At 32.0% G+C, this 144,179-nt stretch overlaps 7 protein-coding genes, 2 long non-coding RNA genes and 3 pseudogenes across 15 annotated transcripts; 5 read left to right on the forward strand and 7 right to left on the reverse strand.

The window, feature by feature from the left end:
* Positions 1-2,272: 2,272 nt before the first annotated feature.
* On the forward strand, positions 2,273-12,143 carry LOC148569823 (uncharacterized). 3 transcript variants are annotated; one of them, XR_015907378.1, is made up of 4 exons: positions 2,273-2,737; positions 4,677-4,812; positions 7,177-7,729; positions 11,090-12,143. XR_015907378.1 is itself a non-coding variant. In XM_088508890.1 (3 exons), exons 1-3 carry the CDS (start codon positions 2,506-2,508, stop codon positions 7,184-7,186), a joined length of 378 nt encoding a protein of 125 aa, XP_088365016.1. In that variant the 5' UTR covers positions 2,273-2,505; the 3' UTR covers positions 7,187-7,888. The 3 variants fall into 3 exon arrangements, 2 of the variants coding, with proteins under 2 accessions (XP_088365016.1, XP_088365017.1); XM_088508890.1 differs by lacking the exon at positions 11,090-12,143 and having other exon boundaries at positions 7,177-7,888; XM_088508891.1 differs by lacking the exon at positions 11,090-12,143 and having other exon boundaries at positions 2,284-2,737; positions 7,180-7,888.
* On the reverse strand, positions 3,195-5,133 carry LOC107632491 (uncharacterized; annotated as a pseudogene). The gene is made up of 2 exons (XR_015907377.1): positions 5,000-5,133; positions 3,195-4,421 (listed from the first exon to the last, which is right to left on the reverse strand). The product of XR_015907377.1 is annotated as an uncharacterized LOC107632491 (transcript).
* Positions 12,144-12,820: 677 nt separating the features above from the next.
* LOC107629593 (uncharacterized) lies at positions 12,821-14,551 on the reverse strand (annotated as a pseudogene). The gene is made up of 4 exons (XR_015907376.1): positions 14,155-14,551; positions 13,629-13,856; positions 13,389-13,517; positions 12,821-13,221 (listed from the first exon to the last, which is right to left on the reverse strand). The product of XR_015907376.1 is annotated as an uncharacterized LOC107629593 (transcript).
* Positions 14,552-18,196: 3,645 nt separating this feature from the next.
* Positions 18,197-20,019, reverse strand: LOC107629592 (uncharacterized). The gene is made up of 2 exons (XR_015907379.1): positions 19,829-20,019; positions 18,197-19,085 (listed from the first exon to the last, which is right to left on the reverse strand). It is a non-coding gene; the product is annotated as an uncharacterized LOC107629592 (long non-coding RNA).
* An 8,331-nt stretch (positions 20,020-28,350) lies between these two features.
* LOC148569824 (uncharacterized) lies at positions 28,351-29,718 on the forward strand. Its single transcript, XM_088510204.1, has one exon. It carries the CDS (start codon positions 28,366-28,368, stop codon positions 29,716-29,718), a length of 1,353 nt encoding a protein of 450 aa, XP_088366330.1. The 5' UTR covers positions 28,351-28,365.
* Positions 29,719-43,176: 13,458 nt separating this feature from the next.
* On the forward strand, positions 43,177-44,240 carry LOC148569825 (uncharacterized; annotated as a pseudogene).
* Positions 44,241-45,092: 852 nt separating this feature from the next.
* LOC107629591 (Calcium-binding EF-hand family protein) lies at positions 45,093-48,645 on the reverse strand. Of its 2 annotated transcripts, none has more exons than XM_016332409.3 (5): positions 48,057-48,645; positions 46,436-46,732; positions 45,922-46,149; positions 45,682-45,810; positions 45,093-45,514 (listed from the first exon to the last, which is right to left on the reverse strand). In XM_016332409.3, exons 1-5 carry the CDS (start codon positions 48,306-48,308, stop codon positions 45,293-45,295), a joined length of 1,128 nt encoding a protein of 375 aa, XP_016187895.1. In that variant the 5' UTR covers positions 48,309-48,645; the 3' UTR covers positions 45,093-45,292. The 2 variants fall into 2 exon arrangements, with proteins under 2 accessions (XP_016187895.1, XP_016187896.1); XM_016332410.3 differs by lacking the exon at positions 48,057-48,645 and adding an exon at positions 46,941-47,198.
* An 8,327-nt stretch (positions 48,646-56,972) lies between these two features.
* Positions 56,973-60,042, reverse strand: ROPGEF1 (rho guanyl-nucleotide exchange factor 1). The gene is made up of 5 exons (XM_016332408.3): positions 59,392-60,042; positions 59,177-59,293; positions 58,542-59,077; positions 57,932-58,288; positions 56,973-57,578 (listed from the first exon to the last, which is right to left on the reverse strand). Exons 1-5 carry the CDS (start codon positions 59,687-59,689, stop codon positions 57,135-57,137), a joined length of 1,752 nt encoding a protein of 583 aa, XP_016187894.1. The 5' UTR covers positions 59,690-60,042; the 3' UTR covers positions 56,973-57,134.
* Positions 60,043-75,627: 15,585 nt separating this feature from the next.
* On the reverse strand, positions 75,628-78,120 carry LOC107634179 (uncharacterized). The gene is made up of 2 exons (XM_016337751.3): positions 76,786-78,120; positions 75,628-76,223 (listed from the first exon to the last, which is right to left on the reverse strand). Exons 1-2 carry the CDS (start codon positions 77,640-77,642, stop codon positions 75,770-75,772), a joined length of 1,311 nt encoding a protein of 436 aa, XP_016193237.2. The 5' UTR covers positions 77,643-78,120; the 3' UTR covers positions 75,628-75,769.
* A 24,814-nt stretch (positions 78,121-102,934) lies between these two features.
* Positions 102,935-105,851, forward strand: LOC107634176 (uncharacterized). 2 transcript variants are annotated; one of them, XR_015907521.1, is made up of 2 exons: positions 102,935-103,478; positions 105,425-105,851. It is a non-coding gene; the product is annotated as an uncharacterized LOC107634176 (long non-coding RNA). The 2 variants fall into 2 exon arrangements; XR_015907522.1 differs by having other exon boundaries at positions 102,935-103,286.
* A 23,775-nt stretch (positions 105,852-129,626) lies between these two features.
* On the reverse strand, positions 129,627-132,311 carry LOC148569826 (uncharacterized). The gene is made up of 2 exons (XM_088509490.1): positions 130,969-132,311; positions 129,627-130,311 (listed from the first exon to the last, which is right to left on the reverse strand). Exons 1-2 carry the CDS (start codon positions 131,823-131,825, stop codon positions 129,858-129,860), a joined length of 1,311 nt encoding a protein of 436 aa, XP_088365616.1. The 5' UTR covers positions 131,826-132,311; the 3' UTR covers positions 129,627-129,857.
* A 5,033-nt stretch (positions 132,312-137,344) lies between these two features.
* Positions 137,345-140,292, forward strand: LOC148569827 (uncharacterized). The gene is made up of 5 exons (XM_088506663.1): positions 137,345-137,644; positions 137,729-137,954; positions 138,038-138,467; positions 138,861-139,218; positions 139,519-140,292. The coding sequence occupies exons 1-5, from the start codon at positions 137,345-137,347 to the stop codon at positions 140,290-140,292; spliced, it is 2,088 nt and encodes a 695-aa protein (XP_088362789.1).
* Positions 140,293-144,179: the final 3,887 nt, after the last annotated feature.

Genomic DNA, 144,179 nt, shown 5'->3' on the forward strand with positions numbered 1-144,179 from the left:
GGCAAAATATTGGATTGAAACTGGAATACAAAATTTTAATTAAATAACGTTCTTTATTAAATATATTAAATTTACGCAATGCAGTAAACGAAACATAATAAATATGCGACGATGTGACATGTATAAGTCTTTCTATAATCAATCAAATTCAACCAAGTTAGTACAACTTCAAGAAAACAAAATTTGCATATGGGTCACCATTTTTCTTTTTCTGTGTTTCCTTAGCACAAAATTTTCTATTGTAAAGCACAAAAAGTTATGGACATAGCAAAGAAATTTGTGCACGTAGCACATACATTTTTGTATAAAACACAAATTTATTGATATAACTTAGAAAGTTTTGTAATAGCACAAATTTTTACTCAGTAAAAAAATTTTTTCGCACAAATTTTGGTTACGAGTGTAATTTGTTAGTTGAATGAATTAATGTTTTGGACACGTAGTCTTTCAAAAATTTGTATTGTGCATCAAAAATTTGTGTGCTTTGCGAAAAAAATTTATGTTCTGTGTACCAAAATTTTTATATTGTATGTATTTTGTTGTTTGGATGTTAATATTTTGGATATATAGTTTTTTAAAATTTTTGTACTATATACTAAAATTTTTTACATTATACACCAAATATTTGTGTTATGCGTATTTTGTTAGTTGAGTGTCAATGTTCTGGGTATGTGGTTTTTTAAAATTTTTTGTTGTGCATCAAATTTTTTTTATTATGCATCAAGATTTCTATGCTCTAATTTTTTAAATATATATTAAAAAAAAAAAGACGAACATAATAATGATAGTGATAAAGAAAGAGATGGAATAAAAAAAGAAAAAATCAAACAAAATAAGTAGCATCATAACTTTCAAAAATGAAGCGCGCTATGACAACATGGTTACATAAAGTTTAACGCCTAGTTTTATTAATAAATGTTTATGTAACTTTTGTGCAATAATTAGATAATAAGAATTAATCAATTTTAAAATAATGTTAGTTATATATATAATTGAGAAATCAAAGTTCTTTTGTCAATTGATATTGTTGTAAAATTATTTGCTTTACTATTTATCGGCTAAGACTAGAAACACCTTAAATATGTTCCAGTAAACATGATCCAATGTTTTCAAAGACCACAATTCCAGTGGGTTGTTTTATATTGAAAAGAACGATCACCGTTATAACTTAGAAACCATTAATATCTTTTCCTCCAACTTATCAATTACGAATACAAGAATAATTATATTTATTAAATTGTTTTTTGAGAAAAGTATTTATTTGTTTGATAAGAAAGAGAACCTAGCAAAGTTCCCCAAAAACAGCATCAATTTTTGTTTCTCGAACTAGCTCGTCCCAAAATCCATGCTTAGTTGAGGGACTTTGTTCCTACAACCAACCACATTTTTCATCCCTCAAAGTCTCAACCTGTGCACCCAGTCTGATTCCTTTTTATATAAAACAGATGCCCTTTGCAGCCCAATTTTATTTTATATTTTTTCGTTATCTTCTTTTTCAAGTGATTTTCAAAATGGAAATGTTTATGTGGAAAGAGACTAATGGGTATCATCATGATCAATTTGCATGTGGATATGGTAAAAAGGTACCCAAAATGATGTCTTCTCGTGCATCACCTCCTATTGCACTTGGATGCATCCAACATTCTATCTCCAAAATGGACACGTTAGCTGGCATTGCAATCAAGTATGGTGTTGAGGTACTAGATTATCTTTTTAGGAATTTCGTGATGAAAATGGCACTTATAAATCAGCCTTCATGCATGTCATGTATGTAACTGTTTTATTGTATATCATATGAGACATTATTCACGCAATAAACTCTTAGATATGTGATTAAAGTTTTGTAGTACCATATACCAATCACTTATCATATGCTTTAATCATTTATTAGATTTAATTAGACTTTAAGAATATAAATTTGACCAATATTATTATCTGCAAAACTCTGAAACAATCTTTTGGCATCCTGCAAATAGTATTTAAAATAATTGTTGAATTTTTTTTGTTTGCTTCTTTCTCTCTAAAATTTTGAACATTTTAATTTGCTTTGGGAAACTGTAGGTTGCAGATATAAAAAAGGTGAACGGGCTTAGGTAACATTAACATGTTTGTCTCTCAATTTCTTTACTTTGATATGAACATAACCTGGGTAAATATATTTGAGTAATTAGATTTTATGTACTAGTTTTTACAGATTTCAATACAAACTTCCCTTCAAAATCATTGTGGACCGAGTATTTATTTTTCATTAGCATTTTTAAGCTCCGATTTTTTAACATGCTCTAAAACGCGTCGTTTTGTGCCCGGAACCTAACCCACCCACTAATCTAACCTAACCCAACGAAGCCACTAACTCATGACTCAACTCACTCTCTGCACCGTTCCCCTCTCTCAACTCTCATTCTCTCACTGCTCTAGTGCTCTGTGCCTCTTCCTCCACCATTCGCTGCCTTCTCCGCCGTTTGCCTACTTCTCCTTCCTTTACTCTGATTCACGCCTCCAACTATGGATCCAGCGTTATCTGCTCCTTCCTTTACTTCTCCGCCGTTTGCCTACTTCGCTGCAGATTGCGTCTCTGCTCTGCTTCGTGCACTCATTCTCCACCGTTGTTGGGTACTTGCGTCGGCATCGGCGTCGGCGTCCCCCGATCTGAGATCCAGCGTTATCACGGAGGCCAGATCTGAGATCCACCTCTCCTTCCCGTTCACCGCCGCTACTCCGTCGATCTGTCTGCCAGGTACTGGTTTCTGCTCTTCTACTTGTTTTTTTTTTTTTTGTTGCTGTGTTTTGAGTTTTAAAGTTTGAATATATGATTTTATTTCAACTCACGATTTTGTTTTGCGTTTTAAAGTTTGAATATATGATTTTATTTGGGCAATGTCTTGCATGCGTCTGAATATATCAAGCAATTTCCTTCACTTATCATATCTATCATCGCAAAATTCATCTGTTTTGTATTGGGTGGCTTTGCTGCAATTCTGATCATCATAGCTTCTCTTGAGGAGTCTCTGCTCGAGGGCCATGTATGATATCTGTTTTAGTTTCGACAAAGTTATTCAGCATGTCATGACAATCATTACTTTATTTTTAACAAAAACTCATTGCAGATATTTGGCTGGAATCTGTTTTATTTAGTCTAAATATAATTTTATTGTATATTTAATTAAACAAGTTTTCTAATTCTGATTAAACTATTAAACCATTAAATCATTCATTTGACCGGTTTATTCATCGTTCTGGTTCTTACAACTTTTTTTTTGGGTCATGGGCTTAGTCCTACAAAGACCCGATCCGTCCAGAAAAGTGTTTTACATCTTTTTTTTAGAAATTTTTTTTTGGTCTTGGGCTAAGCCCTTCAACCCTACCCAAACCCAACAACCCACCCGCCCCAAATCCAGATCCCCTCTTTTACTCGGTGGAACTTGAACACAGTGCTCCCATGGCTTCCTTGTCAGACACACGGTCCTCTTCTCTTCAACACTTTCTTTCATTTTTTTTTCTTCATGTACATCAGTACATCTTTTTTTTTTTTTTGGGTCATTACAAACAAACTCACACACCCACTCACACACACTAACCTAGCTGCCACTGCTAGGATTCGAACCTATGTGACTTTAGTTGGAGGCAAATACTTTTGCCACTGGATGACATGCCTCAGCCACAGTACATCTTTAAACTTCATCATTTGCCACATCGATGCTACTGTCTTCGGACCTCGCACTGTTGCTTGGCAAATGGATAAGTAGTCCATATACTATGCATGCTAAGAAAGGGCCAACCCAAAAGATCCAATGTTCATTCCACAGTGACCCACCCCTTAGCAAAACTGGACCCAAACACCTTGCTGGGTTAAGCCCAACACCTGCATAGCCTGAGTGTCCAGTAATATTTGTTGACACAAACACTACAAATGTCACTGATCCAGCAGTCAACATACACCCGTTTCGTAACCCTAATTTATTTGACCTTAAGAGTAACACCAACTAACAGCACAATAAATGTACAAAAAAATTCTATAAGTAGTGCAAGTAGAGGCTTTGATCCTAGTCCTTTATGATGATCATCACTAATAACACATCCTCTTAACGAATATGTTTTTTGTAATTTTGGATCCATTATATATTTTATCATAATGAATCCAATTATAGAACCAATACACTGTGCAATGGCATACATTAGTGCACGTGTTATGGTAATAACATTTTTTAATAGAGAAATTAATGTTATTGTTGGACTAAGGTGTCTTCCGGACAATGAAACCGTTACTAGTAGGAGCCAAAATGATATAATAAAATAAAAACTGCAACTGGCACTAAGACAACAGGAGCTACTTTCTTCGACTCGACAATTATAATTGAGCATGTTAGCCCAAACATGAGTACGGCGGTAGCAGCTAACTCGATGAGAGTTAGCTTCCAGGTCTGAAACAAGAAGAAAATAAATTAAGATGTTAGAGATAGCATAATTTTTTATAAAAAAAACTGACAAAATCCCTTTCTTATCGGGAAAAAAAAAAACAGAGCATGTTGACAACCCAAAGCAATTGTTGCAGACAAAAAAAGATCTTTTGAACTTTTTTATCTCCAGATTTATCTTTTTTTCTTTTCACCTTTTTCTTTTTTCTTTTCTTTCCTTTTTTTTCCCTTGAAATTTTTGCTGCTAAATGTTGGTTTCAGGTGCACTAAATGTTGCTGCTGTCAGCGAAGAGTTAGCAGCACGGCAGCAAGATGGTGATGCCGGAAAGCCAACTGGTGGAGATTCACCGTTGGAGATGGAAGAGAAGAACGGTAGAAGATATCTTGCCATGCAAAGGTAACTTTTTTAAATTTAAAAATAAAAACTACTGTTTATTTATTTGTCTAATCTTCTATTTTTATTTCAAAACATTTTGAGACTCTTTCGATCAATATAAGTAAGATTTTAAAAAACTTAAATAATAAAAGTTTATTCGTAGAATCATAAATTTGATCGAGTTTATATAACTTAAGTATGAGATTACCTCCTTTGAGAAGAATTCTCTGCCTCCAAGAATCTTATGGAATGAATCCATGAATCGAGATTGATATGTCTGTGTTTCTTTGTTCTGTTCCATTCTAAAGATGTTTTTAGAACTGAATTTTGAACAAGAGAGAGAAACACCAAAGAAAGAACAGAGAGAATACACTATCTAAAGCTTCAGCAGTAGGGCATATATATACACACTACTGTCAATAATTTTTTTTGTACTGAAAAGAATAACATAAAAATGTATTGATTACTGATTACTATTTTGAACAAGGTTTTTGATGATCTTCAAAAAAGGAGTGTTTAGTTTTTTCTTTTGACCCATATTTTGCTAACAGATCTTGTTACTTATAACCTGCCTCTTTTTAAAGTTCGTTAACTAGAAATCAATTCATGTGGCTTTATTACTCGTTGACTAGTTTATTCTACACAATAGTTAAATGTAATTTTTATTTTTGGTTCTAAAACTGGTGGACAAGTCAATTTGATTTAAAAATGATTAATATCTCTACTTTAAAATAATGCGACTCATGTTAGTATTTAAGTAAATTTTTGTCTCAACTTTTAGTATAGTGATAATTAAATATCACCATAATAACAAAAATGTTTGGTAATAAAAAACAATTAGCTAAAATTTATATAAATTTTGTTTTTTTTTTTGTCTTTTTAATATTATCGTATTATAATGGCCAATTGACATAGTTAATATAGTTTTCGAAATTAAATTTTATGATTTAATTAGTGTGAATTAAAAATAATTAATACGCTCTTTATATATTATTTACTGGTAAATATTGATGATCTTTGCATTATTGAAGACCTAAATATTTGAATACAACCTTGGCCTAAGTCACATGTCATCATATTCTTTGTTATGTTGTCTAGTTTTGGTGAATATAAAGTATCAAATCTACTTGTTGGTGACTGATCAAATATAGAGACACAATTCAATAGTTGCATGCATTATTATTATTATCACTATCACGTGCATGTGTGTTAATTCGCTGTTCACATTATTGTAGAAATGATCAAATTATTGTCCTTGAGCAATCAATTTTTTATCACATATATGATGTCCTAGCTTTGAAATATTAAACATGTGTCTCTCATTTTATTCTAATCTCGTATAAGTAGAGTTGATTTAAAAATAATCTATTAACATCTCTCATTTTCTTTAAAAATAAATCACCAAAGTTAATATTAGAGCAACTTATTAATCTTGTTGATGAGATCTAAGTAAGTGGTATAGAAGCAATATTAATCTTGTTGTCATTAATTATTCATTATCCTAAAGAATTGAAAGATGGATAAAGTATGACAATGTGGGGATAGAATAGGATATGATGGACTACAGTTATTGGTTGTATTATTTGGCTCCCACACGATTCATTTTGTTCAACATGATTTTGGTTTTTCTTTCCTAGCCATAAACATTATTATTAAATGTGGGTAAAGTGGTAAACATTACTCTCTTGTTAATGTGTTAAGACTAAAGAGAGCAACATGCAACATGATCTTCATGCTATACGATTTAATAAAGCATGAAATTGATCTAATAGCTATATTTTCTAACATATTATAATAGCCAATTCACATGGAGAAAGAGATAGAGAAAGAAAAAAGGAGTGCGAGAAGGAGACAAACATTAAAATGAATGCTACCTATATTGCTACCGATATCTAATCAAAGGACGTTTTGATACCAATATTGATACAGTAGAATTTGGAGGGAATAATTGTAGTAGAGTAGGGTAAAGAAAGAAACTGGAAGCATGTGATGAGTAAGCTTATGATATGAACGGCAATAATTTCACAGTTCCAGTGACACTAATAAGAAGCTATATATTAAGGTGAGTAAGTTTATGATATGATTAAGATTCATATAAGCTAAGCTTATTATATGTTGGGTATTGTATATCTTCTAAGCTAGATCACCGACGATGAATTTAAGAACATCACATTGTTTCTGACTACATTACACAGAAAAAGAAAAAGACATTATTAAGGTACATGTGTAGCAGTTTTCCTCTCAAAGCAAATGGCATTACCTTTCATTGAATTCGTAAAAAATGAGAGACACATGTTTAATATTTTAAAGCTAGGACATCATATATGTGGTAAAAAATTGACAGCTCAAGCACCATTATTGATTTGAGATTTGTTTTTGTTGTAGCAGTTGCTAGTAGGGTGCCGTCTATGGAGGCTAGATATGATAGAACCTATGAGAGTTTGACAGTTGGAAGAGAGATGGTTTTGATTTGGATTATGACCACCTTAATCGCAATAAATTTGTTAAGCAGTCACGCCAAAGAGATCTGTTAGGAAACGGCCATGGACGCCGCCCAGATCCATGACCCTGGCTCGGAACTTTCGAAACTGCACCGCGTGCGTACGGCGCCAAGGCTAAGACCAATTTTCCATCTTATTTATGAATTTATAAGCATTCGTAAACTATTTTTAATTTCCTATAGGTTGAGGACTTGAGGTAATGCGTTCTTTTTAATCAATCATGATGCAAGTTCAATTATTAAATTGAGATTGTTGCTAGGAAAGCTCAACCTTTATTGAGAGGAAGTCGTGGGCACCGATTAGGACAAGAAATTTGTGCCAAATTACTCGAACAGCAGCCATTTACGAGATGGTTGAGATGAATCAATATTTCTCTCTTCTTTTCTCAGTGGGAAAATACTCAAAAAGAAGGTTGGTTGAGATGCTGAATTACTTGAGTAAGTGACGGATCCTATTTAATTTCTTTTCTTTGTTCTCTTATCAAATGTGATATATGATTGAGTAAGCGAGGAAACTGCTACACACGTACGTTGATATTCTGTTTTTCCTTCTCGGTGTAATGTAGTCAGAATCAATGTGATATAGGTTTCTCTCCACTTTCTTCCTTTACTAAATTGGTATATAGGTAGCACTGTAGGTTGGCTCCTTTCGATGTCATGTAGTCTGAAACAGGGTCCCTTCAACCATGTGATGTTCTTAAAGTCATCTTCTCGCACTCCTTTTCTCTTTTTCTTTATTCAGAAACCATGTGATATAGGTTTGTCTCCACCATCTTCTCTCCACTTTCTTTGTTTACTAAATTGGTATATAGGTAGCACTGTAGGTTGGCTCCTTTCGATGTCATGTATTCTGAAACAGGGTCCCTTCAACCATGTGATGTATAGTTGAGTGTTCATAACACCTTTTGCTTTGCGAGGGATAATCTCTTTTTCTTTCTGTGTAATGTAGTCAGAAATAAAGTGATGTTCTTAAGTTCATCGTGGGTGAGCCTAGCTTAGAATATAATAAGCTTAGCTTATGTGAATCTCAATCATATCATAAACTTACTCACCTTAATAAACTGTTCTAGTGTCAATGATTTTTTTTTTTGTACTTAAAAAGATAACATAAAAATGTATTGATTACTATTTTAAACTAGGTTGTTGATGATCTTCAAGAAAGTAGTGTTTAGATTCTTCTTTTGACCCATATTTTGCTAACAGATCTTGTTACTTATAACCTGCCTCTTTTTAAAGTTCGTTAACTAGAAATCAATTCATGTGGCTTTATTACTTGTTGATTAGATTATTCTACACAATAGTATTGTCTATCATTTTTAAAACTGCTTGGTATAATTGAACTGTCTCCCTGAATAGATTTTACATACAATATTATGAATTTACACATCCTCGTTTATTTTTTACCAAAAATATAACAAAAATTGTTACTTTTAAAAATGTCGCAATCTTATATATAAAAATACAAAATCAAATTCAACATTTTCAAAAGCCACATATATAGAATAACTACCTTAACTTGAATATGATAAAAATACAAAATCTTATTGAATATGATAAAAACATAATTATTAAAATAAAATAAAACAACATTGAATAACTACCTTAACTTGAATCAATTTAAAAATAAATCTTGCAAAGACCAAACATAAGTTATAATTTTATCTAACATTATTATACTTATTATTTGTGTATTTTATAGTACTATTGAAGTAAATACAAAAAGTATTGAATTGTTAGGCATAAAGTTGATTGATGTGATATTCTAAAATTAAGAATTACCAATAATATTTCTTTTTCAGTAAAACAAATTATATAAAAGTAACTTCATGTCTTTGAACTATAGTATAAACTTTTTATTGGTTTTTATTTTTTGAAACAATCTAGCATACCCATCTTTCAAAAATTATTTTTAGAAAATGCAATTGTAAAAACAAATGAATAACCAACTTATTTCATGTGTCTATAAAAAAAATTAAAAATACTTTAATCTACAAATTAGGATCCAACACATGTGATGCTTATAATAAGAAAAAATAACTTATAGATTTTTAGTCTTTCCATTTTGAGAGTAGAAAGCATTTGAACCCTTGTGAAAAATTAGGATACTAAATTATAGGTTTTATTGATTATGATAAAAAATATTTTTAAAAAATAAAGATTACCTTTTTTATAATAGAAAAAAAATACATTATGAGTAATACATACTCTTTTAAAAATTAGTTAAAATCTTCATTTATTTTTATTTTTTTTTTTAAAGGAGGAAGCTGAAAACTTTCAGAAAAATTTACAAACTATCAAAAGGTGTTTCCCTTGCACTTTCAAAAGAAATAACTTACTTTATGTGTTTAGTGCTTCCAAAACTTTTAGCTAAATCCAAACCAATGATATATCTAAATAGGCACTTTTAATTTTTAAAAGATGTTATTACTATAATTCGTGCACTAATGACCATATAATAGAGAACCAGCATATTTGATGTATAGGTATTTTTAAATGAAATGACCATTATATCCTGTGGTAAAAACTCTAAAGTTTAAAGTTATTGTCATTAATTAAACTTTAATACTGGTTAAGTGAAATTTAAAATTATTAATTACATAAAAATCTGCAAGAAAAAATAATTTTACACGGTTTCTAGTTGATATGGTTTTTTACCTAATAATTATGATTTTATATATGGAGAAAAAAGAGTGAAATACCAAATTTACAAGTCTTATCATATAATATCCCCTCTTTGCATTTATTTGTTCTATAAAAGGCCATCCATTTCTCTCTTCCTCTTCATTGCATCATATACTTGATCTTACTCAAGTGTTTCACCAATCCTTTTGAGTAGTTTTCCATTGAGAAAAATGAGAGAAATCTTGCATATTCAAGCTGGTGAATGTGGGAACCAAATAGGAGGAAAGTTTTGGGAGGTTAGTGCGACGAACATGGGTTTCACTTTCTAGAAGACACTGAGTCTTGCGATAACTTTAATATCATTATTATACTAATGTATGTCATTACACAGTGATATTAAAATTATTGTTGGACTAAGGTGTCTTTTAGAAAAGGAAACCATTATTAGTAGGAGTTTAAATGATATCAAAAACACTGCAACTGGGACTAATAGATTAAGAGCAACTTCTTTCTACTCTTGTGGCAACTAACTCGATCATTGTTGCCTTTTATGTTTGAAGCAAGAAGAAAATAAAATAAGACGGAGATAGTATAATTTTAAAGAATAAACCTTTTTTTTAACGAGGGTAAACTTCTTTGGGATTTCTGGTTTTTTCCGGGTTGGTCCGGATCTGTCCTGCCTTACCTTCGTCAAAAAATAAAGTTTGAAGATGGTAAATATTTTATTCTTTAAAATTTGTATGATATTTATTTATTGTCTTCAGAAGGTTTTTGTCATCGCACACACTCTCTCTCACTTTCACTGCATTGAATTGTTATTCCTTTTGCTTTTTCTCCGTTGAAAAACCTCGATGATTTAATTAAAGAAAGATTTATGTTTGATTATTAAACCGGGTTATCATTGTGATTGTTTCAATATAGCTTTATATTGGTGATTAGGTTGTGGATGCAATTCAAATATATAATTTCTTTTAATATGATTAGCCTCAACAGAAAAAAATAATTAATTGCTTTCCTTTACTATAAACTGCAATTAAAAGCCAAAAAACCAACCGTATAATTGTTGACCTGTTTTTAACGCCTGTTTGCTGTGATATCGGTTTTCAATCTCTTGGATACGAGTCTTTCATCTAATATTACTATGTAAGGCTCCTTTTGTTTCTGCCGAGGGACTAGATGCAGGTTCCGTCTGTTTCTGCCACCGGCGACTGACGAGCTTGAGTGCGAGACAGTGAGTGAGACCAGAGTAGAGAGCGCTTGAGTGCCACACCACCACCCGGAAGAGGGGTGAGAGAGTGACGAGAAGTGACTGAGTGAAGAGAGACGTTGAGTGGCCAAAAAACGCCGTCAGTGAGAGAGGTACAGATCTAGGGTTTTCGGCGCAAAAAAAAAAAAGAAAGAAAAGAAAAATGAAAACGGTGAAAGAGAGAGATAAATCTGAAGAACAAAATGGAAGGAGTAGGAGAAAATGGTATGAGATTGCTGAGCCTTATTGATAGACACTGCCTTATTCAGATTTATGAGACTATGAGTGCGAAAATGATGGAGCTGCCTGAAATGAGTTAATTTTGACTTTGGGCCATGTTTTGTGGCCATCAAACATATCTTTTCAGTTTCTAATTCAAAAGATTTTTTTGTGTCTGTAACAATTGTTTTTTTTTTCTAAGATAAAAAAGGGCTCTTGTCAGTTTTTTTTTTAATATATATTCTTATACCATAATTTAGTTCTTAGCTTGCATTGCAGTGGTATAAGAATATATATGGTTGGCCGATAGTAAAATATTTTACATCAATTTTATTTACATCTTTAAATTTGATCATTTGGGACATATGATTCTACTATCTTCGGAAGTCGCACTATTGTTTGGCAAATGGATAATTATTTCATATATTATGCATGCTAAAAAAGAGCAAACCCAAAAGATCTAATGTTCATTTCTCAGTGAAGATGGCCAGATGGACATGAGTTAAAATAGGTTTGTAATTGACTCAATTTCTTAGAATTGCTTTCTCAAATGATCTTCAAGTTTGAAGATGGCATGAGCCCAAGGCCAACAGAGGGAAATAACACCAAATAATTATATGCCAATTTTGTCTATTTACAGAAAGAGTTCGATGTGTATTTGTTATATTCTGTTAAACAGTTGGTGAAAGCCGATTGATTCTAACTTATTTAAAAGTCATGTAATGCATTTCTGTTTTTACATTGTAAATTTAAATACCATCTCCATTTCTTTATGGTGCATATAATTCTTTTCATTATAGGAATGTGTAATCAATACAGAAAAAATAGGGACATTGATATAAGTTTTACCATCCTTGTTAAGTAGAAATTCCAATGCATCAAAATTCTGGTATAGTGTTAGATCACGTTAACTGATATAATTGTATAGTAATATGCTTCACTTGCAAGAATATTCACGGTACACAAAAGTCAAAAAGAGAGTAACATGACTTTTAGTTCTAAGCAATTTTTCCAGTTAGCTAACAAAGCCAATTCTTGGCCTAATATATCTCCTTCAATAAAATAATGAAAACAAAATCATAATGAAGAGTTACCGTTTACAAGAGCTTTTGGAGAATAAATCCTCCAACACGTGTGTTTGGTAACTGATAAGTTTGCTGTGGTATTTGAATATGACCATACGAAGTAATGCTGCATAATTATAAGAGTAATAAATTAGGCAATGTGTGGAGATCATGGCTGCAGATTATTTTTACAATGATTGTGGTTATGCGTGAGGTAATATCATTTGGCCATTACAATACAACTTTAGGAAGCACAAAACCACATGGATTAAAATGCAATTTTTATTTTTCTTTTTTTATGCCATGATAAAACAGCCTAATTTCTGCACAGTACAACAGGAAGTGATGATCAACATACCCAAATAAACCAGGAAGTGATTGCTGACTAATAACTCTTCCATCCCCATGACATTTTCTAAATTTCCACATTCATAAATATCCCCACAGCATACATACAAACTTGACAAGTCATGCTACTAATTAATAGTTTCCATATGTTATATATTATTATGATATGATTATTATTTCTTAAGTGTCATTATACTTGGGAGGAGGTTATGCTGCTGTTTCAGCAGTTGATGGCTTGAGAAGTGAAGAAGAAGAACCAAGAGGCTCATGCACTACAGAGTTGGAAGAAACTGATATGGGATTTCCCTCAAGCTGCAACATAATACTTCCTAGTATTTCAGTTAACAGTTTCTTGAATTCTCATCTTCTTTAACCATCTTTGCATCATCTGCATTCATCATCTTGAACACTTCTCCAATAACCTTATCCATCTGCATATATAACAATCAACTGTCACAAAATTCACCTACCAACTTTTGAAACAGATCAAAATATTACTCCCTCTGATTTAAAATACCTGTCAATTTGGATAAATCATGGTCCGAACTAACAGTTATAAATATATAAAACAACTTCGATAAATTATTTGGGATCATACCTCTTCAATTGCACCAAATGGTGGTAATCCAGCAGATGGAGACACTCCATCTACTGCTAGCCGTAGATACTCCTTTGAAATTTTTCCATTCTTATCTTTAGGCAAATTCTCTACAACTGAATTCAAAGTCTGCATATCCAACAATAGATTGGTCAACTGAATGCAAGATTTTAACAAAAGTAAGATAATTAGTATATATAATATATAATATGATCCTAATTTATAAAGAAATGAATTAACCTTGTCAAATTCAAACTTGTTGGATAGTAGTCTCTTAACACCAGATCCATCAAAGGTGTTTTCGCTATGAGCAACAATGACAGGTTGCTCCTTAAGCCGTTCAGCTGCACTTAATGCAACTTTCTTAAACCCCTCCAAAAATGTCTTTTGATTTTCAGAAGCAAGAGGCTTATCCCAATCAGGTCCACCTTGAGATAACAGTACAGGTTCCACAATGTTGCTAAACACCTAAATAGATTAACATAAACCAATAAGTACAAAATGAACTTAGCATTACTGTGTGTGTAAGTCAACAATTAACCGACTTCGACTATATGAATCAAACGATGTCAGAATACAGTGGACAGTAAGTACAAAATGAACTTAGCATAAGTGTGTGTAAAATATTCAGTTCTAAGAAGTCAATAATTAACAGACAAACAAATAAGAACTTAGACTACACAAATCGAACGGGGTCAGAATATAGGGTCATGTACTTGATCAAGGCAAACAAAGTTTGTAACAAAGGTTGGTATTTGATGATTACTCAAGAATCTGAAGCAGGATGAATTCCTTGATCAACAGTGAGTTTAGAGAAAGAGCTGTAACTATATGGTGACGAAGTGATTTTTGAGGGGAACCAATCTGAGAGAATATGGATGCTATTTCAGCTTCATAACTTGGACCATTAACAAACTCAAGAAGATCTTCACCATCAATGCGTAGAATTACAACTGGATCTCTCTTCAAACCAGCAGCCATACCCAACAGAATGTCTGACAGAACCTCCTTGAACTCACTCTTGCTCACTTTTTCTTGCTTGCCATGTGTGAACTCATTCAACATCTATGAAACAAAAACCCCATTGGAGCACTAAAACAAACATCTCATATGCGTTAATCCTGATTCATATGGTACATTGCTTTTACACGTCACAATAATATCCTTAGAATCATATTGCTATATGTTGTGACTAATGTATCTTATGCTTTATATATTTATCCTTTTGCTGTCTTTAGCACATATAGTTATATTTGTTAGCTGAGAAATTTTACTTTTTCCAAAAGCATGCCACAAAAAAGAGCAACTTTTTTTGTCCCCAGAATATGACATTGCCTTCAAAATGCAGCTGGAAGCAAAACTTTCCAAACATACGTCGACTTTTTGTTACTACGAACTCTGAAAGTCTAATAACTCCAAACTTTCTAGCATTTTCTTAGTAAGCATAGTAGTTAATTAGTTTTGAGGTATGATTTGAAGTTTGAACAGCGCAAATAATCAACACTTTGACACACTAATATTTTTAGTTTCCAGCATGTTCCTTAACCAGATTCTTCCTTATATATGTTGATAAGAAGATAGGCACAAAAAGGTGAAGTTACAAAAAAGAAATCAATTGCAAATTTGTAACAAAAAAAGAGGGGTAAAGTACTAAATTGGTCCTAGCTTTGGGCGTAATTCTGTTTTGGTCCTTAAGATTTAAAGTGTTCTATTTGAATCCAAAAAAGTTTCATTTAGTATCAATTTAGTCCCACAGTGAGGTCAAAATTAAATAATTAACAAAATGTCCTACATAACAACAGTTCAAAAACAAAATCCATAATCTGGAGAACAAGTACAAGCTCCAGAGACACAAAATTAACCACTCAATACATTTATTTATCATTTTCTTTAGTTTTATAGAAAATCTTACCACTGTTAATATGTATAACAATTAATATATATTGATATTGAAAAACAATCTTACTAAAATTTTTTATTTAATGTTAAAACAATATATATAGATATCGAAAAATTAATAGTAAAATATAAAAAAACTGTTAATGAAAATTTTGGTAAAATTATAATTTAATAATTAAAAAATTATTGAAGGGTATTTTAGAAAAAAATAATATAATTATTAAATTCTTTTAAAAATATAATTTAATCAATAAAAGAATAATTTATTAAAAAATATTTTGGTAAGCAAAATTTAATGATAAAAATTAAAATTTTTGTTAAAAATAATTTATTTTTCTTAAAAAATAGATAAAAGTTAACATTAGTTAACACAAAAAGTTTAAAATGGATTAAAGAGGAAATTTTTTTAAAAGTTAGAAGGGAGAAGAATGTATATTTATAAAATAGAGGGGAAGGGAGTGTCATTTTAGTAAGAGTAAAATTTTCTCTAATTCTAAATACTTGTTTCAGTAAAATGGCATATGCTTGTTGATTAATAAAATTACGTTGGTTTCAAGTTTTATACGTTTAGGTGTTTTTCTTTTCAACTTTACAATTTAACCCTCTCCTCATCGTTTACACTATTCTTAATTTCTTACACATACGTTTTGTAACATATAATACACACACTGACACAAACATTTACCTTATAGTTTAAATTTGATTGCCATAATATTGTTATATATCTAACTTGAACATATAACTACTACCTCCAATTCAAGTGTTGATAAAAGTAATTTTAAAAAATCTAACAAAAAGATGACAAAACAATTAATTGTTTAGCGTACTTTTGTTTCTTATATAACTAGATGACGTCATATAAAATTGTGGCTTAAATATTTCTGTTAGTTTTAGTTTTAACAGAAAACTAAAATTGAGTCATTTGATAATCGTTCTTCTTTTTTTCTTTTATCAATAATTTTCAGAGTGTATTTATCTATCGTTTTTAAAATTATTTTTATTACAATATAATTTTTTAAGGAATAGATTTGGTACCATTTTATCTTATCAACTCGTTCTCAAAAAAACAGAAATTCGATAAGTCATACACTAAGATAATTTAATAGTATAAGTTTAAATCATGCTCTAAGCCATTATGATATAGATCAGAATCCAAATTTAAACTATTAGATTACTTTAATGTATGATAATGACTTAAAATATATATCTCCAAAAAATAAAATTATTCAAAACCTTAAATCTGTGCAATATATGCGGAGAGATTTAGAAACTGTGGTAAGCAGCAAGTATCTGAACAATGCACAAAATACAAGCATGTAGACCTCATATAATAAGTCTCAAATTTATGTGAATTGTGATGATTAAGTTTTTATCTTTTTTCTTGTTTCTGATCCTAAAAGGCTACCCTGTCATTTATAGGATGTACCACATGAATGTACCTTTGTGTAGATTATGACTCTATGTAATAAAATGTATATTTATTTATCATGAGATAACAAAAACTAAATAATAAAATAATGACATGCTTAATTATTTTGTTATCTAATGCAACTATCGTTAGCATGAGACCCCTGTATAAGGGATTGTTTTTCAAAAGTTCTTGTAAACTGTAACTGTTGATTATGATTTCTTTTTTATTAAGGAGATACATTAGGTCAAGAAATGACTTTGTTAAATGGAAAAAGTTGCTTAAAACTAAAAGATATGTTACATACTCAGTTTTTGACTTTTGTGTACTGTGAATATTCTTGCAATGGAAGCATCTTATTATATAGTTATATCAATTATTAATATGATCTAACACTATGCCAAAATTTGGATGCAATTGAAAATTTTACTTTAGACAAGCGATCTTGAAAACATTTTTATGGGAGCCAAACATATAATTAAGATATAAATTATGTGTCATGAAACTAATTTTCTTTCAAAAACTTAAATTCATAGGAAAGGTATTGATTATATCTCTAACATTATGTCAATTATTTATGTTCAAATTAAAAGTATTAATATTTTGTATCTTTCAATCATTATAACTTCATAATTATTATAGAATTGTAATAAATTATAATTAGCATAATAACATTTAAATTTATAATAAATAGATATTTTTGTTTTTAATTTTTAAATTATTTTTTTAAATATTAAAAATTGATAAGAAAAATATAAAATGATAAACTTTAAATTTAACAAAAGCTTCTTTTTTTTTTTAATTTTATGATATCACTTATTCTATTGTGCAACACATTTTGACAATGACATAGAAAATTAAAACATTAGACTTATTTTAATAAACACTACTCAGGGAATAAATCATGTGGAATTAGTTTATCTATTTTATAATTTAGTTGAAAAATAATGTATTATAAAATATTAAAATTAATAAAATAGTATGAAATCATTTGTTAATATTATTTATTATTTTATAATTGGATTTCATTTAATAAAATCATTATAATTTAAAATTATTAGCTTGTCTTTCTAATTATAAACTTAACAAATATTATTTATAATTATAATATAATCAAGATATAAATAAATAAAAGTAAAAGAATAATAAAGATTTATGACGTTAAAAAAAGAGATATATATAATGGATAAAAAAAAGAAAAAAAAAAGGTACTTTTTAGACGACTTGAACTAAGAATCGGAGCATTGTGTAACGACTTACAAGAGGAGTGAACACTAACTCAACTTCTATTTATTGTAATTTTAGATGTTATTATGTTAATTATAATTTATTACAATTCTATAATTACGAAGTTATAATGATTGAAAGATAAAAATATTAATACTTTTAATATTTTTTTTCTACTGATTACATATCCCTATAATGTAAAGATCTGTATGCAGCATTAAAAAATGGAGATGACATTCAAATTTACAATGTAAGAGCAAAAATACATTACATGGAACATACAAAATAGAGATGGCATTCAAATTTACAATGTAAGAACAGAAATGCATTACATGGCTTTCAAATAAGTTAGAATCAATCCGCCTTTAACAGAATATAACAATTACACATTGAACTCTTTCTGTAGATAAATAAACAAAGCATACAATTTTTTTGTTTTTGTTGTTCATACAGACACACTCACACTCTCACTTAGCATACAATTATTTGTACAATTCATAATATATTATGAAGGCAAGAAAGATCCAACCAAAAAAACCTAAAGTTCATTCGCCAATAATCCATTTCTCAGCAAAGGGGCCCAAACAACTTGTTGGATTAAACCCAACACCAGCATAGCCTAGGTATCCACTAACAATTATAGAGACAAACGTTGTCAATGCCAATGCTCCAGCAGTCAACACCTTTGGTAATCCTAATTTCTTTAACTTTTTTTTGTCAAATCCCAAAGTAAATAGCACCAAAGATGTGAATGAAAATTCTATAAAAAATGCAACTAGTGGCTTTGATCCTAGTTTTATATTATGATCATCACCAATTGCACAGCTTTCTAATGAATACTTTTCTTGTAATTTTGGATTCATTACATATTTTAGTATAATGAAACCAATTATTGATCCAATACATTGTGCAATGATATACATTAGTCCACGTGTTATAGTAATAACATTCTTTAATATTGCTATTACTGTGACAGTGGAACTCATGTGAATTTCGAAGAATGGAATTGTGTTTAATAGCAACAATAATAAAAAGAATATTACAACAGGGACTAACAGTTTGGGATCAACTTCATTTGAGTCCAAGCAGCGGATTATTGAGCCTGTTTGCATAAACATTAACATGTAGTTGAGAACTAGCTCTCTCAGCGCTGCCACCCATGTCTAAAACAAGAAAATAAAATAAAATGTCATTCTTTGTTATATTAATCTTAGAGACAGTAATACAGTATAATCTTTTATTAAAAAAATGACAAAAGCCCTTTAAAAAAAGCATGTTGATATCCCAAAACAATTGTTGCAGACACAAAAAAGGGCTTTTGAACTAAAAAATAAAGAGCTATGTTTGTTGGGATGCAAACCATGGTGCAAAAAAGTAACCTTTTTCTCCTGTTTATGAAGTAACTATGAAATACCAAAAAAAAAAAAAAAAAAAAAAAACGCAGCTCCATCATTTTCCTGTTATCTCTCTCTTTCACCATTTTCTGTTTTCTTTTCGTTTTTTTTTTTTTTTTTTTCGCGCCGAAAACCCCATATCTGTCACCGACGACGTTTTTTGGCCGCTCAACGTCTCTTTTCACTCAGTCTCTTCTCATCACTCTCTCACAATCTCACCTCTCTCCGGTCTTGCTCACTCACTCACTCACAACTCGTCGTCGCACTGTGTTGTCCGTCGCCGGCGGCAGAAGCAGACGGAACCTGCATCTAGTCCCTGGGCAGGTGAGTTCTAACAAATTGCCCTGTTTTCCGTTGCTGTAAATCATCACTTGAAGGTGTAGTGATGAAATGATGATAATCAGCAACAAATTCAAGTACATATGCTATAACTAATATGACTAGAAGCTATGATGAACAAATACATATGTTATATATATAATGACGACAACAACAACAAGGTATTCAATTACCAGTGGCATGAAAATCTCATGTGCTCCAATGAAAGAAAGAAAATTAGACTTTGAAGACTTATTGGTATCCAAAGTGTTAACCTTGTCAGTCTGAACAGTAAAACTTGCCATCAATCCTGGATTTTCAAAAGGAACAACTTTCTGAACTTTAAATTAGAAGCAAATGATATTTCTGTATTCGTAATTCGTATGTTCCTTTCAACTAATTCATGCATATATATATATATATATATAGGCCAATGCTAGCATGTTGAAGATGTAAAATTTCAGTTGGTGTTGAAATGATTTGTCACGATGAAAAGGACGCATGTAGGAGTGGGCGTAACACGCGCAGGCAGGGACTCAGATGTGTTTGTCTTAAGCTATAGTGAATTGTGATTAGTTTTTTTTGTTGGCAGGATCGTTTATAGTGCTAATCCTGGGTTTTGGGCTTTTGGCTTTATTGAAGATATTGTTTGAACTTTGAAAACGGGTTAGTCTCATGTAAGTTAAATTTTATTTAGAAATGCTGGTTTTGATTTTTTTTTTTTTTTTTAAACATTGAAGAGCATAGTAAATGCAAAGTAATTAACGAATCATTAAAAATTTAAAAGAATAGTGAATTTTAAAAAAATAAAATTAAAAAAAGAATATATTTTTTTTGAATAAGTTATCTCAACACAACACAATAGAGCAACAAAAAACCTACGTGAGACAACAACAATCAAATCCATAACAAAAGAAAAATATCTCTAGTGTTATTTTCAGCATGAGGAGTGCTAGGGATCAGCAACTTTTGTGATTTGTAGTTATTAAATAGCCATCAATAATAATTTTAATGGTGTGAGATTGGTGTGAGATTTCATCTAATGATTTACTTTTTCTTATTGGTTACATGTTGGCTAGAATTTAAAAAAGTTGTTGGCCCCCTAAACTTTTCTTTTCAGCATTGCAATCAACAACAAAAGGGATCCACACTACTCCACTCTCTATAACTAATTAAAGATTTCTAAAAAATTTCTTCAACACCCACTTCCTTGCTATTAAGAATCGGTCCGTTCCTCTCTAGCCAAATGATTCATATAAGCCATTTGTTGCACTCATCTCTCCTGTTGACAAAAAAAAAGAAGAATATATATATTAAATTTAAAAATAAGGATAATTTATATTAATAAATTGATTGGCGGCTAAAATTATACAGATGTCATGAATAAAAATTAGTTATATGTCTACTATAAACAAATCTATATAAATCAAATTAGTGAAACTCAATTTACGTATTTATATATAAATCACATTAAGCTAATTCGATTTACTATGCACAGTATATACATAGTAAATATGTATAAATTAAAATAAAAAATTTTATTATAATAATTTATTATAATAAAATTTTTATTTTTAGTCCTACATTAAAAATTTTTAATGTATTTATTAAAATAAAATTTTTTAAATACTTTGATTTTAATAAATAATAATAAATATATTAAAATGTAAAATTTAAATTTTTTATATAAAACAAAAAACTTTTATTTTTAATACTAAAAATAAAAAATATACGAACAAAAATAATACATATAGTTTTTTTCTAATAAATATATAAAAATAAATTTTTATTAAAATAAATTTGATGTTGATGATTTGTGCAGGTAACTAGTTGAATATTCAGACCAAAAATAATTTATTTTTATAAAAAAAATTGTGATAAATCAGTCTAACAAATATCGTAGACTTTTTTGTTAGGCGAATGATATTGTAATTTGTTTATCGTCGCTCCACCATCAATCTTCCACACTCCAACAACAAAGTAACATCTAACATGTATCTCCTCCTTCTTTAGTATCCCAATCTTTTAATATTGACAACATTTTTACAACTTTTACACTTATTATTATTATTATTATTATTATTATTATTATTATTATTATTATTATTATTAGGGTAAAATATATTTTTTGTCCTTAAAGTTTGACAAAAATTTTAAAAATATCCGTCCTTAAATTGTTTTATTTTAATTTTGTCCCAAAAATTTTCGATTTGCATCAAATATACTCTCAACGGTTAAATTTTCAAAAAAATTAAGACTAATTTAACAATAATGCATGAAAATTATGCTTGATTTGCTTGTGTTGAGGGTTATTCTTATGAAATTATTATTGAATTGGTCTTGAATTTTTTAAAAAATTAGCCGTCAGAAATATATTTGATGCAAATTAAAAAATTTTGGGACAAAATTGAAAACAAAATAAAATTTAGGAGTATTTTTGAAATTTTTGTCAAATTCAAAGACAAAAAATGTACTTTAATCTTATTATTATTATTATTATTATTATTATTATTATTATATGGTTTATTGTTTCTGTTTAAATTTAAAGGTTAAGGATTTAAAGTTTAGAATTACGGACTAAAATTTATGAACAAGTTGAGAAATTTAAGGTTTAGTGTTTAAGAGTTATTTATTTAGTATTTTTTATCTAATATTAACTATTAAGTGTTTAGGATTTATAAGGTTATGATTGAGGCATTTTGGATTTGTGGTTAGAGTTTATGATATGTTATTGATGGTTTATGGTTGAGAAGTTATGTGTTAGGATTTAGGATTTTAGATCTAAGATTTGTGATTTAGGATTTAGAGTTTATGTTTAAGGGTTTAGGGTTTAGTGATGTGTATTTAGTTTTTAAAAAAAAATAGTTTATAAATTCTAAATTAGTGAATATTAATTTAAGGTTGACAAAAATTTAGTATAAATTCAATGATTTGAAATTTTTTGTTTTTTATTATTTTAAATTAGTAGGTATTTTTTTATTTTAAAATTTTTCTTTTTTTACTATTTGACAATGATTTGAATTTAAAAAAACAAAAATAAAAATATTGTCAAAATATAAAAGATTGTGGCCTTTTTAAAATTTTGTAATATTTTAAAGTGTTAATAAATATTGTATATTTACTAAAAAAATTATAAGTGTCATTTATTTAGAACAAGTTGTTTAAATAAATTAATTGGACTTCAAATTAATCATATTACAACTTTTTAATACAGTTATTTACAACTTTTTTATATATATGTAAACCGATACAGGTGTAGCGATTTTCAAATTGAATATAATTCACTATAGGATAATTAACGTAAATTAGCTAAAGAAACGAGCTTAGCAAAAACAGCTAAAAGTGTAGCAATTTCAGAAGGATTTGCAGGTTACATAAATTGCTGCTAGGTATAGCGATTTATGTATAATGAAAATTATCTCTATTTCTGTAATAATTATGTATGGAATGAAATGAATACACCATTTATCATATGACATGTATTCATATTGTTAGATCTAACAAAAAAATATATTAAAATTATAAATTTGATATACTTTTTAATAAATAAAAATTTAAATTTTTTACTATTATTCAATTAAATTTATCTATTTTTTATAGGACTATGTACAATTGATAATAATTCTAAACTTCTTTTATATTCACATAACATAAAAGTTAAATTCTTTTTTTAAACACTCTCAAAAAGTCATGAAAATAATTTTTAATATTTTTAAAACATAATTTTAAATATATTTTTTTATACATATTTATTGTTGCTTCTAGAATAATAATAAAATTTTTAAATTTTACCACAATAATTTTTTGTAAGAATAAATTATTGGGATAAAATAAATTTTAAAGTTTTAAAATAACATATTTTTAAAGATAATTTTCAAAAATGAATTAAATTTTTTAAAATAAACAGTTAAATATTGCACTCTTATTATTATTTAGAACAAAAAAATATTGTATTCTTTAGTTTTTTAAGCAAATAAAAGTGATTGTTATTGACCTATTGTACTTAAAAAATAGTATCTAATTTGTTAAAAAAATTAGAATTAATATTTAATTTAAAAATATAAAAATAAATAAATTTTTAAAATTTAAAATTTATTATAAAAAATAAATAAAAAAAAAGTATGATCAAAGAATCATAAAAAAGACTGAAAATTGGGGCTATCTAAAATGACTTATACAAGAAGAAACCGTCAAAAATTTAAAATTTGCCGCACATTTCTTTATGTCAACACTCAATATTTATTAGAATCCAAAAAATGTCATTACAATCATTTGTTGGACTCCCAAAAATAGATCAACAACATAATCATTATAGGATTATTCTCTACATACAAGTCATTTACACATACAAGTTCATACAAATTATTTATATTGTATTGTTTAAGAATTTTTTATGTATGTGTATTGATAAGTTCTATATAATTCAAAATTCTTTCTCTTTTTCTTTGCATTATAAAAGTAAATTTTATTGAATTATGATTAACTTGTATAAATTTATATGTTAAAAAGACTTGTATGTACATCTAATTAAAAATTCTCTTTCATCATTCTCTCGCCACGCTGTAGGAATTGTCGGTTATCATCAAGGCAACTTACACACGTAACTCTTTCACTGCGCTATCTATTTTCAGCATCAACCGAAAAAAAAATTTTGAGCGCCATAGCATAATTCGTATATATATATGTGATTTGTTTATTTATCAATTTGGCTATGTAAGAAAAAATATATAAAATTTTTTATTTTGAAAAGTGAAGTTAAATACAAAATGAAGATTTTAACTAAATTTTAAGAATATGCATTACACATCATGTATTTATTTATTTTTTTATTATAAAAAATATTTATTTTAGAAAAATATTTTTTACTATAATCAATAAGACCTGCAATTTAGTACCATAATCTTATAGAAAATTATATGGTACAGATATAAATCTGTACAGATTTAAAGATTTGTTTCCTTAAACCACACTTTTTAAAGCCACATTTTTCACTTAAAACCGTAACTCTTCACAAAAAAAAACGTCACCTAATGGAAAAAAGTAAATTAGAAGATTTAAGAGAAGAAATAATTAAGTTATCGAAATTAATAGATCAAAAATTAATGATTTTAACTAATGTTAACTGTAATGACACCGAATTCTTAAAATCAATACAAAATGATTTTTCTCAAAATCTTTATTTTACTATAAGTTTTATTGAAGGACTTCAAAAACCTGAAAAAACTTATTTTTCACACGGAATTTCTAAGAAATGTTACCATGGAAATGATTCCCCACATCTTTATCATACTTTTAACCCACAATTAAATTCTATAGTAGATATGCTTGAGGAAATATTAGTATCTATAAAATTTCAAAGAAATAAGGAAAAAGAAAATCCCAAAGAAGAGAAATTTCAAAATATAATCAACATAACAGAATTAAAAGTAAAACCACCACTAAAATTATGAATATTGAAGAAAAATTAGAAGAAGTTACAATGCTTTTTAAACAATTAAAAATGGCTCAAGAAAATAATATTATGGAATAGGGATTTCAAATAGAAGAAGAATTAGTAAATTCTGAAAATATAGAAAATGAAGAACACATCCTAGATTATTCAAGTGACGAAGAACCAGCAATTCCAATACAAGTAAAAAATGAAGCTGGAACATCTAGGGATAATCAATCTCAATTTAAATGGGAAACAGGTTTTGATAATTATGCTTTTAAAAAAGGATTTATAAATAAAGATTCAAAATATACAAAAACACCATCAAAATACGTTCCTAAAATCCAGGAAATGGAAGGAGAAAGAATGCTCGATTTAGACTGTAAAAAGAATGAAAAAGAAATTTTCGAAAACTGGTTGAATTCCTTCTTATTAGAAGCCTTTACTAATCCAAAGCTTAATGAATTATCTGGAAGAGATATTTGGAATTATATAGGGTTTCATACTAAAGGAGCTATAAGAGATTATATGACATCAATAGAAAACCAAATAATAGAAGAATTAGCAACAAAAACAACAGCTTATGATAAGATATTATATATAATGATGATTCTATATAAAGAATTTTTTGGAAAAAATATTATAGATCATAAACAAGAAGTCTATAATAAAAAATATCAAGAAGCAAAAAATCATTTAGCTAACATTCAGATATATGATCTATGTAATGTGGAGTCTTATATATGTGAATATAGAATACATTATTACAAATTAAAAGAAGAAGATAAAAATCATTATCTTAGTATGTATATAACAAAACTTCCATATCCTGCTAATGAATTTATTATGGGAAGATTTATAAGAGAAATAAATAGAGGAACAATTGAAAATAATTTTGGTGGAGCAACCTCTGCAATAAGAGAGGAAATAAAAGAACGTTGTATGCAAGAAGCAACTCAAAAAAGATTTGCAAATATAATTAGAATTTGCTGTCAGGATAATGAAGAGATACCTCAAAAATATGGTCTTAATAAAAATTTTCAAAGAAAAAGAAAATATCAATTTAGAAAAAGGAAATACTATCCAAACTGGAGAAAAAAGAGGTATTTTAGAAAAAGAAATAACAATAAAAACAAAAGACAAAAAAGTGATTATTGCCCGAATAAAAAAGAAAATTGTAAGTGTTGGTATTGCCAAGAAGAAGGACACTATGCAAATGAATGTCCGAAAAAGAAGGATAAAAAGGATCTTACTAAACAAATAGAAATTGCTAAGTCCTGTTTTATGGAACCATTAGAAGAATCTGATGATAACTTAGACTATATTTTTGAATATGTCTCGGAAACAGACTCAGAGACTGAGTAATAATGCTACATTTATTACTATAAAAATAACAGAAAAGTTTATAAATGCTTTTATAGATTCTGGAGCAACACAATGCTTTGCTAGTTCAAACATAAAACTTGATTGGAAAAAATTAAAGAAACCATTAAGAGTTAGAATAGCTGACAAATCAATACATAAAATTAACCAAAAAGCAGAGATGGTTGAAATTTTTATTCAAAATTATAGGTTCATTGTTCCATCTATATATATGTTAGACTCTGGAATGGATTTTATCATAGGAAATAATTTTTTAAAGTTATATCATCCATTCATTCAAGAATTAACATATATAGTTTTAAAAGCTCCACACGATTCTTCAATAAATCAAAAATCAAAACGTATAAAAATACCAACTACTACTATAGATAAGATCTTAAAATTTAAAATATTTTCTATATTAGAGACATGTTATTTAAATTTATACTTTCAGATAAACATCCCAAAAAATAATCTTGAAATAAAGATAGAAGAATTTTTGGATGAAATCTGTGCTGAAAATCCTTTAGATATTAAAAATACAAATAATGAATTAGTAAGTATTAAATTAAAAGATCCTACAAAAGAGATAAATGTTCCAAATAAAATTCCTTATTCCACAAGAGATAGAGAAGAGTTTTCATTAGAATGTAAAGATCTTTTGGAAAAAGGAATTATAAGATTAAGTAAAAGTCCTCATGCGGCTCCAGCCTTTTATGTCGAAAACAATAATGAAATTAAAAGGGGAAAACGAAGAATGGTTATTAACTATAAGAAGATGAATGAAGCAACTATTGGTGATGCTCATAAACTTCCAAGAAAAGATTCTATTTTAGAAAAAATCAAAGGAGCAACTTGGTTTTCATCTCTTGATGCAAAATCAGGATATTGGCAACTTCGTTTAGACGAAGAAACAAAGAAATTAACTGCTTTTACTTGCCCAACAAAAGAATCAACAAGTGTATTGCTCTATGAATGGAATGTATTACCATTCGGGTTAAAACAAGCCCCAGGTATTTATCAAAGATTTATGGAAGAAAATCTAAAAGAGTTAAATGAATTTGTTTTAGTGTACATTGATGATATACTAATTTTTACAAAACAGGATAAAGAAGATCATCTTCAGAAATTATTAATAGTTTTAGAAAGATGTAAAGATAAAGGATTAGTTCTTAGCAAAAAGAAAGCAAGAATAGCAAAACAAGAAATAGAGTTTCTTGGATTAATTCTATCCACTCAAGGAAAGCTAAAACTACAGCCAAATGTCCTAGAAAAGGTAAATTTATTTCCTAATAAAATAGAAGATAGAAAACAATTACAAAGATTTTTAGGGTGTATAAATTATATTTCTGATCAAGGATTTTTAAAGAATATAACAGAATACACTAAAAGCTTATTTCCAAAAATAAGTACTAAAAAAGAATGGAAATGGGATGAAAAAGATAGTATGCAAATTCAAAGGATTAAAGAATTATGTGAAAAACTTCCAGAACTTTATATTCCAGAAGAAAATGACTACTTAATAGTAGAAACAGATGCTTCAGACATAACCTGGTCAGGATGTCTAAAAGCTAAGAAGGCTATAAAAAGTTTGGAACAAGAAAAAGAATCACTAGATTCTAAATATTCCCCAAAGGAATTACTTTGCAGGTATATTTCAGGGACTTTTACTCCAACAGAACAGAGATATACTACTCATGAAAAGGAAACTCTAGCAGCAATTAAATCTCTTAAGAAATGGAAAATTGATTTACTACCCAGAGAATTTACATTAAGGACAGATTCAAGTTACCTAACAGGTTTCATACGATATAATTTAAAAGTTGATTATAATCATGGACGATTGGTAAGATGGCAATTATTTTTGTTACAATATCCAATAAAAATTGAATATATTAAAGGTGACAAAAATGTTATTGCAGATACATTAACAAGAGAATGGAGTTCGTCTACAACGCATTAGATCAAGAAATTCAGAAATACGAACAAGAACTCGAAAAATGCAAGCATTGTCAGCAAATAAGGACACAGATCCAATCCCTCAAGAAGGCCATCGAAGCAATGAAATCAACACAACAACCAAAACCATCAGAGCTCAGCCAGCTAAGCGTGGTGGACAAATCAGGTGAAGAAAAAATTCCAGAAAATAAAACAATTGCTGAAATTATCAAAAAATCCACCCAAGATAAAAAATATTATGTAATTTATAATGGCCCCATGAAAGGAGTATATGATGCCTGGGAAAAAGCAGCACCATTCACACACCAGTCAAAGATAATTCATAAAGGAGGATTCCTAGCACTGGAAGAGGCAAAGAAATCCTTCAAGGAATATGAAGCTCTTCATCCAGAGCAAACCCTAAAAAGAGCAGATAAAGCTCCAATTCAAACCCAGAGAACAGGGATAATAAGAAACATTCCTACAAGGGCTGAAATCAAGGAAAAGAAAAGGGTCTGTAGATCTAATCTCAGAGAAACTCTTAACATAGTCCTGAATTGGACTGAAGAAAAAAGGGCAATTTTGGGATATTATCCTGTTGCCAAAGAACAGCTAACAAAGCTGGTTATATTTCCAGATGCTTCCCCATCTGACACCTATCAGTTTTTTCAGTATGGATTAATTGATACAATCTTAATTTTTAATGATTTAAAAATTATTAGTGAGTTTCCTGCAGGATTCGTTGATGCAGTGAAGAGATTTAAAAATATGATTGACAACGTAAATCCAAGGGATATATCCCTAAAATTTACGAACAGTCAACCTATTTTTAATGAAGAAGAAGAATGCTTGGTTCCAGCACACCAAGTAATATTCATGTCCGTCTTCCCAGGAAATTTTCAACCAATTGATCAAGTTCAAGATTTAACAATCTACAGTCATGAAGGAAGGCTAGCCAGCACACTAGCAAGGGTCTTCGAAAGAACTCAAAAGATAACAAGGGAATCTCACACAAGAATTAATTATAAAAGCAGAAATACTTTGCTTGTGTCTAGTAAAAGGAATGAAATTGAAGAAAGAGAGATGAGACTCTTAGTGGAATTTGAATCAGCATTCTACAACTTATCTGGACTCTTAGAAAAGCTCCCTGAAGGGATAAAGAGGAATCTCTGCTATTTGATAAAAGACAGAGAAGACCACAAATGCCAGCTATGCGTCTCAGAGTTATCTGAAGAAAGCAATAATAAAACGGAATCAACCCACATGATAAAGGAAGAAGACAACGCATCTGAAGGTCACATAATGAAAGAGGAAGACAGTACATCCGAAGCATCTCTCAACATTATTGCATAGTGACGTAAGCGCTTAGGTCATAGAGCACCAACAATGTAGCTGGTGCAAGATAATAAACAATGACGTAAGCAATGACGTCATAAGAAGGGTAAGGATGGGAATTGTCCATCAGACCCAACCATTATAAATAGGTTGCTTAGGCAATTGTAGAAGGCATCAGACAATAGGAAGCAGGAGGCTAAGAGTACTCATATGCTAGGAAAGCAAAGAGGAAGCTGCCGAGGCGATTCTATAGTCTGAGGAAGAATCCCCTTAGGGAAAAATAGTTCTAAACTCCCCTCTGGAGTTAGTATCTACAATCTCCCCTCTGGAGATAAAAACCCCTTATGTAAAATATACTGAATAAAGGAAGTTTTTCTCCAGAAAGGTATATCTTCATTCTAGTCTTTCAATTATGAATTATTTAGAAAGTTTAGAATTAACAGAAGAATCTGATTATTATAGATTAACTGCTTTATTAGATAATGAAAAGCAGGCTGTTCTAAAAACAGAATTAAATCTCAAATCAAATGAAAATTTTAATAAACAAAATCTTTTAAAAGAAGTTTTTAACAGAAAAAATATAATATACTATGGAAAAATTCAACTTGAAGCTCCTATAAAAATAAAATCTGCCAATGGAGAACTTGAAATAGCTTTGATAAATAATGAAGAATTGAGTAAACAGATTGAGAAAATTAAGGATCAACAAAAAAGATCTAAAATTGGATGGATTCATATTAGTACTATACAAGTCTTAATTAAATCTACATATATGAAAGGAATTAATTCACCAATAAGTTTAGCAATCTGTGACAAAAAAATTACTGATGACCCAATAGATCAAATAATTGGAATTGTTCATGGAAATTTGGCAAACATAAATGTTAAATTTAATGCCCATCTTGGTTATGCTATACCTTTATCAACTGAAAATCTTGGAAGATCTGTAAGTTTGGCTTATAAATTTCATAGAAAGAATCTAATGGAACAAGATGATGAACCATTTTCAATTACATATGCAATAAATTATGCTTTAACAAATAGCCATCATAGTATAATATTTAAAAACAGAGAAAGAATTTATGTCGATGAATTATTTCAGAAAATTGTAAAAACAGAAATACCAAAATATAAAGCTATTGAAAATTCAGTTCTATTACTAAAAGAACCATCAGGAAAATTGGTTTCATCAAATTTTCAAATAAGAGAATCTAAAATTAATAGTCCCTTAAGTTTATCTAAGTTAAAGATTAAAGAAGAAGATTCTGAAATAAAAGAATTAACAAAAAAGGTCGAAAAATTAAATGAAACCCTAAATACTAAATTATGACAATAAATAAAGAAGAAATATATGTAACTTATCAAGATAAGAAACAAGAGCTCTTTGAAAGAGAAAATCGTTTGAATTATTTGCAGTTCTCTGAAATAAATCAAAGAGCATTTAAAGCTCTAAAAATAATCTATGACAAGTTAAAAAGAGAAGTTGAAGAATTAGAAAAATTAATAGAATCTCTAGAAAAAAGTGATGATAGAATTTGCAGAAATTCTAAAATAAATAATGAAGCATAAAAAGATTGAAAAACTAGAAAATAAAATAAAAAGAAAAAGGGCGGAAAAATTAAAAAGTAAAATAAAAGAGTATAAAAGGGAATTAAATAACCTTCAGATCAAAATTGATGACCTTATAATAAAAAGGATAGAAATAAGAATAAATATAAACAAGTTGGAATTAAATTTAAAAAATTTATAAATGCCTGGAAAACCATATTATGACTTAAAAGAACTAAAGCTATTGAAAGAAAAAATGGAAAATGAAGTCGAAAAATTAAGAAGGTATTTAGAAACAACAGAAAGTGTAGAAATAAAAGAAGTTTTTGAGGATTTGAGAAATTATATTAAAGAAAAAGACAAACAGATAAAAGATTTTATATACAATAATCCATGCAAAAAAGAATATTATAAACTAAAACAAGATTGAAAACTATAAAAATGAAATTACAAGGACTAGTAAAAAATTGGTATCATATAGTAGAAATGGTAAAAATTGGTATCAGAGCCAAGTTAACGATTAAGGGTAACACTTTCTCTTTAAGCAACACTTTTAGTGATACGCTTTTAAACCAAATAAAAACAAAAATCTGTAAATCTGTACCAAAATGCATCTGTACACTAGATGGACCCTAATCTTATATAAGGATTTAAAGGCCTTCTACTCTCAGGATGAAAACTTGAAAAGACTAAAATTTATGAAAATATTTGATAACCAAAAAGAAAATTAGTAAAAAAGAATTATAATTTGTCTTATTTAATATTTATTTATTATTGTCATAATTAATAAATGCTAAATAAAATAAATTCTTTTTTTCTTCTTAGTATTACCGAAAATTCATAAGATATTCAGTTTCTAGGTAGACAAATTTGGATATTTCGTAGACATTTACTGTTGCGATGATTATGATGATTCATCTTTTCATTATAAATTTTTTTCGATACCTATATGATATATTTATAGGATAGCAAAACTTTATCAATTGTAGAAATAAAATTATCACGTTTTGCTAATTTCTAGCGAATTATTCTATAGAAGTGACGATCACTTTTCAAAAAATCTAAACTTGTTTATACTATTTATAATCTTAAATAAATTTGTTAAGTAGCTAAAGGCTCCTACTATATATGAACGACATTTATTAAATATAAGCTCAAGTTAAAGTACGTAACAATAGTTAAATGTAATTTTTATTTTTGGTTCTAAAACTGGTGGACAAGTCAATTTGATTTAAAAATGATTAAGATCTCTACTTTAAAATAATGCGACTCATGTTAGTATTTAAGTGAATTTTTGTCTCACAACTTTTAGTATAGTGATAATTAAATATCACCATAATAACAAAAATGTTTGATAATAAAAAAAAATAGCTAAAATTTATATAAATTCTGCTTTTTTAAATGTTATCGTATTATAATGGCCAATTGACATAGTTAATATAGTTTTCGAAATTAAATTTTATGATTTAATTAGTGTGAATTAAAAAATAATTAATACGCTCTTTATATATTATTTACTGGTGAATATTGATGATCTTTGCATTATTGAAGACCTAAATATTTGAATACAACCTTGGCCTAAGTCACATGTCATGATATTCTTTGTTATGTTTTGGTGAATATAAAGTATCAAATCTACTTGTTGGTGACTGATCAAATATGGAGACACAATTCAATAGTTGCATGCCTTATTATTATTAGGAAAAGTCTAGGGGGCCAGCAATTTTATCAAATTCTGGCCAGCATGTAACCATCAAAGAAGAGTGAGCCATTGGATGAAATCTCACATTAATCTCACACCATTAAAAGCTTCATTGATGGCTATTTGATGGCTATAAATCTCAAAAGTTGCTGGCCCCCTAGCATTCCTCTTATTATTATCACTATCACGTGTGTGTTAATTCGCTGTTCACATTATTGTAGAAATAATCAAATTATTGTCCTTGAGCAATCAATTTTTTTTATCACATATATGATGTCCCAGCTTTGAAATATTAAACATGTGTCTCTCATTTTATTCTAATCACGTACAAGTAGAGTTGATTTAAAAATAATCTATTAACATCTCTCATTTTCTTTAAAAATAAATCACCAAAGTTAATATTAGAGCAACTCATTAATCTTGTTGATGAGATCTAAGTAAGTGGTCCAGAAGCAATATTAATCTTGTTGTCATTAATTATTCATTATCCTAAAGAATTGAAAGATGGATATATAAAGTATAACAATGTGGGGATAGAATAGGATATGATGGGCTACATTTATTGGTTGTATTATTTGGCTCCCACAAGGTTCATTTTGTTCAACATGATTTTGGTTTTTCTTTTCTAGCAATAAACATTATTACTAAATGTGGGTAAAGTGGTAAACATTACTCTCTTGTTAATGTGTTAAAACTAAAGAGAGCAACATGCAACATCATCTTCATGCTATACGATTTAATAAAGTATGAAATTGATGTAATAGCTATATTTTCTAACATATTATAATAGAAAATTCACATGGAGAAAGAGATAGAGAAAGAAAAAAGGAGTGCGAGAAGGAGACAAACATTAAAATGAATGCTACCTATATTGCTACCGATATCTAATCAAAGGATGTTTTGATACCAATATAGATAGAGTAGAATTTGGAGGGAATAATTGTAGTAGGGTAGGGTAAACAAAGAACCTGGAAGCATGTAATGAGTAAGCTTATGATATGAACGGCAATAATTTCACAGTTCCAGTGATACTAATAAGAAGCTATATATTAAGGTGAGTAAGTTTATGATATGATTAAGATTCATATAAGCTAAGCTTATTATATGTTGGGTATTGTATATCTTCTAAGCTAGGCTCACCGACGATGAATTTAAGAACATCACATTGTTTCTGACTACATTACACAGAAAAAGAAAAAGACATTATTAAGGTACATGTGTAGCAGTTTTCCTCTCAAAGCAAATGGCATTACCTTTCATTGAATTCGTAAAATGAGAGACACATGTTTAATATTTTAAAGCTAGGACATTATATATGTGGTAAAAGATTGACAGCTCAAGCACAATTATTGATTTGAGATTTGTTTTTGTTGTAGCAGTTGCTAGTAGGGTGCCGTCTATGGAGGCTTAGCTTGTTTGCTTCGTGGCTATGGTGGCTAGATATGATAGAACCTATGAGAGTTTGAGAGTTGGAACGGAGATGGTTTTGACTTGGATTATGACCCCCTTAATCGCAATAAATTTGTTAAGCATTCACGCCAAAGAGATCTGTTAGGAAACGGCCATGAACGCCGCCCAGATCCATGACCCTGGCAACACGCACATCTGGCTCGGCGCCAAGGCTAAGACCAATTTTCCATCTTATTTATGAATTTATAAGCATTCGTAAACTACTTTTAATTTCCTATAGGTTGAGGACTTGAGGTAATGCGTTCTTTTTAATCAATCATGATGCAAGTTCAACTATTGAATTGAGATTGTTGCTGGAAAAGCTCAACCTTTTATATTCTTAAATTTCATCCACCAAGTGCTTAATATTTGCAACTCAGTCATCCGATTAGTAAATGAATAATATACATTTAGTAATGCATTTCTATCATGATACATACTACGCATTTCATTTAAGTACATTCAACTTACAGGTTACTGTTGATTGTTGAGGTAACTGATCCAAAATACACAAGTTGAGATTTCAATTATCACTACTTTTTATTTTTGTTGTGGAAATAATATTTTTTGAAACACATAATAATTAAAAAAAATTCTAAGCACAACATACATGATCTATTTAATAGAATGATGAGTACACAGTAAATAAATAAATAATATGTCATTATATTATTATCTTTTAGTCAAAATATAGTGATAAAAAGATGGAAAAGTATGAGGAAACAATAGATTTATTGTACAATGCATACAATGGGAGTTTAAATGAAATTTAAATTAAATAATGGGTTATCAATTAATTTTGTATTATTTCTAATTTGAAATTTAAAACCATTTAGTATTACTATTAATTATAGATTCTAATCAACTAATTAGGTTAAAACGCTGCGTCATCTCATCAACGATCACACGGCTGCCCCATGCAGGATCTTTCCAACGCAGCCGCCCTCTCATCTACGATCGACAGCGCCGCCCTCTCATCTGCACACAACGCAGCACGGCTGCCCCATGCAGGAGCTTTCCAACGCAGCCGCCCTCTCATCTACGATCGACAGCGCCGCCCTCTCATCTGCACACAACGCAGCCGGTGTTCACTCCTTCAGAATGGCAGAATCGCAAGAAGAACATGCTGCAAGCGAGGGTCCTCCTTTATGCACATCACCTAGCCGAAATTCATTAATGGAGGTTGATATAGTTGAACCGTTAGTTTGTGTTGCCTCTGAAGTTTCTGAAAATTTATCAAATGAACAAGAAAACTTAGCCGCCGATGTCGCAGAGCACGGTCACAAGTCGAACAAGGTGAGCAATTAGGATTCTCAAATTCTGCCATGGATGTTTATTTCGCGTTTAGTTCTGCCATAAATGAGTTCTTTGATTGTATGCTTATTGAAACATGCAATTGTAATCGATGAGTTGAGATGCAATTAAAGTTATGTTTGTTTTATTTTTAATAGTATGATTATATGCATTGAGGATTAGCTGAAATTAAGTAATCATTTTATGGTTATATGATTATATCCAGGAAGTATATTTTCTTACGTGTTTTTGTATGTGAATTTATGCTGTCATCATGTTAAATGGCATCTTCATTTGCTAATCATCCTATTATGGACTTATGTGCCTATATGCATGATGGGATAGCATAATCTAATTTTTGGGTATGCTTATATTAATTTATTTTTATCTACAGTGTGTGTATATTATCTCTACATGATGATCATGCAAGTATGTAAAATAGATAACAATAGTGTGATGCAGTGACTGAACTTGTTTACTGAATTGAAGGAATTGCTATTTGTATTTGCAACATGCTAACCATGATATGCTTATATGAGTGTTTTAATCATGTAATGATATGCTTATATGCTCACTGCATATTTGTAACGTTATATGCTCATATGCTTCCTGCATATTATTTTAATGTTTTTTATGCTTATAGGAATAAATAATGTTAAGATTTTAATATTTTTCTTCCTGCACCTGAAGAAAAGAGTGTGTGTATCTGAATATACAGGAAAAGAATTTTTTTCACGGAGTGAAAAAAGAAGCCACTAAAGATAGATTAAGGCCCTTAAATAATAGCCAAAATAAAAGAAATAATTTTACATAATTTTCATTGAATGAAAAAAAAAAACAACTAAAGGGTTGAATTTAATTAAATAATACATGAAATGAAAAAAATAATTCTCATGGTTTGATTTGTAGCTGTTGATGTGTTTTCGGTGATTTTTTTAGAGATAAAGATGTGTAAAGTTTGATAAAGATGTGCAAGACTGGGTTTTGTTCAAGAATTCAAGACGGAGAAAACAAAAGAATTCACCCCCAGTATATGTTTGGCTTAATCTCAACTTTTTATGTTTATTTGGTATAGTACTATCATAGAACATAACTATTGGACTTTTTCTTTTCTTTTTTTTTTTGGCAGGTGGTTCGTCCGTACACATTTCAAGATATAAACCATTGTGCTGTTTCTGGCCTGAATGTTCCCGAACAAGCCGGTGGTTTCATGTCTTTGTTAAGCTCCTTCAACAAAAAGTAGGATTAGTTGGACGAGGTTGTGATAGTGTATATTTTCTCATCTCTGTGTTTATAGGATTCATGTTAGTTTAAAGATTCTAAGGCAGTTGTTGCAAAGGTCCATATGTTATTAATTGCAAGAACCCTTTTTCCATTAGATAGAACGAACCCTTTTACTTTTTTTATTTCGTGTACACTTAAAACATAACGAGTATATTGGGTGGTTATTCTATAATCCACGAGATAGTTTAATAAAGTTGTACCCGATTTCTACATGCCTCACTGTATAGTTTTCTGGTACGTAGTTGTTCATTATAGACACTGTTTACACGTATTTATAATGAACTAATGTGGATGTTCATTTCCATAGGTAATCAGATGTTCATTTTTACTCTAAGCATGGATGGTTACCTGTTAATACTCGTGTGTACTGCACTTGGTTGTTATGTTTTGATTTTGATATTATAAAAATTTTGATAATTTTTCTTCTGAGATAGATTAATTCTTTCGTTCTTTTTAACAAAATTTTTAATATATGCGTTGAAAAATAAGTCCTTAATAAATTAAAAAAATATAAACTAATATTTTTCATCCAATAATCAGTTAATAATTTTCTCTTTATTTTATAATCCCAACTCAAATCTTTATTCTCTATTTACTTATCATTTTGTTAGCTAACTATTGTCTAAAATATAAACTGGATGTTCATTATAGTAAGGTATTGGATGTTCAATTTAGCTATATTAGTGGATGGTTAGTGGTCACATATCTCAACATGCACAAGTATGGCAACTTTACCAAGCAACTTTGATAAATCCGGGATTTTAACATATAAAAAAACATAGATAATTTTTAGGTAAAATAACCAATAAATCATTGTACTATAGAAAAAAAAAGATGTCCTGGAATCAAGTCTTTCTAATGTGACAAACAAATCCCTAATCATCTCAGCAGTAGGTAAACTCAGTATAATGTGGTAGTTCAATTCATTGCAACTAATACTAAGTAAGCAACTTCTTCTTGCCTTTGCGCATTGCCCCCTTCGGTAATCCCTCCGCACGTTCAATCAATGACCGTGTGCTAGGTGCAGTGTATGGTGAACTAACGTCCTTCTTCTTGTTCCGTGGTGCATTGCGACGAACAGGTTTAACCGTTTCACTCAATAATGAAACAAGCTGATGAACCAATGCATTGTGTGAGCCACAAATTATGTCTAGCATCAACTCCATCCGGTATGAACTGAGTGAATCCTGTGCGTAGATTTATCAGGGAACTTAGTGTTAAGAATCATTACCGTGGTATTTTTGTACATCACGAATAATTAGAATTACGAAAGTCTTTATTTTACGAAAGTTCCACAATTAATAGAATTCCATTAAAAAAAAATTCTACCAAAGTCGCCATGTAATAAGGATAACCGAATTAGGAACATGGTATATAAGGAGTGAGCTAATAAATGTGAAGTCCTGATACAGAGATAACTAAATTCCAAGCAAACTGAAGTGGTAGACATTCTCTAAATGTTTGGTCTAGTGGCATATATGGATAAAACTGGTTAAATTTATGCATGGACTGATCATTAATTATATCAAGCACACCAACATACTTATAGATTCCCGGATAAAAAACTTAATTTCAGGTAGCCACAAAAGAAATACATATATAATTTTTTGTATTGCAGAAAAGAAGACAATTTTATTTATAATGCAAGCCGTGTAATTTAATATACCAGCATCTAGCAGTGTTCTGTCATGCTAAATTTACACTGTAGAAAAAATTCTACCAAATTTGCCATGTAATAAGATCACACAATGATTATTCATCCAAAGTGAGTAATAAGGTTAGCCAAATTAATTTTATCTAATACCCAGGTCCAATGAATATGAAAAGATAAATAAACAAATAGATAGATAAATAAGACCACTAGCAGACAAAATGATCATAGAAATAAGTTTAGGTAATATGAAGGAGCAACTATACACTAAACATATACACCACACATGATTAAATAATGACTCTCAAGAAGTAGTAGTACTGGTATATAGTGCCGCCTATGAATCATGAGCAACAAAAATCAATGGACTGATATATCATTCCATAACTCCACGCGCACACACACACACACACACACACACATATATATATATATATATATATATATACACAAAATCCACAACAAATTCCCATCACATTATGTCAGTTTGGCAATGCTTGATCAGACCTCATTTAACCACAACTATTCACATCACAAAGCACTTACAATTCACAAAACATTAAAAAAAGAAAAGCAAAATCTCCAAAACACTAACGAATAATTCTATATTGCTGGATTCTCTAGATACAAGGCTAGTATATGGCACACCATTTTATTGATTATGAAACTAGAGAAAAAATGATAGAGATCAGCAACATAAAAAACAAAGAGGGCACAATAATCAAAGTGGGTTAATCACGCATTTCATCAACAAAATCCATCTACAATCTAACATGCAACCGCGATTACTAATCAGAAACTGAACAACCTCACCCACTTACCTTGGATGGTTAGGATCCTTCCGGTCAAGATGTTGGATGTCTTTCCAGTGACCTGTTCAATAGCAGGAGGCTATTTCTCGAAGGTGGGCTGCTTCTGTGCTCAGAGAGAACGGGTCCCGGTCGCGGAATACTCGGAAGATGTTTAGTTCGGCGGTGAGATCTCCGACGCGGCTGTTCTGATCGACGGCTTCTAGCCCGGCAGCTGGGTTGCTTGCTTCTCGCCCGGCAGTTGTTCTGATCTTCGACGCGAATGCCGGATGTTCAGTGACGGCGCCGTGCTGGAGGGAAGCGAACAGGTCGCTTGCTTGCAAGGTTGCGGCGCTCAGGTTTCTAGCGCCGTCACGGCTCTCTGCTACCAATTGGAAGGGTTTGAGTGGGTGAAGAGAAAGGGCGAAACAAAAGGAATTGGGGTTTGGGGAAAAATTAGAAATAACAAAAGTATGGTGGTGTGCTAAAGTAAACAGCCATATTAGGATTAGGGTTAATTTTCTGTTTTAAATTCAATTGGGCCCAATTAAAAAGTCCATTGTAGCCATTGTATAGATATTTCATTGTCTCCCTAGCGGGATCCTAAAAAGATTATACGGAAATATAAGATTTTATAGTAACATGTTACATACTCAAAATCTTATAATATTAAATATTTGTCTCTCATTTTACTCTAATCTAGTACAATTAGCATTGAATATCCTTTGGTATGTTCATAGAAAAGGGATGCTCCCATAAAGATGCGTAAAATATCTTTTTGTAAAAGCATTTACGTGTCGCATTATTGTTAGACGTATAACGTATTAATGAATCGGTTATTTTTGAATTTTTTAACAAATTTGAATAAAACCGATTTTTTTTTATAACAATAACAATAAATTCAATTTTTTTTAGGGATTTAATTGTATTTTTAAATTTTTAGGGATTTAAATGTCCGAAAAATAAAAAGTCAGGGATATAATTGTCTTTTTATCAAAAAATTTAAAGATATTCGGTTTAGATGGTATAATTCGATCAGATCAAATCGGGTCTAATAATTATAATGCAGACAATTAGATTTATTATTGTTACTATAATAAACCGATTTTATTCTGGTTTATAATAAAAAATAAATTATTAACCGATTTTAATAAGAATATCCAATAATAACATGACATGTGTGAACGTCTTTAAAAAAGACATTTTTAGTGTTTTTATTAAAGTGGTCTCCCATAGAAAATATATATAATACAGAAAGAAACTAGCATTATTAGTTATTTACTATATAATAATAATAATATCTTATATCCTGAGTTGAAACAAATTCTAATAGATTAAGGCTTTCTTATACTGTTCATAAGTGAAAAATTTTATACGCTTTGTATTTTTAATACAGGGGTAGAAGGTGGTATTTTTAAATAAGGTGAAAAGTTTGTGTATTTTTTATTTGAGAAACTTTTTCCGTATAAGCGTTTTTTTATACAAGTCTTTACAAGTACCCCTTCTTCTTCTTCTTCTTGCGCACGTTCTTCTTCATCTTCCTCTTTTTCTTCTTTTCTTTCGTTTCTTACCTTCTCTTTCTCCTTCTTCAACCATTACTGCACGTTTTCACTGTACCTTCTTCTTCTTCTTGCTACACGTTCTTCTTCCTCTTCTTCTTCTTCTTCTTCTTCTTCTTTTCTTTCGTTTCTTGCCTTCTCTTTCTCCTTCTTCAACCGTTACTGCACGTTTTTACTGCACATTCTTCTTCTTCTTCTTGCTGCACGTTCTTCTTCCTCTTCTTCTTCTTTTCTTTCGTTTCTTGTCTTCTCTTTCTCCTTCTTCATTTACGTACTTTTCTCTCTGTTTTCTTTCTTCGTTATTCTCAATTTCCATTGTTTTTTGACATCAAGTTCTGAAATCGTTTTTGAAGAAGAAGAAACAGCAGAAGATGAGGAGGAGAAAGAGAAAGAGTTCTAAATTATGCATAAGGTGTACTTCAACGAATTTTAGGTGTATTTCTTAAATCCTTTGGGTGTATTTCTGTAATCCTTTGGGTGTATTTCTGTAATCATTTGGGTGTATTTCTGAAGTTTCATTATCTTCAAATTTGGGAAGAAACTCGTTTTCATGGAGGAAGAAGAAGAAGAGTCGTTTATAATGCATGGTGAGTAGCGCGCTTTGAAAACAGGAAGTGGTTGAATAACGTGCGTTTATTTACTCTTGAATGTGGGAGTGTAATACGTATTTTTTGTTGGGCTTGTGCCAACTTGTAAGCCAAAAAGAATTGTATGTGTAGCAGGCCTCTTTTTATTTATATGGATACCACATATCTGATCCTCAGATTTGTGGTGTTTTAATTTTTTTTTTGTTGATAACCACAAATTTAAGGGTCAGATTTGTAGTTTTAAATTTTTCCTTTTTTTTTTAAATACAAATATGAGGGTGTCATATTTAAGTTTTTTTTTATTTTAAATTTTTTTGAATATACAAATCTGACCCTCAGATTTGTAACCCTATGAAATCTGACCCTCAGATTTTTCTACTTCTCCAAATCTGAAAGTCCGATTTGTTATTCAAAATTAAAAAAAAAATTAATCCATATTAAAAAAAAATACACCAATAATCCAGAATGATGAATTACACATAATTTTTTTTCATATAAAAAGAATTAGCTAATTTTATAATGTTAGAATAATAATTAAAAATACTAAAAATTACTGATATTAAATAATTTTTTTTAAATATGCATGCCAATATATATTTTTTCTTCTTATCAAAGATTGAAATTAATTAATTATATAATCTCATTAATTTATTACATAAAAATGTAGCTCACCAAGAAACACTGAAAAGGGGGATAAAAGACTAAGGCAAGTGTATCACCAACTAAATGTGAAGAAGAATATGAAAATTACTTCAGCCACAGTGTCACCTTCAATATCTCCATCTTCAACAAGACCACTTGTAATACTCAGAATAATGAAAAGGAACAGCTTATCAATGTTTGAATAAAAAAAATAATAAAAAAAAGGTGGAAAGAAAACCCTAATCAATACAAGTCTCTCACCCTATTATTAATACTACATTGATTAAGGGTAGCTAGGTATAGCTATAGGCCTATAGTGTGAGTGATTCTTTGTTTCTTTCTTTCTTTTATTTTATTCAAAGAGGAAGGAATAATAGTACCAAAAAAGAAAGAAAAAATAAGGTGAAATTATTAAAATTTAAAGGAAAAGAAAAAGAGGGAAAAAATTGTGACTTATTGTGATGTAATTGAATTGAATGGTGTCAGTACTGTTGGGTAGTGAGAATTTTTATTAGGGTAACTGAATTGATGAGAAAGAAAGAAATAAAAATGAGAGAATTGAGAAGGGGTCACATTATATATCATATAGGAAGATTTTTAAGTGTATTGTCATATCAGTCAGTAATTTTTAATCGTTGATTTTAATTATATATATTATATATATTTTTTATAATTAAGATCAACGATTAAAAATCATTGAAAAATCGGTATGACGACATACATAAAAATTTTCCTATCATATAACATAATTATGATGATTTATGATTTGGGAGTTACTCAAATGAAGATACCAAAAATTTTTTTGTTTTATATAAAAGTGTGATTTATTTATTTAATTATATTTTAAATAAAAATAATATTTTTATAATATATCAAAAATTAATAAACATCTTCCGAAAAGTTTAAACTGATTTTGGGGTTCATCAAAAATTGAACTTTTGACCTTTCGGATCTAAGGCTCTAATACCATGTCATGATACCACTCATCCAAGAAGCGTCAGCTAATGAGAAAAGGTAACACTAATGGTTATATCTCTAATACTCCCTAAACCTCCATTATACACATTATACAAATATTCCATTGACTCCTCGTACTATCTCATTCCATAATGTTATACAGGCAAAAAAAGGTTCCACAATAACCCACCTTTTAGTAAATTTGGGTCCAAATACTTTGCTTTCAGTCCAACACCTGCATAGTTTGGTTGTCCAGTAACAAATATAGACACAAACACAACCAATGCCAATATCCCAGCAATCACAGCGCACACTATTGGTAATCTTTTTTTTTTTTTGGTCAAATCCTAAGGTGATGTTAATAAACAGCACAAAGAATGTGCATGAAAGTTCCACTAGCAATGCAACTAGTGGCTTGGATTCTAGTCCTTTTTTTTTATCAAAATCACCAATTGCAGATCTTCCTAGTGAATACTTTTATTCCAAAATTGGATCTATCACACATTTTAGTATAATGAAACCAATAATTGAACCAATACATTGTACACTAACATAAATTAGTGCACGTATAAAGGGTGTTGTTAGTATAATATGTGCATTAACATATATAATTGCACAATACACCGATTTAATAATTGGTTTCATTTTGCTAAATTAAAGCGTGTCATCGATCCAAAATTGAAACACATTTTATCAAGAGGATGTGCAATTAATGATGTTGATATCAAAACCACAAGCTGCATTGTTAGTGGAATTTTTATACACATTTTTTTATGCTATTTATTGGTATTACCTTGAGATTTGATAAGAAAAGGTCAAAGGAGTTAGGGTTACTTATGGTGTGTTTTATGATTGTTGGGGCAAATAGCATTGGCAGTGTTTCTGTCTATATGTTTTATTGGGCAACCGGACTTTGCAGTTATTGGACTTAGCCCAACAAAGTGTTTGGACCCAGTTTTGCTAAAAGGTGAGTTATTGTGGAATGGACATTGAGATTTTTGGATTGCACATATCTTGTCATGCAGAACATATTATGGGTTGTCTATAAATTTTCCAAAGAAGAGTGTATTGAAAATATAGGAGGAGTGTCTCTAGGAGTACTGTCTCAAATGATCTTTTAGTTTGAAGATGAACGTGAGCCCAACTAAGCCACAAGTGGTTCGAATCTTAGCATTGATAGCTAGATGCCTAGATTAGTGTATGTGAATGAGTGAATGAGTGTATGAGTGTATTTGTATAACAAAATAATAATAATAATAATAATAACATTGTATAAAAAGTTGGAATCAATTGTCTAAGACTCTTAAGGAGGTTATTTGTTCAAACTACTACAAGCAAATAGAAGTTATTTGTTATTTTAAGCAAATTTCACCTTTATAATGTACTTATCTATTGAATTTAAATCATTTTACTTATTCTTAGTTTACTCTATTAGATTTTGTTTCAACTCAGTACATAAGATATTATTATTATTATTATTATTATTATTATTATTAACTAATGCCAAGTTCAATCCATTAGTTCGGTTTCTTTCTGTATTATATATATTCTCTATGAACATACCAAAGGATATTCAACACTACTTGCACGAGATTAGAATAAAACAGGAGACAAATTTTAATATTCTAAAAATTTGTTGTGTAGCATATTATTATGAAGTCTTATATTTTCCTATAATCTTCTTATCACTATATTTTGACCAAAAAAAAATATAGTGACCCATTCATTTTTTTTATTTGCTGTGTACTTATCATTCTATTAAATAGATCATGAATAGAGAAAAATAAGTTGTACAAATATTTTTTTACTAAATATTAAAAACCTTATTAGTATATCATGAAATAAAATACATCAGAATAAAATGCAATTTTCATTTTTCTTTTTTTATGCGATGATAAAACAGCCAACATGCCCAAATAAACCAGGAAGTGATTGATGACTAATAAGTAATAACTCTTCCATCTCCATGGCATTTTCTAAATTTCCACATTCATAAATATCCCCACAACATACATACAAACTTGACAAGTCATGCTACTAATTAATAGTTTCCATATGTTATATATTATTATGATATGATTATTATTAATTTTTAAGTGTCATATATATATATATATATACTTGGGAGAAGGTTATGCTGCTGTTTCAGTAGTTGATGGCTTGAGAAGTGAAGAAGAAGAACCAAGAGGCTCATGCACTACAGAGTTGGAAGAAACTGATATGGGATTTCCCTCAAGCTGCAACATAATACTTCCTAGTATTTCAGTTAACAGTTTCTTGAATTCATCTTCTTTAACCATCTTTGCATCATCTGCATTCATCATCTTGAACACTTCTCCAATAACCTTATCCATCTGCATATATAACAATCAACTGTCACAAAATTCACCTACCAACTTTTGAAACAGATCAAAATATTACTCCCTCTGATTTAAAATACCTGTCAATTCGGATAAATCATGGTCCGAACTAACAGTTATAAATATATAAAACAACTTCGATAAATTATTTCGGATCATACCTCTTCAATTGCACCAAATGGTGGTAATCCAGCAGATGGAGACACTCCATCTAGTGCTAGCCGTAGATACTCCTTTGAAATTTTTCCATTCTTATCTTTAGGCAAATTCTCTACAACTGAATTCAAAGTCTGCATATCCAATTATAGATTGGTCAACTCAATGCAATATTTTAACAAAAGTAAGATAATTAGTATATATAATATATAATATGATCCTAATTTATAAAGAAATGAATTAACCTTGTCAAATTCAAACTTGTTGGATAGTAGTCTCTTAACACCAGATCCATCAAAGGTGTTTTCGCTATGAGCAACAATGACAGGTTGCTCCTTAAGCCGTTCAGCTACACTTAATGCAACTTTCTTAAACCCCTCCAAAAATGTCTCTTGATTTTCAGAAGCAAGAGGCTTATCCCAATCAGGTCCACCTTGAGATAACAGTACAGGTTCCACAATGTTGCTAAACACCTAAACACAACCAGTAAGTACAAAATGAACTTGGCATTACTCTGTGTGTAAGTCAACAATTAACCGACTTCGACTACATGAATCAAACGATATCAGAATACAGTGGACAGTAAGTACAAAATGAACTCAGAATAAGTGTGTAAAATTTTCAGTTCTAAGAAGTCAATAATTAACAGACAAACAAATAAGAACTTAGACTACACAAATCGAACGGCGTCAGAATATAGGTCATGTACTTGATCAAGGCAAACAAAGTTTGTAACAAAGGTTGGTATTTGATGATTACCCAAGAATCTGAAGCAGGAGGAATTCCTTGATCAACAGTGAGTTTAGAAAGAGCTTCAACTATATGGTGACGAAGTGATTTTTGAGGGGAACCAATCTGAGAGAATATGGATGCCATTTCAGCTTCATAACTTGGGCCATTAAGAAACTCAAGAAGATCTTCACCATCAATGCGTAGAATCACAATTGGATCTCTCTTCAAACCAGCAGCCATACCCAACAGAATGTCTGACAGAACCTCCTTGAACTCACTCTTGCTCACTTTTTCTTGCTTGCCATGTGTGAACTCATTCAACACCTATGAAACAAAAACCCCATTGGAGCATTAAAACAAACATCTCATATGCATTAATCCTGATTCATATGGTACATTGCTTTTACACGTCACAATAATATCCTTAGAATCATATTGCTATATGTTGTGACTAATGTATCTTATGCTTTATATATTTATTCTTTTGCTGTCTTTAGCACTATAGTTATATTTGTTAGGTGAGAAATTTTACTTTTTCTAAAAGCATGCCACAAAAAAAGAGCAACTTTTTTTGTCCCCAGAATATGACATTGCCTTCAAAATGCAGCTAGGAGCAAAACTTTCCAAGCATATGTTGACTTTTTGTTACTACAAACTCTGAAAGTCTAATAACTCCAAACTTTCTAGCATTTTCTTAATAAGCATAGTAGTTAATTAGTTTTGAGGTATGATTTTGAAGTTTAAACAGCACAAATAATCAACACTTTGACACACTAATATTTTTAGTTCCAGCATGTTCCTTAACCAGATTCTTCCTTATATATGTTGATAAGAAGATAGGCACAAAAAAGTGAAGTAACAAAGAAAAGAAATCAATTGCAACTTTGCAACCAAAAAAGAGAGTCCCACAGAACCGACCAAGTTATCTTATTCATCCATATATAATAATAATAATAACTATTTTAATAATATTGTTTTTGGGACCAGCAAGAAGTCAATTCTTGGTGAAAGAAAATCTTATGTGATGTCTCAAAAAGGATCACAAGTATAAAAACAATATACATGATATATAAATAAACCACATAATTGAAAAAATAAAAAGGGTACGGTTCTCCATCAACATCTGATGCATTAATCACAGAGATTTAGATTGCCATATAGAAGATGCAGAAATGGGTTCATTATAGTTCTTGTATTGCCACAACAAAAACAAAGAAAGGAACAATAACATTCAACTAATAAACAAAAAACAACAGACATTGGAACAGAATCAAACCTGATGCAGATAATGACATCAGATTGAAAATAGTATCATATGTGAAAATTGAAAAACATCAGAATTGAGAAGAATAGAATGCTACGAGCAAATTAAAATTTGAAGATAGAAAACAAGAAAAAGTCAACATACATAAACACCTTATCTTCTTATTTAGTCGGTTTGACATGCACCTTTATTTTCTTGCCCTCAGTCCTTTTCACTAAGGACCTCCTTATTAGTAGTAACTTATTTTTCACTCTAGTAATATCTAAATCTTATTCATGTTAAGAAAATATGTCAATCCTCTGCGGTTATTTCATGCAAAATCAATAGTTAAAAATAATTGTATAATAAATACTATTAATTTCAGATAAAAATAACCACACCTACCTCAGAATAGATGTGGTCAGAATCAGGGTTAGAACCCTGAGCAGGGAGACCAAGAGCAGCACCAATATCAGCAACAGCAGGTTGAAGTTCCTTCACAGAAAGCTTGCCATCTCTGTCTCTATCCAGCTCCTGAAACTTATGGTCCACGAAGTTGCTGAACACTGCCTCGTTCCCAACCAACTCCATTATATTGGAACCGTCTAGAACCTGTCCATTCTTTGCTGATGAACCGTTATTCACTCTTCTCTCCATGATTCCTGTGACTCACTTTTCTTTTCTTTTCTCCCTTTTAATTTCCTTAGCTTCCTCCTCTCGTGACTCCAACTATCTTATTAAAGTGTGTTTGTGTGAGGGAGAGAGTTGAGGATTCTCTATGAGATCACATACACACATACATACACACTTTTTAGTTTTCTTTTGTGTTTGTATCTATCTATATATCTATATATACATGTGTGTGCCTAGTGGCTGTCAACTATCAAATCTCAAGTTTCAATTAAGGATTCCCTTCTCGAAGCCTCATGCTTGTGCTTCCTTTTTCTATTTATGATGATAATCATCAATTTCATTTCTAACAAAATGGTAAAACAAATACATAATGTTAGAGAAATAATAAAAAAATAATTAAAATAACTTAAATTTATTTTTTATTAATTAATATTTTTTTATTAAATTTAAAATTAAATTTTAATATATAAAATTAATTAAATATTAATTAAAAGTAATAAATTTTATTCATCTCGATAATAATATTATACCACAAAAAGTAATTATTCTATACACATAATACGTATGAGCACGTAGTAGCAGACACTTAGGTCAAAATGAAAGAAGCTTATAAGGCCTAATAATAGGTAATCCACTATCTAATTAGTGGTATACTGCACTGGTATGTTTGGTGTTAACTAATATCAGTTAAAGTAATAAGTATTTAATAATTTATTATTTTACTTTATTGATTTATTAAGTTGATTAAATAAAAGTTGAAATATAAATTTATTATTTATTATATATTTCTAATTTTACAACTAAAATATGTCATATGTCACTTTTTTATTGTAATTAGAATCAAATTTTTTTCTTTAAAATTAAAAAATTCTCATTTCTTTCTTATTAATTTTACAACTAAAATGTGTCACATGTCACTCTCTCATTATAATTGAAATTAAATCTTTCCTTCTAAAATTAAAAAATTCTTCACTCCTCCATACTAATTTTACAACCAAAATGTGCCACATGTCACTCCCTCAATACAATTAAAATCAAATATTTTTCTCCAAAATTAAAGAGTTCTCCACTCCTCCATCTTCCTTTCTCTATCTCTCTCATTCCTTCGACCATTCTATCTATTTTATATATAATTATTAATATTAATGACTAATTACTAATTTGATAATCAAAATGTGCAACATGACATTCTTTAATTGCATTAAAATTAAACTTGAAATATTAAAATTAAAATTAAAATATACCTATATTATGCAGGGGCGGAGCTACATTGTAGCAAGGGGCCTCCTAATTTTAATTTTTTACATGTAAATTATATGTAAATTTCAGTTTAGTCCCCCTTTAAAATTTTATTTTAGTCTTATTTTATTATATAAATATTTTTGCCCCCTTCTAATCTTTCATCTAGCTCCGCTCCTGATATTATGTATCATATATTACTATCTAATTTAATAATCAAATGTGTCACATGACACTCTCTTATTAAAATTGAGCGAAAATATTTTTTTCAAAATTAATAAACTCCCTTTCTAAATTCTCTCATTTATCTCTCTCCATTTTTCTAATTCTTTCTACTATTTTTACTCTATATATAATTTATATTTTATATTAGTAATTTGACAAATCAAAATATATCATATAATATTTTTTATTACAATTAAAATAAAATTTTTTTCCAAAATTAACAAACTCTCACTCTCATTCTTTATCTTTATCTTTCTCTCTTTTTTCTCCCATTCTTTATTTTTTCTAACTTTATGTTCTTTAGATACAAAATGAACAAAATAATATAATTCAAATAAAAAATATTATTATTATTATATACATATTTTTTAGTTTTTTATTTAGTTTTAAATTTTTACCGCTTATCTTTTTAATCTATATTTTCATTTCTCTTCTTTCAAATATTTATTACATATAATTTGAAAAGAATACTAATGTTATAATTAAAAGTTAGAATTTAGATTCAATTATTTTAAAAAAATTAGTTTTTAGTTAATTTTATAACTATCAGTATAATTTTTTTATGCTAATACCTAATTATATTTTTATATATATAAAGAGAAAAATATTATTTTTAAATAACAAATATAAAAATTAATTATTTCTATTTGTACAACAGACTTAACACCTAATTAATTGTAAAAGTATACACGTTAAATTATTTTAAATTTTAGATAACGAATATTAAAATTAATTATTAATAAAAAATTAGACTTTTTCATATAAAAATAATAACTAAAAATTTTATTATTTGATTTTTTATCTATAGATACCTTGGTATTCTTAACTAGAGACTTTTGTCAATCTACGACCTTTTTTGTAAAAATAGTTTGATTTTATAAATCTTTTGTGACATGCATAATTTATACTATTAGAATAAAATGAACCGTAATTTTAAAAAATGTATATTTTCGTAATGTTATTACAAATAAAAATACTAGTATATATTAAAAATAAATTAAACTACATATATATTTATACACAAATATATTAATAACTAATTTTAATAACTAATTTTAGGATACGAAATCATTTTTGTAAATTCTAATGTTGACATCCAATTTATGTATTTAAGATTGAAGGCATGCAACTTGGGCAAGATTTTTGGTAAGAATCTAATACTATTGAAAAGAAATTTTAATTATAATTAATATGAAAAATGTGAATACTAATTTTAATTATATCATATGTATATTAAAAATTAATTACTAAAATCTAAATTAATTATTAGTATAAAAATACATAAAATATAAAATATTATTAAAAATAAATTAATATTACATGTGGTTATATATAAATATATATAAATAATTAATTTAGTGGTTGATATTTGATATATATATATATATATATATATATATATATATATTTACTAATTTATAATAACTTTATAACAAATAAGTATTGGAATTTAGCAAGATAGTATTATTTTAATAAGTAAAATAAAATAAAGTGAGAATAATTGAATATGATTGCCATATATAGATGGTGGAAATGACACAATACAATGATGCCTGGAGGCTGGAGACTCAAACATATAAGCACCGGCATGAAGAGAACATTAACATGATGGGTCCCAAAAAAAGGAAATAAAAAAGAAACAAATAATAAAATAAAATTATGGACGGCAACCATAATAATAATAAAATATTTAACATGTGCTACAAAAACCAAGATCATGAATGGCTCGCAGATAAGATAAAGCTTTCACTTTTTTACGTGCTTTAAAGTTTAAACATAGACATCACTCTATATATATAAATGTTTAACGTCCACAATTATACTAGATAATCTTCAATTTTTTCAAAAAAAATATATATTTGTTTCTTGAATTTTATTTCCTCGCATCTTTGTTAATTGCTATGAGGCTGTTAATTTTATATGTTTTGTTTATTTTCCTCTTAATATCTGGCTCATCAGAATTCGTGCAAGAATAAAATTCTTTCTATTCATTTGACACGTATTTGCATGGTTGAAGTTAACACCATGTAAAATTACAACGTTCAAGGTTTGATTACCTCATCCATAAGACTATAATGCACATGGTTACCGAATATATGATATAGTATCTAGTCACAACCTTATTGTCAATGATTTAATAATGAGTAGTGCTAGGGAGTCAATAGTCTAACTATCTAAGCGTATAATGTGTACAATGGACTAAATCTTTGGTTCATGAATAAAATGAATACTACTCATCTCAAAAGCTTAAGCTGGTTTTGGGATTCACCAATGATCGAACTCTTGATCTTTCGGATCTAGAACTCTAATACTATATCATGAAACCACTTTTATAATAAATAATAATAAACTTATAGAAAAAAAGATGGTCACAAAAACTTGCTTCCACTTTTATTATGGTTAAAATGGAATGGTTGGTAACCACAAATGTATTTGTGGGTGAAACACGTGGGGCGGTTCTAATTCCAACATCCAATTGGGTTATATTAATTTGGGTTCTTGTTTATCCATAACTATTGATAACTATTGATTTTTGTCAAAGTTACAAACAGACAAGTCCAAAATTCGTTTGACCTTACTTTAATTTGGGTTGGCCCGAATATATTTGTGACACTTCATATTCTACTTTCCTTACGCTCTTGGCTTCTACTCACTTCTTTGTGTTATGTGTGAGTATGAATGTTCAATAAACAAAATATGCGATGTATATTCATTTTATTAATATAAAAAATAATTTTAAAAAATACAAATGATAAATAATTTTTAAATAATTTAAAAATATAAAAAAATTAATAAAAAATATCATATTTTTTATAAATGACAAAAAAAACTTTTGTATTTATCAAATAATTTATGTATTTGATCTAATTTTTCTGATAATATTTAAATAATTATTTAAAGAATACACATAAAAATAAATTAAAATTTGATCTTTAAATTTTTTATTTTTAAAAAAAAATTGGACATTCATAATATATTTTTTTAAAATACTTAGTATAAAATAATCAAATTTTAAAGATAAAATATTTATTTTTCTAAGGATATTTATAAAAAATCGCATTGAAATTTAATTTCTAATTTTTTTAAAAAAATATATATTTAAATAAAAGATAAACTATTTAAATAATATATGAAAGTTTATACAGTTAAGATATGTTAATTATTTGTTAAAAAAAATGTAGTTTAGATAAATTGGCAAGCCATCAATCGGGATCTATTTGATTGACGAAAATGAATACGTGGCAGTGTGGCACGTTGTTATGTGATGCAATGTAAGTATTTTTCCCAATAAAATTTGGCAATTTTGATTAATTAGTTAAACAAAACAAACTTTCTTAAATTATTGGGTTATATTTCTCTCTTAAATAAATAATTTCAACAGCAACATAGTATAATATTTAATAAATAATTTTGTCACTGTAATCTCTACTGTCATTATTAATTTATGAAAAATGTTAGAAATTAATATTTTTATCAAATATTAGTTAATATTTTAGATCAACATCATATTTTTATATAACCAAAATTTAAATTCAAAATTTAATATTTAAAATTTAAAAGTGACAAATATCAGCTAAAAATAATAATTTTGTTGATTATATAACATTATTTTTAATTTATTATCTTCTAATTCTATCGTTTTTAGAGAGTTAAATCCCACTTTGGTATTTGAGATTGACAAATTACACTGATTTAGTCTCTGATTTCTCAATTGCCACAATTTGGTCTTTCGAATAAAAAAAGTACACCAATGTGGCCTGAGATGGCTCAAATCTTTGTTGGACATATTAAAATGACATTATACACAATTTTGACGCTAAAAGAGCACTAAATGATGTCATTTCAGAGTTTGAACAATATTAAAAGGGAGGAGTATCATGTTTTAGTATTGTTCAAACCTTTAAACAACGTCATTTAATCTTTTCTTTAGCGTCAAAATGCATATCACGTTGTTTTAATATGTCTAGTGTGATAAAATTTGAGCTATGCCACTAATAATATTAAATTCCAATGATAAAAGATATACAAAAAACTATATTAATGCACTTTTTTTAATCTAAAAAATTAAAGAGCAAATCAATGTAACTCACTAATTTTAAGGATCAACATAGAGTTTAACTCGTTCTTGGACGCAACTGGAATAAATAGTGTTACTATCATTCGATATGGTTTTTGACGTTTTATCCCCTTAATTAAGAATAACTTTATTATATTAATTCTTGTCACTGTTAAGCAAAGTAAGATAATTCTCTAAACTCCACGGTTAATGAATATGGCATATCATTGTATAAGCGAAATCTGACTTCTAAAAGGACAGTGATTGGTTTTCATTTTACAGCCTTTCTTCAACAATATTAAATTAAATTATTAAAGGTGGCATTAATTGTTATTTTAGCAAATACACCCAGAAAGAGACTGCGGTCTATTTTACATCCCATTATTAATTTATTATTGATGTTGATATATCATGCGCTCTAAGAATATTAGTTCAAATACTATAAAAATATCAAAAGTTGTTAATTATTCTTTTATATTTTTCATGCATTAAATATAACAAAAAACGCACTTGATTGAAGATTTCACCTAACGTTACTCAAAAAGACTCCATAGAATTTCCTATGGTTTTTGTGTTTGGCTGATTATATATAAATATATAAGAACTCTATTTCTTACAACTAAGATTAGGTCCCACAATTTGAGGTTGAATTTAAATTATCTCTAAAATTAAGAGTATTCGCAATTGCAGTTTGGATTGATTTTGAGTTAAAAATTTATTCAATTCGAATATTAATTTTTTTTATGGTATAGTTTAGATTAAATGACTTATTTTGAAAGAATTCAATCCAATTCAATTTCAAGTTGTTTGAATTAAATTAAATTTGCTGTTTTGTAAATTTAAAAAATTAAATATATATAATAAATTTTAACATTAAATTTTAAATAACTAATAATAATATAATAAATCTCAATAATATCTTAAAAAATCAACAATAACATATCAATAGAAATAAAATTATAGATTAGTTAAAATAAATAAATAAATAAATTACATTTTGAACATAAAATATTTCTTAAATAATAATAATACATGAATAATATAAAAATGTATAAAAAATTGAACATATTATAAGTATAATTGTAAATATAATAATAAAATAATATCATAGCACATTGTGCGGTTTGGATTGGATTGGATCGGTTATGAAAAGTATATCTGAAATCCGATCCAATCAAGTGGTTTGCAAAAAATTGAATCCAATCAAATCCAAATTAGTGCGGTTTTAATCCGTTTTCGATTTGAATTGAATTGGACAAGCAGTTTAATTTGGATCGGTTTGGATTTGAACAACCCTACCTAAAATTACAATTGACTTAACTTGAACTCCAAAATTTATAATAGTAACTCGCATTAGTCCTTGAACTAATTTATGTGAATGACATGTTGATTTTGGCATTTTGCACATTAATTTGTCAAGATTTAGACTCCTCTCCTAAGTTTTATGTAACTAAGATCTACCAGACTTTTTATAAATTTGACAGACTCCCAATATCCTCACGAAGACGACAATAACAAGTTCAATTTGAAAATTTTGGAACTCTAGAGCAACAATCAAACTTCTGAAATAGATCTCGATCACATAAAATCTGAACAAAGAATTCAAACGGCAGCAAGTTAATATATCAAATCAACACGTCTATAACGAAAATTAGCTCAAGGATAAATGCGAGTTACAGTTACAAATTTTAGAATCCAATTTAAGTCCATTAAAATTTTAAAGATCAAATTGAGTCCGACCTTAAATTTCAGGACAGAATTGAGTATTAACTCCATAATCACCATATAAGTTTTCAGTTTGTTACATAAAAATCATAAAGGACTTAGTTATATGTTATAATCACCATAAATACCTCTGTCCTATTTGTCTCAAGGTATGGCCCATATCTCTAGTGTAGCTTTGGAAGGACTTTGATATATAGAGACAACACAAGCAACTGCATTAGTATTTGTAGGGAAAACAATTCCAATCCATGAAGCAGTTTACATCACAAATAGTCCATAACCGTGCTAACATAAAGTTTTGTCACTACCAACCTCTCTGTCTTTGTGCCTTATACACACTAAATAGAATCTGCAAAGTTACGTGAAATTTTGTTCGCATAACGTCTATAGAAACATTACGTAAAGGTTTTGTTGGTTGGTTTGTGAAAGAGTATGGCAGCTCTCATTGTATTACTTGGACGGCACTATATACTCTAAAAAAAAAATGTAGTGTGCTTTGCTTCATTGCTTCTAAGTTCTAACATAGGAGGTTATTTATTATATTTTAATAGTTTTACAATACTGATATATTAATTTGTTTCAATGGTACAATGTGGTCCAAATCCATCATACCACATGCATTGCTGCTATTATAGTTAATGCAATTTTCCCTTTATATGAGAAAGGGCAATGTAACCTACCTAAGATTTGTTAAAGAGAAAGCTGTTATTATAGATGACTTCTTTTTGGGGACAAGACCTAGAATTAATGGACATGAGGTTCATTTACTCCATCTCCAGTGCTCCTGATGCCTCATACATTCTATAATGCATGTCCAATAATGGTAGTAATCTCTGAGGAGAGAAAAATCTTCAACGCCAAGAGCAATTTATGATATGAATCAAATTCCAAATGAAAGTAAAGCTACATTGTCAGCCAAAAAAATCTAACAGTCCTGACCAAAATTAAAAGCTAGAACCACCAGTGTTGTCATTATAGCACGAAGGAAGAGATGCCATTAGGTGTGTGTGTTGGGGGTGTTTAGATTCCAATCATTCCATATTCCTTTCTAAAAGTAAGATTCATGATCTGGTTTCTTCGCACATATCTATTGCTAGATTGCATTGCTTAAGGGGATTCGTGGTCAAAAGATTAATTAGCCTAATCATGAAGTTATTCTCACATAGTGGGCTTTACAACCGTCTTAATCAAATATCTTCTTTGACTTGTACTAAATCTCTATATTTGGAAGCTCGTCAATTACTTTCATTTGAAGAATTCCATACTGAGCTAAATTAGTTTTAAGTTTCTCACATTAAAACAGCCTAATTTTGAGACTAACTACTCATCTTTATAGCTGTTCACTGTTCAGCCCTTGTCAAATTCCAATATTCAACTGTTATGGTCAATCTTGAATTGGGTTTGGCATTAGGCATTATCCAATAGCATGTTAGGAGGGGACCTTTTAGAATGATGATTCCTTGGCATAATAATATGATCCATCATAATCCTACAAATACTACCTAAGAACTAAGAATATACAAAAATTAGACCCTCATATACAAGGGAATGGGACCTAAAGCCTTTAGCCAGATCCAGTTTTTAAAGACAGTTGATTTTTTAACTCAGTCTCTTTCTGGAGCATCACTAGACATTCTTCTTGCACTAAGGTTCCCTGTGTATGACCAGACCCTCTCAAATTCGGCCGAGGCTGCCTTTTCGGACTTAGTAGAATCTGTTGTGTCCTTTGGTCCATTCCTCTTCGCAGTATGCATCCTTCTTGGACTGCAAGGGCTACCGGTAATGGGTGAGGATGAACAAAATGATGGGGTTGCAAATGGAGGAGAGGCATATGGGGTGTGTTGAATTGAGAAGGGACTTGGAGTCATTCTTTTCTGGATTGGAAGACCACCGAAACCTCCCCGGTTGAAAAGAGAGATAGACTCTGCGGCTGCGCATCGCTTTATGGAATCATCGACATAAAGGACATCATCTATCCTTGCCATTATGTTGAATGCCAAGCTTTCCATGACCCTGGAATAACTCTCAAGAATAGACTGTCCTACATCCTGCAAGGAAAAGAAAAAATCCAGTGTTATTGATTGGACAACAGTGGGAAACTCTTTACATCCTTCACTAATTACTCAGTAAAGAAAACATAATAGTTCTTCATAAATTTTCCCAATGATTGCTCAAAATTGTGAGGGCTAACTACAATAACCAAAAGACCTTCTCATCACTTCATTGGTCGCATCAACAAAATAGATTATGAGTTCAATAAAATATGTAGATTCAGATAATATACCTCGAAACATGCTTAGTTAGTTTAATTATTTCCACCTAAAGTTAGCAACGGTCAAGCCAACTATCATTATTATGAGTTTGGTAATCGTGTCAAACCTTGAACATTAAGATAATATACCTTATTATATTGTATCTTGGCCATGTCTAGCGCAGTTTGAGGGAGCCCCGGAAATCTGTGTTTCAAGCTTTGCAGAAGGGTATCAGCTCGTTGGGCTAAAGAATGGTTCTTATCACCACCACCATCAGCAACAAGGCCCTTCACCTTTCCACCCCAGGAGCGTCTGGCTTTAACTGTATTTAGATGTTTTTTGTGGTCCTTCAACCTCCATACATGAACGGCAGCCTCAATTCTATTAGCTACATCCAGAGTGTGATGCTCCGAAGATAGATCCAGGCAATCAAGGAGACATTCAGGCGAGAATTGATCAGCAGTAATGTATCTATAGATTATCTCCCCCAGACAAGCTTTTCCATTCTGCATTATATGTCGTAAAAGAGAACAGGGTAAATTTCCAGCAACATTCGTGCCAAATGCAAGAAATTACTAAATGCCTTTGATATGATTTCAGTACTGAACAGCACTACAAATGTTGTTATATTTAGTCCTCAAATATGTACTAGATTTGACATGAGTCAAATCATAAATGATATGTTATAGTCAAGACAAAGTGAAGTAAAACAATGTAACTAGTAACCATCACATATACAAATGAAAAGACAATATTTACCTTTGGTAATGATTCAATATATGCACCAGGAATTTCCATTTCAGCAAGAACGGAACTGTTGATTGCCATGGCAGCCTTTAATATCTGATTTGTACAATCCCTGCACTGCTGCAGCCTTTTCCTATCATCCTCGCACAATCCATTTGGTGGAAGCTTAGGAGATGGAAGCCACCATTTCTCCTCTTGCCTAACAGAAGTCCTACCCCTTCCGGGCGAATATGCATCATCACATTCCTTGGAATCACCCAATAGTATTCCCCTATCAACATACCAAAACTTTGTATCCTGAAATCCATCAAGCATACCAAGCAGCATTCCATCTAGCTTCTTCAGAGCCGGTAGATTGATGTACAAATCGGATCGAGGCCGCGTCGCCATGACCTCATACGTTCCGCCACCGGGGAACTGCTGCACAGAAGGCACAAGCTCCACAATGGAATCACTCACACATAGAAGCCACTCCATTTCCCTACGCCACATGGCCTTCTTCTGAGGTGCCAGCGGTTCTAACCTCCATAACTCGCCAAACACAGTTGCTACCAATTTTATGTATGCAATACCATCAACAAATTCAAGTCACATCTCTAGAATTTAGACCTAAAACAAAGAGATTTGTATATAAGAGCAATACTAACCAGAGAGATTGGTTATTGCATTAGAGATTGCAAGAGCAGTGCATACTCCTTTTCCTCCACCAGACATGTCCTCTCCAAGAAGCAATTTAGCAAACCTCTCCTTCATCATTTCCACTTCTGTATAACGAAAATGCTTTCAAAATTCTCGAAATTACAAAAAGAAAAAACAAATGTAGCAAATCTAAAGCAAAATTAACTCAGAAGCTATGAGGTACCTGACAAATCAAGGTCTCTTTTCTCTGGCTTGTGATCCCAAACCACCACGTCTTTTCCTCCTATGACGGGAAGCATGACCTGCGACGGAAAGTGAAAGTGACCGCCGGCGGGAACAGCAGCTCCACCGACAGGACGCGGAGACAAGTTGGCGGAGCTGGAAGCTCCACCGTCGGCATCAAAACGACGTCCACAGAAGCTGCTGCAGCTTTCGGACTCGCTGACGTCAGCACTGAGACTGTAACTGCCGCAACGGTCACTTTGCTGGTCGGAACCATCTTCAGAAGAAACGCTCCCCATTCCTCCCAAAAAACAAAATAACAAACCGGATTCTCACTCAGATCTAAGTAAGTAACCTACATTTGACTCACACAGTATGCAACACCAAAAACAGTAACAGCCAACAGAAAAAGAAAATGGAAACCGTTTATGAAACAATGAGACTCTCAATTCTTGTTGTTCGGTTCACACTTCACACACACATTCTATTCTTTTCTATTCTGTTTCTATTATCCCCTTTCTTTCCTTTTTTTTGTCTGAATGAGAGTGTTTAGTTGTGGTGGTGGTGATGATGATGATTTTGATGGGTAAGGGAAAGGAGTAAGGAGGGGCCGAAAAGACACCAAAAAAAGAAGACGCCGTTTGCAGGCAGCACTGTCTTTCCGTAACAGCAGGGTTAAGCACCCGACACGCCCTCTTTTCCGTGGGGTCCACCCTTCTTAATAACGTTTGTTGGTTCTTTCATCTTCCTACGTGTCCGTATGGTTGACGTGGCGTCTTCCAGTTGGATAACTCTGGAGGGAAATATTAACCTTGCGGGGGAAAACACCAAACGGCGGTTAACTGTTCATCGGGTTGTGTGTTAGTGGAAGGTGGGAAAAATAATCTGTGCACAATATCGAAAATGAATTTATTTATTTACTTTTCTAACTTTTCACATATTTTTTCATCCTACTTAAATTTTGTAGAGAAAATTAAGATGGTTTGTTTTTCACTATTTCATCTTGGAAAACCGTGGGCACGGTTCCCGACGCAACACATTCTTCCATTTTGGCGTTAGTTTTGTGCTTTTGCACTTTGTTTTTCAGTGCAGACTTGATCGGACGGTGGAGAGTGGTTACGAAAGTGTTATCGTCGATGGAGCGCTACGCAGGGGAAAAGAACACGCAGACAAATCTGACATTGTGTGTAGATGAAGTTTTCCAGTTTCCATCACGTTAGCGTTGGTGATGAGGTATTGAATATTTTAATATTTAATATTTAATATTTGTATTATGCCATAGGCTTTTTTAATTCACTGGTGCTAGCACTACTGTACACTATATGCGAACGTGTTTGGTACAAAATAGCAAAATTGGACACGTGGCGATCGATTAACACATTGATGTTTTTGCGTCATGAAATTACCTTTTATCAAAGGGTTGTGAGTGAGTCAGCCAGTCCCTTTCAAATTTTACTTTTTTTCAATTGTGATCACGGAAGCTGTTTCTCTTGTACCAAATTATTAAATTTAATAATTAATACTCCAAAGTCCAAACACCAAAAAAAATAATTAATAAGAAGTACTACTTAATAACTAGTAAGTAACTAATATAGCAGCCTTCAATCTTAAACCACGAGCAAACTCGGGGGGCCTTTTTCTTCCTTTTTTAATACAAGTGAATGATTTATTTTTTCTACAAGTGAATGATTGTGATCGTGGATCTCAATAAGTTTTAATACTAGGTACCAACCAATGTCCCGGTACTATTTCACTATGAAGGAATTCTCCGAATAACAATTGACTCAATGAGTCAATAATAATCATATATTCAGTTCATTCTATTTTATCTTTTTTATGGAAAAATAAACAAACCATACCATAAAATGCAATACGGTGAGTTTTAGGAAGCATTCATTCAGAAGAGGCGTCCCAGGCGCGCCGGTTACTTTTCGGTTTCGTGGCATCATTTGACTTTGACACATGATGATATATAGGGGTGGCAATATGTACCTTACCCGCGGGTATTCAATCCGACCACATCCGGTCGAGTAGGGTCGCCAACCCGATCCACAACGGGTAGGGTAGGGTGCGGATAAGGTTTTTGTATGGGTCGGATAGGGTGCGGGTTGAGCCTCAGTCCTACTCGACCAACTCGCACCCTATATATGTATATGTTATATACTTATATAAAAATATATTTTAAGTAGATGCTGAACTAAAGACTTCTCACTAAATACAAAAGATCCTTAGTCATTAAAAGAAGAACACTAATTGATAATTTAATAAACTTTTTTTTTTTTTACATAAAAGTCAGTTCTATTTTAAATTATCATTAAGTTATATAATAACATTGCATTTTTTTTGTAACCCGCGGGTAGGATTGGGTACCCGCGGGTTAAGAGCGGGTAGGGTTAGGGTTGACTCCAAACCCTACCTTACCCTATCCAGCCATCCCTAACCGTATAATGTAATATAATATTATTATATTTACAATTATACTTATAACATGATCAATTTGTTATACATTTTTATATTATTCATGTATTATTATTATTTAATAAATATTTTATGTTCAAAATATTATTTATTTATTTATTTTAACTAACATATAATTTTATTTCTATTGTTATATTATCGTTAGCTTTTTAAGATATTGTTGAGACTTGTTATGTCATTATTGATTATTTAAAATTTGATGTTGAGACTTGTTATATTTATTTAATTTTTTTAGTTTAAAAAATCACAAATTCAATCCAATCCAAACTGCTTAAAATTAGATCGGATCGGATCGGATTTTTTTAAAAAGGTTATCCAATTCAAATCGCACCACAAGTAAAATTAGTGTTTGAATCGGATAAATTTTTAACTCAAAAACGATTCAAACTGTACCGCAAACACCCCTACTAGTGCTTGTTGCACGAGCTTTTTAGCCATGTCAATATATCAATCCTGCAATAGGAAAGATCCCGTTTTTTGTTAATTATATTTTTTATTGGTGTGTTTGTAGTGAAAATATAATACATGAATATTATGTAAGTAGCGTTTAAATATTTTTTGGGGGTAAAACACTATCTTATTTACCACAAAAATTGGGCTGTTCAGCTGGGCTTTGCGACCTTTTTTTTACTAAAACCTTTAAGAGACATTAGCGATGGACTTTTTGGTAGTTGGCTTCTCAAAATTGTTTTGAATTATGTTAGTCAAATTTTTGAAAGAAAAAATTTCAACGAATCGGACCTAATGTAATGTAGAATAAATTTTTGAAAGTGTTCGATTTTATACAAGAATGACTATTGTTATTTTAGTTGGTAGTGCATAGTAAATTTGTTCGATTTCAGATAAATGTAATATGTGTTTATTTTTCATGTAATACATATTTGAGTTGATTGTAGATTTGATTATAAATTATGTGTGATTAATTAAATGAAATTTTAGAGTAAGTATTATTCTAAGGATTTAGTTAACATGTGTTTTTAAAGTACATGATAAAATTACCAATTAAAAGTTTTTTAAAAGAAAACCATACAAAATTTAAAATTTTAATGCATTTTGTTGTGTATTTATTAAAGTAAACTCTTTTATTTCTATTATATTTGTTGTATTCTTAGAACACAAATTAAATAAATCCTTATTGTAAAGTGGATTTAGAATTTATAAACAACACATTTGATTTCAACCGATTGTGTGATAGTATTGGAAGATTTGAGATTACTAATGTGATAGAAATTGTTGTTCTAAATAATAAGTGTGATGTTGGGGCTGGGCCGGGTAACCCAATCCAAAGAAATATAATTATAAAGCACTTGATGTCTGACGAATAGGTACATCATATAACAAAAGACACATTGTAGTAGTTGCCGGCCCAAATTTGGTGTATCCAAGCAGTTCAAGTATAGATGCTACTAAATTACTAATATCCAAAAAAAAAATATGCAAATATATATTTTTTTTTTGCCGTCACGCTTGCACCGGTGTTTTCACGAGCTGAAAAGACGCTTGCACTGGCCCAACTTTACTAGGACTATTTGGAAAGGGCTTGTACCCCCTAGAGTGGAGTTGTTTGTTTGGTTTGTCTTGACTGGTAGGGTCAATACGAAGGAGAGACTAAGTCGGTTCGGGGTTATCAACCAAGAAGATACTTTATGTGTTTTATGTAATAGAGATGATGAAAATGGTCACCATTTATTTCTTGGATGCAGTTTCTCTTGGCAGGTATGGTGTGCTTGGATATCATGTTGGTATTCTATGGACTTTTCCGGGTACGGTCAAGGAGCATTATCAGAGTTGGACTGAGATATCATATAGAAAAGAGGAACGCAAGAGATGGATGGTGTGTTTTTGTGCCATTGTGTGGAATATATGGTTGGAGCGGAACAGGAGGATCTTTCAGAATAAAGAAAAATGAGTGGAGGAAATTATTAACATGTCAGTTCAGAGTTACACTGAGTGGTTAGGTGGAGACCCTTTTTATTGTTGATGACAATGCCGGAGATGACATATAGGTGTTTGGCCATAATGGATGCTTTGGTTTTAATTTCCTTTTGTGTTTTCTTTGTTATATGTGTTGAACTCCTCTTTCAAAAAAAAAGTTTGTAATTTCAATTTTCCAAAAGTCCACTGTTTTAACAGCTACCAACAAATTGTTTTGGCTTTTAATGCAAAATTGCGGTGTATTGCGACCGAGAAATCTGCTTGGAAATGATTGGCAGTTCCGACCATGATGTGTGTGGTCAAAAAGGAGGTACAAAGTATGGAAGTAGCCATGGCCGTGAAAGTGTTTGTTGCAAGTGTGTAAGTTTTATAGAATATTTTTGTAAATTTATTGAAAGTTTGCTGTGATAATATTTGCGTTATTAAAACAGGGCTGCCAGTCATTTTTCAAGAGGCTAAAATAAACTCAACTTTTGATCCCTATAGCCAAATAGACTCAACTTGAGGAAATTATGACATAAAGCAGTTGAACAAAAATTTCCTTTCTTCCATAACAATGATGTTTTACATAAAATAACTAATCAATGAAAATAAAAAAAGTCTAACTATGAAAAATCAGCAGACTAAAAAATTCCTCCAATGACTACGTGTACGCAAATGTAGGCAGAGTCTCGAACATTAAATCACCTCGGTTCTATTAGAAAACTGCTTTATGAACTGCCATTCACGGTGGCAACAAACTTCGACATAATCTATTCCAACTTCACCCCACCATGCAAATCTTCATTTAAGAACTTGCTTCCCATCTTATTTCCAGAAGCTTCGCTCCAATGATAATTTCATTCATTTTTTTTTAAATTTGGATCCTCTAAATTTAGAATTTTTATTTTAGAAGATAAGGTGTGATCTCTCACTTTTAAATAGTTTCTCTCTCATATTTTTTTTAGTCTCACCTATAAAATAAATAGTGAGAGAACACACTTTATCTTTTAATGTAAAATTTAAAATTTAGAGGATTCAAATTCCATTTTTTTATATGGGCTTCGAAAATTATTTTCGCTACCGAGTTCAAGTGTTTTTATACATTGTAAACAAAACATAATCTTTGAACACGAACATAAAAAACATACACATATATTCTCAACTTCCAAAAATAATTCATTGGGCCAACCTCCATAATTATTGCCGAATCCATGAGTCAAAAATTGTAAATTCAAACAACCTGTTTTCATAATAAATATTAGCCAATATAATTAACTCAATAAAATTAATTTATATATGTCTACTAATATATATATATATATAGCAACTTATTATAAGAGAGAAAGAAGAGAACAGTATATGAGAGAGAGTAATTATTGTTATTGCTGTCTATTATTCTTCAGTCACTTCTCTATTTATAGGCAAAGAGAGTTTTACATTTTCAACTTCATTAATTCTAGTTTGCATTGAGAAGTTGAGTAATTTAGTATCGAGAACAAAAACAGTCGCCCATATTAATGGGCATCCACTTTGACTATTTTATTGGAAATTCATCAAAATGACAATCCACAAATCGGGCTTTAAATACATCTCCTGTTTGTATCTTAAGATACCTCACTATAGAGGGAGAATCATATCCAACATATATCCCAATTTTCTTTGGGGTCCCATTTTGGTGCGATTAGGTGGTGCAATGGGAACATATATCGCACACCCAAATATTCTTAAATGGGAAACATTTGGCTGCTGGCCAAAAACTAATTGCATAGGAGAGAACCGATGGTAACTCGTTGGCCTCAAACGAATAAGTGCTGCGGCATGTAAAATAGCATGCCCCCAAACCGAGGTTGGGAGATTTGTTCTCATAAGCAAGGGTCTAACAATTAATTAGAGGCGTTTAATAAGTGATTCTGTTAACCCATTTTGTGTGTGAACATAAGCTACTGGATGTTCAACACTTATTCCATTAGCCATACAATAAGCATCAAAAGTTTAGGAAGTAAATTCACCAGCATTATCAAGACGAATTACTTTGATTGGATTTTCTGGAAATTGTGCTTTTAATCGAATAATTTGAGCCAGTAATCTCGCAAACGCCAGGTTGCGAGAGGACAATAAGCACACATATGACCATCTCGAAGATGCGTCTATCAGGACCATAAAATATCTAAAAGATCCACATGGTGGATGAATAGGTCCACATATATCACCTTGAATCCTTTCTAGGAATTCAGGGGACTCAAATCCAACATTTACTGGTGATGGCCTTAAAATTAACTTCCCTTGAGAACATGCAGCACAACAAAATTCACTAGTTGTAAGAATCTTCTGGTTCTTTAGTGAATGTCAATGGGAGTTTTCAATAATTCTCCTCATCATGGTTGTTCCCGGATAACCCAATCGATCATGCCAAGTTATGAATTCATTTAGGCTAGTAAACTTATGATTTACAATGGCATGTGATTCAATTGCACTAATCTTGGTATAATATAACCCAGATGAAAGTGAGGGCAACTTTTCTAATATAACTTTCTTATTTGAATCATGAGTTGTGATACATAAGTACTCATGATTTCCCTCATTCATAGTCTCAATATGATATCCATTTCGGCGAATATCTTTAAAGTTCAACAAGTTTCTTCGAGACTTGGTAGACAATAGTGCATTATTTATTATGAATTTTGTTCCTCCAAGAAACAAAATTATAGCTCTTCCGGAGCCTTCTATCACATTGCCCGAACCAATAATAGTATTAACATATTTTTCTTTTGGCACAAGATGGGTAAAATATATATCACTTTTAAGAATAGTGTGCGAACTTGCACTATCCGCAAGGCAAATATCTTTAGAATATGTCCTTGCCATTTTTCTTCAAAGACAAATGATAATAATAATAAAATGAGTAGAAGTACATGCACAGTAAAATTATTCACATGAATACTTAACAAACACATACACATATCAAACCATTTCATCATTGATCAAATAGCCAATATTTCCTTCAGAATCCTTAAAAAAATTAGATACATCATAATGAGTGGTGGAATTTTCATCATTTGAAACAAAATTTGTTTCCTTTCCTTTTTCATCCCTTTTCAAGGATGCTTGATAAAGATCAACTAGGTGCCTTGGGGTACGACAAGTACGTGACCAATGGCCCTTTCCACCACAACGGAAGCATTTATCCTCAATTGATTTACTTTGCCCAGTGTTTCTTTCTTTATCCCACTTCTGGTGAGATTCTTTCTTGTGAACATAATTTCTTTTCCTTCCATAATTTTTTCTTGCTACCAAAGCCTTGCCATTTACCTCTTCTGGGGTTATGATTTGCCGCATTTGCTTCAGGAAATGGGGCGGCGCCAGCAGGGCGCGCTTCATGATTTCTCAAAAGTAGCTTATTGTTGCGTTCAGCAACAAGAAGGCAACTCAAAAAAAAAAAATTTTAAATCATTTTTCTCGATTGCTATTGCAGGAGCACATTCAAGGCTTGGAATATCGAGAAAGTTTTCCCTAACATATCGGGCTTGAGGAAGTATCACATGATTGTACCTTTCTTCAAGGTCTTTCCACACATCTGCAGGATCTTTTAATATGGGATATTCATTTTTCAATCATACGTCAAGATAACGATGAAGGAAAATCATGGCCTTGGCTTTATCCTTCTGGGATGTATTATTTTTAGCCTTAATGGTATCTCCAAGATCCATTGAATCAAGATGGATTTTAACATCTAGTATCCATGATAAATAATTATTTTCAGATATATCAAGAGCATTATATTCAAGATAAAAGAGTTTCAACATAATAAAAATTTATTACCGGAAGTCTTCCTAAAACTTCGTTAGAGCTTCGTGCTGATAACGTGTTGTAAAATAAATAAAAGGTGTACTAAATATAAAATAAAGATGTGTAAATAGAAGACTTTAATATTAATATTAGCCAATATAATTAACTCAATAAAGCTAATTTATATATGTCTACTAACATATATATAGCAACTTATTATAAGAGAGAAAGAAGAGAACAGTATATGAGAGAGAGTAATTATTATTATTGCTGTCTATTATTTTTCAGCCACTTCTCTATTTATAGGCAAAGAGAGTTTTACATTCTCAACTTCATTAATTCTAGTTTGCATTGAGAAGTTAAGTAATTTAGTATCGAGAACAAAAACAGCCGCCCATATTAATGGACATCCACTTTGACTATTTTGTTCTTATCACAATAATATGGTCACTTTTCAAATTAATGTAATCCAAGATGAAATCAAAAAGCATAAAAAAGTTCACATAACCGTTGTTTTTGGTGTCAGCTTGTGTCAAAATTACGAAAATGTCTGGAATGCCTTTTAAGGGACGCTTCCTAAAACTTGCCAGTTTTTTCTTTGGTTTTTATCTTAAGGAAACTTATTAATAAAGAGAGCTTTTATCTTAACTCCGTTACAGAGACAACGAAAAATCTTGACAACGTGTACAATGTTAATTTGGTCCAATATAAGGAAAAAAAAAAGAAATCCAAACAGTTATTTCAAAAAATTAACCATCGCAACCTTAATTTACCAAAAGAATTTATCCAAACACCCTCTCTCCCAACGTCTGCTACCTCATCCTCATCAATCATCCCACCTTTCCGGCATTAGAAGCTCCCTCACCGGCCATCAAACAATAATCTACGTAGTTATTAAAATAATCATTCGACTACCTGGTGAAATGATCATCCAACATTTTTTAATTGTATATACTTAAACTGAATCAAACAAAATAACCATCCAATTAAAAATTAAAATAACCATCTACATACCTAGTGAATTGAACATTCAGCATCTAACTTCATCCGTTGATGTATATACCATGAAAACGTAAGGGAAGCAAAATCCAAGAAAGTCAAGTTGGCCGCGCAAGACAGGGGCATTTTTGAAGTGGGCTACGTTTGCATGTACAAAAACGGGAGCATCATGGACTAAACTAATTTCTTTCACAATTACTGTTGTGTTATCCTACGTTGATCTTGGACCTATACCTATGTAGGGGGAGGCGACGTCGTTGAAGGTGTCGGTAGCCATGGCGGTGCGCGACGGACGCAACGTGTGTGAATGGAGTGTCTCCATTTACGATCTTACGAGGCGTGATGGACGTATGAAAATAACACACTTGTGTGTCCCCTATACATCACGAATGACGACGTTGAGAGGGAGAAACTGCCGGCACGGGGGAGGGGCTGCACGACTGGTGCTATGTGAGACTTTGGGAACGACGCAAACTGCGCGACGGTGCTGCTGGGCATTCGTGGTGCATACATCGGCGTGAGCTGTGGGCGACAGCGGCTGGTGTCTGTGGCGGCGCGGCACCGGTGAGAGAGAGGTAGAAACAAGGTGAGAAGGTAGTCACATTAGATGGGAGAGAATGAGGCCGTTTTTGGAGTTTACGTAACTGACTAACTGTTGCAAATCCTTATTTATTTTGAATTTCAAATTGATAATTATTAAAAATTAATTATTTATTTATCATTTGATGTTAATTTCAATTTTATCCCTATTGTACACATTGTACACTAAATTCATTGGCTCTCCATACTTTCTCTATAAAAAAATATAGAAACTTTTAAGATTTTCTTTTATATTTATTAAAGTTTTTCTGAAAACTTTTACTAATTAATAATCATGATCATATTAGCTTAATGTTTCGAAGGTTATCTGAAACGTTGAATTGGGCCTGAACGTGAGGTCCAGATCTCTTTTTGTGGCAGCATCCGATTTGTTGTTGCCGAGGTGCCGCGCCTGTCTAAGTTCCTCGTGAAGAGGTGGGGGATGGTACCTACAAGAGACTCCGATGCTTATGTTAGCAAAGGCTTTAGGCAGGTTTTTAGTAGCTTATAATGTGTGTTATACCTGAGGGGTGTCAGTATATTTATAGTAGAGTTGATAACCACATTTGTTGAAGTAGTTCCATCTTTTCTGATGGATAATCGTTCCCTTTATTTTGGGAGTTTGTTAAGATCTATCTTTTTTGGTGAAGATAGAGATTGTAGACGAAATTTGCGAGGACAGTTACTTGTTCGAGCAAGTAGAGATGAAGCTTATTTGTCGACGTCCGATCTCTTTAAGGAGGTCGGGTATGCGGTATGCCCATATGAATGCCTCCTTTATTAGTGGGCCTTTTAGTTTGTTAGGCTTGACTTTACTTTTTGGACGAGAGCATGAATACTTAATCTCTTTTTTTTTTCTAATTTCACAAAGTTATTTACATGCCAAACAACAAGAGTAAATGTTAAATTTTTTTTCAAACTTAGTTTGTGTAGGTTAACTTAGTTCTTCTAATATCTGAATTAAATTAATATACCAAATTAACTAATAATATGTATTTGTATAGATTCAATAGCCTAAATTTAAGTCGCATATAAACACACTCCAATAACAGTAAAAAAAGCTATCAGTTCGTGGTTTGGTAGGCTATTAGGTTAGAACTTAGAACATTCTCAAAGCAATATAATATAGAGTTCGTTTTTTTTTTGGTTATCCAACACAACACATGAGCTGATTTATGTTAATTATTAGAACCCTTAATTTTATTCAATGTTAATTAAAAAGTTAATTAAAATAACTAAAATGTCAAAGTGAATGTAGGTCTGTCTTTTTTCTGTTTCAAAAGAAGGTGATGAGATTATCGACTATAGCTATCACACATGCTTTTAAATTTGGTTTTTTAGATCGCTTTTCTTTCCAACGTGGATAAGCCAAAATCATAAAAAACTTACTAATGATATTTGATTTTCAACAACTTCTAGTTGCAAAATTTGACTATGTCTTAGAATCATTTGTTATTCTCCTTTATATTAGTTATGTATATATCATTCGAAGTTCCTAGCTAATACATTTTCTTTTAATAATTCTCTTAATATTTAATTACAAAATATTTTAGTAGAGAATATTTGATTGTTGGGAGTAAAAATTTGGTAAATGTTTCCCATGGATGATGGATGAGTTATATATAATTTTACCCTTATGTTTCTTTCAAATTGACGGTTTATTTCTTATAGTACAAAAAATTCACTATTATTAAGATTTAATTTGGAGGAATATTAATGTCATACTAAACTGCAAAAAAATTACATTATTGACATTAATTATTTTCATAATACAATTATTATTATTATTATTATTGTTGTTGTTGTTGTTGTTATTGTTGTTGTTGTTGTTTAACTCATTTTCATTGTGTATTTTATATTTTAACATATATTCTATACAAGTGGTTGGTTTTTGTATATACATAATATGTGTCGTCTGTGATGACTAATAACAATCGGTGACTAGTGTGGCTATCTCAGGTTGACCTATGTCTTTCTGACACATGGTAGGTTGACTAGCAAAATTGACCGCATGAATCCAGACTTCAAGGACAATAACTATGCTAATGATGCAGTAATTATGAGCGTGAGTAATTAAGTGTAAACAATGAATTAAAAATATCTAGACAAAGAGAGTAGGCGTTCGCCTCCACAATGGAAACCCTTTCTTGTTGCGCCGCCCCGTACGGCAGTCCAGCCACCTATGATCTCGTCGTTTGTAACCACCTTTCCTCTAATCTATTGTGGCTATTGCAACTCCTTCTCCTCGAGCAATTTCGTCCAACTTTGTCCGGCCCTCACCGCTGCAACTTTTCTCTGGCGACACTGCCTCGTTTGTCATAGTGGTGCCGTATCTTCTGCCTTCTTCTTCCTCCTCTGCTGAACGTTAATCACCAGTTCGTTGTTACTACACACCATCCAATGCTCAATGCTCAACACCATTAATCTAATACGAAGTGGATCTGTTTAACCAATCCCTATTCTTGATAGATCGGCAGAAGAATCTGGACGTTCTGCTGTGTCCACGCCGATCTTTATCATGTGTCCTCTCTGATGTGGTTGTCATCATCATCGATGTAGCAGCGGCAGAGAAAAGGGACAATGAGATGCACGATGAAGGCAAAGTTCACACGATGTCACCATGGCCGACCGTCGGAACACTATCCATCCTCCCCCAACTGATTCACCCAATTGACAATCATGTCCCTAATAATCATGATTTTCCAACAAAACCCTTACAGTAAAAGAAACACAAGTTACCGTGCTTAATATTTAATCAAACGCTAATGATACTCAATCACAATGCACGTGTCATCATCCCATTATACAGTCAACATGTAGTCATTCGTAGCCACCAAAAGCGTGGCCACCAGAGACGCGACCTACATAATAAAGTTATAATTGATTATTTTTTACCTATTTTTTTCTTGTTAAATGGGTTAGATAACACTCAATCCTAGATATTATAATATCACAAACTCATTCACACTACATTCATACACACAACACTTCAAGAATTTTAGGATTATTTTGTCTTTTTTTTTTGGACATCACATTTATCACAAACTAAACCCAGCTATTCCTGAGAATGGAAGGTGGGTGTGGCTTATTATGAGACAAATAGGTTTGCCATTGCACTACCTTACTCGCGAATTAGTTTGTGTTTGTTTCTATGGGAGAAAATTTTTTCTTTTGGTGAGGAAGATATTTTTTCGGGTATGGATCGACCCAAAGGAAGTTTTGTATTTGACAAATTTACATGCGCATTTGTGGTGATAAATGTGTGATAATTATTTGGTTCCATGCTGTGTCTTTCTAAGTCTAATGAATCAAACACCACTGTCATCCGCTGCTTATCTATTTTCATGAAGAAATCATATATTTTTTCTCACCTTCCTACAGTTTGTTATCCTTTGGTATTTTACCATCGCTTCCCAGTTTGCCACTTTTTTGGCAGTTTTTGGGCAGTTCGCCATCTTTTTGGCTGTTTCGTCTACGCTTTTGTTGCGGCAGTTTCGTCTGTGATTCCCTTATAACAGTTTCGTCTGCGCTTTCCTTGTGGTTGTTCCGTCTGTGTTTCCCTTGCGGTAATTCCGTCTGCACTTTCTTTTGGTAGTTTTGTCTGCACTTCTTTCCGATAGTTCCGTTTGCGCTTTTTTTCAGGAATTCCATTTGTGCTTCCTTCCAACAGTTCCGTCTGCACCAGTTTATGCACTTTTTTCTTTATTTCATTGTTTTAAATAAGTTTTAAACTCAAGTGAGCACTTGAGTTTGAGGAGGATGTTAGAATATATTAGGATCAATTAGCATTCATTAAAATTATTTAGCATATCTGAATATTTATTATAGAATGTTAGGTTTTTATTATTATTTCGATTCTCTTAGCACCTATAAATACCCTTTAACTTAAATATACACAAATATTTTCTCTATTGCTCTCTCTTACCTTTCTAACAATAAGGTTGAAACAAGTATGACATACATTTTTCTAACTAGATTTCAATGAGACATACATGAAAATATAAGTGAGTACATCCTATAAATGTCCTGACTTGTTTCAAAATTAAATGCACTAAATTTGTAGCTGTTTAATGACATGTTCATGCATTTAGTTTTTTTTTTCCTTGTAGCACAGTTAGGTCTATTTAACATCAGTTGTCTATAAAAAATTCTATAAAATTGTATAATGTCGAATGATGTTGTACATCTTTTTAGGCAATAACAACTTAGTGGGAGTTGAGATAGTAAATTTGTATTATCATTACATTATTGTTAAAGAGTTATGTTATTTGAATTTAGAAAAAAAAATAGTATAAATAATTTTTAATAATTGGGTTCTTATTTCTATTTTAACAAATTCATCAATTATTCTTGTTTGACTAAATAGGTAAATTATGTTTTATTTACAATTTCAAATATATTTTGATATAAGTATTTTTCTCTTGAAATAACTCTAAATTTACTTCAATATTGTTTTTCTTCAATGATATTTTTGTTCTATCTCATCTAAGTGAAGTATGACTACTCATACTTTGTTAATTACCAGAATCACTCTGGAAAAGAGCATTGAAAGTTGCAATTTAGATTTTTTTTATAAAGTTTCGAATTTTGCATAATCTTTTATCCTTTTGGGTATTTATTTTATTTGTGATCCCACAATTAAAATATTTTTGGAAAATAAAAAGTTGATCGTTCTTTGAAGATATTAAGTTTGAAGAAAAATAGTCAATAGACTATTCTAAAGGCAAATTCAACACTTTAAGAACAATTGTCATTTGACATATCACTAAAGAAAATTATTTCATTTCAGGTGGAATATTATGTTTTGGTGCTATGAGTGAAAAATTTAAGTCTATAATGACAACATTTGAGACTCGTCTCATTAATTACCTAAAAGTATTAAACCATTGGTATTTAAAACCAAATTGATTAAATAGATAATATGGAGATATAAAATATGCTTTGTTGTAAAATTTTCACTTAAAAGTGAAGCATTGAATACAAGGAGACTTTTCTTTCAATTACAAAAAAGATTCATTTAGGACTATAATGATACTGATGGTATATTAGATCTTGAGTTACAGTAGATGGATATAAGGAATTATTTCTCAATAGCAATGTTGGTGAAACCATTGATATGAGATATATAGACACTGAATTTTAATTACATATTTAATTTATTTTTAATATGTATTTATATTTTAAGATATATTTTATACTAAAAACTGATTTTGATAAAAAAAATATTGTGTTAGCTAAACTGTGAATCCTAAACTCTAATAATATAAAATAAAATGTTGGGTCAAAGTGCTAATATTAATAAAAAGTATTGATTCTAATATTTTTTATTAAAAATTCAATGGTCATTAATCATTTACTTTATTACTTTATACTTTTTTTATTTTAGAGGATATTTTTAAAAAAGATTTAACTAACTTGTATTCTAAAAATACATGTTAAGATTACTATTAGTATATAGAAGTTTTTAAATTTTTTATTTTAATAAATAAACAACAAATATATTAAAAATGTAAACTTTATTTGTAATTTTTATACAAACTTTTTTATTAAAAATATTAAAATGTATTTTTAGGACACAAATTAGCTAAATATTTTTTTTAAATTTATAACTTTTATCAAGTGTGAGTCCTTCAACATTAATTTAAGAATAATTACATTCTCACTTTCTTATTTTATTGACTTTTCTCAATTTAAAAGAGCTTTATCCATTTTTAATATATATTAATTCAATTATTTTCTTTTGATTTATTATTGTTACATCATTTTCATTTATGTTAACAAGTTTTTTTCTAATAAAAGAATAATATTATATACACTATTGTTCTCTCTCTCTTCTCTCTCTCTCTATATATATATATTGTGTTAAAATTGATTGATAATAAAAATTAAAAAAAGATAAAAAACAATTGTCTTTTATATTAATGATCAAATTTGTCCCTGAAAGATCACTCGTCTTTTAAATTAGTTCACAAATTTTTTTTAATAAAATTCGTCATTAAAAATTTAAAATTAATTTCATTAGTTTTTCTATTATTTTCTTTTTTCGTTGATAGTGCCAAAATTTATTAATGTAGTACGTTAAGTGATATACTGTAACACACAAATAAAAGTCTTAATTAACTACTAGCATAATAAATTTATGAAATTAGATCAAATGAAAACCTAATTGAAAGGAGAACTTGAGACTTTGGAATTGATTTGATCTAATTTCATAAACTTATCATGTTAGCTGCCAATTAGGACTACTAGATATGTATTATGATGTCACTCAACATGTTACATCAACAAATTTTGACGCCGTTAACAACAAAAGTGACAAAAAAACTAACATAACTAATTTAAAATCTTTAAAAGATGAATTTAATTAAAAAAAATCTTTCGAAAACTAATTTGTAAAATGAATAATTTTTTAAAGATTAATTTAACCATTTACTCTAACTTTTATCATGTATACTTTCTCTATATCAGTCCAAGAGAATAAAAAAATCAACTCTTTTGAGTATCTATTTATTTTGTTTTTCATACCTACACACACGTGCAATAAGACAATTCTCTTACTGCAAACATTACAATAAACAAGATATCAAAATATCCATTGTTGTTGTGTTTCTTTTGAGTTTCTAACCCCACCATTGATGTACGGCTACACCTTTATCCCTCAACATTCCATAGAGTGCCAAGCACTCCCAATAAGCCCTACGGTTTCTATTGTTCTCTTGTTTTTGACGTGGCTTGCATTCCAAGAAAAGCTCATCCACCAGTCCAATAGTGTCTCTTTTTATCATTTCTTCCACCACCTCTGTTTCTGCTTTCATCACCACGAATTCTTCATCTTTCACATTCTTCCGCAGCCAATCTGACATTCCTGGCTTTGGCATCTCTTTCGCCAACGCCTCTTCCGCCGTAATCATCTCGATATTTATCTTGTATATTTCAAAATTTTTGTTCCTTGTTGGATAATTCTTGTGGAACCAATCACTTTTTCTTTCTCCTTCTTTCTCCGCCAATCCCACATCAATGAAAACTCTACGAGGATAACTCTCCAACGAATCACCCATCAAATCTGGAAGATATCTGTTAAATATTTATGAAATTAGTGCAAATTGCATGCATTTTCTATGATAGGTATATACATTCTAATAATTAGCTAGACAATGAATTTAAGGTAAAAAGAAAGTAGTAAAGATATCATTTTTTTCCTGTTTTCAATTTTTTAAAAAAATAAATTTTATTGAAGCACATTTAAATTTTAAAAATTATTATTATAAAACAAATTATTATTTTAAATGACGAAATAACTAATTCATTTTACATTATTATTGAAATTATTAAATAATTAAAAGTAATAAAAATATATGTTAAGAATTAAAGTGATCAGATCAATCTAAAATTTTTAAATTTATAAAAATATTTAAAAAATAATAAAAAATAGTTTAAAGTAGTTTAAACTTTTTTTTCATACTTTTTAATTATTGTTAAAATAAATGAATAATTTTAAATGTAATAAATATGTAATTACAGATGTTACATATATAAAATTAAAAAATTCTATAAACTTATAAATAATAAATTAAATAAAATAAATTTGTGTTATTATCTTTTTGATCATTTGTCTAAAATTAAGTGTTTTACTTACTTAACGCGTCTCAAATATTGTCTTGATTTTCCCGATGAGGCTCTTGGAGGCTCTAACAAGACATCTTCAAGGTTTCGCAGTGCAGCTTGCTTTGCGTCGGAGGAGTAGCCAAAAAGCTTTCTAGGCGCAGCCACCATTAGCGGTGGCTGATCATGATGATCAAGTTCTTCCTTTTTTATCATGGCCACAGCAATGAGATTCAAGCGCCTCACATAAACCATCTTGTAGTTGGAAGGCTTATAGAGTTTCCCCGAGGGGTTATCGCGGGCGAGAAAGGCGACAACCCCATCAACTTTCAGTGTCCTGTCGATGAACTTTGAAGCCGCCGGGAAATCTGTGGTGAAAACAAAGTCCACACTGTTGTCGATTACGTTCTTCTGCTTCTCCAAATCACTCAACAAAACAAGTTCCATGTTGTACTCAGAAACAATGCTAGGCCCTATTCCTGGATCTGCATTGTTATCATTGGTCATGAAAATTGCATTGCGCTGGGTAGGTTTCTTGAGCCCTTCGTTTGTAAGGTCATGGAAAAGAACACCCAATAGCTGGTCTATGTTGACCGAATCGTAGCTAACTTTCTGCTTATCAATAGATTCGGTAAGCAGATCCTTCTGTTGAGTTTCTTTATAAGAGATTTTCTCAAATTTGAAGGAAGACGATCTCATGATGCTATTCAAGGTGGCAAATGCGAATATCATGAGGAACAAACAAAAAACAATCTTCATGAACTTGAAACTTGGGATGAGCCTATTGATAAAGTAACGTGGGCTTTTAGGCAAATGCTTGATAATGCTTTTCTTGAAGTTGACATAGTGTTTTGATTTCAATGCAATGACACCGATGAGTTCGAACGCCATATTTATGATATGACGATTGAGACAATTAATAGATAGAATAAATGAATAGAATAATGTTTAAGACGACAAAGGTATAAGAACAAGTATAATTAAGAAAAAGAATATTTTGAGAAAGAGAGTGGAGGAGCTAGTCACAAGAAAATTTGGGTTCTAGCGAGTGCAGAATCTAGCAGCGGTATGGTTTCCACCAACAAGCGAGAGATGGTTGATCTGCAAGGTAGACCACATTCTAATCAATTCTCTCAGTCGCTGTACCTCCATTATTTTTTTTTACCAAGATCAGACTAGCGCCAATTTATTAACATCATCTCATGAATCTGTGATTAAGATGATTTTTGTGACAACATAATCTTATTTGTGTTGTCTCTATATCATCTAATCACAGATGCATGAATGACAAGAGAGCAGATCAGAGCAGTTTTTGTGATCTCTCTTCTCTCTCTTTTGTCTAACTCTCTCTAATTATTTGATTTGTTATTTTGTGAGGGGTGTGAGTTTTGATGGAATGAAGAGGGAGAGGTTATATAGATCCACTAGGCTTATTATGGGAGGGTAGATAAAAAAGTATGAGAGGAATTCGTGACAACAAATTATTAGAAGAGCCTAAATTTGCAATTTGTGGGAGAAAAACACGGTTGACGCAACGACAATGATGTTGCTCCATTCACTAATTTGTTAATTCATTATTTAATGAATTTAATTCTTTTTATTTTATTTTGATTTTATCTCCTATAGTTTATCAATTTTGATTTTATTTTGATAACATTTTGCTCCATCATATTGTTATGCATGTAAAAGATCAAGGTGTCTTGAAAGTGTGAATGCCCGCCCATCATGAACATCAGGAAACTGTACTGTTCTCTGAAGGAGGTCTTCCTAAAACTCACCAATGCAATATATTGTGAATTAAGTTAGTACGAAAGTAAATGCCAATTTATGGATGGGTTTACTACCATTACTATTATGATGAATATATTTTATGGTTGTGATGATGGGTTGGCACTTCAAGCATCATGGTTAATTGCTTATTGCCACTCGCGTTAACTATGTGTCCACACCATGCCATATTGCCATTCCATCTACTCTATTCTTGGCTTTTTTTTTTGTTTTCAGGGTTATACCTTTCAAATTCAACTCCTATACATAAACCTTAATTCAAAATTTGGACTCTCATGCGAACAAGATTAGAAAATTCATCAAAGTTATATTCTTGTAACACTTTATATATCACACTGAATTTCATCCTATAATCGTAAAGCAAAGATGATAAAACATCACTACAGTTCTAAAGCTCATACAGTAGTATATAATTCAAAGAAATATTACAAACTAAAAACTCGACAAAGAGAACAGGAGATCAAAGAGTTAAACAGAAAAAACAAAACGCAAAGCAGTCACATACGATAACTAAAACACGACGGCACGAATAAAAACAAAGTGTATAGGCATATATATAAGGTAATAGATATAAGAAACACAAAGTAAATAAAAACAAAGTGTCGCGGGCCGGATCGGAAGTTGGTGCTGTTCTAGTTGGGGCCTCATCACATGTATGGATTTGGTTGCTTTTGTTCTGCTGGATTATGTTGTATTCAAAATGGTGTATTACTTCATGCTTTATATGGTTCGAGCATTGGGTGTAGTGAATTGATTAGAATCCATAAATTTGTTGAAAGATTTCCTTTCAATATTTTTGGTCTTGGAAGTCGCTTAGGATCATGAGTAGTCGGTTATCCATCTCTGTATTTGTGAACTTTACTTTCTTCGTCACACCACTTTCAATTAGACTTCGGTGCCCACTTTTCGTGAACATTTCACTTGATTCAGACTTTCTTGCTTTTGAATTTCTATCACTAGAATGCCTAGTTTATCAATTTTTATTTTATTTTGATACCATTTTGCTCCATCATATTGTTATGCATGCAAAAGATCAAGGTGTCTTGAAAGTGTGAATGCCCGCCCATCATGAACATCAGGAAACTGTACTGTTCTCTGAAGGAGGGCTTCCTAAAATTCACCAATGCAATATATTGTGTATTAAGTTAGTAGGAAAGTAAATGCCAATTTATGGATGGGTTTACTACCATTACTATTATGATGAATATATTTTATGGTTGTGATTATGGGTTGGCACTTCAAGCATCATGGTTAATTGCTTATTGCCACTCGCGTTAACCATGTGTCCACACCATGCCATATTGCCATTCCATCTACTCTATTCTTGGCTTTTTTTTTTTTTGTTTTCAGGGTTCTACCTTTCAAATTCAACTCCTATACATAAACCTTAATTCAAAATTTGGACTCTCATGCGAACAAGATTAGAAAATTCATCAAAGTTATATTCTTGTAACACTTTATATATCACACTAAATTTCACCCTATAATCGTAAAGCAAAGACGATAAAACATCACTACAGTTCTAAAGCTCATACAGTAGTATATAATTCAAAAAAATATTACAAACTAAAAACTCGACAAAGAGAACAGGAGATCAAAGAGTTAAACAGAAAAAACAAAACGCGAAGCAGTCACATACGATAACTAAAACACGACGGCACGAATAAAAACAAAATGTATAAAACCTTGCAAAAGCTTCAGGATATATAAGGTAATAGATATAAGAAAGACAAAGTAAATATATATATATGGTCAATCTACGGTACAAATTTAAATTGATACAGATTTACAGATTTTCTATGCAAATGAATATGAGATTGACACGTTGCTCCTTTGTTGCAGGGCTTGTCTCATGCTTAGCATTAGAGGTGGCTGAGCCGTTAGCCAAGGGTGTTTGTCCGCATAAACTGGTGCTAGATCTGTAGAGGTGGGCTTTGGGCACCAACAAACATTAGGGATCCAAAAAAGAAGTTTTTTTTTTCTCCGTGAATGGGAAGAAAAAAAAGAGAAGCGATGTCAGGTTGCATCCATGGAGGGTGATCAATTGAGGAAGATGTGATCCCCAAAAACGAAGACCTAGGTTTCAGTGAAAGGGATACAGCCGCTGAAGGTGTTGATGTGGCGGTGATTCACAACTGGAAACCATCGACGATTGAAGTTGCGGTGTCGTGTCTTATCCGGCGTTGAATGCGTCTAACCGTCCGTCGTTCCGTCGCGGGCTAGATCGGGAGCTGGTGCTGTTCTAGTTGGGGCCTCATCACATGTATGAATTTGGTTGCTTTTGTTCTGCTGGATTATGTTGTATTCAAAATGGTGTATTACTTCTTGCTTTATATGGTTCGAGCATTGGGTGTAGTTAATTGATTAGAATCCATAAATTTGTTGAAAGATTTCCTTTCAATATTTTTGGTCTTGGAAGTCGCTTAAGATCATGAGTAGTCGGTTATCCATCTTTGTATTTGTGAACTTTACTTTCCTCGTCACACCACTTTCAATTAGACTTCGGTGCCCACTTTTCGTGAACATTTCACTTGATTCAGACTTTCTTGCTTTTGAATTTCTATCACTAGAATGCCTACTTGTTTCGGCCAACCTTAATACTGAATGCTGGTAGTAATAGACTTATGGGGTTCATTTACACTTGCTTAGTCTCACTCAAATTTCGTATCCCTCTTTCTATTTCTATGTGTAACGTTGTAGTGTTCCTTTCATATCATAGATAGTCATTATATAGAATATACGAAGTCATTCATGTACCCGATAAGATCAATAAGCATGCTACTATATGTGTGTGTGTGTGTGTGTAATACACATTGGTTTGTATGCAGCATGTGCAATGACATGCTTCAACTTGCTGCTGTTGATCAAACGCTTGTTGCATGGTTGACTACTGGAAAATATGCTATTCAAACTCTTCTTCTTTTTTGTACTTTAACCGCAGGAACGAGAACTCATTTTTGTTCCAACTCCTTTGCTGACAAGATTAATGCTAGTCGTATATATCAAGATAGCAATACCTTTTTTTCTTTGGCTTAATTAACCATGGTGTAACACCCTACCATACAGAGTCTTATGCTTAAGTCATAATTCAGAGATGGCAAGGTATTACGACCTCTAAAACAAAAATTTAGTACGTATAGTAGAATGAATAATTGATTATAACTAGGAGCCTTTGTAGAAAAAGGGGTAAACAAAAACCATAACTCGAACGCGCAACACTCCGATCGATAACGTAACGAGCAAAGGATAAGCTAACGCAAGATCATATATATAAAGAGTGTCAAAAACGGGAATATCAAGACTCAAAATCCGGCTGCGAAGATAACCGGTCCGAGCATAATAATATATACATATAATAAAATAAGGAAACCCCAAAGGAAACCCAAAGGGACACAAATACATACAACCTATTCTCCAAAATCCCCTCTAGAAGGAGTCATCACAGTTTGTATTATTTAATGGAGATAAAAGTATCTAAACAAGATATATAAACCAAAACAGAGTCCCAAGAACAAAGGATCTTCGCTAATCCAGAAGTCTCCAGCATGCCTCAACGAGAAGCCTCGCGTCCTGCATCTGAAAACTACAAAATCCGCATGGGTGAGAACCAGAGGTCCCCAGCACGGTAACAGCTTCCACATATATAATACATAATAATAGAGGAAAGCCAAAGGCAATCCTAGAACTTCCTCCAGATAATATCAAAGCTTATAAACAAGCTAAACCATATAAGGGTATCTGACTAAAGATTCTTCAGTCTAACTAATACTTCCCTTTCCAATTCCTTCAAACCTCCCAACCACCAGCAGGAGTATATTATAGCAAACACAGTTATATCAGACAAGAGATTTACAAATAGGAACAGATAAGGCATTTAGGCAATTAGCAAGTAATATGCAGTCAAATAGGCAATCTCAAACAATTCATGTAGTATGCTTATGATGCATGCCTGTCCCTAGTGGCTGATGATATCATCTGTCGATTATAGAGCCAACCCGACAAGTCCTGGTAGCTAACCATTGGACTGTCCCTCTGTCGCGCATCCCCAACTCGAGTTATACTCATTATAAACTTGATCATAAACATGATCCATATCCATCACCCTCACTGGTGAATATTTCGGGGGCGAGCTCATCCGGGTCTTTCACAGTGCCCGGCCACACTTACGACATAGGGTCAACAGAGTCTCGAGCCTCCACCTGGAGCACGTGGTGGCTAGCCACTGCTTCCTCCCAGGGATCTCGTGCCTCTGATAGTGGAAGTGCAAATCTCAATTATCAATAATTCAGCATAAGCATGCATGAATTCTCATCCATGGATCAACATCCATATCAGCCATCCGGCTCACGGTTCAGTCCAGAACCAGCCAATATTCATATTATACACAGCCTTTCCGGCTCACGGTTAAATCCATAACCAGCCGTTTCATTAGCAATTATAGCCTTTCGGCCCATGGCTTAACAAGCACTTCCACCACCATCCTCCGCATCTCACATAATCATCTTGATCCTCATTGATCATTCATTTTTCCCTTGCTTCACTCGCAAGTTACCTCATTCACTAGCCCCTTTTTAATAGCTAGGCATGTCATAATGATTTAAGACATAAATGGTGAGATCGGAGGCTTAGAAGTATGAGATTTGGCTTTTAAAACTCAAAAATCAACTTTGGGATGAAAACAGGGCCACGCGTACGCGCACTCCACGCGCACGCGTGGATGGCCTCAAAAACTCATCGACGCGCAAGCGTCATGCACGCTAACGCGTGGATTAAAGATTTGCCAATCGACGCGCACGCGCCAACCACGCGTACGCGTGGGTGTTCTCGTGCCCTAGGCACAACACTGGCACAGTTCTGGCATAACTCTCTGGAAAATGGCTGGGCATTGGGTGCAGCACAATCGGCGCGCCCGCGCACATCACGCGCACGCGTGGATGGCGCTTTCTGGAAGATCGGCGCGTACGCGCCAGGTGCGCCCACGCGCAAGGGGTCATTCTGCTAAAAATTTTCTAAGTTAAAAGCTGCAGAATTCACAGATTTAAACCCCAATCTTCCAACGGACATAACTTCCTCATTTTAAATCGTTTTTCACCCGTTCTTTGAACGGCATGGACATCCCGGATCCAATTTCATTTCTAAACAGATTTGGTACAAAACGGAGATCCGTAGTCCAAGTTATGTCCCGCCAAAGTGTGCCCAAAAACCATTTTTTCATACAAAACCACAAAGTGCCAATTTCAAAACAAGCCATTTCCAACTCTTTTCAAAACCAATCAAAACATGCCAAGTTCATCCATTTTCTTTGAAATCAATCAAAATATATCAAATTCAACATCAAGCCTCCTCAACTCACACATTGACACACATTACCACAAATTACCAAAATCACTATCTCATCATTTTACCCCACTTCACCCAAGTGGCTCAAACTCAAACACATTGACATATCATATACTATTCCTCATGCCAATTCTCAACAACACCAATTCCAATAAATTATTATTGTACACAATCAACATCATACTCACCATCAACATGGTTCAACCCACAATTCAACCATAACCAATCATCAAGTATATATCACAACATGCATATTTCTCATACATCATACCACTAAGGCCTTAATAATCATCATCACATATATGACCACATCATATATCTCAATCATTCAACAACATCAACAATTCAATGCCTATCTTAGGGCCTCTAGCCTAAGTATTTCCTACCACATTACATATTAGATACGGGAAACCGAAACCATACCTTAGCCGATTTTCCCAAGCTCCCCCGGAGCACTTCCAAACCACTTTTCCTCAAGCTCTCAAGGTCTCAACACCTCCAAGAACAGATTTTATCACACAAAACCCTCTTCCAAGCTTTCCAAAATCACCAATCAAGCTCCAATATTCACATATACACAACCTAAGCCACAATCATCATACCCATACACAACATCTCAATGCCCAAACCTCATAGAACAACAAATTACACTAGGGTTGAGAATCTTACCACACCCAAGGTCCAAAGAGACAAGATTAACCTTCTCCTTCAAGAGAGTTGGGTCCTATAACATCAAAGAACCCAAAATCTCAACATTTTTACTCATGAAACTCGAAATCAAGGGCTGGAATTTCGAACAGTAAAACGTGGCTTACCTCAAGATTAATTGTATGGGTTTTGTAGAGCTCTTCGCGGTGAACGCGTGGCCACAAACGGAGCGGCAATCGGAGCTCTAGATCAAAAGTTATGGTGGTTTGAAGATCAAGTGAGAGAAAGAACTTGAGAGAGTGTTCTTCCTCCCCTCTCTTCAATTTCAGCGTGTTTGAGTGTGTTGTGAGGAGAGAGAGTGCTGAGAACTAGGGTTTTGGTTTAGTTATGTTGGGCCAAGGGCCCACTTTGGGTCCGGTTGGCCCGGTTTGGCCCGTTCGGTCCAATCTTGGTCCGATTTCTATAAAATTGGTACCGAAATTCTCGTCTCAATTTCCTCTATCATATTAAGCCATAAAAATAACATTTTTGGCTTTCTAGAATAAATTCTCATTTATGGGTTAATTAGCCGTTAATTAACCGGATCTTACACATGGCATAGGGAGACCCCGCCTACTAAATTTTCATTGTCTCTGAGCTTCCCGACCTCTCAGGTGACAAAGGTAGTTAAAAAGTGTTATGACAAAGGCGCAAAGTAATGAGTACGGTGAGAATGGGAGTAAAAAAACTTCAAGGTATCATTTTATGGATTCGGCAACATCGGTAGTTCAAAAATGAAATTAGAATAAAAACGAAGTTAACTGTATTAGGGTTTAGGGTGTTTATATGACATTGGTGTACATGTTTGTAGATGAGAAGTGTGAGATCGTAGATCCTATGAGGAAACGCTTGATTAAACCTAAAATTGTAGGGTCCTATAAAGAAACAAGTAATATTCGAATATTTATGTTATCTTTTTTGGAAGAAAACATTTCCTATACCAATTATGTGATATGGTGTGGCTGTCATTCCTTTTTTGTTTCGGTTCTTATCATAATGTCAATTAAGTTAGTTAATGTTGTTGTTCTTCACTGTTTTGACCTTTTGGAATTTTCCTAAATGGCTCAACTGAACCATTCATTCTTATAGAGAATATAGAAAGAGAACAAAAATAGCAGGAATGCTCAAACATAGGGGTGGTTTTTCATGATAGCTACACATTGTCCCAAGTTTGGATAGAACTATATGTAAGCTTAACTTGATCTTGTGACTTTGTTGATGAGTTGCTAGTCATAATAATGTGCGTTAAATTTGGAGTAGTATCTGACAACAGTGGTTTGATGTGTGTTTATAGTTGTACAAATATTTGACTAGCAGTCAGTCATTAATGTTTAAAAATATAAGTTAAAAGTATATTATTAGATTATTAGATTAAAAAAATTGAGCTAATAACTAAAAATAATAATAAAAAATAATAAATTCTATAGATTCTCTAACATTTTATCACGTGTGTACGCGCGCGTATATAATGTAAGTTTTCACGTCTTTAAAGCCATAAAAAATTAGAGGAAAAATAACTAGCATTTATAATTTAATTAAATAATAATAAATTTGTGTTTAATTAGGTACTAGCTTTTCAAGTGAACATCACAAAAGTATCCAACACAAGTATGACCAATGCTTGTGCATTCCCAAAAAAAAATGATAAAGAGTAGTGTTCCTTAGAAAATAACTTATGCTATTACAAGTAACAAACATATTAACATGTTTTGAGCGTTTTATTTTTTTTATAATCTTAAAAAAAATATATTAACATGGTTTGTAGGTTACTTTTTAAATATAAACTATTGATATAAAATATAATAGCAATGTTATATGATTAATAAAATTTATTATTTTTTATTAATATTTGAACAACAAATATATTTTTATACTAAATTATAAATTTTAAATCTTAAATATAATAATATAAAAATAAATTGTTAGTCATTTCTCAAAATATAATAAGTGAAAATTTCCTATTTGATTAATTAACAAAAGGTAAAATACTCTTTATTTAGCAACGAGTGTTAACAATAAGTCAACAAGAATATATATATTATAACACAAAAATATAAAAAAATTACAATAATTAATTTTTTCTTGTTGGGTTAAAAAAATTACATTTAAAATTTTCATTGGCTAATTGTAAATAATTGTTTTTTATTGAAAAAAAGTTAAACTCAAAACGGGCCAAACCATGTACCATGAAAAGGCGGCAATGGGGAAGAAACCCAAAAAGTGAGGGCCTTAATGTCCTTCAACAACAACGCATGGCCCCAAATTGGCCCCTTATACAGAATCAAAATAAATAAATAAATAAATAAAATTAGGCCCGTTATTCAGTGTTTTTATTTGTCGGCTCTTCCTTCCAACTATCACGACAGACAAGTTTGCAGAGCTCTACCAAGCCTATTTTCAAAAACCAACGGTTTGTCATTTGTCAACATATCTTTTGATTTGTATGCACAAATCTGTACCATATAACTAACTATTATATATATATATATATAATAATAATAATCAAAATGAAAACTAATCATGCAAAGTTTAGGCGGACTAGTCAAAAGATACAATAAAGTCTAAGTTAAAAAGAGCTACATCCTATTTCTCAAAGATTTTAAAATAAAAGCCTCTAAAACAAATACAACAAAAGTGAGAGGTAACTACAACAAAAGACAAAAGTAAAACTCGAGTCATCATCTGCTCTGTCACCATCCGCAAAAATCACTAAAATGGGTTGCAACTTACATCTAAAAAATAAGAAATATATATGGTATGAAAACCGGAGATTCTCATTATGATAACAGTGCCCAATAAATAAGATATACAGTTTTAGAAAGCCAAAGGTAATCCTAAAATTTTCCACCACATACATAATATTAAAAAATTTACAATACATTTTAACTTAGGAATTTTCTACTCTAGCAGTCACCTGTCCCACAGCCTTTGCCAATTTATCTTCCATGTACCAAATGACGGACCCATAAAACTTTAAAAGTGGAGGCAAAAATATGTATACTAAAATAAATTTTGTTGAACATTATTAATTATATGGAGATATAAAAATTAAAAAGAGTTAATAAATACTTTCATTCTTAAAATATTATTCATCATATATATTTATAAAAAAATTATTTCTAAAATTTGGACTTAAAATATTTTAATTAAATTATAGATAATTTATTATCCTAAATTAATTTTATTTTTATTTATTTTTATACATATTTAATAATAAAGACTATATTAATTAGCACATTAATTAATACCTAATGATATACTAGTGTTTATAATTTGAAACTAAAATTATATATAAATACTAGAAAAAGTAAATATGTATATGAAAAGTATGTTTATATAAAATAATAAAAATTTAATTTATATTTTTTTATTTTAAAATAATTAAATTTATTATATATTGAGTGAATATCCCACTCGATCCCTGACAATTACCTCGAAAGGACAACGAGGCCCCAAGAAAAAAAACACTCAATCCGGTCCCTGATATTTTTTCGGGACTGATTATCCCCTGCGCAAAAAAAAAACAATATTGACTTTTTTTGGGCACAGGGGCCTCGTTGTCCTTTCGAGGTAATTGTCAGGGACAGTGTTGGGTTTTTTTTCAAGGGCCTCGTTGTCTTTCGAGACAATTGTCAGGGGCTATTTTAGGTTTTTCTCTATATTTTTTAATTTAATTTTGATATAATGTCAAATAAAAAATTTTCTGTATTTGTTTAATTATGTATTGTAATTAAAATATTTTTTATTATTATTTTTAAAAATAAAATATATTCTAAATTCATAAATTAATTCATTTATTTCAAAAATATATATGCAAGTACATATAATAAAATAAAAGATAAAAAAAGTAATACAAATGAATAAATTGAGAATAAAATAAAATATATAAAGCCATGAAGAGAATGAAAAATTAGATTAATACCTAAATTATAATAGTTTGAATTAAAATTTACAATTAAAAATATCAAAAAGAGAAACAATGAAATTGAAAGATACATAAAGAGCTATACAAAAAAACATGAAAAATTTGAAATTTATCTTTTGACGAAAAGAAGATGACCACTAGATAAGAAATAGAAAGAGAAGGTTAAAATTATGAAACTAAGAAGAGGGTTTAAAAGAATAAAGAAATATCGACACAAGAACTAAATTTGATTAGGTTAACTAATAGTCAAAATGATAGAAAGATAAAAAAGTAAATTTGAGGCTTTAGCCAATTGAGTTTAGTTTATTTGTAATAAAACCATTTAAAATTTGAAGTGGGGCACATAACACATTATATATAACTATAATTTAAAAAAAAAATTGAAAACATAGTGGGGGCAAGTGCCCCTCATTGTTGTTACTAGGTTCGTGCCTGCATGCACCGAACCTCCTTAATCCCAGTAGAAAACACAATTAAATGCAAACAAGTAAAACACAAGTAGGTTGTATATACAACAAGTAACTCAAGTAGCAATTAGACATGTTACACAATTAGGCATAATGCAAGTAATTAATCCAAACAAACACATAGGATGCATATGATGAATGTCTGTCCTAATTGGCCATAATATCACTTGTCGGTTCAACTGCCAACCCGACACATTCCCTTGGGATGTCGCATTTCTATCACGTATATAAATATGCGCCTTGGTATATAGTGTCCTAGCTCACTTGTAATACCCTATCACCCTAAACCTTACCTTTAGCCGTAAAGCAAGGATAGCAAAGTGCCACGATAGTTTTAAAACTTATAATATATAATATATATATCCAAGAATTTATATAACTAGAAGCCCGATGAAGGAATAAAAGCTCAAAATCGCATAAAGCGGAATTACAAAACGCAAAGCATTCACACACGATAACTAAATGCGTAGGTAAGAACAGAACATGATATAATATGTATAAAACCTTCTAAATAGCTCCATGATACACAAGATAATAATTAAATTAACAAGATATATATATATATATATATATATATATATATATATACACCAAAAAGAGGACTAGTCACAGCCTGCGGAGTTTAGGCCAGCTAGTCAAACTAAAATATAGAAGAGTTTTAGAGGTTTAAAATAGCTTATACAACTTATCTCTCAAATCAAGCCTCTAAGGTCATAAAGTATAGAATACAAAGGGTGAGATAATAACTACAACAAAAGTAAAGCAGAATAATACCAAGGAGAAATCATACTCCGCTCTGTCACCACCACGTAACCACCGAAGTGGGTTACGACCTGCATCTGAAAAACAACAACAGAATACGGTATGAGAATCAGATATTTTCAGTATGGTAACAGTGCCCAGTAATGTAAAATATAAGATTTTGAGACGCCAGAGGCAATCCTAAAACTTCACATCGATACAGAATATTCAAGTTTAAAACAAAAATAAATAACGTAAATCAAACACCATAAACAGGGTTATCTAAACTTAGGGGATTTCTAACTAATACTAATCACACCGCTGTATCTCACAGCCTTTGCCAACCTAACTTCCGCGTGATCCCATCGCCACCGCCTACCGAGCCTCCTCAATCCCAGTAGAAAACACAAGTAATGCAGACAAGTAAAGTACAAGTAAAGTACATGTACAGCAAGTAGGACAATTAGCAAGTAAACATGTGGTTCATTTAGGCATAACAGAAATTAAGCAAAGCAAACAAACAGGTAGAAGATATATATGATGAATGTCTTTTCTATTGGCTTGTGATATCACTTGTCGGTTCAAAATGCCAACCCGACACATCTCTGGGAATGTTGCTTTTCTTCCACGCCAGGAATATAGGCCCTGCATACTCATGCAACAGAGAAATCTGCTACGCCAGGGATATAGGCACTACACACTCATGCGACAGAAAAGGTTATCAATCATAACTTCATCCCAGGGATATAGTGCCCTGCATACTCTTGCAGCAGAGAAATCTGCCACGCCAGGGATATAGGCCTTGCACACTATCTTTTAATATCCATCAAACTCATAATTTCTTTCCAAATTCTCATCTCATCATAAGCATTATCAACTTTCCATTTCATCATAATCATTCTCCTTTCTCAAAATCTCCTCAAAGACATACTTCACAATTCAACATACACTAATTTCGTCCACAACCTTTTATAACCTAAGTCATCGACTCTAAATTCATACTGCATTTCACTAATTTGATTCACCATACCATCTCTATCAATCTTAGGCCTAATTACTAGTTAGCAATCTTAAACAGTAGATAAAGAAGTTTGGAAAGTTAGAAAACCCTTGAAAAGTGAAGAAAAATCATTTTTCAACAAAACAGGGTCTGTGTGTACGCACGCCCAAGTGTGTATACGCACACTTCAAAATTTGGATCATTCTGCCTACGCAAGCATGGGCCACGTACGCCTAAAGGTCTGGCAAAGACGCACGCCTGTGTATGGGGGGTGCCTGTGTACGCATGTACCTCAGGTTACAGAAATTTCAATTTTAAACACCAAACTTTAAATGTTCATAACTTTCTCTACAAAACTCCATTTTTATCAAACTTTATATCATTTTAAAGCTCTTGAGATCACCTTTAATTTAAAATAATTTTAAACCAATTTCAAAAAGAGAGGTTCAAGTTATGATCCGTCAAAATTTATGAAAAATCAAGTTTTATACAAAAACATCAAAGTTCTCTAATTTCCAAATTCCATAACCAAACCAAACCAAAGCATACCCAATTTCAATACAAAATACTACCACATACTACATGTTACCATTCTATTGCAATTCAATCAACTCAACATCCATTTAACTCAATCTTTCCACCATAATTCAACAAAAATCCATAATCCATAAATCAATATCTCAACTTTAACAATTTTCATACAATTAACTCTTGATTAGCCTCATTCACCACCATTCAATATTAACACCAACCACAATATTCAAAACCCAATATCATCATCAATATTAATCACCACTCATCAAAATCATATTTAACATCAATATTCATCATATTTCATATATCACATATTCTAACACTCCATGTCATCCTCCTCATCATCAAACATAATTTCACATATAATTAATCATACATAACCATCATTCAATCCTATCTTAAGGTCAACTAGCCTAAGTGTCCATAAATGTTATATATTATATAAAAGAAACCGAAATCATACCTTGGCCGATTCCTAATATACACCAAACACCAAAACGAAGCTACTGAACTCGATCCAAAAGCCTCAAACCAACTCCAACAAACACCAAAACTCAATCTAACATCATAAAACATACCAACATCAAACCTAGGGTTCACAAAAATAACTAAACACAAGGGTTTAGTAAGACCTTACCTTACCCAATAGCATTAGGAACAAAACCCAACAATATTCCAATGCTAGATCACCCCTAAACAAACAAAATCACAAAATCTACTAAAAAATCAAATGTAAAAATGTAAAATCACTTAGGGTAGAAAACTAAAGCAGGAGATGCGAGTTCTTACCAACAAAGCTTAGTTAAAAATGATGGGCTCGGCGAGAGCAACATGTGGCCGCAAACGTCTCGTCAATCGGAGCTCCTAGCTCAAGTTATGGCCAAATGAAGGAGGAGATGAATAATGAAATCTCATTCTCTCTTCCTCTCTTCACTTCAGCGCCCCCTTTCTTTGTTTCTAGGGTAAAATAAACTGAATACTCATTAATTGGCACTTATATATGTTGGGCTTAGGTCCAACTTGAGTCTAGTCCAACTCGTTAGTATTTTAAGTCTGTTGTCCCACTTTGGGTCAAAACCTTGAAGATGAGCCCGGTTTTTAATTCTAAATTATTTTTGTCCTTTCAAAACAATAAATTCAATTTTCAAAATCTTATTTTTCTCAATACGCGGTACCAATCAGACTAGAGCCGATACTGCCAGCTTAAGTGTCGGTATGCATTTTTACAAATTTTTTTTTCGTAAAAGATACATTTTTTCACTCAAAAAAATTCATTAAATTCAAATTTTACCTTTTTATTTTCAAAATATCATTTCTATATTTTTGAATCTATTCTAGACAGTTAAATTATTATTTTATTAAAGCGATTATTCCGATTCTTACATCACTCTTACGGGATATAGTGCTCGAGAACACTCTTATGATACGAAAGGATGCGAATGGAAGACTACCTCAAACCCCACATCTAAACGTAGGTGAAAGACTGCCTCAGTCCCTACGCTGGTGCCGCAACCTTGACAAGAGGGATTAACCAACTGTCCTTACCAGGCACATAGTGACTTACCAAATATATCATATATGTCATTCATCTCAGTGATCACTTTTCATATTCAGCAGGTTCATTAAACCTTAATCTTTTATAAATCATCATTAGCTTTCATTTCTCAATTTATCATTAACATAATACTCCACAAATTCACTTTAATTATTCCATCCATAGTACTTCACAAACCTGAGTCACCCTCTCTAGACTCATAATAGAAGTATAATTTTAATTCACTCAGTATACTTCTGCTCGTTCTAAAGTCTAAACACTAGTTAGGGGATCTTAAACAAGAGTTACAGAGGTTTAGAAGACTAGAGAAATAGTTGAAAATTCAAAAATTTATCTTTTGCAAAACAAGGTGGTCAAGCGTATTAATGCCTTCCGCGTACACATGATTTGAAAATTTGGGAATGTTGCATAAGCAAACTACATACCTTCCGCATACGTGAGAATATTGGACAGGAACATCTGCCTGCGTTGCATGACACTTCTGCGTATGCATGGGTTCAAAAAAAGGCATTGTCGCGTACGCATGCCATCCGCGTACACAAGAGTACTGGGCAGAATCATTTACTCGCGTACGCATGAATACAGATTTTTCTAAAAAGCTGATAAGTCCAGAAAATTCAGTTTTTTACACAAAACTTCAAACGTGCATATTTTTTCGTAAAAAATTATTTTCCGTCTGTTCTTCGAACGTCATAAACTACATGAATCCAAATTTTATTTAAGACCAGTTTCACAAATTTTGAGAGTTTGAAAATCAAATTATAGCCCTTTGAAGTTGGTTAAAAATAATTTTTCACCAAATGATACCAAAATCCTCTAGTTTCAAAAACTCTCAATCCAATTCAAATCCATCTATACCAATTTCAAATTCTAAATACTTTTACACATTTTCAAGCACTCATCTATCAATTTTCAACCATCCAACACCTAACAATTCAATTTCAAACCATGTCAATCAGCAATTTAAAATCCAACAAAATTTCACCTATTGAGTACCAAACCCACATTACCATCAATCATATAAACTCACATCCACACTCAACCAAGATATATTCACAATCCTCAATACCAATCAACCATTCATATGATTCACACTTATTTTGGGACTACTAGCCTAAATTTCACACAACATTACATATTATCTAAAAAAATTTGAAATTATACCTTGGCCAATTTCTCCCAGGTGTCCAAACAAGCCACCAAGCCGTAGCCACAACGTTAGCTCAATTTCAAGTAATCCAATCACCAACTCAAACTTTAATTAACATGAATTTAATCTAGTTTCATTCAATTTACCAAAATCAATACTAAGTTTCAACAAACAACAAGGGTTTAGAGTTTTTTTTATCTTACCCACTGATGTTTGGGATGAAACTCAATAATTAGCCAAGCTAGATTACACCCAAACTATCAAAATAATGAAAATCTCAATTTTCCAAAGTCAAAATTCAAATTTGTGCTAGAATAAAGAACTAAAGAAAGGAATTCGAGTTGCTTACTACTTTGTTCAGATAGAAATGAAGAGCTCGACAAGGTGATCGCGTGGCTGCATATGGCACACCAATCGAAACTCCAAATCACAAGATATGATCAAAAGAAGAAGAAGATAAATAATACAAGGGTTTCACTCTTCTTCTCCCTTTTCTCTCACCTGGCTGAATGTTTTTGTTGTGAGTGACCATTGTGCTGAACTTGGCACAATGTTGAGGGTTACTGAATGAGTCTTGGGCTCAATTATGACCCAAGTCAGTTTGTTTAGTCCATTGGTCCAACTTTAGACTAAAATATTTAAAATTGGTATTTTAATTCGTATCTTAAATAATTTTATCTCTCAACTATAAATTTTAATTTCTTAACTTTATTTATTCATAACTTAATTTTTCTTACTCACCGTGCCTTACAAATTAAGCCAGTCGCGTATTTTGCAAGTAATTAGATTTTTACGTTAAATTTTTTTCCTTTAAATTTTTTAATTTAATATTTTTATCATTTTCAATCTATTTCGGATAATTAATTTTTTTATTTTAATTAAACAGTTAATTAATTTTTCGGTTCATACAATTCTCATCTTAATTATTTACGATTATGCTATGTTTATACTAAAATTAATTATCAAAATCAGTCACTATTATAAAATATATGTTAAAATACAAATACAACTTAATTAGAAGTATGTGAATAAGAAATATGTCAATAATTAAGATAAGTGTTTTATTTTCTTAATAAATAATAGTCTAGATTCAACTTAATAAATTGTATGTGATTAGAAGTTTATTTTACAAAAAATTGTGAATAATCTCCATTCGATTGTGTATAATATTAATAAATATGAAATTAGTTAAGATGATAATGTTAGAATAAATTAATTTCAATATCCCAGATCATCCATATTGAATCACCAAAAATATATATATATATCGTAATGCGGAAGCGTACCTGAATTCATAAACATGAATCATACAATCGGAAGAGTTTGGATCTTGTGGTTCTTTCGATCTTCCTCAACCAAAGCCTTCTGTATTCCTAGGAGGCTGAACTGCAACTCTTTTGATGGGGAAAGAGCAACAAAGGCGGCTTTCGGTATATTGGGGACCGAAACCCTGAAGGTCTATTTATATTTGAGCATGGCACCCATTAAACCCTTAAGCCCAAATAAAATAGTATCTAAAGCCCAAAAGATAATATATCTAAAATCCAAAAAAGATAATTATCTAAGGAACAAAAGATAATATCCGGTTTTATTCTCATTTAATTCCAAATCAAAAGTAATAATGACTTATTCAATTAGCATTTAAAACAATAAGTGAGATCATCATTATATAAGTCATTTAATTTGAAATAGCATAATTTGTGATTATAATTAATATATGTATTGCCCACAAATAAGTTAGGAAATCAAATAATTTCCTAACAATCTCCCACTTGGGCTATACATATATTATTTCTTGACATAATCACATCTTTATAAACTTTATGCGCGCATCTGAATGCTATTTCTCTCATTACTTTAACAATCTGGTCCGTCTCATACATTAGATATGGAATTACCGCAGCTTTTATCACATTAAATGCCGTGACTAAACCACGCCAATCACCATTCTAATATACTCAACGACATAGATCAAATTTGGATGAGTAATATGGAAATTACATGCCAAGTGATCTCATGCATGTCTATTGCCAGCTGGTCCAACTTTATTGAGATCAAACACAATACAAATATTGCAAAATGAACATTTCACATAACATGAAATAAACCATCAACTTAATTCTGCAGAAAAATAACTCAATATCTGTCATAGGACATATAGCATAAACTCCCACTAAACCAAGGCATCACAAATATTGACACCCATCCGAGCAGTGTGCTCATGAAAACTTTAGGGGTCAATACCTTGGTAATGGGTCTGCTAGCATATACTCTGTTCCTATATGTCCTATGAAAATATGTTTTTCTTAAACTTTCTCCTTGACAACTAAGAACTTGATGTCTGTATGCTTCGATTTTGTCAAGCTCTTATTGTTGTTGGAGTATAATACTGCTGATTTATTGTCACAAAATATCTTTAATGGCCTTTCAATGTCATCTACTATATGAAGCTTAGTGACAAAGTTTCGCAACCATATGCCATGAAATCGGAATCAGAGTACCTAATGATCTTCAAATTTTCTGATCTCCGATAAGTAAGCATGTAATCCTTTGTTCTCTTTAAACAACGCATTACGCGTTTAACAGCTATCCAATGATCCATATCCGGATTGCTCAAGTATCTACCCAACACTCCCACTATAAATGATATATCGGGACGTGTGCAGACTTGAGCATACATTAAATTCCCTAGTGCTTATGCATAAGGCTTATCATGCATTGCTGTCCTCTCAAGATCATTTTTAGGGCATTGCTTGAGACTGAACTTGTCTCCTTTAGCTACGGGTGTGTCTATTGGTCTACAACCTTCTATGACATATCTACTTAAAATCTTTTTGATATAGTTCTTTTGTGACAATCCAAGAATACCTTGAGAGTAATCTCTTAGTATCTCGATTCCTAATACAAAAGAGGCATCACCAAGATCTTTCATTTCGAATTTGTCCGATAGAAATTTCTTAGTTTCATGCAATAAGCCTATATCGTTATTGGCAAGTAGAATGTCATCAACATATAAGACCAAAAAGATATTTACTCCCACTGAACTTGCGGTATACACATTTCTCTATAATATTTACCTCAAAGCCGTATGAGGTAATGACTTGATGAAACTTGTGATACCATTGATGGAAAGCTTGTTTGAGACTATAAATAGATTTTCTCCTTTTTTTTTTCTATTGGATATCCTTAATGACACTTCTTGAGGTTGTTGAGCTTGCTGTATGGGTTGGGGTTGAGGAGGATTCTCATTATTTTCCTGTACTGTAGCAGTATTTTGAGCAACAACAATATTCTCATTGTGCTCTTGTACTGTAGCTGGATTTACAGCAGGATTCTCATTGTGCTCTTGTACTATAACTGTATCTTGAACAATAATAGGCACAAGGTCCTAATCATTGTCAGTTATAGAATCTTCATCAAAAGCAACATTCCTAATATTTTCTTCCCCCCAAACTCAACATCCTCAAGAAATCTCGCATTTCCTGTCTCAAAATAGACCTTGAAGCAGGATTGTAAAACTTGTACCCCCGTGAACGCTCAGCGTAACCAACAAAGTAGCAACTGATTGTCCTTGAGTCCAATTTTCTTTCATGCGGCCTATAAGGTCGCGCCTCAGCTGGACATCCCCAAATATGCAAATTCTTTATACTAGGCCTTTTCCAGTCCAAATTTCATATGGGGTTTTGTTAACTGCTTTGCTTGGCACCCTATTAAGGATGTACACTGCGGTCTTTAAGGCTTCTCCCCAGAGTGATTCAGGCAAGGAAGGATGACTAATCATACTTCTCACCATGTCCTTAAGAGTTCGGTTCCTTCGCTCTGCAACACCATTCATGCTAGGTTTGCCTGGCATAGTGTATTGCGGAACAATACCACACTCCTCTAGGAAAAGAGCGAAAGGCCCAGGACGTTGCTCACCTGAACCGTCATATCTTCCGTAGTATTCACCACCACGATAAGATTTGACAGCTTTAATTTTCTTTCCAAGTTGAAGTTCAACTTCAGCTTTGAAAGACTTGAAAACATCCAAGGCTTGGGACTTTTCATGAATTAAATATAGATACCCGTAACGAGAGTAATCATCTGTGAACGTAATAAAGTACCGTTGTCCATTCCAAGAGACAGTAGGGAATGGGCCACATATATCGGTATGTATTAGTTCTAAGACATCTTTAGCTCTCTCGGCACCTAATTTCTTTTCGTTTGTCCTTTTTTCCCTTTATGCACTCAATGCAGACTTCAAAGTCCGCCAAATTTAGGGGTCCGATAATTTCATCCGACACGAGCCTCTGAATTCTCTGTTTAGAGATGTGGCCTAGGCGTTTGTGCCATAATGATGCCGAATTCTCATTTAGTTTTTGTTTTGTACCCGTTTGCAGTATTTCATTATTATAGGAATTTAAGTTAAGCCTATATAGATTATCCACCAAATGACCAGAGCAAATATTATTCGAATTATAAAAGAGACTGGCTTTATTGTCTCCGAACGAACAAAAAAAAACTGATTTGTTCAAACGAGAAACAGAAACCAAAATTCGTCTAAATGACGGTACATAAACTGTCTCTAATAAATCCAAGTAAAATCCACTCGTGGAACATAATCTAAAGGTTCCTATAGCTTTGACTGCAACTATATTGCCGTTTGCCACATAGATGTATCTTTCAGCATCACTTGGCGGTCGGCTCCACAGGCAACCCTGCATAATAACACTTACATGAGTAGAAGTAACAGAATCTACCCACCAAGTATCAACAGGTGCATAACTTAAACTAGCCTCAGAACAAACGAAAGTAAGAATTATACCCTTCTTTACACGCCAGGTGGCATATTTGGTACAATCCTTCTTCACGTGTCCCACCTTCTTACAGAAGAAACAAGTTGAAACTTGATCTTGTTTCTTAGCCTTTTTCTGCTGAGAAGGCACATCCGCAGTAGTATCACGCTTTCTTTTATACTGAGAAGATGAAGCCATGTGAGCACTTTCAGTCTTATCTTGCTGTAGCCTCTCTTCTTCTTGCACACAGTGAGATATAAGCTCATTTAAGGACCAAGTGTCCTTCAAAGTGTTATAACTCACTTTGAATTGCCCAAAGTGTGCAGGAAGGGAAATCAAAATGAAATGCACGAGTAAATCTTCAGACAACTCTAACTTTAGTGCTTTCAATTTTGAAGCAAGATGAGACATTTCCATAATGTACTCCCTTATGTTTCCGTTACCTTTATACCTCATGGAGACAAGTTTGCTCAAAAGACTACTTGCCTCCGCCTTTTCATTCTTAGTAAAGAATTTTTCTACATCCTTTAGGAACTGTTTGGCATCTTTATCCTCAGTGATTGAGCCCCGAAACGCCTCAGGAATTGAGCGTTTCATGATCATGATGCTCATTCGATTGGATCTCTCCCACTTCTCTATTTTAACCTCATTGAGGTTTTCCGGAGTGGAAGTGGGTTTCTCCTCTCGAAGAGCTATATCTAGGTCCATACAACCGAGGACAATCTCCACGGTATCCTTCCAAACTTTAAAGTTTGAACCATTCAGCATAGGAATACTGCTAATTTGTGCAGAAACATTGGTAGCTAAAGCCATAGTTTCTAGATTAGAACAAAAAGAACATGCAGTAAACATTAGTTAATTAATAGGAAAAAATCCATATTGAGATATCTAGTACAACATTAATTTTCAATCTTTGGATAGAAAAATTAACTGTAAGTGATACTCTCATTGCAGTAATCAAATATTGTCAAAATTCCTGTCACACATTAAGCCTTTCTTTGGACCGACTTAATGCGCATATGGAAACTTAAACTTCGCAACCTATTTATTACCGCATATATTTTCTATTAATTGGCCAAACAATAACCTTCCTTTGGGCCGATTATTGACCGCATAATTAATAGAAAATAAACAAAAGTGTACAATGCTTATTATTTGGCCAAACAATAAACTTCTTTTGGGCCGATTATTGTTCGCATAAATAATAAGTATTACTTTATTCCTAATTAGTTACCCAAATATATATTTACCATCAATATGTATATGTAATTCGGCCAAATATAGACCTTCCTTTGGGCCGATCAATATTCGCATGAATTACATAACACCATATTCCTTATGTTTTGAATAAATCAATTTTCACAAAAGAGGCTACTTTGACAGCATAATGTTCAATTAATTTATTCCAAAACCAAATCTTTATAAAATAGATGGGTATACTAATCCAAATTGTTACCAATTTCCTTATGTAACAACAAAATAATATTTTCTATTATTCAAATATTATTATTAATATATATACATAACTTGGCCAAATATAAATCTCCTTTTAGATCGATTAATATCCACATAAGTAACATATACATATTAATCCTTATATCCTAAAAGGATAATCAATTAAGTTTACCAAATTAATGGCACACAACTAAATGCCAATTATATACAGTTACAAAAAGATACAAAAAACACATGATAAAAAAATATCTATTTGACCATATATATATGTAACCGAGACAACATTAACGTAAAAATAATAATAATAATAATAATAATAATAATAATAATAATAATAATAATAATAATAATAATTACATGTTATATACCGTGAAAGTTGTATATATCATCCAATAATATACATATGCGTAACATATATATATATAGCGAACCAAAACAGTATACCGGAATACGTTTTATATATATATAATGCGTATTGATGCAGACACATAATGGGAACAATTTGTGCAACAATTTCGGATGAACAACGCATACGTATATATATTGATCCATTAAAATAAAATCGAATATTTTTGATGATTTAATTATAGATGGCTCTGATACCACTTGTTAGAATAAATTAATTTCAATATCCCAGATCATCCATATTGAATCACCAAAAATATATATATATATCGTAATGCGGAAGCGTACCTGAATTCATAAACATGAATCATACAATCGGAAGAGTTTGGATCTTGTGGTTCTTTCGATCTTTCTCAACCAAAGCCTTCTGTATTCCTAGGAGGCTGAACTGCAACTCTTTTGATGGGGAAAGAGCAACAAAGGCGGCTTTTGGTATATTGGGGACCGAAACCCTGAAGGTCTATTTATATTTGAGCATGGCACCCATTAAACCCTTAAGCCCAAATAAAATAGTATCTAAAGCCCAAAAGATAATATATCTAAAATCCAAAAAAGATAATTATCTAAGGAACAAAAGATAATATCCGGTTTTATTCTCATTTAATTCCAAATCAAAAGTAATAATGACTTATTCAATTAGCATTTAAAACAATAAGTGAGATCATCATTATATAAGTCATTTAATTTGAAATAGCATAATTTGTGATTATAATTAATATATGTATTGCCCACAAATAAGTTAGGAAATCAAATAATTTCCTAACAGATAATACTTTAATTATTAATATGTCGTGTGTTCAAATCTTATAAATAATAATTTTTTTATTAGATATACGTGACAAAGGATATTTTAGGAACACAAATTTAATTTGTACACTAAATTCTTTTCTAATTTTTTTTCTCTCTCTATATATATATATATAACTTAATTTTTCTTACTCACCGTGCCTTATAAATTAAGCCAGTCGCGTGTTTTGCAAGTAATTAGATTTTTACGTTAAATTTTTTTCCTTTAAATTTTTTAATTTAATATTTTTATCATTTTCAATCTATTTTGGATAATTAATTTTTTCTATTTTAATTAAACAGTTAATTAATTTTTCGGTTCATACAATTCTCATCTTAATTATTTACGATAATGCTATGTTTATACTAAAATTAATTATCAAAGTCAGTCACTATTATAAAATATATGTTAAAATACAAATACAACTTAATTAGAAATATGTGAATAAAAAATATGTCAATAATTAAGATAAGTGTTTTATTTTCTTAATAAATAATAGTCTAGATTCAACTTAATAAATTGTATGTGATTAGAAGTTTATTTTACAAAAAATTGTGAATAATCTCCATTCGATTGTGTATAATATTAATAAATGTGAAATTAGTTAAGATGATAATACTTTAATTATTAATATGTCGTGTGTTCAAATCTTATAAATAATAATTTTTTTTATTAGATATACGTGATAAAGGAAATTTTAGGAACACAAATTTAATTTGTACGCTAAATTCCTCTCTCTATATATATATATATAAAACTTAATTTTTCTTACTCACTCACCGTGCCTTACAAATTAAGCCAGTCGCGTGTTTTGCAAGTAATTAGATTTTTACGTTAAATTTTTTTCCTTTAAATTTTTTAATTTAATATTTTTATCATTTTCAATCTATTTCGGATAATTAATTTTTTCTATTTTAATTAAACAGTTAATTAATTTTTCGGTTCATACAATTCTCATCTTAATTATTTACGATTATGCTATGTTTATACTAAAATTAATTATCAAAGTCAGTCATTATTATAAAATATATGTTAAAATACAAATACAACTTAATTAGAAGTATGTGAATAAGAAATATGTCAATAATTAAGATAAGTGTTTTATTTTCTTAATAAATAATAGTCTAGATTCAACTTAATAAATTGTATGTGATTAGAAGTTTATTTTACAAAAAATTGTGAATAATCTCCATTCGATTGTGTATAATATTAATAAATATGAAATTAGTTAAGATGATAATACTTTAATTATTAATATGTCGTGTGTTCAAATCTTATAAATAATAATTTTTTTTATTAGATATACGTGATAAAGGATATTTTAGGAACACAAATTTAATTTGTACACTAAATTCTTTTCTAATTTCTCTTTCTCTCTCTATATATATATATATAACCACTCTATCTCATGAGCCCTGTGATTTTTGATTCCTTACAGTATTTGCTGGCGCACATAAGATTAGATATATAAAAATATAAAGCATAGATAATGAATTAGTTGAAAAATTAGCCTAAAAGTATTACCAACCATTAATTCGATTTTTTCTTTCTTTTTGTCAAAAGTACGATTTTCTTTTCCTTTTTCCGGTTCAACCGAACCAAACTTTCCCTACTCAAATCTAACGCTGATCACTTCTCCTCTCAGCGCCATTTGGAACCATGTTCACACCTCTTCAAGCATGCATTGATGCTGTGTTGAGGTGAGGAGAAGCCACGAAGCTTTATGCACCGCCTCACCCACTTCCTTTTCTTCTATCTCTTGTTAATAGTGTTTCTCATTTTCTTTGAACCAAAACATGCACAACAAAGGAGAAGAACAGAGAAGGGAAGCAAAACGAAACTGAAGAGGAAGGAAGAAGCCATCCGCAGCAAGAAGGAAGGCACCCCACCTCTCATCACTCTGAATCTTCGAAGCTTCTTTGTTGGGTGAGAACCAACAACTCTCCTTCTTCCTCTTCTTCAGATTCAAATTCTGTTCTTCTTTTTTATTCCACCTCTGCCATTCTAATTCCAATTCTTGCTAGAACAGTAGTGACCGCAGGCAAGAACTCTTCTCTTGCTTGAGGTGAGGTCAGCCATTCGTTCTTGAAAGAGAGGCCAAAGCTCCAATTTCATACGGTTAGGGTTCTGATTCTGAAAAGAAGTAAAAATAGAATTGCCAACTTCAAAAGACTTAAGGGTTAGGACAATTAGACTATTATTCTTGTGGCTGTGCTTGTGATGAGAATAGATAAACTATTATATGTTTGATTGATGATAAATATGGCTCTAGTATGTGTTTGAATGATGGTTAGGTTATATGAATTATTATGTTTGATATAGTGCTGAACAATGGAAGTTTGATTATGGTTAAGTAATTGAAATTGTGAAATTTATTGCATTTGTTTTCTTAGAGCTGTTCTGACCATTCTAGCAACTTTAGTTAGTTAAAATAAAAGTAAAATTATAGTTTTAGATGAATTATAGACTTGAACATAAGATTTGGCATGTGAGGTTGTTGGAAGTGTATTATGCAGAATTTCTACAATTTCTGCATAATTGGCAGCAAAATAAACGCATTTCTGGGAGCATTCCAGATCATAATTTTGGATGAAATTATTTTTCTATGAAAATATAATGTGTTTTTAATATCTGGTAAAAATTTCAGAACTAATTGATAAGTGGATTGGGAGAAATGAATTTTTGAAGAATGATGGTTTCAGTAGAAAATTCTGTTTCTTTACTATAGAAGCACCAACTTCCAATTCACTTAATTTATAATTCTTAGGAGTATTTGGGTGAAACCAATGGCAGTCTCAAGCTTTATGTGTCTAAAATATGCAATTTAAAATTTGTGTCAAAACTCATTCTAACCAATTAGTTATGTTGCAAGAAGTGAGGGTAGCTCGCTGAATTTTGAAAACAGCATTCTAAAAGGCAGGGCTGTGTTCCTAAGCTCATAAATTTTTCATGTGATATGGTAATAATCTGAAATTTAGTTTTCTGGAAATCTGGAAGAGTCTTGTTTAATTACATGAATTTTGAAAGGCAATGGGTGAAAATTGGATTTTTAGTGAATTTAACAAATTTACTGCTCGCTGCTATTTTTTCTGCAATGATAGCAGAATTTTTGAAAGATTTGTACAAGTTTCAATTATGGTAGGAATGCCCCAGAACAAAGTTTTATTTCTAAATCCGTGGTTTTATAATAACTAAGGGGATTAAAGAAAGTATAATGACCAATTAAGAATGTCTACCTGGTAAATTGTTAAGGGAAGTTTGAACGATATTAAAACTGAGGGAACCCGTAAGGGTGGTTTTAGTGCTATTTTAGGGGAGATTATGTCCGAATTTCTATAAAAGTTCAGGGAATTAGTTAAATGAAAATGCGTAAATTGTCCCCAAGAAGGTTTAAGGTTAATGGATGATGCGGAGGTATGTATAATTAGGCAGTGGTGCGGAGGTATGTATAGTTAGGCGGTGATGCGAAGGTATGTTTTATAGTGTTGGTGATGTGGAGGCATAATAAAGAGAAAGAAAATGGGAAAATTATGTATGAAAGAGATAATTGAAACGAATAATAAATTATGAAAAGTGTATGTTGAATGGGCCTTGTGCCAAACTGCTACTGCGAAAGTGCCCGCCTAACGGATAGCCTAAGATTGCTAATGCGGGAATGTTCGCCTAACTGATAGCACTGTTCCTTAATCCTTACTGTGATACACATTGAAATGTTATTATAATGAGGCCTAATTGACACGGGCAACCGTGATGCCAAGGTGTCTAATTGACACAGTAAAGGGACCATATTCGGGGTTCACTCCGAGTAACGTCGGGTTGCAGGTAGACAACTGATGCATGAGCTCATGGTTTGCGCATATGAACTTCTTGTGAATTATTTACTGTCATTTTTTTCTTGTTCATGCTATTTACTTGTTATATATATGTTTGTGCCTTGAGTCTCTGTGTTTGTTCTTTTTTCTGTTTCACGACAACTTAGAGATAAAGACCCTAGGTTCCCCTTTTACCTTACTGAGAACTCTAGGTTCTCACCCTTCTTTTGTTTCTTTCTCCCCCCTCCCCAGACGGGTCCAGCAGAGGAGCTCTTTGAGTTTCGTTCTAACCGCTGAGCTATGAGGATCTGGCGCGCGGCGGAGTCTTCATATGGAGCACGCTTTGGACCGCTTTCTTGAACGATGTTCGGAGATCACTCCAGAGTTAGTCGCAGTGAATCTTTCGCTCCTTTTTTATGATCTTAGTATTACTTTTCCTTCGCTTTTGTAGTACTTTTAGAGGGGTAGGACGTCTTAGTAGTTTGGTTCCAGTTTAGGAAACCCGTGTGAGGGTTGGGACTGATTTCTTCTTTTGTATCTGTACATATAATTTGATGTGATACTTGGCTTTGATAGATGACACGTATCCTTGAACTTAACTCATGTGTATATTGTATATATGTTTATATATGTTATTTTCTGTTGCCATGTGTTTTCTTACATGACAACTTTAAAGAAATTAACCTTGCGAGCAACTAAACGCTAATCCATGAATAATAATTTATTCATGATTAAACCGATAAAGGCTTTTATTGATATTAATTTATAAAAATCTGAGTCTAGAGCTAAGTAGGCCCGCACGACGAGTAACACTTGAACATTTGGCATTGGTCATAACGTGTCGAAAATTAGGGTGTTACAATATATATATATATATAAACAAAAAAATCTTTTAACCAATTTTTTAAAAAATTAGCCAATTTTATAATAAAAAATATTTAAAATTAAATAAAAAATTAAAAATTAAAAAAATATTTAAAACCTAACAAGAGAAAACCACCAAAACTTAAACAAAAAAAAATCCAACATCATTAAAAAAAATCATCCAAAAGCTCACAAATAAGAATAGCTATAAATAAATTTTCTTGAAAAATACAATAGCATTTTGTTAAAAGTGATAAGCATTAGAATATATTAGGATCAATTAACATTCATTAGAATTATTTAGTATATCTAAGTATTTATTATAGAATATTATTTTTTATTATTTTAATTCTTTTAACATCTATAAATATCTGTTTATATTGTATCATTTCACATAACTTGAATACACACAAATCTTTTCTCTATTGCACTCTTTTACCCTTTTTAATATGGTATCAGAGCCATAGTATCCTCCTTGAAGAGAATATGTTATTTTCCTTCTGGTGAAATCACCTGCCATTTTTCCTTGTTTTTCGTCACTCTTTTGATGCTTTTCACCTCACCGATTATTAGTCTATCTTCTTTGTCTTGTGTTTTTCCGAGTCTAATGAATCAAACACCACTGTCATTCGCAGCTTATTTATTCTCATGAAGAAACCATATATTTTTTGTCACCTTCTGGCAATTCGTTATCCTTTGATATTTTACCATCACTTTGCAGTTTGCCACTTTTTTGGCAGTTTCTTCTGCCCTTTCCTTGCGGCCGTTTCGTATGTGCTTTTTTGCGGCAATTTCGTCTGCGCTTCCCTTGCGACAGTTTTATATGCGTTTTTATTGCAGTACATAGTTTTGTCTACACTTTCTTTTGGTAGTTTCATCTGCACTTTTTTTAGCAGTTTCATCTGCGCTTCCTTTCGACAATTCTATCTGCACCAGTTTAAGCATTTTTTCTTTATTTCATTGTTTTAAATAAGTTTCAAACTCAAGTTGTCACTTGAGGGGGATGTTAGAATATATTAGGATCAATTAGCATTCATTAGAATTATTTTACATATTTGAATATTTATTATAAAATATTACGTCTTTATTATTTCAATTCTCTTAACACCTATAAATATCCGTTTATATTGTATCATTTCACACAACTTGAATATACACAAATATTTTCTCTATTACTCTCTCTTACCTTTCTAATAATAAGATTGAAACAAATATGACATTTTTCAAACTAAATTTTAATGAGATATACATAAAAATATAATTGAGTATATCCTGTAAATGTCTTGACTTGTTTCGAAATTAAATGCACTAAAGTTATAGCTATTTAACGACATGTTCATGCATTTAATTTTTATTTCCCTTGTAGCACGGTTAGGTCAATTTTTAACGTCAGTTGTCTATATTATAAAGTTGTATATATAACGTTAAATAATGCTGTACATTTTTTTAGACAATAACAATTTAGTGGGAGTTGAGATAGTAAGTTTGTATTATTATTATATTATTGTTAAAGAATTATGTTATTTGAATTTATAAGAAAATATAATATAAATATTTTTTAATAATTTGGTTTTTATTTCTATTTTAATAAATTCAGTTATTCTTGTTCAACTAAATAGGTAAATTATGTTTTAATTACAAATTCAAGTGTATTTTGGTATCAATATTTTTCTCTTGAAATAACTCTAAATTTATTTCAACTATTGTTTTTCTTCGATGATATTTTTGTTCTATCTCATCTAAGTCACTACAAAAAAAAGGCCTATGGTCACGGTAAAAAACTGTGACTATAGCTAGTAAAAAAGGTGACTATAGATCTATGATCACGGTTTTTTACCGTGGCCTATTCTATTGTGGCTATAGGTTTATGGTCACTGTTTTTTTTATCTATGGTCACGATTACAATTTTCAAATTCTGTCACTTTAGGCCACGTTTTTTCACTGTGACCATAGATAAGGCTATAGTCTATGGTCACCCCTTTTTAAAACTGTGACCATAGCCTCTACGATTTTCACTAGTGAAGTATGACTACTCATACTTTGTTAATTACCAAAATCACTCTGGGAAGGAGTGTAAGAACTGGGTTTTTCACGAATAAAATAATTTAAATACCCAAATTAGGTTCCGAAAAGTTAGAATGAGAATTTGGAGATTTAAATATGATTTTTGGACTCAGTAGGTCTTTTCGAGTCAGAAAATGTGTTTTCTGCAAAAAAACCGTAAAAAACTGCGAACCGGCAGTTGAACCGGTCGAACCGATTTAGGTATGTCCGGTTCTGTGCGAAAAAAAGTGAAACCAGTCGAAAACCTTAGAAAAATATTAGAAATAGAAAATCGGGCGTTAGTGTTAGAAGTTTGGCCCAAAGTTGGGCCAAACGGGCTAAAAACGCTAACGGATTAGACCGGACCCAACCCGGGCCCAAGATCCAACATATATAAGCTCATTTAATGAGCTTTGAGTTCATTTTCAGCCCAAAAAGAGAGAGCCACGCGGTTTTGAGAGAGGAGAAGAGAAGGGGTGGTGTTACTATTCACCTCCACCTTCCGGGAGCGATATCTTGAGCTACGGAGCTTCGATTGAAGAGCCGTTTACGGCCACGCGAAGCTCTTGACGAGTTCTTCCTTTCTATCTAAGAAAATCTGGTAAGGAATCGTGTTCTAATTCCCAGTTTTCAGTCCTAAGTTTCTGCGTAATTTTGGTTATGGGTTTTGAGTAGATTTTGTATTTTTGCTTGTTTAGGTGATCTCTAATAGTGGGTAATTGATGGATTTTACCCCTACTCACGTTGGATAAGGTAAGATTTTACTAAACCCTTGTGTTTAGTTGTTTTGTGTATATTAGGTTTTGATTTTGGTGATATATGTGTTGTTAGTTGAGCTTTGGTGTTTGTTGGAGTTGGTTGAGGCTTTGGATCAAGTTTGGTGGTTTCGTTTTGGTGTTTGGAGCGTTTGGGAATCGGCTAAGGTATGATTTCGGTTTTCTTTATGTAATATGTAATGTTTCTAAAAACTTAGGCTAGTTGACCCTAAGATAGGATTGAATAATATTGGTGTATGAATAATTATATGTGAATTGATGTAATTGTTGGTGTTAGTGAGTATTGATGATTGGTGTTATTGATGAGGATTGATAAGTGAAGTGATGGTGTTGTGGGGAATGAATTCAAATACTAGCAATAATGATTATATGATTTGATGAGGTTGTTGGTATTTAATGTTTTATGATGAATATTGATGTTGTTGGTATTTAATGGTTATGAAGGTTGATGAGGAATGTGTGGTTTATTGTTGTTGATGAGGGATTAATGATTATTGAGATTGATGAGAATTTATAGTGATTGTTAATATTGTTGATGGTTGATATTAATTATAAGTGTTATGATGGTTGTTGATGTTGAGTTTGGTTGAGAGAGAAGGAAGAGTAGTGAAATTGGTGAAAGGCTAAGTTGATGGAATGAGTATGAGTGGAAGTGTGTTATGAGAAGTGGCATATGAGATTGAATATGTAATTATAATATGCATTATTATCCGTCGTAGGGGCTGTGACAGAATCTCGCCTACGTTCGGATGTGAGAGTTAAAGCTGGGACGGTGGTAGGACACGCTCCCTCAGAATGTTTCCCTCTGAAAGGAGAAGGTAGTAGGACACTTATCCCTCGGAATTATTCCTCCTAAAAAATGTGACTTCTCTCTGATTGCAAGGTGGTAGGGCACTAACCCACGGAATCATGCGACAACCAGAGGAAGGTGGTAGGGCACGCTCCCTCGGAATATTTCCCTCTGAAAGGAGAAGGTGGTAGGGTACTCGTGCAGACTTCAATCCACACGTTTGCATCAGGCACGCGTTCGCGTCGCTGCGATTTCTTCTTTTCGCGCGCTCGCGTGAGCCATGCGCTCGTGTCATTGTTCGCTGGTCATCTCCTTGGTTTCTTGTGTTCCTTCCATTTTTGCAAGCTTTCTCTCCATTCTCTAAGCCATTCCTGCCCTATGAAGCCTGAAACACTTAACACACGGATCACGGCATCGAATGGGATAAGGAGAGTTAAAATGTATAATTAAAAGATCTCTAGGAAGCAAGTTTTTAACCATGGAACAATTTTAGGAAGGAATTGTAATATCATGCTAATCATATGAATAAGTGGGTAAAGACTTGATAAAATTACTCAATTAAACACAATATAAATCATAAAATAATGGTTTATCAACCTCCCCACACTTAAACATTAGCATGTCCTCATGCTTAGCTTAAGGAGATAAAATAAATGAGTAGGGAAATGTAAAGCTCATGCAATGCAACATATATATATATATAATGTAACTATATGATTCTTGTCTACTTGGTTAAGAATAAATAAGTTCTTCAAGACAAACATAGATTGGAATTCACTAATTCAAATTATATAGTAAGAACAGATAAAAATGCAAGAAGATAGCTCATAAAAGCAGGGAACATAGAATTAAGCATTGAACCCTCACTGATGGTGTACGTGCACTCTAGTCTCTCAAGTGTCTAGGGTAATCACTCTATCCTTCTCTAATCATGCTTTCTAAATTTTTGTTCTTCACCTAACCAATCAACAATATTTAATATACTAATGCAAAATACCATGAGGCCTTTTTAAGGTTGTAATGGGGCTAAGGTAAGGGTAAGGGTATACATATGGCTAAGTGAGCTATAAATTGAATCTTTGACTAACCTAAGCTCTTATCTAGCATACATACACTCTATATAACTCTAGAATCATGCCTAGCTACCCAGAATTTTCACTTTTGCATTACATACTCATGTATTAATTTTTTTTCTTTTAACTTGTATCACATATGCATTGATCTTTTTATTAACTTAACTTAGCATTGGGGTAAATTTGTCCCCTTATTTATTTACTTAATTGTTATTATTTTTGGAATTTTTTTTCAGCATAAACATAAACATAACATCATCAATGCACATAGATTTTCAATTTCTCTAGTTTCACATGAGTAGGTACCCAAATTCCCATTATTTTACCATGACACATTCCCTTATTAACCCATGTTTCCACAATCTTCCCATACTCAATTGATACACACTTCCTATCTCAAGCTAGCCAAAGATTCAGTTTGGGGTGATTAATTATTTTTCCACTTAAGGCTAGTAGTCTGGTAAAATATAGAACAAATGGGATTAAAAGGCTCAAAGTGGCTGACAAGAATGATTAAAAGGGTAGGCTTATTTAGGATAAATGAGCTAAACAATTAATGGCCTCAATCATATGCATTCATATAAATACATTAACATTTGACATATAGGATGAAACAAAATAAAGATTACAATCATAGAGAAGTGAACACACAAGAATAAAATATTTATGGTTAAATAATGTAACCATGTAATTAGGCTCAAAATCTCACGGGTTGTGTATTCTTAGCTTTTTAAACTATGTTCCAAATACAACTTCAAATAAATTTAACACAAAGGTTTTGATTTAAATTAGTGAAATTTTTCAAAAATAGGGTCTTAAAAAGAAACTTATTATTTTTTAATCAAGTAGAACATGCATGCAAATAATTATTACTATGCAATTTATCCTATTCTACAAAAGAAAAACTAGCTAAATATCCTATTTATTGGTGTTTAAGGAAAAAGAAATTACCTCCAGAAGTCAGGTACTGACCGACCTCCCCACACTTAAAGCTTTGCACCATCCTCGGTGCCATCTGTCAGGAAAAAAAGGGGGGGCTGGTAGCAGCATCTCCACCGTCGAGACCGTCATGGCTCCCTGTGCTGGTAAATAAAGTGGAGTCCGGGGTGTCTGGGTCTTTTCTTGGTGGTTGGTTACCAACAAGTAGCTCCTTGAGGTATGCAAATTTGCGCTTGTTACGGCGCTCTCTTTGCTTTCCTTTCCGTTCAATCTGTTCTAGCCTCTCAAGTATCTGATTAAGCAGTTGGTTTGTTGAAGGTGCTTGTGGTGTGGAAGAAGAAGGAATATCTTCTGCTGGTTCTGTGCTCCGGTTGATAGTTGCTAGGGGTGTCCGCGGATCGGATATGGCCGAAAATTCGATCCGATCCGCACAATTTCCATCGGATCGGATCGGATATGATATCCGTACTTTTTAGTGCCGGATCCGATCCGATCCGATCCGCATATTTGCGGATCGGATCGGATCGGATATCAGATATATCCGCATAATTAAACCTTCTCTTTTTAATCATATTTCTATGAAAAAGAATTCGATAAAAATATTTCTTTCATACTTTTAAACTTATTTATTCCTAAAATATTTTTAATCAAACTCTCTCTAAATAACAAAAATAAAATAATACAATATATGAATAATAATTACTAACTAAAACATACAAACAAGTAAATAAAATACCAAACATATATATATTTATTTATTTTTTAATTATTATAGTGCGGATTTGCGGATCCGCGGATGTAGAGCAGATATCCGCGATCCGATCCGCAAAGGGTGCGGATCGGATCCGATCCGATCCGATCAATTTGCGGATCGGATCGTATCCGTAATTTTCGGATCGGATGCGGATATTTACCGCGGATCTGCGGATACGATCCGATCCATGGACACCCCTAATAGTTGCTGCTAGAGGTCTGATATACTTCCTGTTAGGGACGTATTGATCATCTCGTGGAATCATGGCTGTAGTATCTCCAGCTCTATAGGAGACTCCGGCTGCTGAGACGAGATCTGAAACCAAGGTGGAAAAGGTAAGTTGCCCACAATCTGTACGTGTCCCATAGCATGCCGAATGTGTCTTGGTAAATTGAGGTGCTGGTCTGTAAGGATACACCAGAGTAAGACAGCCATGTCTGCAGTGAAGGAAGACTCATGAGTGCTTGGAAAGATGTAATGGGACATAATTTGTGCCCATACTCGAGCCTCCAAGGTGAGTGCTGAAGCCAATATGCCCTTAGGTCGGGAACGATGGTATCCGTAGATCCATATGCTGCTAGGTTGTGCGATAACTCTGAGAATGACATCCCAGTCAAATTGGTATGTCTGGTGCTTGAATGAGGCTTCTTGGAATGCGTCCAATCCTTCTGAAGCAGGGGGAAGATCTAAAGCTCTTTGAATGGCCTCTTCAGTTATGGGGACTTGCTTTTGACGGACATAGACAGACTGCATGGTTGGAATGTGAAAATTGGAGTAGAATTCAACTACCCATGATAGATTAACCTGCCGTGGCTGTTTCTGTAGGAATTCTCATTGTCTTCGCTCAATGCGAGGCTCAACAATTTTAGCAATGTTGGTCGGGAGGATAAGAAGGTATTCATTGTTATAATTCGTTTAAGACAGGATGGGGAACATCTGCTCACAGTAGTAGTTAGTGAACCGCGCAGTGTCCTTAGCTGGAAAGGCTTTCTCTTTTTTATTGACCTTGATGATCCTCTTGATTCTTTTTGTTGAGGGTTTCACCGCTGTTGAAGATAGTTCTGCCATTAATGTTCTTTTTGTTCCTCTCCTTGCTGGTGGTTTGGGAGTAGCTTTCTCTTTGCCTTTCTTGGTGGCCATCCTGAAAAAGAAAAAAGAAAGTAATATGTAAAGTTAAGGGTTCGAGTAAGGGAGCAAAAATTAAGGGTGATAATCAATGCACGGTAAAAAAGGATGTCGTTAACACATGGTCTAGAGTACATGTGAAAAGTTCATCAAAGGTAATATAGCAAGTTTACGTGATGGCAATTGAATGCATGTTTATTGGCATGCCGGCAAAGGCATGAGTAGCATAGATCAAGCATTCAATGTCCAAGTTAGATTACCAAGCCTTTCAAACTAATAATCTGTTTATATTGACAATTATATTTAATTAATAAAATATAAAAGGGATTTTGTGAAAACAGGCATTAGAATAGTAGAATAGAATAATTTAAAATAATGCACAATGCCATACGGGCTTTTTCACAAATACATAGCATGCATGGTAAATATGTTATTGGAAGTAGGAATTTGAACATGCAAGCAACCCTTATGAAAAGTAATATATAATTGTCAAATAATTCCACAATAACTCACAAGAAAAATATAAAAGAAAATATTTACCCAATTAGATTTCTAACACCAATTAAGGGAATAAAAAAGACAAAGAAAGAAAAAGAAAATATAGATAATGAAAGTAAAAAGAAAAAGAAAACATAAATAAAAATAATAAAGAAAAAGTAAAAAAGTAAAGAAAGAAAGAAAAGAACCTTGATAATGGATGAGGAAAATAAGGGAGGAGAAAGTAAAAAGTGAGAATGAGTAGAGAAGGAAGAAGGGGGAAGAAAGAAATAATAAGGGAAATAAAAATTAAGATTTGGGGAAGAAAAGATAAGATATTTTGGCTGATGTGGATAATCTGTGCGCCGCATGTGACGCGGACGCGTGAGTCACGCGGTCGCGTGGTGTGTGATTTTTGTCAAGTGACGCGGACGCGTGGGTCACGCGGTCGCGTGACTTGATTCGTGCGAGTGGCGCTAGAGCAGCCTCGCGTTCGCGCGACTCTCTGTTTCAAACTCATATTGCCAAAATTTAGGGTGACGCGTTCGCGTGGGTGACATGATCGCGTGATGGGGCTGGTGCTTCCAGCATCATTCCAGCCCAGCTCCATCATAACTTGCTGCCATGCACCTCTTTTACGTTGATTTTTAGGGGCACGCATTCGCGTGGGTGACGCGGACGCGTGGGAGGCTACTTTTCCAAAATGACGTGGCCACGTCAGCGATGCGGTCGCGTGGGCATGTTTGTGCCTAAGGCACGCCTCTAGCCACGCTTTTGCGTGACTTTCTGTTCAATTCTCTTTTCTTCTTAATGCGCCTATGACGCGGATGCGTCAGCGACGCTTACGCGTCGCGTGCGTTTTTATTTTTTATTTATTTTTATTTTTTTTATATGTAATATGCAAATGCAAATGCAGGCTATATGCAGAGATTATAAGAAGACTCATTAATAAAAACAAAAATAGAATAGAGCAAAATAAAACTAAGACTGAAACTGAACGATCATACCATGGTGGGTTGTCTCCCACCTAGCACTTTGCTTTTACGTCCTTAAGTTGGACGCTCGTTAGGCTCATTCTGCTGCTGTTGGTGGATCTTCCAGGAGGAAAACTTCTAGTTCTTTGTTATTCTTCATCTTCTCACCATGATAAAGCTTCAGGCGATGTCCATTTACCTTTAAGAATTTGGAGCTGGAAAGATGACACAGGTGGAAAACTCCGTATGGATCTACCTTTTCTACTCTGTATGAACCTTCCCATCTTGATCTCAGTTTACCTGGCATAAGCCTCAGTCTGGAGTTATAAAGAAGAACTAACTCCCTTGGTCTGAATTCTCTCCTTTTTATGTGCTTATCATGGACAGCCTTCATCTTTTCTTTGTATCTCCTGGAGTTGTCATATGCTTCTAGGCGAAGATTCTCCAGTTCTGCTAGTTGCAGCTTTCTTTCAGCACCAGCTTTCTTAAGATTCATGTTGCACTCCCTCACAGCCCAGAAAACCTTGTGTTCCACCTCTACTGGAAGGTGGCAAGCCTTTTCGTATACTAGGTGGAAGGGGCTCATCCCAATGGGTGTCTTGTATGCTGTTCTATATGCCCAGAGTGCATCTTGTAGCCTGGCACTCCATTCCTTCCTGTGAGGTTTTACTATCTTCTCCAGAATACGCTTTATCTCTCTGTTAGAGACTTCTGCTTGCCCATTGGTTTGGGGATGGTAAGTTGTTGCTACTTTGTGAATTATCCCATGCCTCTTCAGTAATCCTGTTAGTCTCCTGTTACAAAAGTGAGTGCCTTGATCATTCACGATTGCTCATGGAGATCCAAAACGGCAAATAATATGGTTTCTAATAAAGGAAACAACAGTGTTAGCATCATCAGTACGGGTAAGAATTGCTTCCACCCATTTAGAAACATAATCTACAGCTAACCGTATATAAAAGTAGCCATTAGAATTTGGAAATGGACCCATGAAGTCAATGCCCCAAACATCAAAAATTTCACAAAAAAACATAATCTGTTGAGGCATCTCATCCCTCTTGGATATATTACCAAACCTTTGGCATGGGGAACAAGATTTACAAAATTCATCAGCGTCTTTAAAATTAGTAGGCCACCAGAATCCACAGTCTAGAATTTTTCTAGTTGTTCTTTGAGGGCCAAAATGTCCCCCACTCTTAGATGAGTGACATGCTTCTAGAATGGACTGGAATTCTGATTGAGGTACACACCGTCTAATTACCTGGTCAGCACCACACCTCCACAAATATGGATCATCCCGTATAAAATATTTAGACTCGCTTTTCAGCTTGTCTCTTTGATGCTTAGTGAAATTTGGAGGAAAGGTGTGCCTAACTAGATAATTAGCTACAGGTGCATACCAAGGGACTACTTCAGATACTGCATGTAAGCTATCAAATAGGAAATTATCATTTATAGGAGTGGAATCATCCTTAATGTGCTCAAGGCGACTCAAGTGGTCTGCCACTAAATTCTGGTTACCGCTCCTATCCTTAATTTCTCAATTAAATTCTTGCAGCAGCAGTATCCAACATATTAGCCTTGGTTTGGACTCTTTTTTAGCTAATAGATATTTTAGAGCTGCATGGTCTGAGTACACTACTACCTTAGTACCAAGTAAATAGGCTCGGAATTTATCCAGAGCAAAAATAATAGCAAGAAGTTCTTTTTCAGTAGTAGTGTAATTAGATTGAGCAACATCTAAAGTCTTAGATGCATAAGCAATTACAAAAGGATCCTTACCTTCGTGATGAGGCAGTGCCGCTCCTACTGCATGGTTGGAAGCATCACACATAATTTCAAATGGCTGGCTCCAGTCTGGTACTCTTACAATTGGAGCTTGAGTCAGAGCGATCTTCAGCTTATCAAATGCCTGCATACAATCCTCACTGAACTCGAACTCAATATCTTTCTGCAGCAATCTGGATAAAGGCAATGCTACCTTACTGAAGTCCTTAATGAATCTCCTGTAAAAACCTGCGTGGCCAAGGAACGAACAGACTTCCCTCACGGAGGAGGGATAAGGTAAACTAGAAATGACATCCACCTTTGCTAGATCTACAGAAATACCAGTATTAGACACAACATGTCCTAGTACAATTCCTTGTTTTACCATAAAGTGACATTTTTCAAAATTTAACACAAGGTTTGTACTAACACACCTGTCTAATACTCTAGATAAACTATCCAAGCAAAGGCTAAATGAATCACCATATATGCTAAAATCATCCATAAAAACTTCCATACAGTTCTCAATAAGATCTAAAAAGATACTCATCATACATCTTTGGAAAGTAGCAGGTGCATTACACAAGCCAAAAGACATTCTTTTATAAGCATACATTTCAAAGGGACATGTAAAAGTGGTCTTCTCCTGATCTTTAGGAGCTATATAAATTTGAAAATATCCTGTATAACCATCTAAAAAGCAATAATGGGATTTACCTGACAGGCGATCAAGCATTTGATCAATAAATGGCAAAGGATAATGATCCTTGCGAGTGGCTTGGTTGAGACGCCTATAGTCAATGCAAACTCTCCATGAGTTCTGCACTCTAGTTGTCAGGAGCTCTCCGTGCTCATTCTTTATTGTTGTGACTCCAGACTTCTTGGGCACTACTTGTACTGGACTGACCTATTCACTGTCTGATATGGGGTAAATGATATCTGCTTCAAGTAGCCTGGTCACTTCCTTCTTGACAACTTCTAAGATGGTGGGATTCAATATTTTTTGAGGCTGACGAATAGGCTTTGCTCCCTCTTCTAAGAATATTCTATGCTCACAAACTTGGGGACTGATGCCTACTATATCCACCAAGCTCCATCCAATTGCTTTCTTATGTTTTTTCAGCACACTGAGCATTTGCTCTTCTTGTTGAGAGGTAAGTTCTCTTGCAATGATAACTGGAAATTCCTGATTATCCTCAAGGTAAGCATACTTGAGGTGTGGAGGGAGGGGCTTTAATTCTAATTTCTGCTCATAGCTAGGCTCTGGATCATCCGGGGTTGGTGATAATGGTAAAGGGTCTTCATTGTTTTCAGAAAGTGTCCCCACACTTGAACCTTGCTCCATGTGCTTCTCTTTCATTTCTTCTTGGTGAACTTCAGCTACAGTTTTATCAATGATGTCGCACTGGAAGATAGAATGATCTTCTGGAGGGTGCTTCATAGCTTCATTTAAACTGAAACTCACTGTTCTGCCATCTATCTCAAAGGAGTAAGTTCCTGAGAATGCGTCAAGCTTGAACTTTGAAGTCTTCAGGAATGGTCTTCCAAGCAGGATTGATGATGATCTTCCTGAGTCATTAGGGGGCATTTCCAGGGTATAGAAGTCAATGAGAAATGTGAGCCCCTTAATGCTCACTAATACATCTTCAGCAATTCTAACTACTGTAATAATGCTTTTATTTGCTAACACAAAATGAGCTGCCAACCTTTTTAAGGGAGGGAGCCTCAAAGTATTATATATAGACAAAGGCATTATACTAACACACACTCCTAGATCACACATGCAGTCAGAAAAAATTACACCGCCAATGGTACAGTTAACCATACATGGGCCTGGATCACTACATTTTTCAGGTATACCCCCCATTAAAGCAGATATAGAACTACCTAAAGGAATATTTTCTAATTCATTAATTTTGTCTTTATGTATGCACAAATCCTTCAGAAACTTTGCATATTTAGGTACCTGCTGAATAACATCAAAAAGGGGAACAGTTACCTCAACCTTTTTGAATATCTCTACCATTTTGGGATCAAGTTCCATCTGCTTTCTGGGCTTCCTTGCAAGTTGTGGGAATGGGATAGGAAGGGCGTTACTTGCAGCCTCTGCATCCTTTGGTGTTTCATTCTGTGGTTGAGCTGCTTCTTCTTCAACTATGTTTTGTACATCCTCTTCCTCTTCAGCATCTTCTACTTCCACTACATCCTCAACTGGGACGTGTTCTGGTGAGCTTGGCTCCTCATGGTTCCTCTCTTGCAGTGTGGTTCCGGACCTTAAAGTGATGGCATTGATGCAACCCTTTGGATTAGGTAGGGGTTGAGAAAGAATCCCACTGGAGCTTGAAGGTTGGTTAGTGGAATTATGTGATGAATCTAATCGGGAGACGAAAGCTTGTAAAATGGCAGTCAGACCATTTAGAGTAGAGTTTAGCTGCGTCTGCATGTCTTGTTGCCCTTGTGCAAGAGAACGGAGCATCTCGTTATTTGATGAGGAATTGGAGTAAGTAATCTGAGGAACCTGCTGTTGATTGTGCTGGGGTCCTTGGGGCTGTCTTAGGTGAGGTGCTCTGTAAGGTTGGTTCTGATTTTGCTGTCTGTTGTTATTATTGTTATTCTATCTCTGGTTTCCATTGTTGTCTCTGCCTCCACTGTTATAGTTGTCCCTCCAACCTTGGTTGGATTTGCCACCTTGTTGATTGTATCCTTGATTTGGGCGGGCATAGAAGTTATGAGTGGCTGCCACAGTGTTGTCTTCCTATTGGAGCTGCGGACATTCATCAGTATAATGACTATAATCAGCACAGATCCCACACACTCTTTGTGGAACCAACTGTTGGCTTTGCTATGGTGGGGGATGCTGAGCTTTATGTGTTTGTTGTTGGTTTAGCTGCATCTGTTTCAGTAGGTTGATCATTTCACATATACTCTGGGTAAGAGCAGTAGTTTCAACGCTAGAGGAGATCTCTGCAATAGCTTTTGAGTGGCTATGCCTCTGCCTGTGATTTCTAGTGGACTCAGCTAAGTCGCTGATCAGTTTCCATGCTTCATCTACGGTCCTGTACTTTTTCAGGGAACCATTACTAGCACCATCCAGTGTTGTCTTATCCTGGGGGTTCATGCCTTGAGTGAAGTAGCTGATCAATACCAGTCTATCAATCATGTGATGGGGCATACTTCCAGTAGATTGTTGAAGCACTCCCAGTATTTATAGAGAGTCTCAGATTCGCCCTGAACAATCATTGAAATATCTTTCCTCAATCTATCAGTAACTTCAGCTGGAAAGTATTTTTCCAAAAATTCTCTTTTAAGCGTATCCCAGTTAGTAACAATCGCTTCAGGTTGGGTGTAGTACCATTCCCTCGCCTTTCCCTCAAGAGAAAACGGGAAAGCGGTTAACAGAATAGAAGTTTCATCTGCACCATAATGCCTAACAGTAGAACAGACTGTCTGGAAATTCCTAAGATGCTTAATAAGCTCTTGAGCAGGTAAGCCGTGAAACTTGGGCATCAAATTGATTAGTGCAGTCTTCAGTTCAAAGTCTGCAGCCAAATTTGGATGACGCACTTGATACGGTTGTAGTGTAAAATCTGGGCTCTAGCTTCCTGGAGAGTAATCCTCCTAGGTTCTGCCATGTTACCTGCACGTGAATCAACTGAATCAGTAGTAAAGGAGCCTGTCTCGCTCTCAGATGGCAGTTCAAATTCGCTCTCAGATGAGACTGGTGAATTGATAACAATCACTTCACCACCCTCAGAGACTAACCGACGTCGAGCTCGCCTAATACGTGAAAGAGTTCTTTCAATTTCCGGATCAAAAGCGGCTAAGCTCGGATCAGGTAATGAATGCGTCATTCAATGAGAAAGACATATAGCTCATGGTAACAAAATAAAAATAAAATATGCGAATAAAATAAAATATATACACTAATTAATAATCTAGCACACTATTCTAACTCCCCGGCAGCGGCGCCAAAAATTGATGGTGGCGAAAATCGGCCAGTTAAGAAATTTAATAAACAAAATGCGTTGCAAGTACAGTTCTTAACCAAATAAGATCCGCCTTCTCAATTTAAAAGGGGTTGTCACAAAAATTAAAATTAAAAATACTGGGAGTATGAGTCCCAGGTCGTCTCCCAACGAGTTGCAGGAAAGAGTGCTAATTTATTAATTAGAAATTTTCCAAAAGGTTTGAATTGGATAATGAGTAATTAAAATAATTGTAAATTAAAGCAATAAAACTAAGAATTATTATTAATATAAAAAGCCTTGACTGGGGAATTGATTAATCGGAAGTTCTATCCTTGTTGGAATCTTCTCAAGTGTAATGTAAAGCGGTTGTTGTTTTCACTTAGTTAACCCTTACTGAGTAAAAGAAAGTCAAGTGATTGGACTGATTCTTATCCGCAGATCCTAGTCCTTTCCCTTGGGAAGGTCTAGCGTTAGTAGATATAGAATTAGCCAATAATGTTCAAATTAACTAAGCACTTGAGCGTTCCAACTCAAGTGTCTCCTCTTAATCAACCCCATGTCAAGTAGAAAATCTACTCCATTGACATGAAATTAATATTCATAAAAATATAAGAAGACATAATAAATTAAATAGAGTAAAATATAAAATTAAAATTAATTAAAAATAAAATTAGCTCTATATATTAATAAATTCAAAATGCAACATACTTAATTGAATAGGGTCAATGAGCAACTAATAAAAATAAAGGAATAATGAAACAAACTAAAGTGATGTCTTCACGGAGGTAATGACTCTTCAGCATCCAAAAATCCAAAGCAAAAGCATAAACTACTAATGTAAAGCTAATCTAGATTTAGATCTAAAACTAAAAGTAATCCTAATATCGATGTATCTGAATGTGTGTGGATGTGTGTTGAGTTTCTGTATGTTCCCTAGCTTTAATCTGTCTTTCTAGGCCGAAAACTGGGTCAAAATGCGGCCCAAAATCGCCCCAGCGTATTCTGTTATTTTTGCAGATCGCGCAGGTCACGCGTACGCGTCGTCCACACGTTCGCGTCATTCGTGCAGACTTCAATCCATGCGTTTGCGTCAGGCACGCGTTTGCGTCGCTGCAATTTCTTCTTTTCGCGTGCTCGCGTGAGCCATGCACTTGCATCATTGTTTGCTGGTCATCTCTTTGGTTTCTTGTGTTCCTTCCATTTTTGCAAGCTTCCTCTCCATATAATGGGATAAAGGAGAGTTAAAATATATAATTAAAAGATCTCTAGGAAGCAAGTTTTCAACCATGGAACAATTTTGGGAAGGAATTGTAATATCATGCTAATCATATGAATAAGTGGGTAAAGACTTGATAAAAACACTCAATTAAACACAATATAAATCATAAAATAATCGTTTATCAGGCACTCTCCCTCGGAATTTTTCCTCCTTATGCACAATAGAGAGCCTAATCCGGGAGTTGTCGACCGGATTTGCTGTGGGGTTTGGCACAATAACTGATATGTGATATCACAGCCAATAGGGCAGACATTCATCATGTGCAATTTCTATATGCTTGCTTGCTTTGTTTACTTGAGTTTGCCTAATTGTATAACATGCCTATCTGCTTCTTGAACTACTTGTTGTATATGAATATTATCTGTGTTTTACTTGATTGTCTGGTGCTGAGGAGGTTAGGTAGGTGGTGGCGATGAGATCGCACGGAGATTAGGTTGGCGAGGGCTGTGGGATACAGCGGTGTGATTAGTATTAGTTAGAATTCCCCTAAGTTTAGTTAACCCGGTTTATGGTTTAAGTTCTCTTATTCATTTTGTTCTAAGCTTGAATATCAGTAAGTGATGCGAAGTTCTAGGATTGCCTTCAGCGTCCCGGAGCCTTACATCTTACATCATTGGGCACAGTTACCATATTGAGAACCTCCGATTCTCATTCCATACGTTGTTGTTGTTTTTCAAATGAATGACGCGACCCACCGCAGTGAGTTGGGTGATGTAGCAAAGCAGAGAATCTTATTCTATTTTTTTGTCTTCTTGGTTATTTTATCTTTTACTCTCACTTTTATATTTTTTTTCTGCCTAAAGGCTTTTATTTGAGAGAACAAAATTTGTATAAGCCCTTTTGAACTACAGTCTTCTTGTTGTCTGTATATGGCTAGCCGACTTAAACTCCACGAGTCGTGGTTAGATTCTTATGATATTATACTATTATATTTTGATACATCTTATCTGTACCTTGTGTTTTAAGTTAGTAGTTTCGCTAGTACGTTATGCGCTTTTCAAATCCTGTTTTTGGAGCTAAATCCTTCATCAAGCTTCTAGAATATATTTTTTCTTTCTATATAAATATGTATAAGCCTTAGAATTATCGTAATCTTTGATTAACCTTTGCTTTACAGCTAGAGGTAAGGCTTAGGGTAATTGGGGTGTTACATTTAGTGGTATCAGAGCGGTTCGTCCTCGTGAGCCTGAGGAATAGACCGATTGTGCTTCGTTGCATACTCTGTGTGTCTTTTTCTTTGATGCTATTAGGTTATCTATTTGATATTGTATAGCATGCTTGTTTTTGAATGGCTGTTTGGGATAATGGAAGCACTAGGCTTTTGATATTGACACTGATCATCTTGATATCGATTGGTTGGTGTAGACAGGAACCCTAATGGCTACTCGCGGACGAGGTCGTACACGTTCACGAAGAGAGAGTAGAAACGAGCAACCGGACGATAACCATACTGAGTTTACGGCGGCGATGGCAAATCTTGCGAATACCATGGAGGCGAATGCTGCTGCAACTCTGCAAGCTGTGCAAATGTTAGGCCAACCGGAGGGAATGGAGATAACATGGGGGGTGCTCCGATGACCTTGGCGACCTTTCTCAAGGTTCATCCTCCGAGTTTTCGAGGTTCAACAAATCCCACGGAAGCGGATAATTGGTTCTAAGCTATGGAACGTGCACTGCAAGCACATCATGTCCCGAACAACCAATACGTGGAGTTTACTGCTTATCACCTTCTGGAAGAGGCCCAACATTGGTGGCAGGCGGAATGCCGCTTGCTCTAACTTCAGAACGCCGATGTCCCTTGGGATGTATTCCGGATGGCCTTCTACAAGAAGTACTTTCCTGAGTCTCCAAGGGAAGCGAAGGAAATGGAACTGATGCAGCTGAAGCAAGGTTCTCTATCTGTTGCAGACTACACAAGCAAGTTTGAGAAACTCTGTAGGTTTTCTAGGGTATGTCAGGGTGCCCCGGAGACCTATGAAATTTGGAAGTGTGTCAAGTATCAAGGTGGCTTGAAGGGCGATATCATGACTGCTATGGCTCCTATGGAGATTCAGATTTTCTCCGATCTGGTGAACAAGGCAAGAGTGGTTGAGGAATGCGCAAAGACGGTAGCCTCGTCAAGGGACACTCGTGGAGGAGACACTAGTAGAGAACACGACAATTACCTTGGGCCAAGGGGACAGAACTTCAAGAGATATGGCGAAGGGAAGCGGTCAAGAGCTTACTCCTCTGATATGAAATGTCAAGACTGTGGGAGCTACCATCCGAATAGGCCGTGCTAGTTGGGTAAGAAACTATGTTACAAGTGTGGCTCACCGAGACATTTGGTTAGAGATTGCCCACACCGAGGAACACATGTGGCAGATGGATCACAACAACAGGGTTGAGGTAATTATGAAGCCGATGACCAAATCTCAACTTATCTTCATAGTATAGACTATCGTCGTTCGTGTTGAAAAAGTTTTAAAGCTTAGATTGATTTTTAAACTTGGTTTGGAAACTCTGGTTCAAATGATTGGTTTTGAACTAGGACTGGAACTTTTGGTCAAATGATATTATTTAAAAGGGGAACGTGAGTCCTAAGATTTCGTTAACTCGTGATTTTGGTTTGCAAATTTGATTTATTAAAAAGGGATTCAAATTGAACGGTTCCAATTTAAGGATTTTAATGAAATTAGGAAAAATCGTATTTCAAAGTGATTGATTTACAAGTGAAAGGTTTTGACTTTTGATACGGTTTTAACCATGGACTCAGTTAGATTATACCTGTTTTAAATGTTTTGAAAAATGTTACAAAATTGGTATTTGATTTAAGAAAAATTTTCAAATTCTTAATAACGATAATCAGAGTGACGTAGCGGAAGATGAGAGAGAACGTCGACGCATTGGGATGATGGTGAACAAGATACTTTTACAACTTGTTAGTTTGGCAACGTAGAAAGTAGGACGCTTCGTGGAGAGTATATATATATAGGCATATATCTATTACATCGCGTGGTTCGAATTTTCGAGGGCAAAAATCTTTTTAAGGAGGAGAGGATGTAAGAACTGGATTTTTCACGAATAAAATAATTTAAATGCCCAAATTAGGTTCCGAAAAGTTAGAATGAGAATTTGGGGATTTAGATATGATTTTTGGACTTAATAGGTCTTTCTGAGTCAGAAAATGTGTTTTCTGCGAAAAATCGCGAACCGACAGTTGAACCGGTTGAACTGGTTTAAGTCTACCCGGTTCTGTGCGAGAAAAAGTGAAAACAGTCGAAAACTTTAGAAAAATATTAGAAATAGAAAATCGGGCGTTAGTGTTAGAAGTTTGGCCCAAAGTTAGGCCAAACGGGCTAAAAACGCTAACGGGTTGGATCGGGCCCAAACCGGGCCCAAGGTCCAACATATATAAGCTCATTTAATGAGCTTTGAGTTCATTTCAGCCCAAAAAGAGAGAGCCACGCGGTTTTGAGAGAGAAGAGAAGGGGTGGTGTTACTATTCACCTCCACCTTCCGGGAGCGATATCTTGAGCTACGGAGCTCCAATTGACCAGTCGTTTGCGGCCATGCAAAGCTCTTGATGAGTTCTTCCATTCCATCTAAGAAAATCTGGTAAAGAATCGTGTTCTAATTCCCAGTTTCCAGCCCTAAGTTTCTGCACGGTTTTGGTTACGGGTTTTGAGTAGATTTTATGTTTTTGCTTGTTTAGGTGATCTGTAGTAGTGGGTAATGGATGGATTTTACCCTTACTCACGTTGGATAAGGTAAGGTTTCACTAAACCCTTGTGTTTAGTTATTTTGTGTATATTAGGTTTTAATTTTGGTGATATATGTGTTGTTAGTTGAGCTTTGGTGTTTGTTAGAGTTGGTTGAGGCTTTGGATCAAGTTTGGTGGTTTCGTTTTGGTGTTTGGAGAGTTTGGAAATCGGACAAGGTATGGTTTCGGTTTTCTTTATATAATATGTAATATTTCTAAAAACTTAGGCTAGTTGACCCTAAGATAGGATTGAATAATATTGGTGTATGAATAATTATATGTGAATTGATGTAATTGTTGGTGTTAGTGAGTATTGATGATTGGTGTTATTGATGAGCATTGATAAGTGAAGTGATGGTGTTGTGGGGAATGAATTCAAATACTAGCAATAATGATTATATGATTTGATGAGGTTGTTGGTATTTAATGTTTTATGATAAATATTGATGTTGTTGGTATTTAATGGTTATGAAGGTTGATGAGGAATGTGTGGTTTATTGTTGTTGATGAGGGATTAATGATTATTGAGATTGATGAGAATTTGTAGTAATTGTTAACATTGTTGATGGTTGATATTAATTATAAGTGTTATGATGGTTGTTGATGTTGAGTTTGGTTGAGAGAGAAGGAAGAGTAGTGAAATTGGTGAAAGGCTAAGTTGATGGAATGAGTATGAGTGGAAGTGTGTTATGAGAAGTGGCCTCTGAGATTGAATATGTAATTATAATATGCATTATTATCCGTCGTAGGGGCTGTGGCAGAATCCCGCCTACGTTCGGATGTGAGAGTTGAAGCTGGGCTTCTCACTCATACTTTTCGCAACCAGAGGAAGGTGGTAGGGCACGCTCCCTCGGAATGTTTCCCTCTGAAAAGAGAAGGTGGTAGGACACTTATCCTTCGGAATTATTCCTCCTGAAAAATGCGACTTCTCTCTGATTGCAAGGTGGTAGGGCACTAACCCACGGAATCATGCGACAACCAGAGGAAGGTGGTAGGACACGCTCCCTCGGAATATTTCCCTCTGAAAGGAGAAGGTGGTAGGGCACTCTCCCTCGGAATTTTTTCTCCTTATGCGCAATAGAGAGACTAATTCGGGAGTTGTCGACCGGATTTGCTGTCGGGTTTGGCACAATAACCGACATGTGATATCACAGCCAATAGGGCAGACATTCATCATGTGCAATTTCTATATGCTTGCTTGCTTTGTTTACTTGAGTTTGCCTAATTGTATAACATGCCTATCTGCTTCTTGAACTACTTGTTGTATATGAATATTATTTGTGTTTTACTTTATTGCATTAATTTTGATTGTCTGGTGCTGAGGAGGTTAGGTAGGCGGTGGCGATGGGATCGCACGGAGGTTAGGTTAGCGAGGGCTGTGGGATACAGTGATGTGATTAGTATTAGTTAGAATTCTCCTAAGTTTAGTTAACCCGATTTATGGTTTAAGTTCTCTTATTCATTTTGTTCTAAGCTTGAATATCAGTATGTGATGCGAAGTTCTAGGATTGCCTTCGGCGTCCCGGAGTCTTACATCTTACATCATTGGGCACTGTTACCATACTGAGAACCTCCGGTTCTCATTCCATACGTTGTTGTTATTTTTCAGATGCAAGACGCAACCCACCGCAGTGAGTTGGGTGATGGTAGCAGAGAGCGGAGGATCTTATTCTATTTTGTTGTCTTCTTGGTTATTTTATCTTTTACTCTCACTTTTGTATTTTGTTCTGCCTAAAGGCTTTTTTTTGAGAGAACAAAACTTGTATAAGCCCTTTTGAACTACAGTCTTCTTATTGTCTGTATATGGATAGCCGACTTAAACTCCACGAGTCGTGGCTAGATTCTTATGATATTATACTATTATATTTTGATACATCTTATCTGTACCTTGTGTTTTAAGTTAGTAGTTTCGCTAGTACGTTATGCGCTTTTCAAATCCTGTTTTTGGAGTTAAATCCTTCATCAAGCTTCTAGAATATATTATTTCTTTCTATATAAATATGTATAAGCCTTAGAATTGTCGTAATCTCTGATTAACCTTTGCTTTACGGCTAGAGGTAAGGCTTAGGGTAATTGGAATGTTACAAGGAGCATTGAAAATTGTAATTTAAATTTTTGATAAAGTTTCAAATCTTGCAAAATTGTTTATTTTTTTGGGTATTTATTTTATTTGTGATCCCACAATTAAAATATTTTTGGGAGATAAAAAGTTGATCGTTCGTTGAGAATATTGAGTTTGAAACAAAGATAATCAATAGATTATCCTAAAAGTAAACTCAACACCTCAAGAACAAATGTCATTTGGTATATCACTCAAAAAAATTATCTCATTTTTATGTGAGATATTATATATTAGTGCTATGAGTGAAAAGTTTAAGTATTTGAAACTTGTCTCATTAATTACCTGAAAGTAAATTGATTAAATGGGTAATATGGAGATATAAATTAAAGTATGTTTTATTGTAAAATCGTTCCATTTAAAAGTGAAGCATTGAATACAAAGAGACTTTTCTTTTAGTTTTACAAAAAAATTTATTTAGGGCCATAATGATATTGATGATGATATATTAGATCTTGAGCTACAATATATGAATATAAGGAATTATTTCTCAATAGCAATGTTGACGAGACCATTAATATGAGATATATGGACACATGAATTTTAATTACATATGTTATTTAATTTATTTTTAATATATATTTATATTTTAAAATGTATTTTATGTTATAGAGACTAATTTTAATGATTAATTTTAGAATACACTTAGTATAGTTGTATAAAAAAATATTATATTAGCTGAACCATAAATTTTTAACTCTAATATAATATTAAAATAAAATTTTGGGTGAAAGTTCTAATATTAATAAAAAAGTGTTGACTCTAATATTTTTTATTAAAAATTCAATGATCATTAATCATTTATTTTATTATTTTAAATTTTTGTTTATTTTAGAGGATATTTTTTTAAAGGATTTAATTAATTTGTGTTTTTAAAACACATGTTAAGATTATTATTAGCATATAGAATTTTTTAAATTTCTTATTTTAATAAATAAATAACAAATATATTAAAAATTTAAACTTTGTATTTTTTATACAAACTTTTTTAATTAAAAATATTAAAATATATCTTTAAGACACAAATTAACTAAATATATTTTTTAAATTTATAACTTTTATCACGTATGAGTCCTACAATATTAATTTAAAAATATTTAGATTCTCACTTTCTTATTTTATTGATTTCTCTCAATTTAAAAGAGTTTTATTCATTTTTGATATATATATATATATATTAATTCAATTTTTTTCTTTTGATTTATTATTCTTACATATTTTCATTTATTAATAAGCTTTTCTATAATAAAAGAATAATATTATATATATATATATATATATATATATATATATATATATATATATTATTGTCTTAAAATTGATTGATAATAAAAATTAGAAAAAGATAAAAAGAAATTGTCTTTTATATTAATAGTTAAATTCGTTCTTGAAAAATAATTTATTTTTTAAATTAGTCCCCAAAAGATTTTTTTAATCAAATTCGTCATTCAAAAATTTTAAATTAATTTTGTTAGTCTTTTTGTCATTTTTTTTGTTGACAGTGCCAAAATTTGTTAATGTGATATGTTAAGTGATACTACAGCACACACAAAGGAATATATGAGGCATTGAAATCCTTTAATTTGAGATTGATTTGATCTAATTTCATAAACTTAATTATCATGTTAGCCGCCAAGTAGAACTACTAGATATGTATTATGAAGTCACTTAACGTGTCGTTAACAATAGAAGTGACAGAAGGACTAAAATGACTAACTTAAAATCTTTAAAAATAAATTTGATTAAAAAAAAATTAAGAACTAATTTAAAAAATAAATAATTTTTTAAAGATTAATTTAACTATTTACTCTAACTTTTCTTATGCATACTTTCTCTATATCACTCCAAGAGAAAAAAGTCAACTCTTTTAAATATCTATTTCTTTTGTTTTCCATACCTACAGCACACACATGCAATAAGACAATTCTCTTAATGTAAAATTTACAATAAACAAGATATCCAATTATCTATTGTTGTTGTGCTTCTTTTGAGTTTCTAACCCCACCATTGATGTACAGCTACACCTTTATCCCTCAAGTTTCCATAGAGTGCCAAACACTCCCAATAAGCCCTATGACTTCTATTATTCTCTCGTTTTTGATAAGGCTTACACTCCAAGAAAAGCTCATCTACTAGTCCAATGGTGTCTCTTTTTATCATCTCTTCCACCACTTCTGCCTCTGCTTTCATCACCACGAATTCTTCATCCTTTATATTTGTCCGCATCCAATCTGACATTCCTATTTGAGGCATTTCTTTCGCCGACGCCTCTTCTGCCGTAATTATCTCGATATTTATGTTGTACATTTCGAAGTTCTTGTTTCTTGTTGGATAATTCTTGTGGAACCAATCACTTTTTTTCTCTCCTTCTTTCTCTGCCAATCCAACATCAATGAAAACTCTACGAGAATAACTTTCTAAGGAATCGCCCATCAAATTCGGAAGGTATCTGTTAAATATTTATGAAATTAGTGCAAACTGCATGAGTGTCCTATGATAGGTATATACATTCTAATAATTAGCTAGACAATGAATTTAAGGTAAAAAGAAAATAGTAAAGATATTATTTTTTTTCTTGTTTTCAATTTTTTTTAAAATAAATTTTATTGAAGAACATTTAAGTTTTAAAAAATATTATTATTATAAAACAAATTATTTTTTTAAATGAAAAAATAACTAATTCGTCTTACATTATTATTGAAATTATTGAAAATTTTAAAAGTAATAAAAATATATATTAAGAATTAAAGTTATTAGATCAATCTAAAATTTTTAAATTTATAAAATAATAAAAAACAGTTTAAAGTAGTTTAAATTTTTTTTATTTCATACTTTTTAATTATTGTTTATGTAATAAATATATACTTACAGTTGTTATATATATAAAATTAGAAAATTCTATAGCGCTTATAAAATTTATGTCTAATTTGTCTAAAAAATAAGAGGTGAATAAAAAATTCCACCATTTATATTTGTGTCAAGTAATTGAAAAAATTAAACGTATAAAAATACACTTATAAAGTTATAAATAATAAATTAGATAAAATAAATTTGTGTTATTATCTTTTTTTATCATCATTTGTCTAAATTTAAGTGTTTTACTTACTTAGTGCGCTTCAAGTATTTTCTTGATATTCTCGATGAGGCTCTTGGAGGCTCTAACAAGACATCTTCAAGGTTTTGCAGTGCAGCTTTCTTTGCGTCGGAGGAGTAGCCAAGAAGCTTTCTAGGCGCAGCCACCACTGGCGGTGGCTGATCATGACGAACAAATTCTTCCTTCTTTATCATGGCCACAGCAATGAGATCCAAGCGCCTCACATAAACCGTCTTGTAGTTGGAAGGCTTGTAATGTTTCGCCGAGGGGTTTTCGCCGGTGATAAAGGCGACAACCCCATCAACTTTCAGTGTCCTGTCGATGAACTTTGAAGCCGCCGGGAAATCTGTGGTGAAAACAAAGTCCACACTGTTGTCGATTACGTTCTTCTGCTTCTCCAAATCACTCAACAAAACAAGTTCCATGTTGTACTCAGAAACAATGCTAGGCCCTATTCCTGGATCCGCATTGTTATCATTGGTCAGGAAAATTGCATTGCTCTGAGTAGGTTTCTTGAGCCCTTCGTTTGTAAGGTCATGGAAAAGAACACCCAATAGCTGCTCTATGTTGACCGAATCGTAGCTAACTTGCTGTTTATCAATAGATTCGGTAAGCAGATCCTTCTGTTGGGTTTCTTTATAAGAGATTTTCTCGAATTCGAAGGAAGACGATCTCATGATGCTATTCAAGGTGGCAAATGCGAATATCATGAGGAACAAACAAGAAACAATCTTCATGAACTTGGAACTTGGGATGAGCCTATTGATAAAGTAACGTGGGCTTTTAGGCAGGTGCTTAATAATGCTTTTCTTGAAGTTGACATAGTGTTTTGATTTCAATGCAATGACACCGATGAGTTCCATCGCCATATTTATGATATGACGATGGAGACAATTAATAGATAGAATAAATGAATAGAATATGATTAAGACGAGAAAGGTATAAGAACAAGAATAAGTATAATTAAAAAGAATATTTTGAGAAAGAGAGTAGAGGAGCTAGTCACAAGAAAAACAGAGTTCTAGCGACTGCAGAATCTAGCAGCGGTATGGTTTCCACCAACAAGTGAGAAATGGTTAATCGACAAAGTAGACCACATTCTAATCAACTCTCTCAATCGCTGTATCTCCATTATTTTTTTTTATCAAGATCGATAATTTGTAACTAGCACCAATTTATTAACATCATCTCATGAATCTGTGATTACGATGATTTTTGTGACAACATAATCTTATTTGTGTTGTCTCTGTATCATCTAATCACAGATGCATGAATGACAAGAGAGCAGATCAGAGCAGTTTTTGTGATCTCTCTTCTCTCTCTTTTGTCTAACTCTCTGTAATTATTTGATTTGTTATTTTGTGAAGGGTGTGAGTTTTGGTGGAATGAAGAGGGAGAGGTTATATAGATCCACTAGGCTTATTATGGGAGGGTAGATAAAAAAGTATGAGAGGAATTCGTGACAACAAATTATTAGAAGAGCCTAAATTTGCAATTTGTGGGAGAAAAACACGGTTGACGCAACGACAATGATGTTGCTCCATTCACTAATTTGTTAATTCATTATTTAATGAATTTAATTCTTTTTTTTTATTTTGATTTTATCTCCTATAGTTTATCAATTTTGATTTTATTTTGATAACATTTTGCTCCATCATATTGTTATGCATGTAAAAGATCAAGGTGTCTTGAAAGTGTGAATGCCCGCCCATCATGAACATCAGGAAACTGTACTGTTCTCTGAAGGAGGTCTTCCTAAAACTCACCAATGCAATATATTGTGAATTAAGTTAGTACGAAAGTAAATGCCAATTTATGGATGGGTTTACTACCATTACTATTATGATGAATATATTTTATGGTTGTGATGATGGGTTGGCACTTCAAGCATCATGGTTAATTGCTTATTGCCACTCGCGTTAACTATGTGTCCACACCATGCCATATTGCCATTCCATCTACTCTATTCTTGGCTTTTTTTTTTGTTTTCAGGGTTATACCTTTCAAATTCAACTCCTATACATAAACCTTAATTCAAAATTTGGACTCTCATGCGAACAAGATTAGAAAATTCATCAAAGTTATATTCTTGTAACACTTTATATATCACACTAAATTTCACCCTATAATCGTAAAGCAAAGACGATAAAACATCACTACAGTTCTAAAGTTCATACAGTAGTATATAATTCAAAGAAATATTACAAACTAAAAAATCAACAAAGAGAACAGGAGATCAAAGAGTTAAACAGAAAAAACAAAACGCAAAGCAGTCACATACGATAACTAAAACACGACGGCACGAATAAAAACAAAGTGTCTAGGCATATATATAAGGTAATAGATATAAGAAACACAAAGTAAATAAGCATATATATATATATATAAGCTTCAGAATATATAAGGTAATAAATATAAGAAAGACAAAGTAAATAAGCATATATATATATTCAATAAACCTGCCAACAACAAAAATTTTGCTTAGAAATCTAATTAACTATGCATATGGTTAAACAATTTCTTATATATATATATATATATATATATATATATATATATATATATATATATATATATATATATATATATATATATATATATATATATAGGGTCAATCTACAGTACAGATTTACAAATTTTCTATGCAAATGAATATGAGATTGACACGTTACTCCTTTGTTGTAGGGCTTGTCTCATGCTTAGCATTAGAGGTGGCTGAGCCGTTAGCCAAGGGTGTTTGTCCACATAAACTGGTGCTGGATCTGTAGAGGTGGGCTTTGGGCACCAACAAAAATTGGGGATCCAAAAAAGAAGTTTTTTTTTTCTCCGTGAATGGGAAGAAAAAAAAGAGAAGCGATGTCGGGTTGCATCCATGGAGGATGATCAATTGAGGAAGATGTGATCCCCAAAAACGAAGACCTAGGTTTCAGTGAAAGGGATACAGCCGCTGAAGGTGTTGATGTGGCGGTGATTCACAACTGGAAACCCTCGACGATTGAAGTTACAGTGTCGTGTCTTATCTGGCGTTGAATGCGTCTAACCGTCTGCCGTTCCGTCGCGGGCCGGATCGGAAGCTGGTGCTGTTCTAGTTGGGGCCTCATCACATGTATGGATTTGGTTGCTTTTGTTCTGCTGGATTATGTTGTATTCAAAATGGTGTATTACTTCTTGCTTTATATGGTTCGAGCATTGGGTGTAGTGAATTGATTAGAATCCATAAATTTATTGAAAGATTTCCTTTCGATATTTTTGGACTTGGAAGTCGCTTAGGATCATGAGTAGTCAGTTTATCCGTCTCTGTATTTGTGAACTTTACTTTCTTCGTCACACCACTTTCAATTAGACTTCGGTGCCCACTTTTCGTGAACATTTCACTTGATTCGGACTTTCTTGCTTTTGAATTTCTATCACTAGAATGCCTACTTGTTTCGGCTAACCTTAATACTGAATGCTGGTAGTAATAGACTTATGGGGTTCATTTATACTTGCTTAGTCTCACTCAAATTTTGTATCCCTCTTTCTATTTTTATGTGTAACGTTGTAGTGTTCCTTTCATATCATAGATAGTCATTATGTCATTCATGTACCCGATAAGATCAATAAGCATGCTACTATATGTATGTGTGTGTGTGTAATACACATTGGTTTGTATGCAGCATGTGCAATGCCATGCTTTAACTTGCTGCTGTTGATCAAACGCTTGTTGCATGGTTGACTACTGGAAAATATGCTATTCAAACTCTTCTTCTTTTTGTACTTTAACGGCAGGAACGAGAATTTATTTTTGTTCCAACTCCTGTTTCGGTTCTTATCATAATGTCAATTAAGTTAGTTAATGTTGTTGTTCTTCACTGTTTTGACTTTTTGGAATTTTCCTGAATGGCTCAACTGAACCATTCATTCAGATAGAGAATATAGAAAGAGAACAAAAATAGCAGGAATGCTCAAACACAGGGGTGATTTTTCATGGTAGCTACACACTGTCCCAAGTTTGGATAGAACTATATGTAACCTTAACTTGATCTTGTGACTTTGTTGATGAGTTGCTAGTCATAATAATGTGCGTTAAATTTGGAGTAGTATCTGACAACAGTGGTTTGATGTGTGTTTATAGTTGTACAAATATTTGACTAGCAGTCATTAATTTTTAAAAATATAAGTTAAAAGTAGATTGTTAGATTAATTGATTAAAAAAATTGAACTAATAACTAAAAATAATAATAAAAAATAATAAATTCTATAGATCCTCTAATATTTTATGACACGTGTGTGCGTGCATATAATGTAAGTTTTTACGTCTTTAAAGCTCAAAAATTAGAGGAAGAATAACTAGCATTTATAATTTAATTAAATAATAATAAATTTGTGTTTAATTAGGTATACTAGCTTTTCAAGTGAACATCACAAAAGTATCCAACACAAGTATGACCAATGCTTGTGCATTCCAAAAAAAAAAATGATAAAGAGTAGTGTTCCTTAGAAAATAACTTATACTATTACAAGTAACAAACATATTAACATGCTTTGAGCTTTTTATATTTTTTTTTATAATCTTAAAAAAAATATATTAACATGGTTTGTAGGTTACTTTTTAAATATAAACTATTGATATAAAATATAATAGCAATGTTATATGATTAATAAAATTTATTATTTTTTATTAAAATTTGAACAACAAATATATTTTTATACTAAATTATAAATTTTAAATCCTAAATCTAATAATATAAAAATAAATTGTTAGTCATTTCTCAAAATATAATAAGTAAAAATTTCCTATTTGATTAATTAACAAAAGGTAAAATACTCTTTATTTAGCAAAGAGTGTTAACAATAAGTCAACAAGAATATATATATTATAACACAAAAATATAAAAAAAATTACAATAATTAAATTTTTTCTTGTTGGGTTAAAAAAAATTACATTTAAAATTTTCATTGGCTAATTGTAAATAATTGTTTTTTATTGAAAAAAAGTTAAACTCAAAACGGGCCAAACCATGTACCATGAAAAGGCGGCAATGGGGAAGAAACCCAAAAGGTGAGGGCCTTAGGTATTGTTTGTTTCGAATGAAAATCAACGGAAAGAAAATAAAAGGAAGGAAGTGGGAGGAAAAATATGTATTTTCCCTTGTTTGTTTGGAATGAAACTTTTAATGGAAAACTAAAATAGTTTAAAATTCAGAGTGGGTCCCACTCAAAATTTTTCTTTCCCACTATGGACGGAAAACAGAGAGGAAAAGAAAACCCAAAAGCATTATCTCATATTTACCCTTTCATAGAAAAAACGGAGAACAAAAAATAGAAGAGTTCTTCTGCAACAGATGGCGAACTTGAGCATCACATATAAGCGTTCAGGTTCTGCTTCCACCACAGAATCAAAGCGTATTTCTTCTTCAATCTTGCTGCTACAATCAACATTGTACTACAATCATTCTCAGTCTAACTTTACACAAACAGGTTAGGGTTTTACGATCTCTGATATGAAAAAGTTGTCATTTTTTTTCCTTTCATATGTGAAACTACTTCTACAGTATGAAATCTATGGTAGTTCTTGAAATTTTTTCTTCTTTAATTTGTATTGATAGCATTACTGTCTCTATCTTTTTAGTTTATTCCTTCTTTTCTGCATTGAGCCACCAGCCTTGTGATTTGAGCGCAATATTTTGTTTTGTTCTGTCATAACTAAGAAATCAAAAGTTGTGATACTAACAAATCCAAAACTTTTTAAATCTGTTGGTTACAAATAAAATGTTAGGGTTTTATCTATTTTAGATATGGGTATTTAATCTTTTGCATATACACATTGGGTATTCTGTTTTTGTTAATGTTATTTGTTAAGTTTAGGCTTTTGTACCCGAAAAATAGAAATGCAGGATCCAAATTTAAAATTCATTACGACTATAGAAAAAAAAATTGCTTTTCATTCACTGTTTTCTTTAAACATGGTTTGATTATTCTTGTAGTTTGGGCATGTAATATACGTTGGTGATGAAGATTGGAAGTTGTTTTACTGCATAATATTAATTGTAAGTACGGCATGAAAAACATTTTCTTTGATGATTTTTCGTTATTCCAAATATGCAATCCTATTAAAGTTAAAAATCAAGAGCATAGATTAGCTGTTTCCATAGGTAACCAGGGACTTATATATACTGTTGAGAGTCAAGAACATTTATTAACTGTTCTCAAAGAAAATTGGAAGAGGGATAAGCAACTTTGTACAATAACAATGTTGTGTTATACTGTGCACATGTTATACTTACTGAAAGTGATGGCCAAGAAAGTTGAGAAACCCATAAGAGATCACATTATTGGGAGAGAACATATTCGAACCACTCTGTTACAATAGTTGCGCGAAACTAATAGGTGTCGTGATATTTTACGAATGGGCCCACATGTCTTTCTAGAGTTATGCACAAAATTAAGGGCAACCGGTCATGTCAAAGATACTATACATGTCACAGTTGAGGAGCAAGTAGCTAGATTCTTATACATTATAGTTCATAATGTTAAAAATAGAACCATTTCATTTTGCTTCCACTGGTCTGGAGAGACAATCCATCGTAATTTTCATGCTGTTCTAAGAGCTGTAATATCACTTGAAGAAGAGTTTCTTCAGCAACCTTCCGAAACAACCATTCCTTCAGAGATTCTTCATAGCAATAGATTTTATCCATATTTTAAGGTATGATTAGTTGTTCATTGAAGTAGACAATCATAATTAGTATACAGTACAAAATTTTTCTTTTTAATTAAGTTATATATGTAGAACTGTATTGGAGCCATTGATGGTACACATGTCAGAGTCAAGGTTCCAATAGCTGATCAACCTAGATTTTGTGGTAGAAAAGAATGGCCAACTCAGAATGTACTTGCTGCGTGTGGCTTTGCTATGAAATTTACATATGCTTTAGCAGGATGGGAAGGCACCGCATCTGACTCTAAAGTTCTTAAAAGTGCACTATCAAGGGATGATAGGCTCAAAATTCCAAGAGGTTTATCTATTAAAAAAAACTTTGACATGTTTAAATAAAGTGGTGATATCTAAAGTATAGTATTTCTATATGATTTTTTTTAGGAAAGTTTTATCTTGGGGATGCTGGATTCATGCTTAAACATGCTCTAATAACTCCATATCGAGGCGTAAGATACCATTTAAAGGAGTTTGCTGGACGTGAACCTGAAAATGCATATGAATTATTTAACCTCCGTTATTCTTCGTTACGAAATGTGATCGAACGATCATTTGGAGTTTTGAAAAAAAGATTTGCAATTATAGCAGGTGGTACAGAACCATATTATGACATAGAGGTTATGGTTGACATTGTCCTAGCATGCATTATACTCCACAACTTTTTGATGGGTGTGGATCCTGACCAACACTTAATTTCTCAAGTCGATCGAGAATTACAAAATAATAATCCAAAAGCCACTAATGAGGAAAGAGAAGAAGTAAATGAAGATTATAGGCGAGGTGCAGCGCTTAGGGATAACATGGCGGCTCAAATGCGGGCTGACTATCAAATGAAAAGATGAGATTTATTTGAATCTTCATCCTTATGAAGGGGAATGAAATTTTTTGAACCAAATTAAATGTAATGTGTGAATATCATGTGAATGTAATGAGTATTAAGTGTCAAATTAATATTTTGAAAGGTTTAATTCTCATGAGTATCGTGAAAAGCATGATATTACTATGTATGCAGTGTGTAGTTGAAACATTCACTTATGATGATAATTATTTTCTGAAATTAATTAAATTACTTGTATTATAGGAATTACTTCTGAAGGTAATATTCCTGCTTAGTTGATGAATTCATTATTAACACTTTCTACATTATTATTCCATTGAATTTATTTTATAGAAGATTGTTTTTATAATTTAGTTCTTAATTTTTCAGGTTAAGATCTAATGGCAAAAAAGATGCATCTCAAGGTGACACATCAAGCAAAGATAATTTAAGATGGACTGAAGAAATGGATGCAGCTTTTCTTGATGCTTTGATTGAGGAATGTAGCAAAGGAAACAGAGTTGATGGTACTTTTACAACAACTGCATATGACAACGTCCTTGCAACTCTAAAAGCTTCCTTCGGGAACCATCTTCTTAAATATAATCTTAAGAATAGACGACTGAAAACTTTGAAGGATCACTTTGGAGTTTGTTATGATCTCTTTCATAACTTAAGTGGATTTTCATGGAACGCAAATACCAAACTCTTTACCACTGAACCTGAAGTTTGGGCGGATTTAATTAAGGTAATTAATATCATGATAAGTTGCTTCCTAAGTTTATATATTCCTTTGCGCAGGATAAGTTGCAGTATGAAATTATTTTGTCCTGTGATTCTAAATGATTAGAATTCTTCACAAGAGTCATATTTACACACAATATATGCTTCCTTCATCTAAAAAATGTATACAAATAACTTATATGTGAGGACTAGATTTTTATGAAGCTATTACTTTTGTATATATTTATTTATGAAACTAATCACAACTTAAAGGAAAGAAAACCGTATATTTGAATTAACATATATGCATCGTTGTTTTATATAGGCAAGACCAGATGCAAAAAAGTGGATGCGAACTCCCATTAAACATTATGATAAATTATATTTTATATACGGTCAAGACAGAGCAACTGAAAATCTTGCTGGAAGTGCCAAAGAAAGAAACAAAAGTATGGCCAAGATGAAGGAGCCAATTAATTTAAATTATGATGAACATCAGGGGTTTGACTGTGAGTGGAATGATTGGCAGCCTACTACTCATTCAACTAGCTTTGTTGCAGAGGAAAGCCCAAATTTAGGTAACTCAAACCAGTCTAACGGAACACAAGAGAATCATAGAGGTTCTAAGCATAAAGCACCAATGAGTGGTTTATTTGAAGCTAATATGGAACGAATGAGTAAAGGTATCCAAGGATTGACAGATATGTTGAAGGATGGGAATAATTATTATGATAAATCACTTGATATTGCTACCAAGCAAGCATTAACTGCTGAAAGGCAAGCTAAAACAGTTGAAAAACAAGTTATGCTAGCTGAAAGACAAGTTCTGATAGCTGAAGAACAAATTCAAGTTGCCAAGATTCAAGCTCAAGCTGTTGAGAGAGGAATTACATTCCTAGAACAAAGTAGGACTCGAGTTTACTCTGAAAATGATGTGTACAACGAGTTAAAGAAATTGGGTGTTGTCAAAGAGATCTTTTGGAGTTGCTATCCTTTTCTCTGTAGAGATGAAAGAGCAAAACGAAAATTTTTTGGTGTTCCCTTTGAAGATCGCCACGGTGCATTATACGACTTAATGAAGGAAGCTGGTGCAATTTAAGAAGAACGCAATCAGTAATGGTAATATATATTTTGTGCATGTTTATGATTTTAGGATCTAATATTGTATAATCTTAGTAAAGCTTTTATATTTTATAATTAATATACTCATCAAAGTCTTAAAAGAGGCTTACGGTTGGTATAGGCTTATGCATTTTGAATATATAGTTATATATCTTGCTTATTGACTAAAATGTATATTTAATCCATGAGAAAGTGCATATTATAATATTGGTATTGTTGTAGTGGCTCTTTGATTAATAGACCCTTGAGAAGTACAATAATTTATGTGGTTGATTATACTGAGAGTGCTAAAATTCCAAAGGTGGTATCAAACTATTTAGTGTTGATAAATTTGTGTTGTTGATATCTTAACTGGATAGTAGATTAGTATTGTGCTTGGAATTGAAAATATATAATTTTTCTTGTTGAAGGTAACAAATTTATAAGTTAGCTATAAAATATATGAAACTTCAAATTCTTCAAAATATATATACTATTAAAAGAGCAAGCACATGTTTTAGAATTTCTTTTTTATCTTTGATGTGTACGAAGAGAATTCAATAGAATTTCTATTAGCTATCCATCATGCTTTGCATGAATAGGACTGAAGTTGTTATTTTTTTAATAATGTAAACAATGCATTATATTTTGTCTTAAATTGCATGAAGTGATATTTTATATGATGTATAACTTTATTTCGTATGATTCAAACTTATTGTAACATAAAAAAACTATGATTCATAATCTATCTTTAAATTATTATTGGAATTAATATATTTTATTTTATTTTATTTTAATTATTTTAAATTAAATAATAAATTCATATACATAAATTACTCTTTTATAATATAAGGACAAAAATGTCATTTATTACTAATTTATTCTTCTCTCTCCCTAATTTTCTTTCTAACCAAACAAAAGAAATTATTCTTTTTTTCTTTTCTTTCTCTTCATTTTCCTTTCATCCAAACAACTCAAGAGAAAATAAAAATACATTCAAATTCTTTCCTTTCTTTTCTTTCCTTTCTATTTCCTTCCTTTCTATTTCCATCTTCCCATCCAAACAAAACCTTAATGTCCTTCAACAACAATGCATGGCCCCCAAATTGCCCCTTATATAGAATCAAAAACAAAAAATAAATAAATTAGGTCCGTTATTCACTGTTTAGCCGGCTCTCCCTTCCAACTATCACGACAGACAAGTTTGCAGAGCTCTGCCAAACCTGTTTTCAGAAACCAACGGTTTGTCATTTGTCAACATATCTTTCAATCTATATGCACAAATTTGTACCATATAACTGGCTATATAATAATAATAATAATAATAATAATAATAATAATAATAATAATAATAATAATAATAATAATAATAATAATAATAATAATCACTGTATGCAAAGTTTAAACCGACTAGTCAAAAGATACAATAGAGTTTAAGTTAAAAAGAGCTACATCCTATCTCTCAAAGATTTCAAAATAAAAGCCTCTAAAGCAAATACAACAAAAGTGAGAGGTAACTACAATAAAAGACAAAAGTAAAACTCGAGTCATCATCCGCTTTGTCACCATCCGTAAAAATCACTGAGATGGGTTGCAACTTACATATAAAAAATAACAAATATATATGGTATGAGAATCGGAGATTCTCGTTATGGTAACAGTGCCCAATAAATAAGATATACAGTTTTAGAAAGCCAAAAGCAATCCTAGAATTTTCCACCACATACATCATATTAAAAAATTTACAATACATTTTAACTTAGGAATTTTCTACTCTAGTAGTCACCACGCACTGTCCCACAGTCTTTGCCAACTTATACTCCATGTACCAAATGACAGACCCCAAAAATTTTAAAAGTGGGGGCAAAAATATGTATACTAAAATAAAATTTGTTGAACATTATTAATTATATGGAGATATAAAAATTAAAAAGAATTAATAAATACTTTCATTCTTAAAATATTATTTATTATATATTTATAAAAATTATTTCTAAAATTTGAACTTAAAATATTTTAATTAAATTATAGATAACTTATTAACCTAAATTAATTTTATTTTTATTTATTTTTATACACATTTAATAATAAAAACTAAATTAATTAGCAAATTAATACCTAATGATATACATAGTGGTTATAATTTGAAACTAAAATTATATATAAATACTAGAAAAATTAAATCTGTATATGAAAAGTATGTTTATATAAAATAATAGAAACTTAATTTATATATTTTTATTTTTAAAATAATTAAATTTGTTATATATTTTTTAATTTAATTTTGATATAATGTCAAATAAAATTCTTTTGTATTTGTTTAATTATGTATTATAATTAAAATATTTTTTATTATTATTTTAAAAATAAAATATATTCTAAATTTATAAATTAATTCATTTATTTCAAAAATATATATGCAAGTACATATAACAAAATAAAAGATTAAAAAAAAGTAATACAGATGAATAAATTGAGAATAAAATAAAATATATAAAGCTATGAAGAGAATGAAAAATTAGATTAATACCTAAATTATAATAGTTTGAATTAAAATTTACAATTAAAAATATCAAAAAGAGAAACAATGAAATTGAAAGATACATAAAGAGCTATATAAAAAACATGAAAAATTTGAAATTTATCTTTTGACGAAAAGAAGATGACCACTAGATAAGAAATAGAAAGAGAAGATTAAAAATATGAAACTAAGAAGAGGATTTAAAAGAATAAAGAAATGTCGACACAAGAACTAAATTTGATTAGGTTAACTAATAGTCAAAATGATAAAAAGATAAAAAAGTAAATTTGAGGCTTTAGCCAATTGAGTTTAGTTTATTTGTAATAAAACCATTTAAAATTTGAAGTGGGGCACATAACACATTATATATAACTATAATTTAAAAAAAATTGAAAACATAGTGGGGCAAGTGCCCCTCATTGTTGTTACTGGGTCCGTGCCTGCACGCACCGAACCTCCTCAATCCCAGTAGAAAACACAATTAAATGCAGACAAGTAAAACACAAGTAGGTTGTATATATAGCAAGTAACTCAAGTAGCAATTAGACATGTTACACAATTAGGCATAATGCAAGTAATTAATCCAAACAAACACATAGGATGCATATGATGAATGTTTGTCCTAATTGGCCATAATATCACTTGTCGGTTCAACTGCCAACCCGACACATCCCCTTGGAATGTCGCATTTCTATCACGTATATAAATATGCGCCCTGGTATATAGTGTCCTAACTCACTTGTAACACCCCATCACCCTAACCTTACCTTTAGCCGTAAAGCAAAGGATAGCAAAGTGCCACGATAGTTTTAAAACTTATAATATATAATATATATCCAAGAATTTATATAACTAGAAGCCCGATGAAGGAATAAAAGCTCAAAATCGCATAAAGCGGAATTACAAAATGCAAAGCGTTCACACACGATAACTAAATGCGTAGGTAAGAACAGAACATGATATAATATGTATAAAACCTTGTAGATAGCTCCAGGATACACAAGGTAATAATATGTATCTAAGTATGATATACCAAAAAGAGGACTAGTCACAACCTGCGAAGTTTATGCCAGCTAGTCAAACTAAAATATAGAAGAGTTTTAGAGGTTTAAAATAGCTTATACAACTTATCTCTCAAATCAAGCCTCTAAGGTCATATTATAGAATACAAAGGGTGAGAGAATAACTACAACAAAAGTAAAGCAGAATAATACCAAGGAGAAATCATACTCCGCTCTGTCACCACCACGTAACCATCGAAGTGGGGTACGACCTGCATCTGAAAAATAACAACAGAATACGGTATGAGAACCAGAGATTTTCAGTATGGTAACAGTACCCAATAATGTAAAATATAAGATTTT

Source organism: Arachis ipaensis, chromosome B3 (assembly GCF_059453495.1).
Source record: "Arachis ipaensis isolate K30076 ecotype BB chromosome B3, ASM5945349v1, whole genome shotgun sequence".
In the NCBI taxonomy this organism is placed as follows: domain Eukaryota; kingdom Viridiplantae; phylum Streptophyta; class Magnoliopsida; order Fabales; family Fabaceae; genus Arachis; species Arachis ipaensis.

Bases quoted from the DNA above. Each gene is read 5' to 3' on its own strand.
- LOC148569823 (XM_088508890.1), top strand. From the start codon at position 2,506: ATGGATCCAGCGTTATCTGCTCCTTCCTTTACTTCTCCGCCGTTTGCC. The intron at 2,738-4,676 runs GTACTGGTTTCT...TGTTGGTTTCAG, and splicing joins TCCGTCGATCTGTCTGCCAG to GTGCACTAAATGTTGCTGCT.
- LOC148569824 (XM_088510204.1), top strand. From the start codon at position 28,366: ATGGAGTTCGTCTACAACGCATTAGATCAAGAAATTCAGAAATACGAA.
- LOC107629591 (XM_016332409.3), bottom strand. From the start codon at position 48,308: ATGGAGAGAAGAGTGAATAACGGTTCATCAGCAAAGAATGGACAGGTT. The intron at 46,733-48,056 runs GTAGGTGTGGTT...TTTGTTTCATAG, and splicing joins CTGACCACATCTATTCTGAG to GTGTTGAATGAGTTCACACA. The intron at 45,515-45,681 runs GTATGATCCGAA...TTATATATGCAG, and splicing joins CATTTGGTGCAATTGAAGAG to ATGGATAAGGTTATTGGAGA.
- ROPGEF1 (XM_016332408.3), bottom strand. From the start codon at position 59,689: ATGGGGAGCGTTTCTTCTGAAGATGGTTCCGACCAGCAAAGTGACCGT. The intron at 59,294-59,391 runs GTACCTCATAGC...TTCGTTATACAG, and splicing joins AAGAGACCTTGATTTGTCAG to AAGTGGAAATGATGAAGGAG. The intron at 58,289-58,541 runs GTAAATATTGTC...CATATAATGCAG, and splicing joins ATATTGAATCATTACCAAAG to AATGGAAAAGCTTGTCTGGG.
- LOC107634179 (XM_016337751.3), bottom strand. From the start codon at position 77,642: ATGGCGTTCGAACTCATCGGTGTCATTGCATTGAAATCAAAACACTAT. The intron at 76,224-76,785 runs GTAAGTAAAACA...AATATTTAACAG, and splicing joins CAATATTTGAGACGCGTTAA to ATATCTTCCAGATTTGATGG.
- LOC148569826 (XM_088509490.1), bottom strand. From the start codon at position 131,825: ATGGCGATGGAACTCATCGGTGTCATTGCATTGAAATCAAAACACTAT. The intron at 130,312-130,968 runs GTAAGTAAAACA...AATATTTAACAG, and splicing joins AAATACTTGAAGCGCACTAA to ATACCTTCCGAATTTGATGG.
- LOC148569827 (XM_088506663.1), top strand. From the start codon at position 137,345: ATGGGCCCACATGTCTTTCTAGAGTTATGCACAAAATTAAGGGCAACC. The intron at 137,955-138,037 runs GTTTATCTATTA...GATTTTTTTTAG, and splicing joins TAGGCTCAAAATTCCAAGAG to GAAAGTTTTATCTTGGGGAT. The intron at 138,468-138,860 runs GCGGGCTGACTA...TTAATTTTTCAG, and splicing joins GATAACATGGCGGCTCAAAT to GTTAAGATCTAATGGCAAAA.